This window comes from Urocampus carinirostris, chromosome 17 (assembly GCF_059441175.1).
Source record: "Urocampus carinirostris isolate Australia breed hairy pipefish chromosome 17, RoL_Ucar_1.0, whole genome shotgun sequence".
NCBI lineage: Eukaryota > Metazoa > Chordata > Actinopteri > Syngnathiformes > Syngnathidae > Urocampus > Urocampus carinirostris.
In genome coordinates this window covers 8245816-8354319 of record NC_142365.1, presented here as the reverse complement: position 1 = coordinate 8354319, position 108504 = coordinate 8245816, and the positions used below count along the sequence as shown (strand labels likewise).

The 108504-nt window shown below is 41.0% G+C and overlaps 7 protein-coding genes across 15 annotated transcripts; 4 read left to right on the top strand and 3 right to left on the bottom strand.

The window, feature by feature from the left end:
• Positions 1-4085: 4085 nt before the first annotated feature.
• LOC148349096 (uncharacterized) lies at positions 4086-38947 on the bottom strand. 2 transcript variants are annotated; one of them, XM_088321742.1, is made up of 27 exons: positions 38625-38947; positions 35162-35219; positions 33580-33675; positions 33445-33498; positions 31870-32048; positions 31670-31788; positions 31529-31597; positions 29841-29915; positions 29692-29778; positions 28059-28172; positions 26268-26400; positions 25889-26017; positions 22621-25581; positions 22384-22491; positions 16228-16446; positions 13767-13878; positions 13554-13702; positions 13434-13482; positions 10662-10875; positions 10328-10353; positions 10218-10266; positions 9886-9917; positions 8495-8606; positions 8156-8255; positions 8025-8098; positions 7085-7199; positions 4086-4659 (listed from the first exon to the last, which is right to left on the bottom strand). In XM_088321742.1, the coding sequence occupies exons 1-27, from the start codon at positions 38726-38728 to the stop codon at positions 4572-4574; spliced, it is 5625 nt and encodes a 1874-aa protein (XP_088177868.1). In that variant the 5' UTR covers positions 38729-38947; the 3' UTR covers positions 4086-4571. The 2 variants fall into 2 exon arrangements, with proteins under 2 accessions (XP_088177868.1, XP_088177869.1); XM_088321743.1 differs by lacking the exon at positions 25889-26017.
• A 1999-nt stretch (positions 38948-40946) lies between these two features.
• znrd2 (zinc ribbon domain containing 2) lies at positions 40947-45024 on the bottom strand. Its single transcript, XM_088321723.1, has 4 exons — positions 44908-45024; positions 42830-42984; positions 42680-42764; positions 40947-41657 (listed from the first exon to the last, which is right to left on the bottom strand). The coding sequence occupies exons 1-4, from the start codon at positions 44957-44959 to the stop codon at positions 41161-41163; spliced, it is 789 nt and encodes a 262-aa protein (XP_088177849.1). The 5' UTR covers positions 44960-45024; the 3' UTR covers positions 40947-41160.
• A 1275-nt stretch (positions 45025-46299) lies between these two features.
• prdx4 (peroxiredoxin 4) lies at positions 46300-51013 on the top strand. Of its 2 annotated transcripts, none has more exons than XM_088321724.1 (7): positions 46300-46592; positions 48746-48863; positions 48935-49051; positions 50263-50385; positions 50465-50595; positions 50726-50760; positions 50910-51013. In XM_088321724.1, exons 1-7 carry the CDS (start codon positions 46400-46402, stop codon positions 50958-50960), a joined length of 768 nt encoding a protein of 255 aa, XP_088177850.1. In that variant the 5' UTR covers positions 46300-46399; the 3' UTR covers positions 50961-51013. The 2 variants fall into 2 exon arrangements, with proteins under 2 accessions (XP_088177850.1, XP_088177851.1); XM_088321725.1 differs by lacking the exon at positions 46300-46592 and adding an exon at positions 46689-46931.
• Positions 51014-52548: 1535 nt separating this feature from the next.
• LOC148349093 (cell division cycle protein 23 homolog) lies at positions 52549-66141 on the top strand. The gene is made up of 16 exons (XM_088321722.1): positions 52549-52686; positions 53732-53807; positions 54962-55099; positions 55174-55216; positions 55288-55393; positions 55517-55649; positions 55730-55907; positions 58491-58588; positions 58662-58743; positions 58811-58964; positions 59030-59149; positions 59233-59308; positions 61924-61985; positions 62046-62124; positions 65700-65819; positions 65896-66141. The coding sequence occupies exons 1-16, from the start codon at positions 52574-52576 to the stop codon at positions 66049-66051; spliced, it is 1734 nt and encodes a 577-aa protein (XP_088177848.1). The 5' UTR covers positions 52549-52573; the 3' UTR covers positions 66052-66141.
• A 2676-nt stretch (positions 66142-68817) lies between these two features.
• Positions 68818-78612, top strand: LOC148349092 (diamine acetyltransferase 1-like). Its single transcript, XM_088321407.1, has 6 exons — positions 68818-69068; positions 72188-72239; positions 72314-72397; positions 74218-74319; positions 74410-74450; positions 77461-78612. Exons 1-6 carry the CDS (start codon positions 69003-69005, stop codon positions 77626-77628), a joined length of 513 nt encoding a protein of 170 aa, XP_088177533.1. The 5' UTR covers positions 68818-69002; the 3' UTR covers positions 77629-78612.
• Positions 78613-80779: 2167 nt separating this feature from the next.
• LOC148349091 (zinc finger X-chromosomal protein) lies at positions 80780-93431 on the top strand. Of its 7 annotated transcripts, none has more exons than XM_088320614.1 (8): positions 80780-81159; positions 83089-83185; positions 83412-83505; positions 83598-83726; positions 86832-86981; positions 87059-87181; positions 88195-88338; positions 89384-93431. In XM_088320614.1, exons 2-8 carry the CDS (start codon positions 83123-83125, stop codon positions 90688-90690), a joined length of 2010 nt encoding a protein of 669 aa, XP_088176740.1. In that variant the 5' UTR covers positions 80780-81159; positions 83089-83122; the 3' UTR covers positions 90691-93431. The 7 variants fall into 7 exon arrangements, with proteins under 7 accessions (XP_088176740.1, XP_088176738.1, XP_088176735.1 ...); XM_088320612.1 differs by having other exon boundaries at positions 83580-83726; XM_088320613.1 differs by lacking the exon at positions 80780-81159 and adding an exon at positions 81328-81511 and having other exon boundaries at positions 83580-83726.
• On the bottom strand, positions 93430-103090 carry LOC148349090 (lipocalin-like). Its single transcript, XM_088320616.1, has 6 exons — positions 102922-103090; positions 100024-100163; positions 99872-99945; positions 93754-93867; positions 93583-93684; positions 93430-93519 (listed from the first exon to the last, which is right to left on the bottom strand). Exons 1-6 carry the CDS (start codon positions 103012-103014, stop codon positions 93500-93502), a joined length of 543 nt encoding a protein of 180 aa, XP_088176742.1. The 5' UTR covers positions 103015-103090; the 3' UTR covers positions 93430-93499.
• Positions 103091-108504: the final 5414 nt, after the last annotated feature.

Here is a 108504-nt window from a genome sequence, read left to right as displayed (position 1 = left end):
ATATATATATATCTATAATATATATGTATATACATATACACATTTATTCGTTAACAAAAAAGCTTGCTTTTCAGGATCGGCCCCTTAATTGGCCCCACTTTCGAACCCGATACGACTCCAAATAGTTACCCACCCCTGCTCCAAAACGACACGAGTCGTCATGGTAGGCCGGAAACGAACGACCTTGCGAAGTTTATGACCCCCGTCCGCTTTGACCTTCAAGCTCGCAGACACTCGCGACCGAGTTAGAAAGCACAAAAAGTCGGAGAAATGAAGAAAACAGAGAGCATGTGGAAAAGTAGGACAGGCGTGGAAGGCCGGATGAGAGAATGAGAGTGAGGGGGTGAGTGAACGGGTGAGGGTATTGGGTTTCGGAAAAAGGGGGGGGGGGGGGGGGGGGCAAGAACAGAAAAAGCAAAAAAAGTGAGCAGTTGAGTGACAAACAGAAGCTTCGTAAAGACGCTGATTCGGGGAAAAAAACGTAAGTAGGGAAAGAGATGATGACTTGTAGAAGCAACTTTTCCTTGAAGGCTGCCAAGCCTGATCTGTTTATACAGTACGTGTGCAAAATTGAATTAGATTCAGTTCTGTCTAATTGTCTCTCGGTAAGGTTTTTGTTTGCAAACGTCAGGTCCAATTAGCTACTCCAATCCAGGTCCCTTTTGGTTTTAATCCGATTTACGAAAATCAAAGCTCTGTAGATTTAATTGAATCCACTTGGACACTAGTTCTGTGAGTTTCTGTTTCCATGAGTAGTAACATGCAGGTAGTCTTGGTGAAGTCCATTTAGATCAGTTCTGGATTTAGTCAGGTTGACTCAATTCCAGTTATGCTTTATGAGGGACAGTTAGACCTATTAAGTCTGGTTTCCTGGTTCCTGAAAGTAGCTCTGCTCTGACGTTATTTCAGATATAGATTTGGTGAAGTCCGTTTACACAGAAGCTGGATTCAGTCAGGTCGATTTAGTTCCAGTAAGGCTACTTGAGGGACAGTTAGACCTGGTTTAAGATTAGTATCCTGATTTCTGAAAGTAGTTTTTCTCAGATATTCTGTAAGATACAGACACGAACAGTAACATGCAGGTGGTCTTGGTGAAGTCCATTTAGATCAGATCTGGATTTGGTCAGGTTGAGTCAATTCCAGTTATCCTTTATGAGGGACATTTAGACCTTGTTGGGCCACTACTAAGTCTGGTTTCCTGGTTCCTTAAAATAGCTTTGCTGTTATGTTATTTCAGATAGATTTGGTGAAGTACGTTTACATAGAAGCTGGATTCAGTCAGGTCAATTAAGTTCCAGTAAGGCTACTTGAGGGACAGTTAGACCTGGTTGGGCCACTATTAAGTCTGGTTTCCTGGTTCCTGAAAGTAGTCTTGATGAAGTCAGTTGATCTCAAATCTAGATTCAGTTAGGTCAAATTTGTTTTGTTTCGGTTTAGATCTACTTTCATTGCTTTTACATCAAGTCACGTTCAATTAGAACCAGCCTGCTTAGGTCTTATCCAATTTTGATCTAGTTTTGATGGTTCAACGTGGTTCTATTTGGTAGGACAGCCGATTTGTGGTTTTGTGTTTGTTGGCCGGCTAAGATGAGCAAAACTGGAGTTATCGTCATGGAGACGAGCCAAAGTCCTGGTAGAGGAATGTCCGTTGTTTACACGAAGAGTTCAGTCATCTTCAGCCGGACCTTTCACCCATCCTCCCATTGCCTCCTAAAATTTCCATCTTTTCTCTCACTCGTCTTTCTTTCCGGCTCCTCCTCTTCTTCTCCTCCTTCCCCCTTTCTCTGCCGCCGTCGGCGTTTCGCTCCTGAAGGCCTCATTGCTGACTTTGCTGTCTTTCCTTACAGGCCTGTTGAGGATTAGGATATTGCTCCTGGCATGGAAGTTCTTCTTTTCTTTTCCGAGCCGTCACGTGACTCTCTGCCTCCGTGGCTTGCTTTCGTCTTCGCCTCTCTCTCTCTTCTTGCTCCGACCGCAAATATTTTGACGTCGTCAAATATTCCGATTCGAATGATAAAACGTCGAACCTCACGTACAGCGGGAGAGGATTTATATTTGATGTTTGTGCGTGTGAATGTGTCTTCCCCAAGTGATTGAACGAGTGTGTGTGATCTAAATGTAAAACTGATTTATGTTTCCACGAACGGTAAAGCTTTCATTTTCCCAAATTCCCGTCTGCTGTTTTACTTTGAAGGACTGAGGAAATAAGTAAACGCTGATGTGAGTTTGACAACACATGGTGATCTTTTAAAACACAGGTGTCAATCGGGCGGCCCGCGGGCCGGATCAGGCTCGCTAAGGGATTGAATCCGGCCCTCGAGACAACACTCAGAGAAGCGCAAGAGAAAAAGAAGCTGCAGGTTGAAATATGTCAACTTGATGTTGCCAAAGAAAGGTGCCTCGAACAAAGACACTGTATTTATTTATTTATTTATCTCTCTCTCTGACTCTCTTTGTTTTTCTCTCTCTCGCTCTCTCTCTCTCTCTGACTCTCTTTGTTTCTCTCTCTCTCTCTCTCTCTCTCTCTGACTCTTTGTTTTTTTCTCTCTCTCTTTCTCTCTCTCTCTCTCTCTCTTTCTCTCTGACTCACTTTGTTTCTCTCTCTCTCTCTCTCTCTCTCTCTGACTCTCTTTGTTTTTCTCTCTCTCTGACTCTCTTTGTTTTTCTCTCTCTCTCTCTCACCCCTTGGTGTGTCTCCGGCAAGTACAGTACAGCTTGGCGGAGCCCATCCCTCTCCAGGTGTTTTTTTTTTTTTTGGGTAGGGGTTTCCTCCCCCTCATGAAACAGACAATACTGGTTTCCATGGTTACCACTAGCAGGAGAAACCTCATGATCTGACTCAGATACAGCACTTTCATCATCTGATTGCAGTTGTGTTTCAATGTAAAATGTTATCCCACTTTTCAGAGATGAGCCGGACGTGTGGCAATACTGACACTAGTCACTAGCAAACCAATCAAATTTGACTGATGACATCTAGTTCGATTTATTTCCAGACAAAAAAAGATTTGTGTTCGATACAAAGAAAAAAAACATTGAAAATAAAGTTCAAACTAGTCATACTTGTTTATTGTGTTAATTGGAAAATGACGTTAAAACTATAATTTTCCCCAGAGTTCCTGTTGGTTCTTTTACTCCGAAGAACTACGGAAATGGGTAAATGCTCATATTTGACAGCACGTCCTAATATTTTAAAACAATAGCACAATGATATACACAACCCAATTACATTATTTAAAAGTGCTGTCCGGGATTTTGAAATGATCTACTCAATGACGCCATCTTCTGGCTTCAGTCATCATCGCAGCCGCTCTCAAGCTACTTGTGTGGCGCGTGCAAGTACGCGCATTTCTTAAACACGCTCGAATAAAATCATCGCGTTTCATCTTTTTGGGCGTTTGGGTTGGGGTTTGGACTGTATTGTCATAGAGTCCTTTTCTTACTTTCACCATTTAACTCTACACTGACAGAAAAGCGTTAGCACGAGAATGAAATCTCTCTCCACCACCCCTCCTCCTTTTCCGGCTTCCTAATGTGTTGAGTACCGAACAGCTAGATAAAAACAAATAGGCGCAGTGCAAACAATATACATAGAAGATGTCAGATTTGTTAGTATGTGCTCATTGATTCATGTTTGTGATCAGTAGTAAACCAATAACATTGAGCTGACTGATATGTCTATTTTTTTTATTATTTTTATAGTCTAAAAAAAGTTTGACACAGGAAAAAAAAAACATTACAAAGTTGGATATTGTGTGAAATGAGTGAAATCTCAAAAGCAAGACAATAAATGTACAATTTCCGCTAACTTCCGGTTATGGTTTTACTTTGACAGATTACGGAAATAGGATAATGCTGGTTTGACATACGCTTGACAACACGTTGTGATACTTTGAAACAATAAAACAACGATTATAAAATAGAAAATAACTGTTATTTGGTTTCACTAGCGGGTTTAAGGGCGACTTTTTGCAAGAAAGCGATTTTTTGTCCGAATGTGCTTTTTAATTCGTGTTTGTGATCAAATTAAGATGATTAAATCACACTTCTTCTTTATCGTAGAAAACAAAAAACACCGAGCTGGCTGATGACAACAAGTTCGATTTATTTTCAAACTGTAAAAGAAGTTCATGATCGAGCCAGGGGGGAAAAAGTCTTAAGAACGAAAATTCAGACTAGTCACATTTGATCATTTCAAGCGACGCTCCAGCACGAGTGAAATCGTCAAACTTTTAGGACGCCCCCTGCTGGGTTTTTCATGTACAACGTTCACTAAAACGTCCTGAATTTATTATTCTAACAGTAACAAAAGTCATCAAAATGAGCGAATGGTGACGTCAAACAATGGGACCTCATAAAAAAACACAATAAATCAATAAACATAAACTAATAAAAGCTGATTTTGCGAGTCAGGGGGCGAGGGCTCTCCATTTTAACCGCCCCTGATTCGAGTCCAGCTCATCTTTTTGTTTTGTTTTTCTATCTAAACTCAGACACGCGCAATTTTTTGAGAAAATAAAACTCACCTAAGAAATAAATAAACAGCAGTCGCTCACAAACGTGCGTAAGTGTCACTGCAGGACACACTTTTCCTTGTCGTTGTACTTCTTCCTCCTCATCGCTAGGCCGCGCTCTAGGCGCTCGTCCTCTTCTAGCGCCCTGCACACACACGTGCATGCACACACACACAAAAAAGAAAGGTTGAATATTGTTGGTTTCTTGGCTACTTGAGTTAGCCAGGAGCAGTGTTCCCTCTAAACTGCACGTGTGCGCAATTGCGCACTGGTCGCACATTCTCAGCGCACAAGAAAATCTAGCCAGCGCACAAAAACGAGGGCTCAAAATTACTAATTGAGAAGCAACTTAAGTCACAGTTACAGTGCATGAAGGTAAAAATACCCGGGTTCCCCTGACGTTGTGTCCTAAATGCGGTATTTTGAAGTCGAGTCGAAGTAGAACTAAGTTGAGTAAAGTTAGTAGAGTTGGTCGAGAACCGGCTTCTTCGGCTTGGCTCACAAAAAGGAACCGACCGGCTCTTTCAGGTCTTAAACGGCTCTTCGGGTTGTTTTTGCTTCTTTAATCCCAACATGACCAAATATAATGTAAAATTACGCACGAAATTACTTAAAGGAAGGGGGGAATAGAACAAAAAAAAAAAAAAAAAAAAGAAAAAGTAGTGAAAAGCTGAGAAAAAAAGAAGGAACAATTTAGAAAAAAAGCCAGAAAAAAAGAAAATAAAGAAATGTAGGAAAAAAAAGTAAATAGAGAACAAAAAGAAAAAAGTAACAGCTCGGAAAAAATAAACACAATGAGATTTTTTTTTAAAGGAATTTTTTAAAAAGTAGAAAAAAAATTGGAAAAAAGAAAATGTTTGTGTTGCTTTCAAATAATTTCCAATTATATCAAGTGAATCTTGTTGCCAACTTTGTACTTCCACTAAAAAATGTGATTAAGTTCAGTTCTGTATGTAAGTGGCTAAAATTCTATCAAAGTTCATACTGAAGAGCTCGAATACACTCACATAAGTGCCGTGAGAAAAGCATTTGCTCCCTTCCTGAATTCTGTGATTTTTCCATATTTACCACTCACAAAGGTTTTAGATTATCATATCAATTTTCAGATCACACAGAAACAACCCAAGGAAGTACAAATGCAGGTTTGAATTGTTTATTCCACTTATTAAGGCACAGAAAAATCAAAACCTGATTAAAAAATTAAGTGGAGGAATTTGGGCCCACTCTTCTTTGCAAAATTGTTTCAAATCTGCCCTATTGGACGGTTTTCTAGCATGAGCATCCCCTTTTAAGGTCACACCAAAGCATCTCATTTGGATTGATATCCGGACTTTGACTGGGCCACTCCAGAACCTTCATTTTGTTTTCTCACGCATTCAGAGGTGGACTTGCTTGGATTTTTGTTCTGCTGCATGATCCAAGTGTGTTTGAGTTTGAGGGCGCAAATTGATGGCCGGACGGTCTCCTTCGGTATCTTCTGGTAAACACCAGAATTCATTTTTCCGTCAACAACAGCGGGTTGTCCTGGTCCTGAGGCACCAAAGCAGCCTCAGATCATTATACTGCCAACACCATGCTTTACGGTTGGCATCATGTTCTTTTTGTCAAAATCTGTGCTATTTTAAGCCAGATGTAACAGGCTGAATACCTTCCCAAAAAGTTAAATCTTTGTCTCATGAGTCCACACAATGTTTCTCCAAAAGTCTTGAGGATAATCAAGATGCTTTTTGGCAAATGTGAGACGACTTATCGTGTTTTTTAGTGACAGCAGAGGTTTGCGTCTGGAAACTTTCCCATGGATGCCATTTTGCCCTGTGTCTTTCTTATAGCGGAGTAATGAACACTGCCCTTGACTGATTTCCACAAGGCCTGCAGTTCCTGGATGTTTTTGAAGCTCTTTTATCTTGGATGAGCTATTGTTACACTCTTTGAGTAATCTTAGTCGGCCGACCGCTTCTGGAAAGGTTTGACACAGTTCCCAGTTGTCCCCATTTGTGGATAATGGCTCTGTCAGTGGTTCGCTGGAGCCCTACAGTCTCAGAAATGGCTTTGTGACCTTTTCCGGACAGATAGATTCCAACCACGTTTTTCAAATTTATAATTGTGTTCTTGAGATTTTGTAGCCTACTTCACTTTGTTTAGCAGATTCAATTTAAGTGATTTCTTGATTTAAGACAGGTTGTGGATATCAGTTTTGTGTTTGGTCTGTGGAATTGAACAGTTCCCTCGAGGGAACAATTACTTTTTCACATAGGGCCAGATATGTTTTGATTTATTTGTGCCTTAATAAATGGAATCAACATTTTAAAACTGCATTTTGCATTTCCTTGCGTTTCTCCGTTCCATAATAAAATTGGTCTGATGATCTGAAACCTTGTGAGTAATAAATATGCAAAAAACACAGAAATTGTCTTTTCAAATGCACGCAAACACAAAAAATGGACTTTGTTTGTTTCCTGACTATTTGAGTCAGCTAGGAGTCAAAAATAGGTGGGAATGACCAAAATTTATACTGAAGAGCACACATACATAGGTTATGCAAATGTTTGTGTTGGAAGCGGTTTCCATACCCTCGCTCTTTGGCGTCCATGTTTCTGATGACATCATCACGCTGGTTGACCAGCGCCACCAACTGGTGCAGGAGGACCTGCTCCCGTTCTCGCTGAGCGTACGACTTCTGCCATTCTGCGTAACACACAGAGTAATTCCTCGCTGGTTTACTTTTTCGCGGTTTCGATACTTCTTGGATTTTCATTTTGCATCGTGTTCTGCTTTTTGATTGGCTTCCTGCCCTCTTTTTGCCTTCGTCTGCCTGTGTGTCAAAAACGTTGCAGTCGACAAACCTACAGCTTGACGAACCTACATTACAATTTCAAGGTTCTTTAAAAGCCGTTATGTCAACAAAATGCCTTGGAACCACAAAAGCACCATAAGGCAGAGGGAGATGCTTTCTATCGCCAACAAAGTTGGACTTCTCCACCCGGCCAACTTACTCCAGAGCCACATGTTGGCAGCTCTTTGAAACACAAACACGTTCTCACCTATTTCTAATGAATATTGATAGCCCTTATAGCCTTATATTGAACGAAACACAGTAAGTGTTTCGTTCAATATAATGCCTGTATAAGGCCTTTCATTCTTTGAGGCTCCAGACATTTTTATTGGTCCAATATGGCTCTTTCAAAATTTTGAGTTGTCGGCCCCTGCCTGAAGAACGTAAATGCAGTTTTCCATAACTTCCACATGATGACGACAAACTATTATGTGAAGTAAAAACACAGTTTCCGGGAATCAAAAGATTATTTTTGAAATAGAAATTTGACAGTACAGAAGTTATTTGTACAAAAAGGTTGAGAAAATACAGTATTTTTTCTGTTAAAAATGCTTGAGCCTGTAAATTGGGATTGTTCTTTAGTTTTGATGAAGAATAGATTAATGTTTTTATCTGCGGCACCCGCTAATTCCCCTAGGTTCCTATCACCCGCTATACAGCAATTTGACTTTGCTCACCATCCACAGCCATGGAGACCCGAAGCTCTTGGGTGAGGAGCTCAAAACGTCTCTCTAGGTCCTGCTCCTCCTGCCTGCAGGGAAGGTGCTCATCATTATCAGCATCATTATCATCATTACATGTGACTTACAGAAGTTCGAGCTGGTCTCTTCTTCTCATCAAGGCGTTTTTCTTGTTGACTAGCGTGAACCATTCCTGGATCAGACGTTCCTCCTCAGCGCGGTCGCTTCCTGCAAGGTCACACTCAGTATATTTGCACGTCTAACGTGTACTACGGAGTGCCAAAATTCTGTCATTGCACCCATTTGTGCATTTGCCGCCTATTTGTGCCCAGAATATTCTGTAATAACATTTCAAAGACATTGCTTATCTAATTTCCCATTACCTCTTTACTTTAAGTCTCATGTTCGACATGCCCAACCCTCTTTGTATAAAAGTGATTGTCATGCATTCTGGTCTTTGCACGCACCGCTTTCCATGAGGCTCCTGAGGCGTCGCTCCACTACCGCCGCCCTGCTGTCCACGTGCCTTTGCTCGACCTCCAGGGCCGCCGTCTCCCTCAGCACGTATTGACTTGTGTCCTGACCACAGAGGGAAAATAGGACAATCGCATGTTAGGAGGAATAAAATGGAGGACATCATCATATGGCAGGGGTCAACAACATTTTTAAAGCTTAAGGCTATTTTTTTGTTACTTATTAGATAGATAGATAGAGATAGATAGATAGATACTTTGTTCATCCCCGAAGGGAAATTCACATTTCCAGCAGCATCCCTGAGCTGAGAACAATCGAGAACAATCAAAAGCGCAAAGAGCTACAAGTTTGTTATGCATTTCTAAAATAACATCTTTGCATGCTACTAGTATGTTATTACTGTGTTATTACCAAATTGTTTTTATTAGAAGTAGCATTAAAACAGGCTCAGTTGAACCACTTCAACATTATTCAAGTGAGAAATCAGAGTTCCAAGAAAATCACAATTGTTATTTCTGATGAGCTATTCTCAGATTGTCCTATTTTTGTCACCCATGCCGTTGGATCACGTGATCAGTGGTGGTGACGCTGTAATTGGTTGAAAGAAGCAGTGTCTGAAATAACACCTGCCCGGACACCCGGGGTGTGCATCTTTTACGTCGGGCGTACAAAACGTCTCCGCCCGGGTGGCCGACAACTTTTTTAAGGAAAAAAAAACATCTTTTTTTTTTTTTTTTTTTTTCTCAATTCAAACGTTTGCTTTATTCTGATTTCGAAATCTTCGTTCGGTTTGGAAATTTCGGTTCGTTTGGAAATTTGCATACTTGGCAGCCAATCAGAAGCCTGCGTCGAATAACTCCGGGGTTCCGGTTATAATGCAGTGCATTTGCATATCGTTTTCCAAAGTAGCGAACAGAGAACACAAGAAAAATAGTAAAGTGGTTAGGAATCAAGCCAAAACCTCAGCCCAAGAAAAAATATTTAAAAGAAGCTAACAAAATTGATGACGCTACAAAACGTAAAGCATCATGGAAAGAGGAGTTCACGTGGCTTTTAGCAGACGACGCAAGCAAACATTGCGTGAATGAAGATGAGGAAAGGCAGATGGAAAACAGCGCTGTCATATAAACGCAATGAATGTTATAAGTAGATTTATAATAAACTTAATTTTAAAGTGTTGTTCTGTTTTATATTCTGATAATCAACCCTTAATACTTTGCAACAGTGTTTTTTTTTTGTGCTTAGTCGTCTTATTGCGTTTCAAGTTGTGAAAAACTTTTTAGAGTTGTCTGCCCTGGTGTCCGCTAACTTTTTGTCACGAGTTTCAGACACTGAAAGAAGCTTTGACTTTTGAAATTATGTGACCAAAAATATGTATATTTACCATGGTTTTGTTTACTTTGGGATTCTGGCATTCTGCACACACACAAAAACAGAAAATATCAAACAATGACATTCATCATATAAGTCAATGTGCCCGAAATTGGCATGCACATATGTATTATCATTAAACGTGTGTCATATTGAACTGTCGCATTTCTTGGAGGATGAAAATGAACCTTTCTAGCAGTTCATACTTAGATACACTGTCTTGGATTTCAATCATTAAAATACGAACCAAAAAAATGGGACAAAATACACTATAGGTGTTGACGATATGTACTGTATGGGTAAAACTACCAAATGAATTGAAATTTTGTTGTGTGGGATTCTTACCATGTTCCTGTGCGCTTGCTGAAAACATGTCTTTCAGTTCAACGTCACCCTAAACAAAGAAACCATTAAAGGTCACGAAATAAAGGAGGAAAAAAACATCAGAAGCTTACCTGTGTAACAGGAGGTGTGGCATCTTCTGTAAGGTAAAAAAAACACAATATTAAACCGCCTGTAAGCATTTCAATGTTATGTGTGGTCCTTTCTCAAAGTTTCTACATTTTCCTCTTGTTTAAGTTTTTGAGTTTTCCCTTGCCCTCATGTAGGTTTTAGATCAGGGGATGGTGTCATAATAGTCTGTAGTCAGTGCAGCCTTTGAGACTCCTTGTGATTAAGAGCGTCACAAATAAACACGACTTGACTTAAATCGTATTAGAATGTCTATTGTGTTTTGCTTTATATCTCAACTCAACTTTACTCAACAGCTGAAAACAAAGTATTGCTAACCTTTAAGCAGCCTCTTGGCTCTCGGGGGCGGGGCCAGCGCGGCACCTCCTCCCGCATCGGTGGCGTCGCCGGCCGGTTTTCCGGCACGGGCGAAGTGATTCCTTAGCTGGCTGGCGTACGTCATGACCATGAGACGATCCGGAAGGGGAAGCGCCAACATGTCGGACGGCTCCAGTAGGCGGGGCACGCCCACAGACTCCAAAGCGGCCAAGGCCTGCCAGGAAGAACCAAGCATTGAGAGGAGGACAGGTCCCGAAAAGTCGGCTGAAGGATTAAAACGAGAACTGAGCCATCAACTTGTATTCACTGCCAGTCATCAAATACCCTGCTGGTATTATAATCCAGCCAAAAGAGGAAATAGAAGCCCCTGACATTCAGAAAAGAAAGCTACTTAACATGCACAGAGGTTTCCACCCCAAGTCCAGCACCCTAAAACTATATGCTAAGCGGCAAGAGGGAGACTGAGGGCTATCGAGCACCAATACCATGGTCCAGGATGAACCATCAAAAATCCAAGAGTACATGGAACAAATGACCCCAAAAGATAACCTGCTGAGTTAATTTATAAGGCAATGTCTCTGGCAGCAGAACCCTGATGAGAGTGTAGAGGAGGTGTACCACTATCAGATACAGTAGGTGGCTGACGTCAAGAAATCCTACCAGTGGCTGGAAAATGACAGAGACTCTGACAATGGCAGCACAAGAACAGGTCATAAACACAAGATCCATAGAGGCCAGGATCTACAAGAGTAGATCAGACCCACGATGTAGACTGTGCAAAGATGCCCTGAAAGACTCAAGCACATAGTGGCAGGGTGTAAAAGGCTAGCTGGATTAGCGCACTTGGAGATGCACAACCAAGGAGCTGGAATTATATAATGTATATTGGAACATCTGCACCAGTATGGTATAGAAGTACCAAATCCCGGTGGGTCATACCACAGACGGTCGCTGAGAACAACAGGGCCAAGATCCATTGGGACTTCAGTTTCCAGAGTGACATGCAACTTCTGGCTAACCAACCGGACATAGTGGTGGTGGACAAAGAGCAGAAAATTGTGGTGGGACTAGATTTGGCGATCCCAGCTGACACCAACATCAGGAAGAAGAAACACAGGAAACTGGAGGAATACCAAGGGTTGAAAGACCAGCTGGAACAGATGTGGAAGGTCACGGCCAGCGTGGTCCCCATGGTAGTGGGGGCACTCAGGACAGTAACCATCAAACTGGAAGAGTGGCGCCAACAGATCCCAGGAACAACATCTGAGACCTCAGTCCAGAAGAGTGCAGTCCTAGGGACAGCTAAGGTACAGGGCAGAACCCTTTAATTCCCAGGCCTCTGATAGAGGATGACATAGACATCACCCCATATATATAGTGGCTTGCGAAACTATTTGGCCCCCTAGAACTTTGTGACCTTTTGGTGAACCATTCCAAAGTAGCTTTTGCTTTATGTTGTGGATCATTGTCTTGTTGGAAGACAAATTTCTGTCGCAGTCTCTTATCAGGTTTTCTTCCAGAATGGTCCTGTATTTGGCTCCATCCAACTTCCCATCAATTTTAACCATCTTCCCTGTCCCTGCTGAAGAAAAGCAGGCCCAAACATGATGCTGCCACCACCATGTTTGACTGTGGGGATGGTGTATTGAGGGTGATGAGCTGTGCTGCTTTTACGCCAAACATAACGTCTCGCATTGTTGCCAAAAATTTCGATTTTGGTCGCACCTTCTTCCACATGTTTGGTGTGTCTCCCAGGTGGCTTGTGACAAACTTTAAACGACACTTTTTCTGGATATGTTTAAGAAATGGCGTCCTTCTGCCACTCTTCCATAAAGGCCAGATTTGTGCAGTATACGACTGATTGTTGTCCTATGGACAGATTCTCCCACCTCAGCTGTAGACCTCTGCTGTTCATCCAGAGTGATCATGGGCCTCTTGGCTGCCTCTCCTATTTCTTGCACAGTGCTCCTTGGGATGTTTAAAGCTTGGGAAATTTTTTTGTATCTAAATCCAGCTTTAAACTTCTCCACAACAGTAACTCGGACCTGCCTGGTGTGTTCCTCGTTCATCATGATGCTCTCTGCGCTTTAAACAGACCTCTGAGACTATCACAGTGCATTTATACAGAGACTTGATGACACACAGGTGAATTCCATTTAACATCGTTAGTCATTTGGATCAACATTGAATCATTCAGAGATCCTTACTGAACTTCTAGACAGAGTTTGCTGCACTGATGTAAAGGGGCTGAATAATTTTGCACGCCCACTTTTTCATTTTTTTATTTGTTAAAAAGGTTTATCCAATAAAGTGTGTTCCACTTCATGATTGTTGATGCTTTACAAGAAATTACAGGTTTCTATCTTTATGTTTGAAAGTCTGAAATGTGGCAAAAGGTCACAAAGTCCAAGGGGGCTAATAATTTCGCAAGCCACTGTATATATATATATATATATATATATATATATATATATATATACAAATATATTGCCACCAACATTTAGATGAAGTCAAAATAAAAACTACCAAAATAAAGGCTTACAAATATTTTTTCAATGAACAAAACAAAAACATACATAAAATATTTGACAAAAATGATAGAAAGTTGTTCATAGTATTGGGTACCAGCTACTCAGACTTACTTACTTCCTGCTTTTTTTTAAAAAAAAGCATCAGTACTTGTTATCAGTAGATAATACTGAAGTCTTGGCATCTAAACTGTGCATAGCCCTGTCCCACAATGATGACATCATCAGTAGCGAGACCGCTCACCTTCCTGTTGTTCATCTCAACGTCGGAACCTTTCAACTCCTCGAAATTTCTGAAGAGACACAAAAAAGACAGCACCTGTTTGATGGATGACTGGAAATGCGATGGACAGGTGTGTCCTACATCAAATCGGGGTGGAAGTGATGCAGGATGGCGGAGAATGCCAGGCCGTCCCTCCAGGAGGCGCTAAAGTCGCAGACTTCCACCCCAGCGTAGCCGGCCGTCACCTCCTGACACCACCGGAGCAGCGAGTTGCTGGAGGTCAACGGTCCCTGGTCAAGGTCGCGGCAGTTTGTTAGCGGTTAGCTCACTATTCGACGATGTCAGGTTATTTACCTCGCGGCTATTGCTATCGGCGTCCATTCCGTCTGCTTCCTCTCTGATGGACTCCCCTTTTGAGGACTGGATGGTGTTGCCATGACGACCGGTGATGCTCTCTTGGAAAGGTCTGACTCGGAGAAAAAGCAACATAATAAATCAGGGATGTCAACATTAATTCGGCTGTATTAGCGGATCTAAAGTTTCTGTTCTGAAGCAGGCCAGATCAGGAAAATAATGTCAAATCTAAATTTTAAGCTTTGTTTTTCAGTTTTATGCTTTATCATTCCGCCTATTTTAGAATAGAATAGAATATACCTTTATTGTCATTGTTACAAAACGGGTTAACATATTGTGACAACGAAACTACCCTAGTAACCTACCCTATGTATTCTAATCACTGAAGACAAGGGATCTTTTCCAAACACAACAAATTCATTCACAGTTTTACACCTGAACCAACTTCCCACGCTATACAAACTGAACACAGCCCACTAGCGGCCGGAGAGAACATTTGGTTTGCATTTATTTTACAAATCATAAATTTGGATTGAAACGACCTAGAGCAGGTGTGGGCAAATAAATTGCCACCGCAGGCCACATGCGGTACGGCAGGCTTTTTAATCAGGCCTTACAAACCAAATTGGTCGAAACATAATGACAATAGTAAATAAGTTACTACTGATAAAACATGCGTGGGTTCAAATACAGCTCCAGACTTCTTGTGCGGAGTTTGTATGTTCTCCCCGTGCTTGCGTGGGTTTCCTCCGGGCACTCCGGTTTCCTCCCACATTCCAAAAACATGCATTTCAGGTGAATTGGCCGGTCCACATTGTCCCTAGGTGTGAACGAGCGAGCGAGTTGTCTGTCCCCGTGTGCCCTGCGATTGGCTGGCAACCAGTTCAGGGTGTCCCCTGCTCACTGCCCGATGATTGCTGGGATGGGCTCCAGCACCCCCGCGACCCTACTGAGGATAAGCGGTGTGGCTGATGAGATGAGATGAGATAATAAAACATGTTTATTGTGCCAGATTTGTCTACGACAGAAATATTGATAGAGACAACAGAAATCCTACAAATCACCAAAAACTAAATATCTGTCCAAAAAAAAACAATACCATAGAAATACTGCAAAAACACTACTACAGTCACACTATAACAGAAATATACTACTACGGATGTATTACCCCAGAAATACGACGAAAATAGAGCTACAGTAAAATAAACATATAAAAATATTAAAGCAATAGGACAGACAACCTTTATGCTAATACTTTAAAAAAATCTACAGAAATACCACCTAAATACCACTACAGTAATACTACACAAATTCTAATAAGAAAACACTACAGAAATAAACATACAGTAAAACTACAAAAATACTGCAGAGATTCCAAATACATATATGTTTATCAATAAATGTACGATGGAAATCCTACAAATATACTACAGAAATACTACAGAAAAAATCTTCTATGGAAATAAAACAAAAATAAAAAATGAGGTAAAACTACAAACATTCTAGTAAGAAAATACTACAGAAATAAACATATAGTAAAACTACAAAAATACTGCAGATATTCCACACACACACACACACACACTTATATATATCAATAAATCTATGATGGAAATCGTACAAAAATACTACAGAAATACTACAAAAAATCTACTATGGAAATCAAACTAAAAAAATCAGGTTATACTACAAATATTCTGGTAACAAAATGCTACAGAAATAAACATAGTAAAACTACATAAATACTGCAGAGATTCCATACACACACACACACACACACACACACACACACACATATATATATACATATATATATATATATATATATATATACATAAATCTACGATGAAAATACTATGAAAATACTAGAGAAATACTACAAAAAAATCTACTATGGAAATCAAACTAAAATAAAAAATAAGGTAATACTACAAAAATACTACAGATATACAACCAAAATTCCATTATGCAAATACCACAAAAATACTACAAGTACTACAATAGGAATACTACAAAAATAGAACCACAGCACTACTAGCAAAAATACTACAGAACTACGACGAGAGTCCAATTGCAAAAATACTCGAAAAAAATACTAAAAAAATACAACTACAGTAATACTTCCAAACTAAATACCAAATGAAGTGCTTCAAACTGTGATTCAACACATTATTTTGTTTTAATTGTGATCGTTTCAAGTCCAATTTGAAGAGACTGATCTATTTCAAAAGAAATATAGATGTCTAAATGTATATTTTTTGATGAATAAAAATATTGGATCTATCGCCCCTTGGCCAAATTTTTGAACCCAATGTGGCCCCTGACTCAGAAACTCGCTTCTTATTTTGACATCCAATAGATGGCGGGCCGGTTTAAATCATCCAGTGGGCCAAATCCGGCCCACGGGCCGTATGTTTGTAATAAACACATATTTGTCCTAAAAATCACCACGGCAACTTACAGCTTGTCCAATCGCAAGGCGCCGTCTGTTTCCACGTCCTGAATCTCGCCCGGGGCTGGAACCAGCAACTTCTTCGTGTGAGGGGGCGTGTCTACTGACATCACCTGAATTCTGTCCAATAAGAGGCGCTCTTCCTCCTGCAGATGCTGTTTCTCGTCCGAGACGTCTGAATGTTTTTCATCCCGGGCGACGCCCATTTGCGTCACGTCATCAATATGTCTGCATCGGAGAGAATATTTACAAATTTGACAAATGATTTCCCTGGTTTTTAACAGTCTGACGAATATAAAGTGCCTCATTATTGTTGCAGTACCACATTGCACCACAACTTGGTCAGGCAGCACTGAGCTCTACTGGGAGAAAAGCAGTGTACAGTGGAACCTCGGTTTTCGAACGCCTCTCAGTTCGAACAAATCGGTTCTCGACCAAAAATTTCGAGAAATTATTGCTTCGCTTTTCGTTCAAAAAATCGGAGTTCGAACGCCGGTACGCTAGGGGCGATGCTGAGCGGCGTACGAGTGTAGATTGCCCCCACCCCTTGTGAAGAACTGTTGTCACGGCAACGCGCACTCCTTCTCTGCTTTCGTTTTTCAAAAGCGGTGAAGGGAGTGTTTTAACTAATTATGCCTCGGGAGAAGGTTGGTGCAAGCAGCAAAGTTGCTACAGGTGAAAAAAGAGGAGTAGTACGTACGACTATTGCATTTAAGAAAGAAATAATAGCAAAATGAAAAAGGTGTGCGAGTTTCCCTTCTTTCAGGAATACAGCATGGCTTTTGCAGACAACCGCCAAGGTAAGAAATCCTACTCATAATTCTTTTCTTTATCCTTTAACCGCTCACCACTTGTTGTGGAGACCCCGGTGCTAAATGACGTGTAAACGACCTGATTTTTTTATTTTTACACGTTCATGTTAGCGTTATCTTTCGTACGGAATCTTCCGTAATCTTTCGTACGGAAGATTACGCTAACGCGAACGTACGATTAGCCAGGGTTAGCTTCATGTTTACTTTCGTGGTAAACATTTAGGGTGTTGGAACGGATTAAAACAATTTTACATTACTTTTAATGGGAAAAAAACGACTTCGGTGATCGTACAAATCGGTTTTCGTACAAAGAAATGGAACGGATTATGGTCGAGAACCGAGGTTCCACTGTAATTTACAGCCATAGAAAAGAAATCTGAGAAATGGTTTGATCCATTTGGGTTGATTTGAATCAAACTATGGGATTTAGCGAATGTGTTCTGAAGATCCAGTACCCCAGATTGAAAACATTTAAATAACAAAATAATATATATTCAGTACTACTAATGTGTAATATATGTGCATTTGATTAATTTATTTTGGAAATGATTATATATGTTAAGGAAAAAAATGTAATTGTTATTCCTTATTCTTAATAACTGATTGGTTTAAGCCATATTTCTTAGCGAGGAGTGTGCCTTCTTTGTGTTTCTTGATAATCACAGGCTTCGTTTTCATGGTTATCAAGTAAGGTCAAATCATAGCACAACTACAACAAAATAACTAGTAAAATACCACAGAAAGGAAGAGGAAGAGAAATATGTTAAGCAAAATATGGAAAAATTAAATGTGTAACTTGGTTTAGAATCCAAATACCAAATATGATTACAAAAATGATATGGCGGCGCCCTGTGTTGGCTGCGGCTGCATCGGCTCGCTACAACGGGTCAGGTGTATCGACATTTCGTTCTGTGCACATTGTTACAAAGAATGACAATACAAAGGAAATTATTATTATTATTATTGTAATCTAAAGTTCATACTCAGGTAAAAATTTGTAGTTAGATTGCTAACCAAAATAGTAAAAAAAAGATAAAATGTTAATGCAAAAAAAGTAAAAAGCTAAGCAGATTGCTTTCTAAATAGCTAAAAATGTAAGGAGCTAGCTAGCTACAAAGCTTAAAAAGTAGACAGATAGCTAGCTAAAAAAAAAACCTGCATATTTTTTGCTCGTTCGCTCTATGGAACCCAATTACTGGATTAAAGTTTTTTGTACCACCAGGAGGCAGTAAAGATTACACACAGTCCCTTTAAAGACTAACATTGCTCCAAATTTGACACTTTAGGCACTCACCTTTTTTTTTTTTTTTTTTTTTGCACTACTGGCACTACCTAGCCACTCCTTTGCACATCTGTTCTCCTCTGCACTATCGTACTCCAGTGTTATTGTTGTTGTATAGTGACTTGTTTACCTGACTGCCCATTTTGCACATCTGGTCAGCTGCTCCTCTTGCACTCTTTGCACTGCTGTATAATACTATACATAGCTATAATTATTTAGTATATTATTAGTACTTCAATACTCCAACTCAATACAACATTTTATTTATATCTGTACATTCAAGGAAACTGTGCGGGTTAGACGTATCGACATTTCGTTCTGTATACACGTGTACAAGAATGACAATAAATTATATCTGAATCTGAATCACCTCCACTGGGTAAATTGTTCTCGTTCCTGACAGTGTAGCACACTCAATACACTGATAATAAACATTAAAAGCAGTCATATTTATTGCATATCCTGTTTTTGCTTCTCCCTTTAGCATCACTGCAAGTCTTAGGACCAACAGCTAATAAATACAGTGCGAAATATATAGTATGGTATCACACATAAGATTCTCAATTGAATGAAGGAAGAGAAAGGCATTGTGGGAGGTAGTTCGGCCAATAGTATCTGTATTTTCATGATGCCAGAGCGTAAACCAATAGCAGACCAGCACTTGTTATGACGTCGCCCAATAGCAGACAGGTAGGTAGAGACGTAACACTGCACAGTCACGAATAGAGCAAAGTTGGAATTTTTCAATTTTTTTGGCCACACATAATCGATGTATCGTGGGGAAAATGCTTTCTTATTTTCTCATTCTCATTTTAATTTAAGCCGTCTGCATGCTAGCGCTGTAGCTTCATGCACAATGCACTTGCAGGCAGCCATGGTAGACTAAAGACCAAAAACCCCGGACCTACCCACTTACCCTCCTATGTGACCCCCCATGTAGAGCTCAGCCAACCAAACGGAGCCCAGGTCCTCGTGACCTGGCTCAAAGCCCACCTCTTCTACATCAGATTCTTGATGGACACAAGAACTCAAACCAGGAATGTCAGGAAGACCAGAATCACCAGGGGGACCAATAGGAAAAGGAGAATTGAGAAGAGTAGGAGGACTGTGTGGACTACAACCAGGGAAACCGGGAGGACTGAAAAGACTAGAAGAAACAAGAGAACTGAGGATGTCAGGACTGGAGAGGTCTAAGGTGTCCGAAAAACCGGGGGGATTTGAAATACTTGGATGAAAACTGGGTGGACTAGAACCACTTGAATGACCAGAAGACCAGACACAAATGGGAAGACCAGGAGGACTTGGATGACCAAGAGCATGGTTTCGGATTCCATCATCATCACCAAACTGCTCCTCGTACGCGATATCATCAAGCTCCGCCTCCTTGAGGGGTGGTCCCGTCTTTTTTGTCTCCTTGATGCGCTTCGTCTTTTCTTGTCCTTCCTCTTCTCTCACAACTTTCATTTCAAGTTGACCGATTTCCTTTGGCTCTTCTTTCAAAGAGATTCTTTTCTCAAGGTCTTCTTCCTGTGCTCCAATTTCTTCTCCTTTATTCCATTGTTCTTGTTCCTTCCTCCAAACTTCTTCCTTTTGTTTCTGTTTCGCCTCTTCAATGTTCTTCTCTTCTTCCTCTCTTCTCTGTTCTTTGCTTCTCCTCCTTTCCTCTAGATCTTCTTCTTTATTCAATTCTTCAACTTTCCTCCTCCTGCTTTTCTCTTGTTCCTCCACCTTTTTCATCTCTTCCCCCTTGCTCCTCCTCTTTTCCTTTAGTTCCTCTTCTTCCTTCATCTTTTCCTTCCTCCACTTCTCTCGCTCGTCTTCCTGTTCTTTGGCGGCGAGACGCAGTCTGTCCACAAGACTTAGTTGGACAGTTCCTCCGGGGCTAAGTTCCAGTTCTGACACCGTGGGCCGACCGTAAGACCCCAACATGAGGCTCACCTCCCCCAAGTGGTGTATTTGGACCTTGGAACTTTGCCGGTTCTGTTCAGAAACTGCAGCCTTGCCACTGTGGGATAAAACAAAGGTGAAGGACAGGAATTTATCATTGTCTGGGTTCTCTAGGAAAGTTTTGGAAGCCAGGTCACATGACCCACTAGTAAATAAGTGATAAAACATTGTAACATCAAACCCTGCAATGAAATTAGATAAGACCATGAAGAAAAATGACTCGTTTTTCTGAGGGGGTGTCATGTGTAGAGGAATCACACTGCCACATATCAATTTCCCAACCACTGATTCTGCCAACCCCCAAAAGACCCACTCTCGGGAAGTGACTTTACTCTCCGGTAGTGTAATCCAATTTTGAAAACCCCCGACTGTTCATTTGCAGTCAAAAGATTAAAGATCTGCATCTGTGTGTCATATTCAGGCCAGAGTCAAAAATAAAATTTTGTCCACTATCAACAATTATGATTATTCTAAAAGTTACAATCAACCAATTGGAGAACTTTATTTTGAAAAGCCTTAACAGGAACTCACTGGTCACAGCATCTGCCCCCAGTGACCATGCCCTCATCACACTTTAAAAGGAAAAGCGCAAACAACTTTCTTTTCTTTACTTTACTTGCCGTCCGCACGCGCCCCTGCCCCAGAGGCCCCAAAAGAGTGTGCGTGAGGGGGGGTTGATCAAGGACCACTCGGGGTCACCAAGCTTGGGGCCGGGCTACCCTAAAACCACTAGGCTTTGGGAGCCCGTGGATCTCCCCGTACCTGTCGCCTGTGGCCTCCTTGTTCTCAGTAGTATGCAGGAAACGATAAGGCAACAACCTCGTTTTGGTGCAGGGGTAAATCTTCCATTTCTGACACTCTACGAAATTAATTCCTAAACATTTAAATAAATTGATTATCCTCAAACCAGGTTTATTGGTCAGTACATTGATTCCTGCTACAGACTTTTTTCCTCGAGATTCCCACACAATGCCCTTTCCTCTGTTAATTATAAAAGCGCGACTCCATTTTGATATGTTTTCTGTTATATTGTGTTTTCTTTGTATTTCAGTGTCCAAGTTCCCTTTTTAGTCAAATAAAATTCCATAAATATGAGTGTGTGTGTTAATTAAGATGGGTTAACTAACAAAAATATGTACAAAGAAATTTACATTAAAATGCTATGTAGCCAATGCTTTAGATTATGAGACTGAAATGGTTTTTCATTCAGATTTCCTGATATAATTATCGCAAAAACAAACTCGCTCTTTAGTTTAATCGGTTAATCCATTATTTCTGCAAATAATAATTGTGACATTTTAACTTTACAGTGTGGAATAAGATGTTTTGCGGCCCTTCTTTATGTTATTTGCCCCACTATATGACATTAACAATTTTTTTTTCGTTGCAACATCTTCGTGCGTATGACGTGTTACTTCTCTAAGATTCCTGTCTGTTATTGGTCAACATCATATAAAATGCTGGTTGGCCATTGGTGTATGTCATGGCATCATGAAAATCCCGATACGGCATTGGCTGAACTACCTCTCACAATGCCTGCTTTTCATTTAGTTCGGAATCCAGTGTGCTCTGTAAAGTCATCGATACATATTTAACTGTATTCATCCCCTATGGGTTCCAATGCTTGCCGTGATGCCAAAGGGCGAAACAAAAAACACAATAACCATGGAATGAAGTTTGCGTTCCTCAACAAATACGAAGAAGACACGCCGAACGCTACTGTTGCTAAGTTGCGTGGCTGTTATGATCGGGACAATGATGAAAAATAAAGAGGCGATTAAAGCACGAATATCATCTGGGGCCATGTTCGCCAGTGGACGTTTTTAATTGAGTTTTCGATCCACCCCTTGCATCCACCCGCTACCCCACTCCACCAGCTCAAATCACATCACACCAAAAGTAAATACATTTTGTTTTTCCTTTACAGGTATATTTATTGATACGTTTATTTAATCATATAGATTTATATCACACTTACTACATAGTATTTAGTTATTTTAATGTTTTTATCTGGGGTACTGGAGATTCAGAGATCAGTACTATAGGTAATCCCTTGCTATTCAGCCATTTTACTTTGGAATCCCCACCTCAATTATTTTGGAGTCACACCTGACCAATACTCACCTTTCTTCTTTACCCTCCGACTCTTCAATTGCTTCTTCAACATCTGACTCAGCGTTAGGACTTCCAGTGGTCACCTCAGGTATGAAAGTCCCAACAGCAGGACTTTCACTGTCAAAAAAGAAAAGTCCATTTACAAAAATTGAAATCAATCGAAGAGCAAGACCATCAATCAGACAAGAGAGTGAACCTGGAGAGCAGTGGTCCTAAATCATCACTCCTACTTTACATGAAACTCACCGATGAGTGGCTGTCTTTGTCTCATTTGATTGGCTGACACTTGCGGTTGTAAGGTAGCTTTTCTCCAGTAGAGGGGGCCATGGTGCACGAGGCTCTGATGCTGCCAAATCTCCCTCATCCTGGTTTTTCGTGCCCTCTTTATGTAATTCTTTCTCTTCCATTAATCTTTCCATCGCTTTCTCCACTTGAAACTTCACCCTCTCCTGCTCCTCTTTCTTTTTCTTATCTTCTCCCTTGTACCGTCTCTCCTTCTCCTCCATTAATCTCTGCTCCTCTTCGTCCCTCTTCTTCCGATCGTCAGAGTCCTTTCTTTTCCTTTCGTCCTCTTTACTCTTCTCCTCTTTTTCCTGTTTTCTGCTCTCCATCCTTTCTTTCTCCTCCCTAAAAATCTGCATCTCCTCCTCTTTCTCTTCCTTGACTCTCTGCTCATCCTCCTCCTTCCACTCACCGTCCTTTCTCTTTTGTTCCTCTCCTTTCTTTCTCTCTTCTTCCCTTTCCTTAATCTCCATTCTTTCTTTCCCCTCCCTCAATCTCTGGACCTTCTCTTTCTCGTCCTCGACTCTCTGCTCCTCCTCCTCCTTCTTCCGCTCATCATCCTTTCTCTTTTGTTCCTCTCCTTTCTTTCTCTCTTCTTCCAGTTTTCTGCTCTCAATCCTTTCTTTCTCCTCCCTCAATCTTTGCACCTTCTCTTGCTCTTCCTTGATTCTCTGCTCTTTCTCCTCCTCCTTCTTCTGCTCATCATCCTTTCTCTTTTGTTCCTCTCCTTTCTTTCTCTCTTCTTCCCTTTCCCTAATCTCCATTCCTTCTTTCCCCTCCCTCAATCTCTGCACCTTCTCTTGCTCCTCCTTAACTCTCTGCTCTTCCTCCCCCTCCTTCTTCCGCTCATCATCCTTTCTCTTTTGTTCCTCTTCTTTCTTCCTCTCTTCTTCCTTTTTTCTGCTCTCCATCCTTTCTTTCTCCTCCCTCAATCTTTGCACCTTCTCTGTCTCCTCCTTAACTCTCTGCCCTTCCTCCTCCTCCTTCTTCTGCTCATCATCCTTTCTCTTTTGTTCCTCTCCTTTCTTCCTCTCTTCTTCCTGTTTTCTGCTCTCCATCCTTTCTTTCTCCTCCCTCAATCGTTGCACCTTCTCTTGCTCCTCCTTGACTCTCTGCTTTTCCTCCTCCTCCTTCTTCCGCTCATCATCCTTTCTCTTTTGTTCCTCTTCTTTCTTTCTCAATTCTTCCCTTTCCCTAATCTCCATTCTTTCTTTCTCCTCCCTCAATCTCTGCACTTTCTCTTTCTCCTGATTGAATCTTTGGTCCTCCTCCTTCTTCTGCTCAGCATCCTTTCTCTTTTGTTCCTCTTCTTTCCTCCTCTCTTCTTCTAATTCCTTAGTCTCCATTCTTGCTTTCCCCTCCTTCAATCTCTGCACCTTCTTTTTCTCCTCAATGAGTTTTTGCTCCTCCTCCTCCTTCTTCCGCTCATCATTCTTTCTCTTTTGTTCCTCTTCTTTCGTCGTCTCCTCTTCTTTCTTTTCCCTAACCTCCATTCTTTCTTTCTCTTCCCTCAATATCTGTGTCTGGTTTTCTTTCTCCTCGATTTTCAGCTCTTCGTCCTCCCTCTTCTCCTTCCTCTTTAGTACATCTTCTTTTTTCCTGTCCTCCTCCTCCTTATTTATTGTTTGCATTTTTTCTTTTTCCTCTGGCAATCTGTGCTCCTTCTTATTCTCCTTGGCTCTTTGTTGCTTTTCTTCCCTCTTTGGTCGCTCATTGTCCTCCTTTCTCTTTTGTTCTTCATCTTTTCTCCTCTCCTTTTCTTTGCTCTCCTTTCTTTCTTTCTCTTCCCTCAGTCCCTGCACCTCCTCCTCCCTGTGTCTGTGTACTTCTTTATCCCTCCTTGCTTTCTCCTCATCCTCCTTCCTTTGTTGTCCCATCTCCTTTTGCCTCTCTCCTTCCTCCCTTTGTTTGTGCTCTGTTGTTTCTTTCTCCTCTGCCAATCTCTGCACCTCCTCCCCCTGAAGTTTTTGCTCCTTCCCCTCACTCCTCATTATGTTCTCTTCCTTCTTTCTTGGGTCCTCCGTAGCCCTCTGTTTTATTTCATTTGTCTTCTTTTCTTTTTGTTCTTCCTTCTTTATCTCTATTTTCTCTCTCTCCTCACTTACTTTATTCGCCTCTTTGATCTGGTCCTCCTCTTCATGGTTTTTCTTAATCTCCTCTCGCTCTCCTTGCTTTAGTTGCTCTTTTGCTTTACTTGGCCTGTCCACATTCTCCCCTTCCTCAATTTCCACCCTATCACTCTTCTCCCTAAACCTCTGCACCTCCCTCTCTATCGCCTCCTTGATTTGATCTAGCTTGCCTCTCTCCAGCACTTCCACTTTTTGCTTCCGCTGTTCTTCCTCCTTTTTCACCATCGACTCCTGTTGCTTTCCGTCTTTCTCCTTCACTAGTTGTTCCTCCGCTACTTTGTTATCCTTCACTTTTCTTGGTCTCTCCTCTTCTTTCATCTCCTCCTCCTTCCTTCGTAAGAGTGTCTTCTCCTGCTCCTCCTTTTCTCGTTGCAGCATCTGCCGCATCTCCTCCTCCCTTCGGAGCCTCTCCTCTTCTTTTATCCTCCTCTCCTCCTCTTCCTTCCGTATCCTGAAAAGTTTGGCCTCCTCATCACGTCTGATCTCCTGCTCTCTTCTCCTGGCGTCTTCGACCTCCTCCCGAAGCTTCTTTTTCCTCTCTTCCTCTTTCCGCAGCCGGTCATCCCGTTCTCGCTTCTCCTGGAGAAGCTTCCTCTCCTCCTGCCTCTTTCGCTCCCTGAGCTTTTTCATCTCTTCTTGCTCCTTGAAGAGTCGCTTCTTCTCCTCCTCCAAAAGTCTCTTCTTCTCTTCCTCATGTAGCCTCATCTTCCTTTCCTTCTCCTCCTGCTCTTTACGGAGCTCCTCTGCTTCTTCTCTTGCTTCCTGGAGGGCAGTCAACAGAGTCCCTTGTACTAAGCTGCAGGAGAGAAAGAGAACATGGCTCAATCTCCTCTCCTTTGAGTCCACATTTGTCCTACTCTAGTTCACCCCTAAAGTTATATCACTGCCTCTCCTGCAATTTTCTGCTTCCTTCTTTCCTTTCCTCCTTTTATTTTTTTTTACCCACTCCTGACTCCAGTTCTTACTTCCTAGGTTTTCTGTACTTTTTTTCTCTTCTCTATTTTATTTTTCTACTCTTTTCAACCTACCTATTTTTAATCATTTTGACCTTTTTTTAACTTCTTTCTATCTTTTTTGTAACAATCCCTTCTTTTTAAACCTACCCGCCCGATTCCCTATCCACACGGCATTGGAGATGGTCAGCCTCCTCGTCGCCATGGAGACGGGTTATCTTAGGTGTGATAAAAGCCGCCAGGACACTGGTGGAGGGTTGCTGGGAGGCGGAGCTCTCGCTGCAAGCAAAAGGCCAAGGAGGGGGCGGGGCAATGATCAGCTCTGATTGTAATTGGCTTGGGCTAAGGGACATAAAAAGGGATGGTAAGGCTTGAGTTTGGCTGCAGGAATTCTGGCCAGGCAGGGAGAAGGACCAAAAGCAAATAATCCAGCAAGGAGAGGGCAAGATTGCGAACTGTTTTAGCTTGTACATTATGCACAAAGCCAGGTTGCAGCCAACACTCGGTTCATATGTGTTTTTATCCCCACCTGGTCTTTACTGTCTCCTCCAGGTGGGCCGTTTTGGAGTCCTCAGCTACGATTGGTCGTCCAGATATAGCGATGTCATCGGCAGATGTGGTGCCTCGGCTCGGGCTTGGCGTCACCTCAGATGTTGCCTCGGCTGAGAACAAAATGGGGAACTCTTGTGAAGAGGAAACTAAATGCCAGATTTTTTTTACTGTGATCTAGAACAGTGGTTCTAAACTAGTCTAACTTCAGGACCCACCATTCACCTTAATTACAAGCTTTGACGCAGATCAAGAACAATTCCTACTCCTCATTGGTATTAAAAAAAGTTTGTGCAGTTTAAACCAGACATAAACGTATATATAAATTTTGTTTAAGACAAAAAGACCAGCAAAACCAAAACCACCTCAAGCATTAATATTCCCTTTAACACTCAATTAGCTGAATTGTAAATGAAATCCAAAGTCCTTCTCTTCATCAGCTTTGTCTCCAAAATAATAAAACCCATATCTCATATGCTCGCTGTATCTGCATTTGGTCATGCTCAACATGTGCAAACAAACATTACTGTGTTTTTTATAGTGTGCAAAATGGCGGGTGACAACTCAAATTTGCAGGCCATTATCACCATCTACTGCTCAAGAGTGTAATTGACGCAGTCATTTTTTTTCTCAGTCGTATTTTGCCAAGGGAAAAGCCCATGATCAGCTGAAAATAGGTATCCGACCCAAAAGTGGATCGCAATCTACCAAGTAAGAAACACTGCTCAAGTATATGAAGTACATTTTTAGGAGTAAATATAATTTTTAATTGATGCTGTATGCTGATGAAGAATGGATAGTGTTAGTTCGGACATCCCTGAACATCCATCCATTATCTGCACCGTTTATCCTCAGTAGGGTCACGGGGGTGCTGGAGCCGATCCTACCCATCTTCGGGCAGTGGGCAGGGGACACCCTGAACTGGTTCCCAGGGCACACAGAGACAGACAACTCACTCGCTCATTCACACCCAGGGACAATTCGGACCGGACAATTAACCTGACATTTAGTCTTTAGAATGTGGGAGGGAACCAGATTGCCTGGAGGACCCCAAGCAAGCACAGGGAGGACATGCAAACCCCGCACAGAAATGAAGGTAGCTGGATTTGATCCCACGACCCCAGAACTGTGCTGCAGATGCGCTAACCACTCAGACGCTGTGCCACCACATCCCTGACCATTGCAGCAAAAACATTCCATTTCATTATCTGCACCGCTTATCCGCAACCAGTAGGGTCGCGAGATTCCCATCCCAGCCATCTTCGGCCAGTGGGCAGGGGACACCCTGAACTGGTTGCCAGCCAGTCGCCGGGTACACGGAGACAGATAATTCCAAAAACACGCAACCCACACAAGCATAGGGAGAACATGCAAACTCTGCACAGAAACCCTGGTAGCTGCATTTAAACCCATGACCTCAGAACTGTGCCAAGGACACGCTAACCACTTAGCCGCCGTGCCGCCTGCAGCGACCCCAAATGGCGAAAATTTTGATTTCTTTTATAAATGCACCGCATACCCAAAATATTGTTATAATTACAACCTAAGGTATTTTATAATCTGTTATTATATCATGACGAGAGACACAACTTCTCCCTCGTTTTGGAACAGTACGTTAATCCTTCAATGACAGATGACAGCGTAGGAAATCTCAAACAATTTTTTTTCTTAGTATTATTTTTGCTAAGGCAACTTGTGGGTCGCGACCCATTAGTTGAGAAACACCGATCTAGAATAAGCTAGAGCGCTTAAGGTATTTGGGGGGCTGCACCTGTGGTTGGGTCGGTGGTGGAGACAGCAGGCTCGCAAAGGGCCTCCAGATCAGGACGACTCAGAAGCGGAATAGGAATAATGTCACCAGCAGGGGGTGGACCAGACAACGGCACTAAGAGAGAGAGATAAAAGAAAAACATCGCCACTTACTTTTGATAGACGTAGTAATTACCATTCCATGTGTGACTGTGACCAAGAACCACCTGAAAAAAATACATGGCAGCCGAACCAGCAACTTTTTCATACAGTGGCACCTCTACTTACTGATTTAATTTAATTTGAACTTGAAAATGCCAACGTGTTTTTGCATAATATATGAAAAATATCCTAATAAATAAATGTATGACAGAAAAAAATACATTATTTGAATGTTGGCGCAGTAGCTCAGGAGGTAGAGCACTCCTGAGATCCCAGTTCGAATCCCGGCTTGTCGAAGTGTCCTTGGGTAAGACACTGAACCCCTAATACCCCCAATAAGCAGGTTAGCGCCTTACATGGCTGCAAGGCCGCTGTTGGGAAATGTGGAGCACATTGTAAAGCGCTTTGGGAAGTCATTGACTTGAAAAGCGCTATATAAATGCAGATCATTTCATTTCATATACATTCATGTGAAACCTAACTCTTTATGGACACGGATGCAGAGGGACACTGGGGACAAGAGTGGACCCTCTAAAAATATATATTTTATTTAGTAATTTTGTTTTCGAACAGTCGGTTTAGCGGGCTTGATTAAAAAGCCTGACAGGCTGCAGTTTGCCTAGCCCTGTTCTACAGCGTGTGGGGAAGAGTAAAACCCAACATCATTCACATGCTGTCTCTATTCATGGTGGTTCCATTCGGTCAACACTATTGACTATTACCAGTGTCTGAGATAATGTCCGCCCGGAGCCCGGGGCGTGCGTTTTTTACGTCTGGCGTACAACTTACAAAACGTCTTCGCCCGGGTGGCCGACAACTTTTTCAAGGAAGAAAAAAAAAAAAAAGATTTTTTTTTCAAATCAAACGTTTGCTTTTTTCTGATTTCGAAATATTCATCCGGTTTGGAAATTTCAGAATTTCGGTTGGTTTGGCAATTTCCATACTCGGCAGCCAATCAGAAGCCTGCATTGAATTGCTTCAAGACTTTTCCGAGCGTTATAAGGTCGTGCATTTGCATATCGTTTTCAAAAGTAGACGCACAGAGAACACAATAAAATGGATAAGTGGTTAGGAATCAAGCCAAAACCTCAGCCCCAGAAGAAAGATTCAAAAGAAGCTAACAAAATTGATGACGCTACAAAACGTAAACGTACATTAAAAGCATAGTGGAAAGAGGAGTTCACGTGGCTTGTAGCAACGCCAACATTGCATGAATGAAGATGAGTAAATACAGGTACATACTGATGGCAGATGGAAAACAGTGATGTCATATACAGGCAATGAATGTTATAAGTAGATTTACAATAAACTTAAATTTAAAGTGTTGTTCTGTGATATATTCTGATTATCAATCCTTAATACTTTGTAACAATGGGTTTTTTTTGCGATTAGTCGTCCTATTGTGTTTCAAGTTGTGAAAAATGGGGCAGGCAACTCTATGGCTGGTGTCCGCTAACTTTTCGTTACGAGTTTCAGACACTGCTATTACTCACCTGATTTAGCATCGTTGGCGAAGGGCGATGGGGAAGACGGGCGGCCAGCCGACTTCACGACTTGAGCTTTGAAAAATTGAGCTCCGCCTGGAGGATTGAAACATGTCTGAATGTAAACAAGTAGGAGAAGGGAGAAGATGCCTACCTACCTACTGTACCTGACTCCACAATGACGTTAGATGTACTGTGAACCACAGGGGGGCGCCGCTCGTAAGAGGTGGCAGCTGAGGAAAGCCACGCCCCCAAAAAGGTCACCTTCATGCAATTGGCTGCTCGACCTCATATAAATGACTAATAAAGCATTACAAAAAGAAGCTACTTATAAAACATCTACACAGTACATAAAAGGAAGACTTGGTGGAGCAGCAGGAGACAGAGTTAAAATAACCAGATAGGTAGAAAGAGAGAAGAGGATGAAGGTTGAATCAGAGATAGAATAAGGAGGAGGAAATGAAAAATAATCCTGATGAAGGATTGTAATCCCTCGTTACTTTGTACTTGGCAGCCTCATTGAAAAATATTTTCATTATCCATTATCTCCGAGCGAATATTGCTGCGAGCATGGGTTAGCAAAGCGCATTTTTGTCAGGACTGGTGGCTCTTTTTTGCCATTACAGTCCACAAAAATTAAATTATCCTCAATTGCAAATTGCTGCAAGTGGGTACTGAAAGAACACACTTTTTGGGGGGTTGTCGGCTCTTTTAAGGCTTAAGGTCCACCAAAAAGTGAAGTAAACTCACATGGGGGCGACCCATTATCCCTGATTGCATATTGCCCTCAGTGGGGACGGTCAGAGTGGACTTTTGTATGGTCGGACAGCTCTTTTGTTTTTCATGTTATTTTCGTCGAAAATTGAGTGAAGTCGTGCGGACGTGATCCATTATCCTAAATGTTATAGTGCTGCAAGCAAAGACCGGCAGAAGACGTTTTTGTTGGGATGTGTGACGTTCTGGGGCCTGCCTGAAATGAAATGCACGGTTGTGGCCACTATCTATAATCCCCGGTCGACGATTGCTGAGAGCGAGGCAGAGAAAGCAAATTTGTGTCACAAGTGGTGGCTTTTTTTTCCATTCTTTCTACCTCAAATGAACTGCACCTGTGTGGCCGCGCTCCATCATCCCCAGTTGACTATTTCTGAGAGCAAATTTAAAACAAAAAAGGGGCTATTTTGCAGATTTGCACATATCGCGAAGGGTTCTGGTCCCCATTAACTTCGAAAAACGTGGGATTACAGTATTCCTGTAAATAATTCAATCTCATAACAAAATGATCAAAAGTGATGGAGTAATCTTGTCATATAGTAAGCAAGGTGAAGGGAATGAGTCAATGTTCCTCAGTGTTAGCATGCCAGACTCCATGCTACCTTTACCCTGGAAGATGGCAGGCAGTGATGGCGGTGGTGGTGATGGAGTGATGAGTGGGAGGGGCAGGGAATAGGAGGATGAGAAGAGGGGCGGGGTCCCGAGGGACTGGGTGGAGCCAAATGGAAGCAGGGGATGGGAGTGCGAGGAAGACACAGTTTCGACGCCCCCTTGGAATATTGGTAGACGTTTGATGGATGATTGATGAATGAGTGATCAGGAAAGACAAAGACAGGGAAGATGGTAAACAGGATGAATGAATTTTGAAGGACTGAAAAAATGTTTTCATGAAAAAGGAAGAGAGGGCGCTCAAAAAATTAGTCGAAAAAATAGTTAGCAAAAACCTTAGAGAAACAGATGCCTTCAATTAAAATTCCAGGATTAGTCAGAGGATTGCTGACGCAGACCATCAGTCAAAGGAACAATTAGTGGTTTAGCGTTATTTGGGACTAGCGTGCCAGGTGCCAAATGCTACCTGACAAGTTTGTAGGTTCAGGCGGCTGAGGGGCGGGCCGGTTGGGCCGCGTCAGAGTGCGCGTTAAAGCTGAATAGGACAAAAAAGGAGAATGAGGTGAGGTGATTCGAACAGGAAGAGTGCTTCTCCGCCGGCACAAACCTGATGCACCGCTGGCAGACTTGCTTTCGCCTTCCTCGTCGCTCTCGTTGAAATCATCCATGTTCGCTATGTCGGGTTTGACACTCATTAGGCTGGCCAGGCTCTGCATGTCCTCGTCGCTGGACACGACTAACGTTAGCTCGGCTAACCCAACCTCTTTGGTGAAACACAGCTAAAGCTAGCTCTGTCCAGCTACTCACGTGGCTTTTCCCTCGCGCACAAAAATGCAGGACAGCGACAACTTGAGCTCTGCCTCGACCACTTTGACAGACAGCGGCTTGAGAGGCAGTTTGATGTCCGTCTGTGTTGGCGTTGAGCTGGCATAATTCTTCAGGTTGATGGCAGCAGACGCGAGAATCTTACGGTGGCCTTTACATTCCTACTGGATCAAATAGTACAGTCAGATAAACTGTTAAATGGTTAAACTAGTCAACCAGGAATCGAATGAGTTACACTACCAAGTTACAAAGTAACTAGTCAACAGGGAAATCAGAAGGACAGTCCGGAAAACTAATGAAGGCATCAGCGAGTCGACTCATGAGCACAAGAGTCAGACAAACAATAGGAGGAACAGCTGACTGAATAAAATAGTAAACAGGACTATGGGAAAGTTAGAGAAACAGTCCGAAGATCAGCAGAAAGCATGAACTGGACAACTCATGAGCTAAAGAGTCAGATGGACAGTCAGAAACATCTGAATGATTCAAATAGGCAATTGATAAGCAGAGGTATCAGAGGAACAACAGTCAGAGCAACATCTGAAGGTGTGAACTAGCCAGTTGGTAAACAGAACAGTCATTAAACACTAGGGGTCAATGAATCAACAAGTCAACTGACAAACAGCGGAGTCAGAGGAACATTCTGAGGAACAGTCAAAGGAGCGGCTGAAGTTATGATCAAGCCAATTGCTAAGTAGATGAGTCAGAGAAACAGACAGAGGAACAACAAATATCATTACCTAGACACTGGTTAGCAAAGGGGTCAGAGGAACAAGTGGAAGAACAGAAGGCACGAACTATTCTACTCATGAGCTAAGAACCCAGACGAACAAAAAGACAAACCTCTAAATGAACCAACTAGGCGTCTGAAAGACAGAGGAAGTAGAGGAACAGTCAGAAAAACATCTAAACAACCATAACCATGGAACAGGCACAGAAACTGATGAATTAATCTATTTGACTTCCAAAAAAAATAGAAAAACAACACTGCACAGTTAATGCAGCTGAGTATTAGGTTGAGGAACAGAAGAAAGAATAGACCAAAGATATGTTGAGGGTTGTTATAATCCAGGAGCATGGAGATGAACAGTCAAGGGGGAGAGTCTGAGATACAACTACAAAGAACAGACAAAGAAACCGTCATGAGATGTTCTGGTAGATAGCTGGATATAGGAATAGTTTTGGGTACAGTCAAAGAGACAGCTGAAGGAATCTTTCAGATAAGTCATGTGTCATGGTGAGGTCAGAGGACAGTCAATGACTAGTCATTGGAAAAACTGAAAGTTCTTTGGTGGTGAACTGGTGAACAAGAGAACAGTCGTGCAATATCCGAAGAGTCAAGCGGTATAAGCCTTCTGGTCAAGTCCCAGGCAGACAAACATAGGACTTATAGAACAGTCCTGTCAGGATTTGGAATACAATTTTCCCCCTAGAGGGTTCCAATTTAAGGGGAGTAGCTGGGAGTGCCCACCTGCACCTATTATTTAACCAGATTCGCACTTCATTATGTTCTCAGTTGTAGGCGTGTGCATAGCAACAATTGCATACAGTACTTACACCCTCAATGACGAAGGTCCACTCTTTGTCCTCAAAGGCGTCAGCCCCTGCTTCCTAGAATTACACCCACACAACACACAGATTACAACTCCAACACAGTCACAATCTTTACACAATTTGGAGCCCGCCTGGTACCTTAAAGAGCGTCACCGAAATGTCCACGTTCTCCGGGACGTGCCACAAAACCATCCCTCTGTAGGGGTTCTTTATTCCGGGCTGCCAACTGTGCAGCTGCACACACAAACACGATCAGGGGAGTGTTTACACGCAACTTTGTAAATTCTTTATGAACAATAGGAGCTAACAGTACTTCCTCATGGCGGAAAGAACTTGACACACTTACATAGACTAAGTCAAAACAACATGGTGAGACAACTGTTCTGGGACTGGGTTTGAGATTTAAGAGGGATTGGAATCAAGCAAAGGCAAATATTTGTTGATATGGATCTATTTCGGAAGAGGTAGGGGAATTTAGGTCCAGTGTCTGAAATAAGGTCTGCCTGGACACCTGGGCCATGTATCTATAACGTCGGGCGTACAACTTACAAAACGTATCTGCCCGGGTGCAGACAACTTTTTCAAGAAAGAAAAAAAAAAAAACCCGAAATATTTTTTTTCAAATCAAAAGTTTGCTTTATTCCGATTTCAAAATCTTCGTTCGGTTAGGAAATTTCGGAATTTTGGTTCGTTTGGCAATTTGCATACTCGGCAGCCATTGAATAACTGCTTCCGGACTTTTCCGAGTGTTATAAGGTGATGCCTTTGCATATCATTGCAAAGTAGACACACAGAGAACCCAAGAAAAATGGAAAAGTGGTTAGGAATCAAGCAAAAACCTCAACTCCAGAAGAAAGATTCAAAAGAAGCTGACAAAATTTATGACGCTACAAAACGTAAACGTACATTAAAAGCATTGTGGAAAGTGGAGTTCACGTGGCTTGTAGCAGACGATGCCACGCAAACATTGCATGAATGAAGATGAGTAAATACAGGTACATACTGATGGCCAGGGTTGGGTAGGGTTACTTTAACTGTATTACTTTCAATTACTTTTGGATTACTCCAATACCAAAGACAAAATAAACTTAATATGAATAACATTACTACATTTTGTGCAGGCTTGGGGAGTAATGGAATACATGGAACAGCAAAAATGATGTTGGCAAGCTGTTTGGATTGATTTTCATTTTGTTTCTGTGGCATTTTATGTTAGTTTTGCCGGAGATCAAAGAGATCAAAGCCAGGAGAGAAAGCTTACCACGTGTTGTGAGTCATCATTTTATTCATATTTAGTTTATTTTGTCTTTTATTAGCATATTTGTTATTCGAGTAATCCAAAAGTAATTGAAAGTAATCAAGTGAAAGTAACCCTACCCAACCCTGCAGATGGCAGATGGAAAACAGCGATGTCATATGAATGTTATAAGTAGATTTATAATAAACTTAAATTGAAAGTGTTGTTCTGTTATATATTATGATTATCAATCCTTAATACTTGGCAACAACAGGGTTTTCTTTTGCGATGAGTCGTCTTATTGTGTTTTAAGTTGTGAAAAGCTGGTGTCCGGTAACTTTTTGTCATGAGTTTCAGACACTGATGGGTTCAGGGACAGTGGGGAGCCGTGGGGATCCTGACTACTAGAGTTTAATGGTAGTCGAAAGTACACGGGAATGGCCGAAGTTCTACGAACATTGATGCACTTTTGAGTTTCTGTACCTTGGAGCACATCCGCCGGTTCCTCCTGGTCCAAACCACACGCAACTTGTCCGGCTGCCTATGCAAAGACACACAGACACAAACAATGTTTTGTGTGTACATGGGATACATGTTGTGTGTACACAAAGCATCTCGAGGCTTGGACTCATGACGGTCATGAGGACGTTTTTTCGCGGTGTTTTCTGAGCTGGGTTTGTTCGATGGCACACAGGAAGTGAAAGAGGAAGTTACGCTGCCATAGCTTGACGCAGAAACATGCACTAGAGCAATATGTACACAACTCTTTCGCTTTAATGTTACAATATGTCATGCCGATGGGTCTATTTTAAAACTGTATCATGGTCCAGTTTTCGTTTTTAACTCACTGATGGTTTGTCATGTCAAGGACATGCTTATAGCAGGCACTCTTGGCCTCTTTTGGAAAACACTGTGGAAAGTCTGAGATTCCTTATAGTAATATCATCAATCTCATCCTTAAACAGTGTTAGAGTATGCATTACTTTGTACTGGAATGCAAATACTTTTCCTGGTAATGAAGGATTTTATACATTAGACTATAAAGGATTTTATACGATCGAATACAAATTAAATTTAATGCAAAAGATATTCACTGGCTGGGCTGTGGTGCGATGTCAGGGCACCCTGGTGGAAAATGTTGTTTACAGGAACGGAGGGAACGGGACGTAAGGCTGGTAAGATAATCAGCACATCCAGACGCAGAAAGGTCCTGATGACCTAGAAACGCTCGGTGTTGTTTTGAGTATTCCAGACATCGCGACGCTCTTCTCCGGGATGGTGAAGCCCAGGGAGCTTCATTGGCACGCCCATGGGAGGAGCCGGCGCACCATCTTGCGGGGAGACGTGGGCCAATAAGAACAGAGCTAAAGGACTTCAGAAGAAGGCTTCACACAGACTTGATATTTACGGTAATCCCCAACAGTAACGAGGCTACTTTTTAAAAGCAGACCATGATACAGTGTTTCCTGTTGTATACATTTTGCTCCTTTATGAAGTGACTTTAAGTTTTAGAAATCTGGAGGATTGCCTTACTGAGATTCAAAGATGGATGTCAAATAATTTTTTACGCCTTAACCCAGAAAAAACTGAAATGTTGATTATTGGTCCAGCTCACTGTCGTCATTTGTTTTCAAACATTACCCTGAACCTAGACAAATGTAATATCACCCATAGTGACTCGGTCAAAAATCTAGGTGTTATATTTGATCCTAATCTGTCGTTTCAGTTACATGTGAAAAATATTACTAGAATAGCTTTCTACCACCTCCGTAATATTGCGAAGATTCGTTCAATGCTGTCCCAATCAGATGCAGAGATTTTAATTCATGCGTTTATTACTTCTCGGCTTGATTACTGTAATGTATTGCTTTCTGGTCTCCCGATGTCTAGCATTAAAAGTTTGCAGCTGGTTCAGAATGCGGCAGCTAGACTTTTGACTAAGACTAAAAAGTTTGAGCATATTACACCTGTATTGGCCAACTTGCACTGGCTCCCAGTCCACTTAAGATGTGACTTTAAGGTTCTCTTATTAACATATAAATGTTTGCATGGGCTTGCACCCTCTTATCTCTCTGATTTGATTTCCCCCTATGTTCCTGCACGGAGTCTGCGCTCGGAAAATGCCGGTCTACTTGTGATTCCGAGAGCCAAGAAGTCTGCGGGCTCGAGAGCCTTCTCCATCCGGGCCCCGGTGTTGTGGAATGCCCTGCCTCTGGAGATTAGATCTGCAACCTCAACGGAAGTTTTTAAATTGAGGCTTAAGACACACTTCTATTCCAAAGCATATGATTGATGCCCACCTCGTATTCTGTTTTGTCCTGTCTTTTTCTGAGGCCTGCCTGGCTGATACGAAGGAGAAGGATGATTTGGGATGGGTCAGCGGACCGGGGTCTGACCTGCAGCATGTCAACCCCTGCATTTACCAGCTGGCGTCGTCGTTGATGTCATGCTCTTTCCGGACATTTTCAACATCTTACCTAGTGTTTACTATTCTGTGTACAGTAATGCTAATTGTAATTCACCCTGTTCAATCCTGGAAGGGGGATTACCACATGTGAGGTCCTTTCTCAAGGTTTCTCTTTTCTCCTCACACTGAGGTTTTTGAGTTTTTCCTTGCCCGCATGCTGGTTTGCTAGTTTAAGATCAGGTAATTGTGTAATTTTGTAACTGTAATCCTGTGCAGTCCTTTGAGACATTTTTGTGATTAAGGGCTATATAAATAAATTTGACTTGACTTGACTTGACTTCAATCCCTCCATCTTCCAGCAACAGAACGCAGTACATCACAATCAAGCGAGATGGGCATGCTTATATCTCCCTACAGTCTCAAGCATATACCGGGTAGTACAAGGGGCTGAATTTCTCCCTACTTATATTCTGTGATTCTGCCTATCATGTATACTTGCATCCAAACCGTATTTATGACTATAAAGTGAAATACTGAAATCAGGGAGTCAGCATATTCGTTCATAGTTGATTGTGTGTCGTCAGCAGCAAAAGGTAGGCAGCGTGTGGGCGTGGCTTATAAAGGTACAACAAAACTTTAAAAAAAAGAGTGCTGAATTTAGGTATTTTAATCTGTAAATTATTTTAGCTATACACCATGTTTAGAGAAAAAAAATGAAATATCTTGGACATTACTCAGGAATATATAGATATATACACACCGGAGCAATATCCCCCTAATGGGAGGTGGCTAGAGTCAAAAACACATTCACATTTTTGACTCTTTCTGGGAGATTGTTACAGAGGAGTGGATTCCAAGCCCCCTCGCTCAACCCAACATCTGGTTGGCAGTCATTAGGTGACCCCTCAGTTCCAAGTTCCAACCCCTAATCCCGAGTGCCAAGCAATGGGTAAGTCTTAGGTGTGACCCTGGCGAGGCTCGAACCAGCAACCTCCCAGTCTCGGGGTGGGCAACTGAGCTGCAATTACTTAGGAATAGAGAAGGAAAATCTGCGAGGGTTTTGAAGTCCATAGACAAACTGGATATGGAGTGTCTCGGCTAAGGGTTTGATTGCAAGTTCTTAAGTATACAGAATGAAGGTTTCAATGCTTCCACGGGCGTCAGTAATCTGGGAGGGTAACGCAATTACTTCAAATGAAGTAACTAGTAACTCATTCCTGCTCTTGACCTCTCTTGGAAAAAAAACCTCGTTGTGATTCTTTGCAATTCCTCATCGTGATATCACAGACCTCACCCTTAAACTCCTCAGCCTACTTCATAAAGACTTTTAGCCTTTTAAAATGATCTTTCTTTCAATTTGAGCGTATATAACCGAATGTCTTTCGTCTTTCTCCCATTTCGCCGTAATAAAAGACGATCGCAGCAGGGACAGGCTGACAGCTGACGCATGCACGCGCGCGCACGCGCCTTCCTTCCTTTCCGGAGCACCCAAAGAAAGATCAATTCTGTTCTCATGTCCGAAAGTGCGTGTCTACTTACCATTTTTCTTTGCACTCCAGTAGCAGCTCCTGATACGAGGCGACAAACTGAAACCTGGAAGCCTTTTTCCCCACGCGCTGAAGTCTCTTCCACACTGACGTCATCGCGGACACGGGAAACACTTTCCGCGTGGGTCCAAGCCGATGTCCAAGTCTGTCTTTCGCTCAGCAGGGAAATAGAAGATTTGCGCCCTGCGCCCTTCAGCTTCTCTCACAAAGTTATTAAGAGTTCTCCACGTCCACGTCAAACTTTGAGCCTGCCACGCACTTTCTTGCGGCGCGCGTGCACGCTGTGAGACGTCTCCGGAGTTTCCGCGCTGACTAAAGTCCAAGTGCGAGTTGGAGAGATGGTGACAAACATGGGAAGTTATTTTTAAATTGATTGACGTGAGCAGGCGCTCGAGGGGAACTGGGCGTGACTCCATTTCTGCGTGTGATGAAGTGAACTGGTTCAAAACAATTAAAAATGCACGTAAAGTGTGGACACTGTTATGGTAATTCAACAGTTATTAGTTTTATTTGTTGTTGGAGTGTCCGGAAGTCCGCGTTTTGTTGGCCTCTTGTGGAGACACGAGGTAACACACCCAGCATGCCAAAAGTCTAGTCAAGTTTGTTTGTACAGTATAGCCCTTAATCACAAGAAATCTCAAAAGAGTTGCGCAGACAACAGACTTCACTTAAACCATCCCCTGATCTACAACCTACATGAGAGCATGGGGAAACTCAAAACATCAGCATGAAGAAATTAAGAAACCTTGAGAGGTAATCCCCCTTCCAGGATGACCAGGCTGCAATGAATCTTGCAGGGGCATCTGCAAACCATAAACATACATTAACATGAAATATAGGGGATTATAAATTATGATATATAAGTGTGTTTTAAGACTAGATGCAAATAGTTCCACTGAGGATGCAGATCACACGCATCAGCTTTGAACTCTATCACGCTCCAGTTTGTGACTTTTATCATAGGTATTTTCCCACTGCCCGATGATTGCTGGGATGGGCTCCAGCACCCCCGCGACCCTACTGAGGATAAGCGGTGTAGCTAATGAGATGAGATTTTTCCACCGTTTAAAGAAGTTTAGAACCTATTTTTTTTAATTGGACACCCACCATCACAACTGCTTTACATGCTAGACCAGAGGCGCGGGTCTTTTGGTACCAAAACGCTCAGAAAAAGAGAAAAAAAATGCCTTATTTATCGTATATACACACTTTTTTTAACCCAAAGTAAAACTTAAAGTTTGGGTGCGCCTTATACCTCGGCATTGAGTGTTTTTTGTACAACGAGGAGGCACTAAGTATTGCCCATAAATCCAGACAGAACGTCAATGTTTACACTTTTACTGCCCCCTAGCGGAAGGAAACATTGGTACAGTATTTACAAAAAAAAAAAACGTTAATTCTGGTGGAACTAAACTAGAGACTTGCTTTTTTTGGACATACTCAGAAATTTACAGCGGGTCGTATTAAGACATCCAGCAGCCGGGATTCCGATCCTCGGATTACTTCTCTGACACGCTTACCTAAGACCATTAGGATTGTGAATGACATAATACATTAGATTTATCTCATAACGCTATTGTCACTCAGCGTGCCATTTTGTACATTGTAATGGAGCATTATGGGAAAAAGTTCAGAAACAATGTTGTATAACGTCGTACCGTTAGTAAAAATAGTATGTTGAATGTAAGTGTGTATGTAAGACACCATCTAATGCATTTTACGATACTGTATATAGATCCCTAGTGGTTTAGTCATCACACCCAAAATGGTGAAAGAGCCATAAAGGATCAAAAAAAGAGCCGCAAAATAATTAAAAACTTAACATAAATTTTATAACAAAGGCAATATATGCTTAGTGTATATATACTATCTCTATTGTTAGGAAATCATTAAACGGTTTGTCTTCAGACAGAAATATAATTTTCCATTATCAAACATTTTGAAAAAAGCTTCTATGGAGCACTGGAAAGCTGCATCTTCTGCCCGTGCTTGCGTGGATTTCCTCCGGGCAATCCGGTTTGATTCCAAATTCCAAAAACATGCCGGTCAGGGTAATTGGATGGTCCAAATTGTCCCTAGGTGTGAATGAGCGAGCAAATTGTCTGTCCCTGTGTGCCCTGTGGCTGGCTGGCAATCAGTTCAGGGTGTCCCCTGCCCACTGCCCGAAGGTAGCTGGGATTAGGGGGTTCGGTCACCTATGACTAGTAAAAATCCATTGTGTTTCGTGCATACAAATAAGGGGTACGATCAACTAATGCTTTTTAATGTCAAAACGTTGGCATGTATAATAAATGCAATAGACAAAATACAAAGGTTTTGCTCACAGGAATAATATTTCTTTTAATACGCATCAACAAATACTTGAGTGAACCAGTTGCCAAGCATAACAATGGCAGAATTCTTTCAATGGCCAAATGCTTTGAAAAGAGAAAATAACTTACAAAAACAAACCCAACAACATGGCTCAGCCGTCATTCCTCACAGGGACGTCAGCTGGCCCGCCAAAGAGTTCAAAGGGCAAAGTGCCCTCATTGGCTGATCTCCCGCAGGCTCCGCAGGGTTGCGGCGCAGCTGGAGATCAGGTTGCACAGCTGGATGCTGGACTCCATAGAGGTGCAAGTTTGCAGCTGGCTGCTGGCCCAGCGCATTTTGTTCAGCACCGCGGCCTCGGCGTCCTGCAGCACCGGACGCCGGGCCACCGGGCACAAGGCCGGGATGGGTGGCTGAGGGCGGGCGGCGGCCCCCGTCCCTTGGACCACGCCGGCCGCCCCGGTGACGATGGCAACGGGGGAGGCCGTGGCGGTCGGGGCCACGGGCGGGGGAGGAATAGCCCGCCCCCCGGCCGCCGCCCCCTCGCAGTGCTCCGGTCTGGGCTGAGGGACGGTGACGTTGGCGTCGCCGGTGGCGTCAGCGGTGGCGTCGCCGCTGGCATCGCCGTTGACGTGAGGCGGATCGGACGACGCCGGAGACTGAGCCGCGAGACGTCGCTCTCGCACCTGGGACAGCCTAGCCTGTGCATTGAGGGCTGATAGGACAATCATTTTAGTGGACTCCGTGGTTCTGATACGGTGCTGCGAAAAGTATTTGCCCTCTTCCTGATTTCGGTGTTTTTTTTGCATATTTAGTACTCACAAAAGGTTTCCGATCATCAAACCGATTTTAATAATACACAGACACAACACTCAAGGAAATACAAACTGCAGTTACTTTTTCACATAGGGTCATAAAGGCCTGGATTTTTTTGGGTGCCTAAATAAATGGAATCGAATCACTAATTTCCAAACTGTATTTCCTTGGGTTCTCTTTGTGTGATGATCTGAAATCTTTGTGCAAATGTGCAAAAAACACAGAATTATAGCTCAGAGGTGCGCCCTATAGATCAGAAAATATTATATTTGCTTTCTTTCAGTGATCAGCCAATTCCCGTAACATGAATAGAAACCAACAACAGAAACAGTTCAGATAGATTAAATACACTTTTTTCAAAAATATATTTTTTTTACAGACTTTAAGTTTTTTTTAAACAAGATTAAACCATAGTAAAATCCGAAAACAGGATAAAAGACAATAAAAAATCACAATTATTAACAAAATGACCTGCATTACTATCCAGGCAAATGACCACAAATGATCAGAAAAGCATATTATTGACAGTAAAATTAAAATTAAACCACTATCGAGGCATGAAGTGCCTTGATGTTTTTTTAATGAAACAAGTGCCTCTGCTCCGAAAAGGATCGGAAACATTGTGATGATTGACTTGTGAAAACAGCATTTTTATTCAGTGACCTGGACATATGGGATTTTAAATTATATTTTTAGGGTCGTGCAGATTAACAGTGAGTAGATGATCGACATTTCCTTTAAATACCAACATCAGTTTGTGTGTTACACTCCAAAAGGCAGAGCCTAGTGAGCAATTATGACAACTTTCAAGTGCACTCGTTGCAGGTTTATAAAAAGCATACTAGAGACCCAACACAAAATTAGGGAACAGAAAATAAGGGCAAGGACTAATATGTGCGTGCATGCATGTCCCAATCTTACCGGGGTTGTCCTTGTCAACATCAGAGTCCAGCTCCTGACACGAGACACAATAGTTCTTCTGTGTGCGGTCTTGTAGCAAAATGGTCTGCAAACAGAAAACACTCTCAATAACACAGGAAAGCGCCAGCATTTCTGACACGTGACACTTACACCACAGACATCGCAGCACTCGCCCAGCATCTTGTAGCCTTTGAGAAGGTAATCGCCCATGACTTTGCTGATCTGGTCCTGTCTCTCCCTGCGGGCCTGGATCACCTTCATCTCAGCCTCTGTGGGGGGTTCCCACTCCAAATCTTCGTCCTCCTCTGGAGTCATGGTAAAAAGTGGGATATGATCACAAAGAATTCTTTGAGCAAGGACAATGAGGTGGGAAGAAGGATCGCCAACCTTTTTAAACCCGAAAGCTACTTTTTTGTTAATGATTAGTGCGATAGGCAACCATTTTATAATATGAATTTCAAAAATAGCTTTGTATATTATTACTATGCCGTTAGGATTTTCTTATGTTATTACCAGGTTCTGATTTAGAAGTAAGGTTAAAATAAGCAAAGTCAACCACTAAACATTTATTGTAAAGACACTTATCATGTCAAGTCATGTTTATTTGTATAGCCCTTAATCTTAAAAAGTCTCGAAGGGCTGTACAGACGACTAATCCAGCATCCCCTGATCTAAAACCCACATGACGGCAAGGAAAAACTTGTAGCATTGTATTAAAAAAATGGTATCATGTGAATGATTTCGCATGCCAGTTAGAAACCAAACGTCATAGAAAATCACTATGACCTGTCACCAGTGAGCCGTTTTCAGAACCAGTCCGCTCTTATGGGGCTAACTGTTGCATGCGGGCACCATGTTGGTGGCCTCGCCCTCAAGGAAGCTTGTGCATGTCGGCTCCTTTCTTCGAGAGTAAATCTTTTTTTTTCTTGAGGAAAATTTGCAAAAAACAAAATTGATACCATTAATTTGTGCAACAGAATACGTTTGCAAAATAAGAGCTTAATTTTGAGTTAACTTGAAGCACCATTTAAGTATGAACTCTGCAATTGCAAATCGAACCAACATGAACTCAGAGAAGCTTTGAAGTTTTAACTCGCCAATCCCCTATGGCACAATAATTGAGACCCCTGGTCTAGAAATATTTAGCCATCGGGATGTCGCAAATAGATGCAAGGACCATGATTCAAATCAAATTAATTTCTAAGCAACTTAAAAATTGTTCAAACCTCATATTGTTAGAATATGATATAATAAAATTGTGAATGTATTCAACTGCTGTTAAAAGTGTCGATAAAAACTCATATTGTTGGGATATAATATAATGAAATTGTGTGTTTAATTGCTGTTAAAGATGTCGGAAAAAAATGTTAAAACGTCATATTGTCACATATACGAAATTGTGAATGTGCTTAATTGCTGTTAAAATTGTCGAGAAAATTTGTTCAAACCTCACATCGTTTATTTGCTGTTAATAGTGTCAAAAAATTGTTCAAACAAAAAAAAACTTCCCAATTGCCATTTAAAATGCTTTATATAAACAGTGTACAATAAGAAAATAAAATCTTATTTCAAAGTGCCTTTCTGGACACGCAATGTGTCAATTAAAGCACAAGTTCACCACCTTGCAATAAAATTGTATTCAAAACTTTACTATTAAACAACCGGGGAAAGGAGAACGTGTAAGCTTGGAAAGTTGCAATCTATTAGAATGCAAAAAAGTACAGAAAAGCAAGGAAGAAATTCAGAGATCGTTGGATAGATGGATAGATTCGAAGATTGGTTGATCACTGGCAAACAAAAATCATAATAATTAAGAATCCAGAGCTGGATTTAGAACACAGCTTAAGAATGTGTGCCACTTATTTCGCAATTTGCTGAAAAAAATTATTAAATGTTTTACAATATGCTCCTTAGCCAGATATTAATTTATTTTTTCCCAGCAGAAAACTTTACTAATATAAGCACCCAAAGAGTTAATTGAGTAGTCGTCCCCAGCCTCTAACCAAGCTAGTTTGGTCTACCTAGCTAACTGATCGGTGTAGCTAAAAGCTAGCTATAGCTAAGCAAAAGCGAGTTAACGTTGACAGAGTCGACCGAACATCAAGTTAGCAAACCTCAAACCGTATTTAACAATGTTCGCCCCAAAAAAGTGTAACGAAATACACTCGACTTTACGTCTCGGGATTGGAAATGAAGCAAAACAAGTAAAATAATTGACAACAACAAACCTCCATGAAGCGACATGTTGCTGCGCGGGGCCGCACACACGTACGACGTCATAACGTCAATGCATTTATTCTGGAGGTAAACGTTTGTCTCTGGAACGCTGCTGCCTCTAGAGTTGTTTGGAAGAACTGCATAATCAAGGACTGAAAAGTTCTGTACAGTATTATTCAGGGTTGGGTAGGGTTACTTTAACTGGATTACTTTCAATGACTTTTGGATTACTCCAATACCAAATATGCTAATAAAAGACAAAATAAACTAAATATGAATAAAATGATGACTCACAACACGTGGTAAGCTTTCTCTCCTGGCTTTGATCTCTTTGAACTCCGGCATAACAAATATAAAATGCGACAGAAACAAAATGAAAACAAATCCAAAAAGCTTGCCAACATCATTTTTTCCGTTCCTTGTATTCCCTTACTCCCCAAGCCTGCACAAAATTTAGTAATTTTATTCTTGGTAACCTGACAATTCATCACATCCACTACACAGCATTATCTCCAGACAGAAGAGCAGCTTCAGCGACAGACTGCTGTCACAGTCTTGTACCACAGACAGACTGAGGAGATAGTTTCTTCCTCATGCCATGAGGCTCTTTAATTCCACCCGGCGGAGTAAAGGCCCACATTAAACCCCACCCCCCACATTGCATATTACCGTATTTTTATTGCAGTGTGTATTCTGTGTAGCACTATCTAGATACTCTAAATAACACGCTACATTGGGTATTAACACGTCACATTGGGTATGTGTGTATTGTATTCTTTTTGCTTTATTATTGTTTTGTTCTCCAGCGCAGGGATGCTGCTGGAAGTGTGAATTTCCCTGTGGGGATGAATAAATTATCTATCCATCCATCCATCTATCTATCTATCTATCTATCTATCTATCTATCTATCTATCTATCTATCTATCTATCTATCTATCTATCTATCTATCTATCTATCTATCTATCTATCTATCTATCTATCTATCTATCTATCTATCTATCTATCTATCTATCTATCTATCTATCTATCTATCTATCTATCTATCTATCTATCCATCTATCTATCTATCTATCTATCTATCTATCCATCCATCCATCCATCCATCCATCCATCCATCCATCCATCCATCCATCCATCCATCCATCCATCCATCCATCTATCTATCTATCTATCTATCTATCTATCTATCTATCTATCTATCTATCTATCTATCTATCTATCTATCTATCTATCTATCTATCTATCTATCTATCTATCTATCTATCCATCCATCTATCTATCTATCTATCTATCTATCTATCTATCTATCTATCTATCTATCTATCTATCTATCTATCTATCTATCTATCTAATATGCATTGGCGACATATTTCCAGGGAGTGGCGCTCACGCTGTTACTGAAAGTCAAAAGAAGAAGAGCGCCTGCAAATTGGGCTCCACAACACTATCCGAAAATCGTATACGCGCGCCAGTGTCTACGTGCACTCAAAGGGACTACGAGATGGAGACCTCAGTTCACCTCAACGTGCAAAGACAATTCTTTTGTGCCACTCTGCTGCTTTTTGTCACGTTTTCATGCGGGCAAGAGGTCAAGAACGCCCAGTGTCACAACTACGCGGGGGGACACGTCTATCCTGGGGAGGCTTCACGCGTGCCCGTTTCCGATCATTCCTTGCACCTCAGCAAAGCTAAAAGTAAGAGTAAACATGCAGTATTTACGCTTATTAAATCGTGCATTTGTAATTCTTATGTGTCAAAAATAAATTGCACACAGCCATTAGGCTGGATGATAAATTGGCAATAGGACACGTCATTCTTTAATGTTGTTTTCGTCATCTGCGCACATGACACAGCCTGGCAAAGACACACAAAAATGGGTTGGACTAGACCGGAAAATCTAGACACGGTGTACCGCTTGTAAAGATTTAATTTCTTTCTAATTGTATTGCAATCCTAAACCATTATGGCAGACAATTTGTCGACCTCTCAGTGGGGTGATACAACTAAGCTTGCCAGTGCAACACAACTGTCAGGTGGGGAAACTATTTTTAAGTAGATTTAAATTTTTAAAAGGGTTGAACATTTGAAATTTTAGTGCACCAAGGTATGTTGTTTGGATGCACTTATAATTCATGCCAATCTACACATTGTACCTTGTAAATATTTTCCTATTTATCTTGACTTTCTTTTCTATTTTAAAACCCTCTTCTGAGCCTTGTATTCCATGTTCATTCTGGAGTTCCATGTCTAATCTCGTTGTAAACCATATTTATGACGTTGTCTTTAATCACAATTCTAATTCTTACTATGCAAGGCTCCTTTGTTTTTGTCTTAAGATACTAGTTGTTTTTTAATGTATAATCTAATTTGCTGCTCTTACATTTTAGGCCAGTCTCCAAGCACTACCTTGTTAACATTTCGTTGTCACAATATGTTAACCCATTTTGTAACAATGACAATAAAGGTATATTCCATTCTATTCTATTTTGCCTTTTTATCCTGACATTATTTTTATATTACTTCTCTCCCTTTTAAGTCTTTTTTACGAGTTTATCCTGGATTGCCATGATTAAACTCGTCGTAAAAACTGTTATCAATGACAAACAAGAAAATTCTAATTAATGTCTCTTACAATTAAATATTTCACATTGGAAATCTCAAATCAGGTAAAATGTACAAATGCCCTTGATTTACAACTTAATTAACAATATAATTAACAACGTTCATGAAAAAATAATGTTTTTTGTATTTGTAAGCACGTCCTACAGAATAGTCTTTATTGTATTGATTTGATTGTATTTATACTACAACAAAAACTTCTGTTTGTTGTCTAGCATAATTAGCGGTTAATAATGCCATCATGGTAAGTTAGCATTAGTGTTTAGCAAGTTCAGAATTTTTACAACGAGATTTGACGTGTCACTCCAGGATAAACATGTAATAAAAGACCAAGAAGCATGTGGGGATAAAGAGGTAGTGCTTGTAAACTGGCCTAAATAGTGCGTGCAATTACATTTCGCAGAAACATATTTCTAAAGTAGGAGATTAATAAAACATGAATATAATTTTTTTTGATACGAATACAAAATATGTAAAATTAAAAAAAACAAAACAGTTTTGTGTGTGTGTGATTTAGAATGGTTACAATGGGATCTATAAAAATGTTTAAAAATGAATGTACAATTTTTTTTATTGATAAGATTTTGTGATGATATGATGAGAATGATTCAAGACTAGGAAACACATTTTAAAAATTTAAATTTATATATTAAAAAAATAACATTAATCCATGCGCATTTCATAAGAATATAAATTAAATGAAAAAACACTCAATATTTATTAGATGAATAGTAATAATCTTAATATGATAAACATTATTGCCTTAATTCATATTTTTATACTAAAAATATTAATTAAATGAGAATGTTTTAACAAAAAAAAAACCACATTCAAAAAATTTGTTTAAAAACCAAATATAGAAAAAATGTCCCATCTCAAAGTATCTTAATTTTCCTCATGTTGAGGTTTTTGAGTCTTTCCTTGCCCTCATGTAGGTTTTAGGTCAGGGGATGATGTAATAATAGTCTATAGTTTGCAATAATCTGTGGTCTGTGCAACCCTTTGAGACTCCATGTGGGCTATACAAATAAATTTGACTTGACTATAGTGTCTGTCAGAAGGCGAGGGGGTGGTCTGGATGAGACCACTTAGGTTTCCTTTCCTCAGTTATTGTTATTTTGGTTCAGGACAAACAAATATTTTAATGTTCCACATGTTCCCTTGTCTGTACAATTGATGTTGCTTGTATTAGGTTCAATAATTTGTGTTACTGTCGCCAATCTTTCAGTTTCAAAGCCTGCGCCAAACTGGGAAGGAACAGCAGTCATCAATGGTGAATTCAAAGAGCTGAAGCTGTCTGATTATAGAGGCAAATACTTGGTCTTTTTCTTTTACCCTCTGGACTTGTGAGTCTCCATAATCAAATAAAAAATGGCTGCAGGTGAAAAGTGTTGCTCATTTTGTCCTCCATCACCAGCACGTTTGTCTGCCCGACCGAGATCATTGCCTTCAGTGACCGGGTGCATGAGTTTCAGGCCATCAACACTGAGGTGGTCGCTTGCTCGGTGGACTCCCAGTTCACACACCTGGCATGGTAACCTGACACAATCTCATTGTTCAACTCGGCTTTATTTATAAATGGCGCTAGTTTTCCCCGCCTCTGGTTTCATCCTATATGTTGCCTCAAAGAGAAAGCATCTCTTTTGCACAGCAGGACATAGATCAGATAAAATTATGCAGTAATATTTGATAACCGTTTTACCCCATATACTGTTGGCTTGCATAAATATCTCTCTGTTAACGTTTGGTGTCACGGTAGAACCCTGAGATACGACATTAATCAGTTCTGAGGTGTGGATCGTAATGTGAAATTGCCATATAGCGGGGGATAGAAACCTATGGCAATGCGTTGCAAATGCAATCGGAACACCTGATATCCCAGATAAAAACAATACAAAATTGTAGTACAAAGATATGTATTAAATACTACTAATTTGTAATATTTGAGTGTATGGTTAAGGAGCATTTTTAAAAATACTTGTAAAGGAAATATGATCGGTTGTACGCCTTAACCACTAGGGATGTAGGGGCACAATTTCCTGTGGTGAGTCTTGGTGCCTATCCTTCTTCTTTGGTGTGATGTGATTTGAGCTGGTCAAGTGGAGTAGCAGGTGGATGCAGGGGGAGGAGACGGCAGACTAAAAATTAAACAGATTTTAAAAATTCCCTTTCGATGATTTCCTTTCTTTATTCGCCTCCTTATATTTAATATTAGTCCCAATCGTTGATATGTTACCGGCAAAGTGACCTTTTCGTTTTTGTTGATAATCATAAGCTTTGTTTCCGTGGTTATGTTTTTGCTTCTTCCTTTAGCATAACACGAAATCTCGGGATGGATAGCGTAGAGTACAAAAACCCAGTATTTTATTGCCGACTCGGTAAGTCTTTACGAAGCACTTGAGATTCTGAACTGGATGGCATGAAAAGCATTGTAGGAGGTTGTTCATTCAATAGCATATCAGCATTTTTATGATGCCTTGAGGCGATTAAATAGCAGATTTGCATTTTATATTACGTCGACCAATAGCAGACAAGCATCTTAGAAGCGTAACTTATTATTTGCACAAACGCCGCAAAGTGTCTGGGCACGCAAAATAAGTGTGTTGTTGACGTCTTATAGGGGAGAAAATCCTGTAAAGAGGGTCCGGAATAAAAAGTGAAAACATTGTAGAGCAGGGGGACCTGAGGGTCTACTTTACTGATATTTTGGAAAAAATAATAATGGTGCATCCTTTCCTTTCCTAGGATAAATACGGCCAGGAAGCAGGGAGGTCTTGGACCAATGAAAATCCCTCTCTTGTCTGATCTTACGCACCAAATATCCAAAGACTATGGAGTCTACCTGGAAGATCAGGGCCACACACTGAGGTACAGCTCTCAAATTGGTTTTAGTGTTTGTACTCATCACATAGTTCAGGTTCTCATTTCTTAAAATTGGCATTTCCAGGGGACTCTTCATCATCGACGACAAAGGCGTCCTGAGGCAGATCACCATGAATGATCTTCCGGTGGGACGGTCAGTAGATGAGACACTTCGGCTGGTTCAAGCATTCCAGTACACTGACAAACATGGAGAAGGTATGATGTCACTTAATTTAAAGATGAAAAGCCAACATGTAGTATTAGAGCATACAAACCCAAATCTAATCAAAAGATTTCTGCGGATGTTATCCTCAATTACTAACTTAATTTAAATGTATTTTTATAGTTTGTCCGGCTGGATGGAAGCCAGGCAGTGACACAGTGAGTATGACTGTTTGCAGTCCTTTCAACATAAAAAAACAACTTATTTTACAAAAGAAATGTAAAAGTTGTGATACCATGATACTTTATTCTTCATTCCGGATTATTTGGTGTACCATAATGAGATTGTACTTTATCTTTTTCTGCAGATCATTCCAGACCCTGCAGGCAAGCTGAAGTATTTTGATAAACTGAACTGAGGGACTCATGTCGAACTTTCAAATAAAATGTGTTTTTGTAACACTTTGAAGAACCCTTTTTGTGATATTTCATTTACACAAGATGAAAATTTTGAATGACAATAGCTGGACAGGTCATTGAAATGTACACTGCATAGCTAAAGCGACAGACATATTTTTATGGTATGATTAGCATTTTATCTATTTATTCCAGAACGTATCTACTGCCTGATAAAGGTCAATAAGTTATATGTTGACATACCTTAAAGCAAAAGCTCGATTGGTATTTTTCCAGCACCCGTGGGCTAAAGCATGGCCTCTTATGTAACGACCCTCAATCATGCGCGACACAAGGGTTCACAGTCACTCGGTTTATTGCCTGCATTCAATAAACAATACAAATAAGTCAGGGCGTCTGTGCACGACTGCATACATATTCAGCACAAGGTGATATAGCTGAAGGTATGCCAAGCAAACAACCTGTGAGCACATTGATAGTGAAACCTTAATAATAACAATGAACATAGCTTTCCCACGTACCTGCATTCAATAAACAATACAAATAAGTCTGGGCGTCTGTGCACGACTGCATACATCCAAAACATTAACAAAAATACAAAAACATCATTCAACATGCTGCACACCGTGGCGTGGTTGCATTGAAACATGTTGCATCACAGTAATCATCGTTTCAAGCTGGATTACTTTACTTTTAATTAGTGCTTTTTTATTCATCCTTTAGCACAACTTAAGTACATTTATATACAAAAATAGTTCCTATATTCAGCAAACTATGAACTTTTACTTAAACTCATATTGGGCACCGCTTACCTTCAGCACGAGGTGATATAGCTGAAGGTACGGCAAGCGCAGAAGCCCATAAAGTGCCAACTGAAAAAGACAGTCGCCCACGCCCATGGCTTAACAAATAAATGCGGTACCAGAGTTTTAACAGTAATGCAACAAAAACACAGATTTTGTGGAATTCAAATAAAATCAAAACAATCAAATTTCAACTCTGTTACACTGATGTCAAATGTTTGTTTTATACAGTAAATATGATAGTGACAAATACTATTTCAAGAAAGTTTTGTTGGTCATATAATCTTCCCACACTTGTGCATGTTCCCACCTTTTGAACGCGAATTATGATCTAGTCTTTTTTATTACAATCTAGTGTACATTGTTCACATTGAAATAAGGCGTATGGTTACATACTTGAATGGGGGGAAAGATAAAAAAAGGATTATGGGGATGGATAATATATTACAATGAAGTTTGTGGCTTAAGTTGCATGAGCATTATAAAACAATGCAATAAAAATCAGCAAAAATAAGAATAGAATATGAATAATAATTCTTCTATACATAGGGTGGATATTTTTCCTAGATTTTTTTATGCTTCTTAAAGGCAGTAATCGTTCTGGGGGAATACAAATTTCTCTTGCTTACATATAAAAGGAATTAAATATCATAATTGCAAAAAAATAGGTGCTAAGAACGATAAAATATAATATTTAATATAAATAAGGACGCTACTGTGCGTCAAGAATAAGTACGAAAAGCGACATTAACGTCACGGGGCGGGGCAACATGTCAAAAAAGTCAACCAATAGCGAGCCTTCTTTGACAAATATGAACATGGCGGCGCTCCATGATGATTTTAGAGACCTAGTTCAAATCAAGAAGCAACTCCTGTCTGTTGCATGTTTGTGTGAAGAGAGAGGACTTTTACACAGCGCTAAGTGGTAACAAAGACTTTAAGACATTGTTTGGGGAAGGGACTTATTTTGCCTGTCCTGACGCTGCGGTGAAGTTGCCTGTTAGCATGTTAGCATTTCTTTTATCACAACAAACTAAAATCGTAAACACTAAACCATCAGATGACGCGTGTATGTTAAAGTATTTTATCTGTGCTATTTATGCGAGCGTAGTAAAGCAATGCGTTAAACTAACATTAACATAGTTAGGTGGACTAAGATGAGTTTTCTTTAAAGCACATAAAAAATGAACATTGTCTAATCTCATCCCATCTCATTAGCTGCACCGCTTATCCTCAGTAGGGTCGCGGGGGTGCTGGAGCCCATACCAGCAATTATCGGGCAGTGGGCAGGGGACACCCAGAACCGGTTGCCAGCCAATCGCAGGGCACACAGGGACAGACAACTCGCTCGCTCGTTCACACCTAGGGACAATTTGGACCGGCCAATCCACCTGAAATGCATGTCTTTGGAATGTGGGAGGAAACCCACGCAAGCACGGGGAGAACATACAAACTCCGCACAGGAAGTCCGGTAGCTGGATTTGAACCCACACAAGAGGTTCCCAAGACCTTAGAACTGTGCCGCACACGCGGTAACCACTGCGCCGCCGTGCTGCCCATGAACATTGTATTATTTTAAATGGAAATGTTTGCACGGCGGGGCAGTGGTTAGCGCGTGTGCGGCACAGTTCTGAAGTCATGAGGTCGAACCTCCTGTGTGGAGTTTGCATGTTCTCCCCGCGCTTGTGTGGGTTCCCTCCGGGCATTCCACATTCCAAAAACATGCATGTCAGATTAATTGGCCGGTCCAAATTGTCCCTAGGTGTGAATGAGCGAGCGAATTGTATGTCCCTGTGTCCCCTGCGTCTGTCTGGCAACCAGTTCAGGGTGTCCCCTGCCTACTGCCCGAGGATGGCTGGGATGGGCTCGAGCACTCCCGCGACTCTACTGATAAGCGGTGCAGATAATGGATGGATGGATATGTTCGACTTCATGAGTCATGACACGCCACCATTGCCTTTTCTATTTAGGGCTTCCGAGTTGGCCTTTGCTTTGGATCCTCTTCCCAAAGATGCATTACCATCATCACCACAGCCCTTTTCAGAGGTTTGTACTCTTACTAAACTGAAAGTACTTAGAGTTTCATAGTGGCTTCTGATAAATGACCAACGAGCAGTGGCGTCACCCGACATCAGTGGCAGGGGGCGCGTAAAATGCATGGGGGGAAGGCACAACCACTATCACCTCAATTTCATTTGCAAAACACTGATGCACGTTATACATAACCAACAGTGTTCTGGTGGTTCCAGCTGCATTTTACTACAGGTTTCATTATTTAAAACAATAGACAGCCAGCTCCCTTCTAGACGCTTTTTTTTCTTTTTTGATTAATCAATGTGCATTTTTTGCCCATGGATTCTATGCTGTTGACTTTAAATTTATTGACTATATGAGAGGTTGAACAAGTTTTTTTTAATGTTTTAGATTTTGAAAATCTAATTTTTTTTCAGGGATGTGTTTTACAATTTAGTTTAAAAAAAAAACACACTTTAGTTTATTCTTGTATTTTGTCGTTTATTTGTTGCCACACTGGAAAGTCAATATGTATTTTGAGTTGACCTTTTGTTGTTCCACGCAGGGATTACAGTTGCTTTACTTAAAGGTTGCTATGTATTAAAACGTTCGGAGTTTAAACGTGTTAAAAGTTCACTGGAGGGTGAAAAAGTAAATGCTATTATAATATAGTAAAATAATATTTTTTTTAAAAATCATTCATTTTGTGAATATTACATTATTGTTGGTATACTGACTAAAGGGAGAGTCTTTTTTTCTTTTTCTAGTTTTTTTAAGTACTTCTGCTTTTTTGTCTTTTATCCCTTTTTCTTTATTTTCCTTGTTTTTATAGTTTTCTTCTTTTGTTCATTTTCCTACATCCACTTTTCTTTTGGTGGGCACAGCACATGTGTGGTAGGGCACTGCCCACCCATGACCCCCTCTGGTAACATCCCTGCCACTGGGATGATTACCAGGAGGGAGGATTTGTGTCATGCGTGGTGGTTCTTTTCTCCACCATGCCTAAAATAAACAGCACAAGACAGTGCCATTTGAATTGTCCAATAATATTTTTATACAGTATGTATTAGGAGCAATCCAAATATATACTGTAAGTTGTTTCAGGCTACTACACATGGAATAACTGAAATGACATCTATCTGAAACCTGGCTACTGTTTGTTGTTTTTGCATGTTGTGCACTTACAGGAGGACGTACGAGACCTAGACGCACTCACACTGGCTAAATCCTACTGGGATTTGAAAGAGTACGACCGCGCCGCTTACTTTTTAAAGGGCTGCAACAGTCAGAAGGCTTACTTCCTTTACATGTATTCACGTTATCTGGTAACACTTCAACACTCATTTTTACACTTGAGAAGTCAACGGATCATTCATTTTTGTTTCTTTTTTTTTTGCAGTCTGGTGAAAAAAAGAAGGATGATGAGACGGTTGACAACTTGGGTAAGAATTGTAAAGAAAAAAACTCACTTTGGGGGGTTGTTGAATCATAAGCACAACATACTTGTTCTTAGGTCCTTTGGAGAAGGGTCAGGTGCGCAACGAAGCTTTGCGAGAACTGAGAGTGGAGCTTAGTAAGAAGCACATGGCAGGAGAGCTCGATGGTTTTGTCCTATACCTGTAAGAAAAATTAATCATAAAAGGATTTGGTCCCAAAGTTTATTAGTGTTGCAAAATTTAAGAAATAAGATTTTAACTTTAATGCTTCTAAAACTCTTAAGCCGTACTTACTCTTAACGGCAGGTACGGAGTGGTGCTTCGAAAACTGGACCTGCTAAAGGAGGCGGTGGAAGTTTTCGTGGAGGCCATCCACGCACTCCCTCTTCACTGGGGGGCGTGGCTGGAGCTCAGCAACCTGGTCACCAATATCGAAATGGTATGTAGCCGAATTGCGATTGCCCTCTCACCACCCCTAGTGCACATAACCAGAAAGTCTTTCATCTGGTCCACCTTTAGTTGAAGTCTCTGTCCTTGGCCGACTGCTGGATGAAGGACTTCTTCATGGCCCACATGTACACGGAACTGCAGATGATCAAGGAGGCGCTGCAGAATTACCAGAACCTGATGGACGCCGGCTTTGCTAAGAGCACGTACATTACGTCGCAGATGGCCGTCGCCTACCACAACATCCGAGGTTTTTCATTTCAAATACTTTCAATTGTCTTACCCATAGTGTAGATCAGGGGTCACCAACCTTTTCTAAGCTGAAATCTTGTTTTTTGTTACTGACTAGCACAAAGGTCTATTAATTTAATATGTGTTTCTGAAATTACTAATCGTGTCATTACTATGTTCTTATTATGTTATTACCAGCGTTGGGTGCATGAAAAAAACGCTAATTAGTTACAATTACTAATTGCTTCATTTGAAAAGTAATTGCATTACACCCCAGATTACCGATACCCAAAACTAGAGCATTACTCAGTAAGTAACTACAGTATCTAGTTACAAATTACCGTATGTACTCGCATTGAAGCCGACCACCTAAAACTAAATTAAAAAAATAGACACATAATAAAATAAATAGAATACGTGTACTCCAACCTGTGGAAGAAGTGGACCCTTGATTTTTTTTTTAATTGACAAAATCATTCAATATAACAGAAAATCGAACATACTGGTAGCTTGGTTTTTCTTTCTGTTGCAAAGAAAAAGTAGATAATAAAAAACCTTTCAATGTTCAAAAAGAAGAATCGCCCCCAAAACATACAAGCCTCTGAAATAAAATAAATAATAATAATGGGCCTGACACAATTTAGAGTTAGCAGTCACAAGACCCTGAAATCCAGGTACATCATACTATGTTGTCATGTGGGAGCGAAATAGTGCAGCAAAGGCTCCCAATGAGTATAGTATTCACTGTCCCATCCTCTTGAGATGAAATTTGAATTTTTTTTTCCAATTTGAACTAAAGAAGTATGTCATACAGCCGTGTTTTAAAGGCAGGTTGTTCTCAGGCCTTCCACAAATGTAGTATCCTCCCACAGGCTATCAAAGAAGCAAAGGCTAAAACATTACCCTGAAAAGCAGTTTTCAAAAGATTGTCAGAGGACTTGCCAAAGATGGCTTAGTGCTGCGATGGATTCATATACTTCCCTAAAATATCTGAAATCCACCCAAAAAATAATCTCCAATAGTTTAGGACATGACCAGAACATATGAGTTAGGTGACAAGGACTTAGAGAGCACCTATTGCAATGTTCGTCGCTTAACTATGGAAAAATCATATGAGTCTGTTTGCTATAATAGAGTCTATGGAGTACCTTAAATTGAATAAGAGCCAGCCTTGCACAGCTAGTGGAGGAACTAATGGCTACCAGGGCGTTTTTTTCTAGTCAGCTTTTACCTTCATTAGGGTACATTTTATGTTTTCACCCAAAGGGTTGTAGAGGATGGAAACTGGACTTTTGGGTGGATGATTTGCCTCAAGAACCAAGTCAATCCTTAAGGAATTTAAGATCTGGGGAAAGGATAATGTGTGTGTTCTAGCAAAGTCCAGTAGCTGAAAGAACCGCAAATAAGTCCAGAGCTTTTCCAACCAAATACGGTGCATAATTGATCAAAAATTGAAAATATATTTTTAACATATAATATAGCACAGGCCTTGTTGCTCCAGTGTTTTAAACAGTCCATCTGTCATAGCTTGCTGTGATAAGGTAATTATTGCAGATGGGCGTCGCCTTAGGCAGTGACAGCTACTCTAAGTGTCGCCTGATTTGAGACCATAATTTTGAATGTATTTACAACCACTGTATTAGTCTAAAACTTAGAATACGGGACCGAAACAGTCCCACATGCCAGCGCTCTGAGCAATGTAGTGCAAGAATCAGCCTCCAACCAAACCTAGCTACAGTCTGTTTGCGATGCAGTGAACCAGAGTGACATTTTGTGTGTATTATTGGCCCAATAGTAAATTAGAAAGACCCAGCCCACCCACTAACCTGTTTGGTTGTGGTAAAGATTTGCCAGCTCTGGCTTGTTTGCCAGCCCAAACAAATATGGAATCCATGCTATCAATCAAAAAAGGATATCAGATAAAATACTAGGAGACATTGCAATAGATGTAGGTACTTGGGTTGTACGTTCATTTTTATGGTCTTTACCCTACCTTCAGAGAGAGAAGCAAGGAACTCTATCTTTGTAGGTCTGACTTAATTGCAGATGTAAAAGTTACCTAAAGAAATCACTAAGTGTACCTGCAGAATGTGTAATACACCCTGGTATCTCATACTAATGGGAGCAATTTTGAAAGATATTAGATTATGCAACATCTCCCTGGCCTCCCGATTAACTGGGAAAAATTCACTTTTAGAAATGTTTAGCTTGTATCCAGAAATATCACCAAATGAGAACAGTAAATCGAGAATATTTGGGATGCTTTTGAGGGGATCACAAATATAAATGAGCAGATCATCGGTATATGAGAGGTGATGTTCTACCCCGCCTTCATAATGCCTTTGAATCCAATCATTGAGTCATTGAGTTTTAAGCCATTATAATCCACGATCTGCTTTTAAAAGTAACGCACCATGTCCTAACATCCCTAAAAAAGGAAAAGTAATAGCCTTACTGGAATGCTTTCCTTTGTCGTGCGTTACTCCTGAGTCCCAACACTGGTTATTACTAAATTACACAAAGTTGAATACCCCTGCCGTAGATCAACGCTTAAACAGTGTTCCTTTGAGCCTGCTGGGGTTTAAATGTGATGTCATTGCAGATATTGACCAGGCGGTGGCATTGTTCAACAAATTGAGAGAAGAGGATCCCTATCGTATTGACAACATGGACACGTTCTCAAACTTGCTCTACGTCAAAGTAAAGCTTTTGAAAAAAATATAACGGAGCTTGTCGTGTACAAAAATGACTGTTTGATTGTGTTCTTCCACAGAACATGAAGCCAGAATTGAGTTACTTAGCCCACATTTTAGTGGAAATTGACAAGTACAGAGTGGAGACGTGCTGCGTCATTGGTTCGTATTCATCACTGGAAACTTCCCATTTGCTTGGATGGAGGTCTTTCATTGTTTTCCCCCCTAGGTAACTACTACAGTTTGCGCTCCCAGCACGAAAAGGCAGCATTATATTTCCAACGGGCCCTCAAGCTCAACCCTCGCTGTCTCAGCGCCTGGACCCTCATGGGACACGAGTATATGGAGATGAAGAACACATCAGCCGCCATTCAAGCTTACAGGTCAGTCACCGACTCGGCTTTGACGATCGCCATTGTGCTCGCGTTTGAGAGCTCTTTTCTGTCAGACACGCCATTGAAGTCAACAAGCGGGACTACCGGGCTTGGTACGGCCTAGGTCAAACGTACGAAATCCTCAAGATGCCTTTCTACTGTCTCTACTACTACCGAAAGGCCCAGCAGCTCAGGTTTGTGCCGGACTGTAAGGAGTGTTGAAACTGGGGCAAAAAACATTGCTTATAACTCACTGTTCTTTGTTTTACCTCATCAGACCCAATGACTCACGCATGTTGGTTGCACTGGGTGAAAGCTACGAAAAACTGTCCCGGACTGCTGAAGCCAAGAAGGTATATAAAATAAACAGTAGTCAGCTCCAGGCTGTATGTTTTAATTATTCATTTATTCCTGTTTTTCTCCTGTTGTGTAATATGAATGAAGTAATGATTGAAAACTTTATTTCGATCATGAACAATGATACAAAAACAACGTTAACGTGAGACGTCCGAAAAGGAGTAACAGAAGAATATGCTTATGTAATCCCACCACTACGACTTTCTCATCAATAGTGTCCACCTCAGGAATATAGATACTTACATCAGTTCGTAATACAAATCAAAAGGGAGAGGAAAAAAAATAACGCTAATAATCATCGTAATAAATATATGAAAATTACCATATGTAAATAACATGTGTATAAATGATCTGTGAAAAACACCTAGTGATCCTCAAAGCCTTCCATTTCCCTGTAGCCTGTGATTGCGCTGTTTTTGTACCACTTTTTGAACCGAGCAATGCTTGAACATTGCTTGAGCTCCGCACCCAACCCGTTCCAAAGCTTTACTGCACATTTAAAAAGTGAAAACTCTTTTAGTGTCGCGCAAACACGAAGATGTTTAAAGGTTATTTGCTCCCCGCCAATTATGATCCACAACTTTGTTAAGAAAACAATTTTTGGATGTTTCCAGGAAGGAGATTATTTTTTGTAGTGTTTCTGCAGTGCAGTGGTTCGCACATTTACCTAACATGAGAAAGGTGGAAACATGCTGGCCTGGACAGGGATGGGCGCCACCAGGCTGTACTTGCTCAAGACTCACCACAGGAAATGGTGCCCCTTCCACCCTAGTGCTTAAGGGATCCAATTCTTTCCAATGATATTTTAATTTTTCAATATATTTTTAAATTGACATGTTGTATTCTTTTTTGTATTTTTTTTTTCAAAATTGATACGTTTTCTTAAAATGGTTTTGAACCGCTCGCAATTGAAATTAATACATTATTTCCCTGTTTTAAGCAATAAATTAATATTTAGTTTAGCAGTATTCCTGTAGTTATATGTATATATTAAATGTCTTTGTATTCAGGAATCAGAATTTTCCGCGGATTTCCGCTGTTTTTGAACCCCAAAGGCATTCCGACTTTTTCACTTTTTCTCTTGCGTAGCAAACAAATTCAAAATCCTACTGTCTCACTCTTTCCTTTATTGCTCTGGCGCATCCTGGCGGCCGTTAGAAAAATTGGCCGCATTGTTGCTCAAGCTGCAGGGACTGAACTGCATTTGAACTTATCTTGCAGTATTTACAAAAAAATCAGTTATGTGGGCAAATTATTTTAATCTTCTAAAAATGTTACTTAAATGATAAATATAAGCATGGTTTTGGACAAGTAAATTGCCTAAAACCCAGGAGCTTGGGGGGGGTCGGTGGGGGGGGGGCTCCGCCCTGCTTTATTCCTGGACCCTGGCTATTTCAGCTGAAAATGAAAATCTCCATTCTGATCCCTGTGTATTATTTCAGAAGTTTTATTTTTTTGTAGTGTTTCTGTAGTATTTAGTTGTACTACTATAATTATACTTTTGTGGTATTTCTGCAGTAGTATTGTAGTAAATCCATACTAGTAATTTTGTTGTATTTCTGTATTGTTCCCATAGAATTTTCATTGATTTTTTTGTATATTTTTAGTATTTCTGTTGTAGTTTTCTGGTATTCCCATTGTAGTTTTTGTAGTATTTCTGTGGTAATATTTCTTCAGTGGTATTTTTGTAGTGTTTCTCTATGTTTTTTTTTAAGTATTTGCATAGTAGTACTGTTTAAGAATGTCTCTAAAGAAAATTAAATTTCAATCATCAATTACATCAGATCGCAATACTTGTAGAATCGCAATTATCGAAAATTGTGATAATATAGAATCGGCACCTTAGTATCGTGATACAATTGATTCGTGACTAAAGCATATCGTCCCAACCCTACTTACAAATGTCAATTATACAATGGTTGAACAGTACTGACCTCTGGGGGACGCCACGAGCAATGTTCAAGCATGACAATGTGCGTGATATCTCCTCACTTTCCATTTTGCTTCCTAATCCCCTAAAACCAAGTAACTCCTCACCCAGTGCAATACTACCCCTCTGATCCCATAACGTTCCAGTTTATTGATAACTAAATTGTGATTGATGGTGCCAAAAGCTTTTCTGAGATCTTAGCTTTTCTGAGCTTTTCCGAGATATAATTTGAAGAAATGTCTCCAGGGGTTACCTCGTATTTGTTAGATTTGTTCAATATTACAGGTAAGGATTTTATTTTCTAAGCCAGCTGCTAAACATCGGGCGGAACTTTAGGCACAGTAGTGTCCATATCTTGTGTAAAGACATGTTTTGAAGGGCAAACTGTTTATATTTTTTGCACTATGATGACTATTTTTGCACCAAATGCATATTGCACAAACCCTTAAGATACCAAACTGTATGTAACATCCTACATGCCGACATTACTTGTGTAAATTATGACTGTAACCTTATCCTCCTTGTTTTATAACCTTATCTTCTCTGTTCCTTTATCTTCTTGGCTTTTTTACCTCACTGTGAATGTGTGAAACTGGAGTGTCATGCCCAATTTCGTTGTCACAGTATGTTAAACCATTTTGTAACAATGACAATAAAGGTATATTCTATTCTATTCTACAGTGTTACTGGAGGGCATACTCCGTCGGGGATGTCGAGAAGATGGCCTTGCTCAAAATGGCCAAGTAAGTGGCAACCATTCGTGTTACACATCCGTAAGCGTTTAATATATTTCTCACATTAAGGTTGCATGAACAGCTGAACGAAAGTGACGACGCTGCTCAGAGCTACATGCTTTTTGCCCAAGACGTCTTCTCCTGTGGGGTAAGCTTTTTAACACAAACGCCACATTAGACAGACAAGCTTTTAAAAGTAGGGCTGCAACAATTAGTCGATGTTGTTGACAAAAATAGATAATAGAAATAATAGACAAGGAAATTCAATCTCGAGTATTGTAGCCAGACACATTTTTCCAACAGAGAGAGGAATCCCTACATGATCATAATCTCTACTGAGAGTCGCTCATGCGCAATAGCCTATAGCGTCTTTGTCTCGAGCAGTAACGTAAACAAACCAAAATGCCGGCATCAAAATCAACTTTACCAAAACTTGTAAAGTCTGGGAGCATTTTAGCCTGAGTACTGGCAATAAAAAAGTTTTCAAGGCAGACACAGCGATAGGTTGGTGATGCACAAGCATTTAAAAAGTACAAAGTCTGACTCGCCTTGGTTCACATAATTCAGGCTAATACGGATTTTATGACGTGCATTGTACATTTTATATGTGTATATTTCTCCATAAAAGAGAGCCTGAGTGTTATGCAAGGCTGTGACTGACAAACCTGTTAGAAATGGAATGCGTGCAGTCTGAAAAACAAAGGTCAGTTGTTAAAACTGATTTCAAACTCTTGAAAATAGTTTGTACTTTTTGTTACAGACTTAACAGTTGACCATGAAACGGACATCATATTTGTTGTATTTACTGTTCTACTGCTGCTAATGTGCCTGTTATTGGTTGGCAGGGATAACAAATGTTTACTGTATTTTCTGGACTATAAGTTGCTCTGGAGTTGAAGTCTCTACAGCCAAAAAATGTTTAATTAAGAAGGGAAAAAAACCTACAGTATGTTAGAAAGGTTAGTACACCCCACATGTCTACAGATAATTCATGATAGTGTTTAGTTGTACAACACTGAAGAAACATCGCTTTGACACAATGAAATTAAATGTGTAAAGCTATTATAAGAGTGTAAATTTATTTTAACCTTCAAAAAACTCAAAATATAGCCATCGATAACAAAACCCCTTTGAAACAAAAGTGAGCACACCCTAAAGTGAAAGTTCCTGAAGTACTTCCAGGCTGACCCACACCTCTTTAATCTCCCCAGCACACTCCTGCCCCTATCTTTTTTAGATATCATTTAGATGTGATGTTGTGCACGTTCACTCAGCTTCTTTGGACATCTAACACAAGCCCTGTTGTGAGTACATCCTGTTTTTTTTTAAACACTGGAGGATCTTGGCCACTGTAGTGCAGCCCATTTTCAGGGTGTTGGCAATCAGCCTTATGTAGTGCCACAATTCATTTTTAAGGTCCCCAGAGAGTTCCTTGCCATGGTGTGCCATTTTGGGAGTTTCAGTGACCGATATGATAGTGTACTACAAATTGAACACACCTGCTCAATATTCATACCTGAGACCTAGCAAGAGTAACAAGTCTCATTTTATCTTGGAAAATGACAAGTAGTGCTTTGTTTGGACATATCTAGGTGTCGTGTCTTTGAGGTGTACTCTCTTTTGATGCCGGGCGTTAAGTTAATGATAGCTCTATTTTTAGGTTTTTTTTTCCGGGGGAAATATAAATTTATTTTGCTATAAAAGCTTTACACAGACCTATCTTAATTATGTCTATGCGATGTTTCTTTAATGTTTGTTAATTAAACATTGTAAAAAATATCTGCAGAAATGTGAGGGGTGTACTCACTTTTGTGACATACTGTATGTCGCACCGGAGTATAAGTCGCATTTTGGGGGGAAATTCATTTGATAAAACCCAACATCAGAAACATACATGTCATCCTTCAGGGCAATTTGAAATTAAACAGAGGCCTGAACAAGTTTGTAGGTATCCGAAGGTTACACGATTGACATGCCTGTTAATTTCAGTATGGACGTAACGTATTAAGAGTTATTCAGATAACTTTAGAATGAATAACATGATCTTTTTTTTTTCCAGTGCCATTTTTGTTCAGTCATATGTATAAATTAGAAATTCCTTTTGAGCAAGTTCAATATATTTATATTTATATTTATCTTCTGAACGTTTGTGTCCCGATAACCAGTAGTAAGAAAAGGTGGGGTCATGTCGCCAAAGTAAATATTTTCAACCTGGTCAGAAGCGATAACTATTAAAGGTGCAAATTCTAGGTGCCTTACTGTTCTATTACATTGACCCCAGAAAACGAGGTACGAAGTCATTTTAGTGACGTTTGTGCGAGTGAATTATGCTAGGGGGGAACATTTGTCGGCACAACATGGCAAGGTTGAAATGATCAACACAGGACTAGAGTGCTTTTTGTGGTTGAGTGTGAAAATAACATGTGAAATGTTATACCTGGTAATACTGGAGCGTAAGTCGCACCCCAGGCCAAACTATGAAAAAAAACCTGCGATCGGAAAATAGGGTACGAGATTTCAATTTATGATTCTTTTGCCCGTCCCTAAAAATGGACAGATTTGTATTTATAGATTTATGTCTCTTGTGAAAATACACACTTTCTCAAGGTTTCTTCATTTTCCTCATGTTGAGGTTTTTGAGTTTTTCCTTGCCTTCATGTCGGTTTTAGATCAGGGGATGGTGTCATAATAGTCCGTGGTTTGCAATAATCTGTGGTCTGTGCAGCCCTTTGAGACTGTCCCTTCTCAAGGTTTCTTCATTTTCCTCATGTTGAGGTTTTTGAGTTTTTCCTTGCCCACATGTAGGTTTTTAGATCAGGGGATGGTGTCATAATAGTCTGTGGTTTGCAATAATCTGTGGTCTGTGCAGCCCTTTGAGACTGTCCCTTCTCAAGGTTTCTTCATTTTCCTCATGTTGAGGTTTTTGAGTTTTTCCCTTGCCTTCATGTAGGTTTTAGATCAGGGGATGGTGTCATAATAGTCTGTGGTTTGCAATAATCTGTGGTCTGTGCAGCCCTTTGAGACTGTCCCTTCTCAAGGTTTCTTCATTTTCCTCATGTTGAGGTTTTTGAGTTTTTCCTTGCCTTCATGTAGGTTTTAGATCAGGGGATGGTGTCATAATAGTCCGTGGTTTGCAATAATCTGTGGTCTGTGCAGCCCTTTGAGACTCTTTGTGATTAAGGGCGTCACAAATAAACCTGACATGACCTGCCTATTAGGGTGTTTTCATTTTACTGTTGTATGAATCTAAAGTAGCAGTAGCTCAGGAGGTAGAGCGCTTGTCTTGGGATCAAGAGATCCCAGTTCGAATCCCAGCTTGTCCGTGTTACATGTCGAAGTGTCCTTGGGTAAGACACTGAACCCCTAATGCCCCCAATAAGCAGGTTACATGGCTGTAAGGCCGCTATTGGGAAATGTGGAGCGCCTTGGGAAGTCATTGACTTGAAAAGCGTTATATAAATGCAAATCATTTATTTCATTTCATAAAAGATCTATTTTTCATTGTAACAATTTTTCTTGTGTTTATTATTTTGCCACGTAATTAACTTTGTGCTAGATTAAAAAACTTGATAGTTATCCAATTCCTCGGCTAAACGTTTCAATAGTGGTTGACTGGTGGACTGTTAAAATAAACCTAAAACCCTACGTTCAAAAGGCGACAACATAATCCCACGAATGGCTTTTATAGCCGGCCCGAGGTCTAAAGTCCACTTGTGAACACAGGAGCAGTTGGAACACACCGAGGTCAGCACAGCCCTGAAATATCTGGGTCAGTACTTTTTCAAAAACAAACTCTACGACGAGGCGTCCGTCTGCGCGCAGTGCTGCTGCGACTACAACGACGTGAGCCCCCCCACACACACACACGACTTCATTCCATCTCTTAAGAGGCGCCCCTGAGCTCTCTATCTTTTTGCAGACGCGGGAAGAAGGGAAAGCTCTGCTGAGGCAGATCTCTCAAGCCAAAGACCAGATGGAGACGCCGCCGTGTGACCTGTTTGGGCGACTCTCCAATAACAGTGCGACGCCTTTTAGGCGGGTGTCGCCACTTAACCTCTTCCCCTTCACTCCCTGACGCTCTTGCTTTCGTTTTATGCGGAGGACGGTCTGTATCGTGTTATAAATACTGATTTTTTTTCTATTAAAACCACACTTGTACATAAAATGTGCTCTTTTTTTTAAGTTATTAAAATCCATGGAACCCCACGCCCTTTAGGAGGGTGTCACCACTCAACTTCATCCCCTTCACACTTGCAGAGTGTTTATGCAGTCTGAATTGTGTCACAGATACTGAATGTTTTCTATTAAAACCACACTTGTACATACAGTGAAGAAAATAAATACCGTATTTTCCGCACTATAAGGCGCACCTAAAAGCCTTTATTTTTTTCAAAAACTGACCATGCGCCTTATAATACAGTGCGCCTTATATATGGATCAATATTAAGTCGCAAGGTCTCGCAACGAAGGCATGCAGCCGCCGACTAGATTTTTCCTCGTATGCGATGTGGTCCGCGGTGTATGCTGGGATACATATGCCGGCGTTCCATTTCCCAGCCAATGTGTCAATCATCATTTGAATCGATCACTATTGGCTAAAGTTATTCGGAGGTAAAGGGGGTGGATCCTTTTTATCATTTACAGGCTCGCATAGGCTAAAGGGGCAAAACAAAGCCTGCAATTGGCCGAAAAAGATGAATGTGAATAGCATGTTTGGTTGTCTACGGCATAGAGAAAACATGTTTTACCATTCTGTATCTGTAAATATTTTACTCTCCTGGATTTACTACACTCACGGATATAAGAGGACCATGGTTGCACATTATTATTGAACGCAACGACATCGGTGAGCTACTCCGGCTATATATTTTCCTGGTATCTTGTTTTAGAACGATTTTGATGTTTCTGTGATGCGTCTTTTTTAAATTAAACTCAATTCCAAGTGTTTATTGTCATATGCACAGTAAAGTTGCGAGTGAAAAAGAAAATAGAAAGTAAGGAATGGTTGGCATTTCTTGAATCCCAAGACTTTAACCTTCCGAATGATATTTGGAACTTTGAGTGACATCGTACAGACACTGTTTCCGTACATGTCTGAGACACGTATTTGCTTCTTTGCAAGCTTTCGGAATGTTAAGGGGGTAATAGGTTTGATTGAACTATCTGACTGTTTTGTCGACGTTCCCATTGTAGCGCCTTATAATCCGGTGCGCCTTATGTATGGAAGATATAGGACCAAAAACTATTTTTTGGGGGTGCGCCCTATAGTGCGGAAAATACGGTATTTGAACACCCTGCTATTTTGCTATATATCCCACTTAGAAATCATGGAGTGGTCTGAAATTGTCATCATTGGTGCATGTCCACTGTGAGGGTGATAAACTAAAAAGAAAAATCCAGAAATCACAATGCATGATTTTTTTAACTATTTATCTGTGTTATACAGCTGCGAATAAGTATTTGAACACCTGGTATCATCTAGAATTCTGACCCTGAAAGAAGTCAACCTGCACTCCATGTATTATCCAGAATCAGATGGACCTGTTTGAGGTCACTAGCTGCTTAAAGACACCTGTCCCCCCCATACAAGAAGACCAAAGAGCTGTCCAAAGACACCAGAGACAAAATTGTAAACCTCCACAAGGCTGGAAAGGGCGACAGAGCAATTGCCAAGCAACTTGGTGAAAAAAGGTCCACTGTTGGAGCAACATGAGGGTTGGCCATCTTGCTGCCACAGGTACACCCCAAATAAACCCCAAAACTTTTTGTTTCCTTCTTTTAGTTTTTCTTTTTTTCTTGCTAGTTTTATTTAGTTCCACTTCTGTTTTTAATCCTTCTCTTTTTCATTTTCTTTCTGGTTTTCCTTGTTTTCTTTTCCTCTCGGCTTCTGTGACTTTTTCAGCTCTAAATGGAATAAAAACGTATACTAGAAATACGACAGGACACGCTCGACTTACGGCAATAGCTTCGATGGTGATAGAGAAGAACTTCTTGATGGTACTGAAATGCATGGATAATCTGTATAGCAGAGTAATTGAAATCTTGAGGAAAGAAAGGAGAATGGATTTTGATTTCTACTATGTGTCACAACTGTAGCTGCAGTAAACGTTTTATAGCCATTGAGGGTTGGAATGATTGAGACATAACACTACTGATGTCGGGACCAGAACGGAAACAGGACCCAATTGCGTTACGTTTCTCTCAAGTTTCATTGATGGGAAGAGGAAGGGCTGCGCCCACTCTCTCATAATCGGATGGTGCTTCGAACACGGAAGTGGCGAGTGATGGCGGGATCAGGGACGAAAAAACAGGTCGATAACCGGGACAGAAGAGCAAAAACGTGGTCGGGATCGGAAACGAGTCGTAAGCCAGAACGGGAGAGCAGACGTAGTCGGGAACAAAAAGGGGTCGTAAGCCGGGACGGGAGAGCAGACGTGGTCAGGATCCAAACAGGTCGTAGCCGGAGACAAACGGGAGCAAAAACGGGACCAGTGGGAGTCAGAGTCGAAAAAGGCTTGCCTAGTATACACGGAGATTCACAGACGGACTAACCCCAGGGGATTGACAGGACGGGGTTCAAATAGTGACATGGAGCCAATCAGAACCCGCGGCGGTTGGCGCCAAATGAACGGGCACATGTGAATCGTGACAACTGAAGGCCTAGGTGTGAAATGCACAGGCCGCAAACGGCACTTTTATTTCCCTTAAACATTGACTGGAACTTTTTCAAGGTCGGATTAATGTTTACCTACCTGGCGCCCTGTTCTCATAGCTTCAGAGATAAGTTCCATATACGACAGGATGCACCTTCCATTATCCCCATATAAGGATTGTTTTTCCATTCTCAGCACTATATATATTCTCTGCAGAACATGTGACGCAATCACAACGCCGAGCATTCAGTCTATGCTGCTTTCTCGAGTTCACCGGGGGGTTATCTCCTGAGCCGCGGATGAAGAAACTAATTTTGCTTTTATTCACATTTAGAGGGATAGTAAGCAAAGGGAAAAAGGGCAAAAAAAGAAAATGGCCGATTTTATATTACGGACGGCCCAACCGGACGACGTGTGCGATATCTTGCGACTTATAAAGGTGAGTCTGTTATGACGTGGAGCAAATGGCAGGGTTGGGTAGGGTTACTTTAACTGGATTACTTTCAATGACTTTTGGATGACTCCAATACCAAATATGTTAATAAAAGACAAAAGAAACTAAATATGAATAAAATGATGACTCACAACACGTGGTCAGCTTTCCCTCCTGGCTTTGATCTCCTTTTTTTCGTTTTGAATGGGTTTGGTTTCATCATATTGGCCACAATTAAAACAAAATGATATATAAGGAGCGCGTTTTAAGCAATGAATTTGATATTTGTAGAATTACCACAGTAGTATTTTTAATAGTATTTTGAAGTATTTCTCGTCCGCAGTGGTGAAAGCTGTCCAGAGTTGTGTCCTCAGGGGTGAACCTGCGACCCAGGCGGTTCAGGAATCCATTAACAGTAGTATTTCTGCAGCCAGATTTTTGTAGTATTTCTGTAGTATTATCGGAATTTTGTTAAGTCGTATTTTTGTATTATTTCCATTGTAGAACTTTTGTAGTATTACTGTAGTTGTTTTTTGTAGTACTGTAGTTCTGTCGGGATATTTCTGTAGTAGGATTTCGTAGTATTTCTGGCATAAGATTTTTGTAATATAGTATTACTGAAGTGGTAGTTTTTAGTATTTCTATTGTTATATGTTTGTCATATTTTTGTAGTGTTTCAATAGTAGTACTTTTGTAGCATTTCCCAAGCAGTATTTTTATAGTATTTCAATAGTATACTTTTGTCATATATCTGTAGTACTGTTGTTGTATTACTTTAGGAATATTTTTGTATTTTAATAATACTTTAGTTTTAGGTATTTCTGCTGAAGTATTTTTTAGGTATTTCCGTGGTATTTTTGTAGTATTTTTATAGTATTATTTTCTTAGTATTTTATTGCATATTTATAATATTACTGTAGTTGTATTTTTTAATATATACGTTGTAATATTTCTTTTGTAGTATCTTTTTATTACAGTATTACTGTAGTAGAATTTTTGTAGTATTTTTTACTTTTCAGAATGAAAGTAAAATAACATATGAGGTTCCTCTTCTTAAGCACTAAATCTGGTATTTACTTTTCTAGTAATTTTGTCGTAGTTTTGTAGTACGGTATTTCTGTCGTAATATATTTCTGTAGAAATATTTTTGTCTTATAGCATTACTATAGTGATTTTTTTGTAGTATTTCTGCAGAAAATTTTTAAAAATATATTTCCTATAGTGGTATTTTTCTAGTATTTCTACACTATTATATAAATACTCCATTTGATATTTAGTTTTGTAGTATTTTGTAGATGTTATTGTAGTATTTCTATTGTTTGTAATATTTCCGTAAAAATATTTTTGTCTTATGGCATTACTATAGTGATATTTTTGTAGTATTTCTGCAGAAGATTTTTAAAAAAATGTTTCCTATAGTGGTATTTTTCTAGTATTTCTACACTTTTAGATAAGTACTCCATTTGATATTTAGTTTTGTAGTAATTTTGTAGATGTTATTGTAGTATTTCTATCGTTTGTAATATCGTTTGTAATATTTCCGTAGAAATATTTTTGTATTATAGCATTATTGTTGTGATATTTTTGTAGTTTTTCTGCGGAAGATTTTTTGAAAAATATTTCCATAGTGGTATTTTTCTAGTATTATAATATTCCCAATCAAACATTTGATATTTACTTTTGTAATATTTCTGTAGTAGTATTTTTGTTGTAGACACACAAAGGGACATATAATTTTATCAGTAGTATTTTATTTATTATTGTTAATATATTTTCATTATATTTTGATTGATTTCGTTTAGCAGGCCGTATTAAAAAAAGCCTAATGGCCCACTGACTATCTTTCTTTGTCTTTCTCTATTTCTCTTTCTCTCTGTCTCTCTTGGTCTCTCTCCCCTCTCTCTCTGCCTTCCCATCTCTTTTTCTCTTTCTCTCTCTTTGTCTTTCTCTCTTCCTCTCATTCTCCTTCCCTCTCTCCTTCTTCCCTTCTCTAACTTTCTCTCTCTCTCTCTCTCTCTGACTCTTTTTTGTCTTTCTCTCTTTCTCCCCCCCCCTCTCTCTCTGTCTTACGATTTCTCTGTCTTATGATTTCTCTTATTCTCCTCTCTCTCCTTCTCTTGCTCTTTGTCTTTCCATTTCTCCCTTTCTCGCTCTCTCTCTTGCTCCATCTAACTTTCTCCCTCTCTCTCTCTCTCTCTCTCTCTCTCTGGCTATCTTTCTTCGTCTTTCACTCTCTTTCCCTGACCTCTCTCTCTGCCTCCCCATCTCTCTCTCTATCTACCTCTCTCTCTTTGTCTTTCTCTCATTCTCCTTCCCTCTCTCCCTCTTCCCTTCTCTAACTTCTCTCTTTCTCCCTCTCTCTTTTTTTGCTCTCTAACCGTCTTTTTTTCTGTCTCTCTCTCTCTCTCTTTCTCTGTCTTACGATTTCTCTTGTTCTCCTCTCTCTCCCTTTCTTGTTCTTTCTCTTTCTCCCTTTTCTCGCTCTGTCTCTCTTTCTCCATCTAATGTTCTCCCTCTCTCTTTCTCATTCTCCTTCCCTCTCTCCCTTCTCTAACTTTCTCTCTCTCCCCATTTCTCTCTCTCTCTCTCTCTGTCTTACAATTTCTCTTGTTCTCCTCTCTCTCCCTTTCTTGATCTTTCTCTTTCTCCCTTTCTCGCTCTGTCTCTCTTTCTGCATCTAGTGTTCTCCCTCTCTCTTTCTCATTCTCCTTCCCTCTCTCCCTCTTCCCTTCTCTAACTTTCTCTCTCTCCCCATTTCTCTCTCTCTCGCTCTCTCTCTTTCTTTATCTGTCTTACGATTTCTCTTGTTCCCCTCTCTCTCCCTTTCTTGATCTTTCTCTTTCCCTTTCTCCCTTTCTCGCTCTGTCTCTCTCTCTCCATCTAACTTTCTCCCTCTCTCTCTCTCTCCCTCTCTCTGGCTATCTTCGTCTTTCTCTCTCTGCCTCCCCATCTCTCTATCTATCTCCCTCTCTCTCCTTGTCTTTCTCTCTTCCTCTCGTTCTCATTCTCTCTTTGTCTTTCTTTCTCTCTCTTTCCTTCTCTCTCTTTTTTTTTTAACATAAAAATACATTAGCGGAAAATGAATTGCCTGTTAACTGATTTTCTTGGTTCATTTCAATTCGAAGGAACTTGCCAAATTCGAAGAGATGGAGGAGCAGGTCATCCTGACCGAGAAAGGTTTCATTTTATTACACGATAATAATATAATAATGAGAATTCGATATCCGGATTCAAATCGGTTTTCCTTTTAGAGCTACTTGAAGACGGTTTCGGAGATCATCCCTTCTACCACTGCTTGGTCGCAGAAGTTCCTGCGGAAAGGAAAACCGCCCAAGGTAATTCAACTTATTTCAATAAGCCGGACTCGAAAAATTTAAATAGATCAGGGGTGTCAAACTCATTATGACTCAGGGGCCACACGATAGAACAAACATTCTGTCAAGGGGGCGTATTAGTAGATTAAAAAGAAAGAAAAAGAGAGATAAAGAAATAAGAGAAAGAGGGAGGGAAAAGAAGAGAGGGCGGTACAAAGAAAGAAAAAGAGAGAGGGGGAGAGAGCGTGAGAAACAAAAGATAAAAAGTCGCGAGAGAGGGGGAAAAGAAAGGGAGAGGCAGAAAGAAATCCAAAGAGAAATAAAAAGACGGAAAGAGAGAAAAGAGAAAAGAAAGCGCGAAGGGTAGGAAGAGAGAAAGAGAAAAGAGAGAAAAGGAAAAAAGGAAGTTAGAGCAAAAGAGAGAGAAAGAGACAAAGAGCAACAAAGGAAGAGAAAAAGAGAGACACAGAGAGTGAAAGAGACAGAGTGGGAGAAAAGGGGTGGAAGAGAGAGAGAGAGAGAGAAACTAGGGTCCGAGAGAAAAAGAGAGCGAGGGAGAAAGAGAGAAAGACAAAAAAAGAGAGTCAGAGAGAGAGAGAAAGGGGGACAGAGATAAAGTTAGAGAAGGGAAGAGGGAAGGAGAACGAGAGAAAGACAAAGAGAGAGGGAGATAGGTGGGGAGGGATGGGGAGTCAGAGAGAGAGAGAATAGAGAGAAAGATGAAGATAGCCAGAGAGAGAGAGAGGGAGAAAGTTAGATGGCGAAAGAGAGACAGAGCGAGAAAGGGAAAGACAAAGAGCGAGAGAGTCAGGGAGAGGAGAATAAGAGAAATTGTAAGACAGAGAGAGAGAGAGAGAGAGAGAGAGAGATAAAGTGGGAGAGAGAGTTAGAAAGTTAGAGAAGGGAAAAGGGAGAGAGGGAAGGAGAATCAGAAGAAGAGAGAAAGACAAAGAGAGAGAAAGAGAAGGGAGTGAGATAGAGAGATGGGAAGGCGGTGAGAGAGACCAAGAGAGACAGAGAGAAAGAGAAATAGAGAAAGGTAAAAAAGGAAGTTAGAGCAAATGAGGTTGAAAGACACAGAGAGAAAGAGACCAAGAGCAACAAAGGAAAAGAAAAAGAGAGTCACAGAGAGTGAAAGAGACAGAGACAGAGTGGATAAAAGGGGTGGAAGAAAGAGAGAGAGAGAGAGAGAGAGAGAGAGAGAGAGAGAGAGAGAAAGGGAAAGACAAAGAGCAAAAGAGGGAGAGAGAGGAGAATAAGAGAAATCGCAAGACAGAGAGAGAGAGAGAGAGAGAGAAAGAGAGGGAGACAAAAAAGAGAGTCAGAGAGAGAGAGAAAATTAGAGAAGGGAAGAGGGAGAGAGGGAAGGAGAATCAGAGGAAGAGAGAAAGACAAAGAGAGAGCAAGAGAAAGGGAGAGAGATAGAGAGATGGAAAGGCAGAGAGAGAGAGGGTGAGAGAGACCAAGAGAGAAAGAAAAATAGAGAAAGGGAAAAAGGGAAGTTAGGGCAAAAGAGGTTAAAAGACACAGAGAGAAAGAGACAAAGAGCAACAAAGGAAGAAAAAAGAGAGACACAGAGAGTGAAAGAGACAGAGTGGGAGAAATGGGGTGGAAGAGAGAGAGAGAGAGAGAAATAAATACAAGAACAGTGTCTTTGTTCGAGGCACCTGGCTTTGGCAACATCAAGTTGACATATTTCAACCTGCAGCTTGTTTTTCTCTTGCGCTTCTCTGAGTGTTGTCTCGCGGGCCGGATTCAATTCCCTAGCGGGCCTGATCCGGCCCGCGGGCCGCCTGTTTGACACCTGTGAAATGGATGGTATATATTCATATATCCAACAGGACACACCGTAGTAGCCTTCGCCATGTACTACTTCACGTATGATCCTTGGATTGGAAAACTCCTGTACTTGGAAGACTTTTTCGTCATGCCGGAGTTTCGGGGTAAAAAAATTCAAACGACGGAGATTCCGAAAATGTCGCCTGACTTTTCTAATAAACGTCTTTTTTTTCTCTCCCTCGATGATTGGACAGGGTTTGGCATCGGATCGGAAATCCTGAAGGTCTTGAGTGAGGTAAAGCCAAAGTGACGTTAAAGGGACAGTGCGTTTTATTCGGGGCTGTTTGAGCTCTGGTAGAGAAATCGTTAGCGCGGTTGCCGGACAAACGGAAGAAAAAAAAAAAGAGGGAAGAGAGAAAGACAAAGAGAGAGAGAGAGAGAACGAGAGGGAAAGAGAAAGACAAAGAGAGAGAGAGAGATAGACATAGAGAGCGAGAGAAAGGGATATAGATAAAGAGATGGGGAGGCAGAGAGAGGTAGAGAAAGAGAGAATGACAAAGAAAGATAGTCAGACAAAGAGCAAGGAGGGGGCGAGAGGAGAATTAGAGAAATAGTAAGACAGAAAAAGAGAGAGGGAGGAGGAAAGAGAGTCAGAGAGAAAAAGAGAAAGAGAGAGGGAGAAAGAGGGAAAGCCAAAAAAGACAGAGTCAGAAAGAGAGAGAGAAGGGGGGAGAAAGAAATTTAGAAAGGGAAAGAGAACGAGAGAAAGACAAAGAGAGAGAGAGACGGAGAGCGCCCAAGAGAAAGGGAGAGGGGAAGGCAGTGAGAGAGGGGAGAGAGACAAAGAGACAGAGAAAAAGAGATATAGATAGAGAGATGGGGGGGGGCAAAGAGAGGGGGCAGAGAGAGGTAGAGAAAGAGAGAAAGACGAAAGACGAAGAAAGATAGACAGACAAAGAGCAAGAGAGGGAGCGAGAGGACTATTAGAGAAATAGTAAGAGAGAGAGAGAGAGAGAGAGAGAGAGGGAGGAGGAAAGAGGGTCAGAGAGAAAAAGAGAAAGAGATAGGGAGAAAGGGTAAAAGCCAAAAAAGACAGAGTCAGAAAGAGAGAGAGAAGGGGGGAGAAAGAAATTTAGAAAGGGAAAGAGAACGAGAGAAAGACAAAGAGAGAGAGAGACGGAGAGCGCCCAAGAGAAAGGGAGAGGGGAAGGCAGTGAGAGAGGGGAGAGAGACAAAGAGACAGAGAAAAAGAGATATAGATAGAGAGATGGGGGGGGCAAAGAGAGGGGGCAGAGAGAGGTAGAGAAAGAGAGAAAGACGAAAGACGAAGAAAAATAGACAGACAAAGAGCAAGAGAGGGAGCGAGAGGACTATTAGAGAAATAGTAAGACAGAGAGAGAGCGAGAGGGAGGAGGAAAGAGGAGGAGGAAAGAGGGTCAGAGAGAAAAAGAGAAAGAGAGAGGGAGAAAGAGTAAAAGCCAAAAAAGACAGAGTCAGAAAGAGAGAGAGGAGGGGGGAGAAAGAAATTTGGAAAGGGAAAGAGAACGAGAGAAAGACAAAGAGAGAGAGAGACGGAGAGCGCCCAAGAGAAAGGGAGAGGGGAAGGCAGTGAGAGAGGGGAGAGAGACAAAGAGACAGAGAAAAAGAGATATAGATAGAGAGATGGGGGGGGGCAAAGAGAGGGGGCAGAGACAGGTAGAGAAAGAGAGAAAGACGAAAGACGAAGAAAGATAGACAGACAAAGAGCAAGAGAGGGAGCGAGAGGACTATTAGAGAAATAGTAAGACAGAGAGAGAGAGAGAGAGAGAGAGAGAGAGGGAGGAGGAAAGAGGGTCAGAGAGAAAAAGAGAAAGAGATAGGGAGAAAGAGTAAAAGCCAAAAAAGACAGAGTCAGAAAGAGAGAGAGAAGGGGGGAGAAAGAAATTTAGAAAGGGAAAGAGAACGAGAGAAAGACAAAGAGAGAGAGAGACGGAGAGCGCCCAAGAGAAAGGGAGAGGGGAAGGCAGTGAGAGAGGGGAGAGAGACAAAGAGACAGAGAAAAAGAGATATAGATAGAGAGATGGGGGGGGGGCAAAGAGAGGGGGCAGAGAGAGGTAGAGAAAGAGAGAAAGACGAAAGACGAAGAAAAATAGACAGACAAAGAGCAAGAGAGGGAGCGAGAGGACTATTAGAGAAATAGTAAGACAGAGAGAGAGAGAGAGAGAGAGAGAGAGAGAGAGAGAGAGAGAGAGAGAGAGAGAGAGAGAGAGGGAGGGAGGAGGAAAGAGGGTCAGAGAGAAAAGGAGAAAGAGAGAGGGAGAAAGAGTAAAAGCCAAAAAAGACAGAGTCAGAAAGAGAGAGAGAAGGGGGGAGAAAGAAATTTAGAAAGGGAAAGAGAACGAGAGAAAGACAAAGAGAGAGAGAGACAGAGAGCGCCCAAGAGAAAGGGAGAGGGGAAGGCAGTGAGAGAGGGGAGAGAGACAAAGAGACAGAGAAAAAGAGAAATAGAGAAGGACAAAGAAAGACATTCAGAGAGAGAGAGAGAGAAAGGGAGAGGAAGAGAGAGACGAAGGGACAGAGTGAGGGAGAAAGTTAGAGAGGGAGAAAGAGAGACAGCGAGTCAAGTCAAGTCATTTTTATTTGTATAGCCCTTAATCATAAAGAGTCTCAAAGAGAGGGAGAGAGAGAATAAGAGAAATAGTAAGACAGAGAGAGAGAGAGAAGGAGAAAGAGAGAAGGACAAAAAATAGTCTGCAAGAGAGAGAAAGCGGAGAGATCAAAAGTTAGAGAGGTCAAAAGAAAGAACGTACAAAGGAAGAAAGCAAGAAAGAGAACAAGAGACAGATTGAGGGGACAAAAGAAAAACAAGAATGAAAAACATAGAAAAAGAGAGAGCAAGAGCGAGAGAGAAGAGGGGGAGAAAGACTGAAAGAGAGGTGGGATCTGGAGAGAGACAAAGAAAGACAGAGAGAAAAGAGAGAGCAAACAAGAGCGAGGGGAAGAAAACAAAAGAAAGAAAGGAAAAGATAGATCAAAAGAAAAAGAGAAAGAGATGGAAAAAGAGAGAGTGAAATACAGCTACAGCTGCTGCTTTGTGACCCCCTTAGCCTGGCTTTGCTGACAACAAGCGGCCATATTGAAAACCCCAAATCATTTTTCTCTTGCGCTTCTCCCTCTCTCTCGTCTTAGTCAATTTTGAGTCTCCATATATCGCATTCTTCCTCGTCCTTGACAGCCCTCCTTTCAGTTGCACTTACACCAAACAGTGCCATCTAGCGGCGAAACGAAACACCTTCAACGTCTCACCCGCGCATTTGTGTCCGCAGACGGCAGTGAGGACGCGGTGCAGCAGCATGCACTTCATTGTGGCGGAAAACAACACAAAGTCCATCGAATTCTACAAGAGGAGAGGAGCGGCCGACCTTTCTTCCCAAGAGGGATGGCGTCTCTTCGCCATTGACAAGGACGAGCTGCTGAAAATGAGCAAGAAATAAAAAAAATACGACTCCATCTTTGTTTTGAACGGGAACCCTCAACGAAAACGACACTCGCTGTAAATCTGCTCTTAAAATAAAAGCTCATTCTTTGTAACACTCAAATGAAATTTAACATTGTAAAAGTCAAAAAAATTAGCGCTGTATCTTCTTTGTTTTGTAATAAATGTCCAGGGTTGGGTAGGGTTACTTTAACTCGATTACTTTCAATTACTTTTGGATTACTCCAATAGCAAATATGCTAATAAAAGACAAAAGACACTAAATATGAATAAAATGACTACATTGTGTGCAGGCTCATCTCATTAGCTACACCGCTTATCCTCAGTAGGGTCGCGGGGGTGCTGGAGCCCATCCCAGCAATCATCGGGCAGTGGGCAGGGGACACCCTGAACTGGTTGCCAGTCAATCGCAGCGCACACAGAGACAGACAACTCGATTGCTCATTCACACCTAGGGACAATTTGGACCGGCCAATTCACCTGAAACGCATCTTTTTGGAATGTGGGAGGAAACCGGAGTGCCCGGAGAAAACCCTTGCAAAGCACGGGGAGAACATACAAACTCCGCACAGGAAGTCTGGAGCTGGATTTGAACCCACGCAGGAGGTTCCCAAGACATGAATTGTGCCGATTTATTTTCATTTAGTTTCTGTCGCATTTGATGTTAGTTTTGCCGGAGATCAAAGAGATCAAAGCCAGGAGAGAAAGTTTACCACGTGTTGTGAGTCATCATTTTATTCATATTTAGTTTCTTTTGTCTTTTATTAGCATATTCGGTATTGGAGTCATCCAAAAGTCATTGAAAGTAATCCAGTTAAAGTAACCCTACCCAACCCTGTAAATGTCGCATTTGCTTTGAATGAAATATTTGATGAGAATTGAAAAAAAATGTTCCGGCAATATTAAAGAGAGGTTTTGGTATCCTCATTTTCACCTTTGATTACTGTTGGGAATTAAATATTAAAATGTACTGTTTACCAAATTGTTCGAATGAGTTATCTGAATGAAGTGAACTCCATCGAAATCGGCCAAATCACTAGGGTTGGAAAGGCATCATTTCCTGTGGTGTGTTTTGGGCAAGTACAGTCTAGTGCAGGGGTGTCAAACTCATTTTAACTCGGGGGCCACACGATAGAACAAACATTCTGTCGGGGGCCGGACTAGTAGATTAAAGAGAAAGAAAAAGACATAAAGAAATAAGAGAAAGAGGGAGGGAAAAGCAGAGAAGGCGGGGCAAAGAAAAAAAAGAGAGAGAGGAGAGCGTGAGAAACAAAAGAGATAAAAAGAGAAGTCATGAGAGAGGGGGAAAGAAAAGGAGAGGAAGAAAGAAATCCAAAGGGAAAAAGAAAGACAGAAAGAGAGAAAAGAGAAAAGAAAGCGTGAAGGGTAGAAAGAGAAAAGGAGAAAATGAAGTTAGAGCAAAAGAAGTTAAAAAGACACAGAGAGAGAAAGAGACTAAGAGCAACAAAGGAAGAGAAAAAGGGAGACACAGAGTGAAAGAAACAAACAGAGAGTGGGAAAAAGGGGTGGAAAGGAATAAGAGAGAGAGAGAGATAGATAGATGGGGAGGAAGAAAGAGAGGGCAGAGAGAGTGAGAGAAAGATGAAGATAGCCAGAGAGAGGGAGAAAGTTAAAAAGAGACACAGAGCGAGAAAGGGAGAAAGGGAACGACAAAGAGCAAGAAAGGGAGGGAGAGGAGAATAGGAGAAATCGTAAGAGAGAGAGAGAGAGAGAGAGAGAAAGGGGTAGAGAGAGAAAGTTAGAGAAGGGAAGAGGGAGAGAGGGAAGGAGAATGAGAGGAAGAGAGAAATAAAGAGAGAGAGAAAGAGAAAAGGAGAGAGAAAGAGAGATGGGAAGGCAGAGAGAGGGTGAGAGAAAGGGAAAAAAGGAAGTTTGAGCAAAAGAGGTTAAAAGACACAGAGAGTGAAAGAGACAGAGTGGGAGAAAAGGGGTGGAAGAGAGAGAGAGAGAGAGAGAGAAAAATAAATACAAGTACAGTGTCTTTGTGAGAGGCACCTGGCTTTGGCAACATCAAGTTGACATATTTCAACCTGCAGCTTGCTTTTCTCTTGAGTGTTGTCTCTCGGGCCGGATTCAATCCCTTAGCGGGCCTGATCTGGCACGCGGGCCGCCTGTTTGACACCTGCGGTCTAGTGGCTCTCCATGTGGATAAAACAAAGTGCATATTTCACAACAACATGGCAACATATTCAGTGGCACATACTCATAATCTAGCAGTTATGAAAAATGCATATCAAATTGGTAAACCGATTGGCTGGCAACCAGTTCAGGGTGTCCCCTACCCACAAGGTTGGGTAGTGTTACTTTAACTTGATTACTTTCAATGACTTTTGGGTTACTCCAATACCAAATACGCTAATAAAAGACAAAATAAACTAAATATGAATAAAATGACTAAATTTTGTGCAGGCTTGGGGAGTAGGAGATCAAAGCCAGGAGAGAAAGCTTACCACGTGTTGTGAGTCATCATTTTATTCATATTTAGTTTCCTTTGTCTTTTATTAGCATAGTTGGTATTGGAGTAATCCAAAAGTAATTCAAAGTAATCCAGTTAAAGTAACCCTACCCAGCCCTGCCTGCCCACTGCTCGATGATGGCTGGGACGGGCTCCAGCACCCCCGCGACCCTACTGAGGATAAACTGTGCAGCTCATGAGATGAAATGAAATTGGTAAACCTTCGCATTAGCCGCTTTACAAGTGTCTTCTTCCCCGGTAATCTGTGCAGGGGGGGGGGTTTTAAGGGTTATTTAGCTTGTTCATAAATCATTATCCATTATCCGTTATCGGTCAGTTCATAATACGCTACAAAGCCTAGCCATATTCACAATTTCAAGTACTCAGTTCCACAACCACAGCCGGCCATATGGGGGTTAAGGGGTTTTAAGGGTTATTTAGCTTGTTCATAAATCATTATCCATTATCCATTATCGGTCAGTTCTTAATACGCTACAAAGCCCAGGAGCCGGGACACTTACTCTCAGCCAAAAGGCCAAGCTAAGGTCCTAGCCCCAAAGCCTTGCTGCGATCATATTCACAATTTCAAGTACTCAGTTCCACAACCATATCGCTTACAAATATCGGTATAGTCCAAGACCTTTAGCTGACGCAAATTCAGCCCCCAAAACGAGGGGTCGCGTGAGGTTTATGGCCTGTTTTCCTCTCCCACCATCCCAGCGTGCTTTCCGCCACCAACTCTTCCGCGTTTTCCTGCAGTTTTTCGGGCTGTGACGTCGCACTGACGGCGGCCTCGGAGCTCGGAGGAGCTGGGGGGCTACAAACTAGCATGACAAGATCCAGCTCCAGGCACGTTGCCCTGCTTTGAAGGGAGCTCCACATAAACCCCCTCCCCTCTTTCCCCCGGACCCCTCCTTCTCCACTCCTCCGCGGCCCGCCCAAATAACACCGAAGTCCCGATTGAATCGAGCCCGTGTCTGGGGCGGTGGTGGGGGGGACCGAGCGGCCCTGGGAAAGCCGAGGAGCTGACGGAGGCCATCCCTGCTGCATCTGGTACGGGGCTCCTTGTTGCTCGGATGCCGACTGCTTGCTAGGGCGAAGTGTGCATTTGTTCCTGTAGGATTTTCATTTCCTATTTTTGTATTAACCGCATGCACGCGTGCATTTTGATTGATTCACGATCACCCGAAAGGCCGCATCATAAAACCGTGTGGCCTTTTCTTTTAAGGCCGCGGCCCCGAAGAAAGGCCACAATTTGTAACGGAAATGCGGGCCTGTTTTGTTAGCTAGCGTGCTAACCAGCGAGCTAACTAGCTCGACCAAAGAAGGGGCGTATTTCAACTTAAAATACTTTCACGGAGCGTTTTTCGATTCGACGTTTTTACGTACGAAACAGATGTGAAAGGTGACTATGTGTAGGTGCGCTCATTTACCACGTTTTTGTACACACGTGAGTAAATTTAGCCTGAGTTCGTACGTGAAGCTAACAAAATGGCGGATGCTAGTGTGATGGAAGACGCGAAGGTGTGCGCGTTTCTATGTGTCCCCCTCACGTGATTATTCTCCTCTTTGTTCCATGATCTATTCTTTTTTTGCAGTTCCTCTGCGTTAATTTATTTCTAAAATATCCTCGTTTGTAGCCAAGTCAAATCCTTCCCCTTCAAGAACCTGTGCATCAGTTGTGCATAGTCTTTGTTAATATAACCTGGCTATCAATATCGTGTTCATTCATCATTTGCTTCATGCCGATGTGCAACTGCACGTTTTTGATTTATTTTATGAGCAAATGAACACTCTGCAGCATCTCTTAACACTATCAATATATCCTGGAATTCTTGGGGGGATGGTACCCCAGCATCCCTCATCACTATGTACCCCTCAGCATCCTCTTTGCTTGCGTGGGGGAGACTGATAATAAAAAGATGTTCACACATGGTCATGGATACTAAGTTAGTACATATATTTGTGTGAATCTTTCTTCGTTGTTTAACAGATTTCTTCAAAGAAAATATGCGCAATGCAAATGGCCATTTGCATACATCCAAAGGTTACTTTGTCACTGTGCAATAGACACATACTGTATAGGACATTTAATACATAGGTGTACCGATTACTTTTCCCTTGTCTGTTTAACTTGACTTTTCACTTTTGTAGTCCCCATAAGAAGTACAGGATATATGCTTGAAGCTAATAGTCATATCCAGTTGATATTTATCAATAAAGTAACAGTTCAATAAATGCAAATTAAAGCTTGAGTTCAACAAAACTAATTTTGCCAATTAACAAGAATTGTTTGGTTTATATGTTTTAGAATGCAACAAATAGGGCACAGAAAGTCAAAATTAATGTGAAGTGTGTCCTTAATTATACAGGACTGTCTCGGAAAATTAGAATACTGTATGATGAAAGTTTTGTTTTCTGCAATGAAAGAAAATTGAAATGTAATACATTCTGAATTCATTACAAATAACCTGAACTTTTGCAAATATTTTATTGTTTTTATATTGATGATTGTGGCAAAAACCCATATATAACAAATCTATTACAATATTTTGTAAAAGTGTACTAGGAGCCATAATCAGAAAAATTGGTATAATAAAAGACCTGCAATATTGAGTTGATTTGTCATGAATCCAGAATGTATGTCATGTTTGTTTTTCTAATTGTGTTAAAGAAAATAAAAAACTTCATCACATATTCAAATTTTTGAGACAATCCTTTATAGTGGTGAGACACATCCAGGCTTTTTGCACCGAATTCAAAAATGTGCTTGAGGGAAAATCTAAACGGATTCATAATCCCTGTTTCCTAGATTGAAATGTCACTCAGATCTATTTGCAGCCTGTTCACATTGTTTAAAACTTGTTGAAACAGGCTAATCTGTTTTTAGTATGGTGATATAGATGAAGCTTTTGATTTAGCGTTAAAAATATATGATTACCTCCAGTGCAGAAAAGCTAAGTTTTTGTTATTTCTTTTCAGCTCTCCAGTAACAAATGCAGTGCGAGGACAATGGATGAGGAGGTCACCAGGCTTTCAATACCTTCTGAAGACCCTAAAATTATATTGCACGGATCGGGTAATGAGCCATGCTTTTATAAATATTGGAAAAATAATGTAGGAAAATGTCGGTGATAAACAGTATAGTTTATCGGGGTATTTGAAGAAGCAGGATTCTTAGTTCAGCCAGATCATTTTAGAACCATGCATGACAATGAGCCATTCAATCTCAAAGGAAAACAATTTTTAATAAACGAATGCTCTGCATGCTTCTCTGGCTAACTGGGTAATCCTGCCTCTTCCAGATGAGGGTGGTGCCGGCGGGCAGGAGTTTGTTGTGGAGCTTCAAGAGACTGTGTTGGTGTCAGAGGGCGAGGGTGAAGGCATGGCGGTGCACAGGTTTGCCCCTGACGAGCTAGTCATCCAGGATGCTGTTGAGGATGTGGTATCTGAGTATGTACACTGCGATGAAGATGAAGATGTCGCTGTAGAAACCTGCGTGATGGCCTTGGACGGTGAGGAGGAAGGGGTCGCCATGGGGGACATCGCCGAAGACGGACTGGACGCCGAGCAGCAGGACGATGACCAAGACAGCTGTGGAGATTATCTGATGATATCTTGTAAGTTCGAGCTTTGTAGTATCAATACAGTGTTTCCCAGTGATTTGTTTTTTGAAACTCCTGGTGGGTGATCAGTCTAAGGGGCGTTCCCCTGAAGATTTTTTTTTTAATTCAAACGCATCGATCTGGTGCTTTTTTTGGAGCAAAATCAAGACGATAGGTCTGTAATGAATTTGTGCCCTTGTAAACTAACAAAATGACTTGACTTAAACTATTGAATCATAGCATGGTAATTGAGACAGCAGTTTAATGCCAAAAAAATGTCCTCGTAATCTATTTGGATTAAAAAAAAAAAACACCAGAAAAAAATCACTAAATCCTTTTATCGTCGCCGGCGACTTTAATCGGGCATGTTTAAGGACTGTACTTCCTAAATCCATTCAATACGTAGATTGAGCAATTCGGGAAAAAATACTGGAATGTGTGTACTGTAAGATCAAACATCCAGTTGGATCCACCATTTCTGTTTGTCCCTCACCCCCCCCCCCTCCAGAGGAAGCAGAGCCTATTTACAACAAAGACAGTTTAAACATGTTCTCTGTTCCTTTATCTCTTTGTTTCCTTATCCTCACTGTAAATGTGGAACTGGAGTCGTCCAATTTCGTTGTTCAGATTCAGATCTACTTTATTGTCATTCTAGTACACGTGTATACAGAACGAAATGTCGATACATCTGCAGTTTCCTCGAATGTACAGATATAAGTAAAAGTTGTATTGTATTATGGCTACGTATAGTATTTTACCATAGTGCCGATAGTGCAAGAGGAGTAGCTAACCAGATGTGCAAAATGGGCATTCAGGTTAACAAGTCAGGTAAACAGTAACATTAACACTGTAACAATAACGCTGTAAGTACAATAGTGCAGAGAGCAAATGTGCAAGGAGTGGCAAGCTATAAAGAACTGCCAGTAGTGCAAAAAGTCAGATTAGCAGCCGTTAAGATTTAGGTTAACTATATGTTAGATTGACCATTTAACAGTCTAATGTTACAATATATCCCATGTTGTAACAATGACAATAAAGGCATATTCTATTCTATTCTAAATCACTGACATTCGTTGAAATTTCTATTAGATAGAAATAGAGATAGATAGGTAGATACTTTATTCATCCGCGTAGGGAAATTCACACTTCCAGCAGTATCCTTCTGTTAAAAAAATGAAATTATAAAACATAAGATATAGAATACAAAAATACCGAATATAACGTGTTGATGAAGAGCATTTAAATAGTGTTACGGAAAATACACACTGTAATAAAAATAGGGTAATATGCAAATATGGGGTGGGGTTTAATGTGGGCTTTTACTGCCCCGGGTGAAGTTAAAGAGCCTCATGGCATGAGAAAGAAATGATATGTAGTAGAATTAAATGTAATACCCATATCAGTGATTTGGTCACTTTTCTGTTCAGTGTGAAATAATAAGACTGCTGCATTTGAGAGTACTACTATGACAGGATGTTGGTTCTTTTTTGATGGTTTACAGGAGTTTATGTAACGCACAACTAATGATCTACAGTTAGGGCCCAAGTCCGCCAAAATGTTTCCATGCTCCGAGCGAATTTCCTTATTGCTTGCAGTGGCGTGTTTTTACGTCAATGTCATATTTTACCTAGCCGGGATAAACACTGCAACAGCCAAATGAGAATGTGTTCTTTAGCACACGGAGAAGGTGTGCTAAAGACAAAATTCCTTCTGACTGACAGATTCGTAGTATAAATACACGCTGTGGCATTTGTGATCATTTATGTAATGAGAAATCAAAAGTTTTTGGGATTAACTTTGCATTTATAGATATTTTAAAATATATGCGACTGGCAGGACCACGTAAAGCCTGGTGCCCCGCCAAAATCTTCCTAATATATGGTAAACATTGTAATAACCTTAGAATATAGTTATAAAAAAATAACATTTGTACTAAAATATAGAAGACATAATTTATTGGCTTTGCAAGTCTGGAAAAGAAAATTGTTGTACGGAGATAATTAGAGCTGGAGTCACCAATGTTAAGTCAAGTCATGTTTATTTGTATAGCCCTTAATCACAAAGTCTCTAAGGGCTGTGCCAGACGACAGATAATTACAAACTAAGGACTATTATGACACCATCCCCTGATCGAAAACCTACACGAGGGCAAGGAAAAACTCAAAAACTTCCACATGAGGAAAATTAAGTAACCTTGAGAAGGGACTGCACATGAGGTAATCCCCCTTCCAGGATGAACAGCCTGCAACGGATGCTGCAATAACAAATAATGCACAGATATTGTCAACATACAATATAGGTTATTCATTTGCTTTAACTAAGCTAAAACTAGCCCCCAACTTCAAAAAGGTTGGTAACCCTTGAATTGGAGACTAGCTAGTATCGATACATGATGTCTCTTCTCACTTAGTCATTTTTATTTGTATACTCCTGAATCAGAATCTCAAAAGGTCTGCATAGACCTGACTGATCCTGCTATTTGCTGCCCCTATTGGAGGTTGTACAAGCAAGAATGGGAACTTGTTTGGTTCACGGGTCCCTTAAAAACCTGGGTCATAGGGGCAACACTACCTGCGGTGTGTGTCTTGGGCAAGTACAGCCTGGCGGTGTCCATCTCTTGAAAAGCCGTTTTCTGGGTAGGGGTTTGCACTCAAACATAAAACAGATACTGTACTGGTTTCCATGGTTACCAGCAGCAGGAGAAGCCTCCTGATTTGATCCTCCTGATACAGCGCCGTTGTTTTTCAGTGTAAAGCGTCTTCTCTGAAGAGCCGGGCCTCGACATTGACAGGCAGCAGTGTGTGACAATATTGATACTAGATCCTAAATCATAGAAGAAAGCTTTTTATTAGAAGAATAAAAAGACTCTTTGATATAATTCCAAGGCAAATGCAGTATTGTGATATATCTAGTGTATTAAATTAAATGCCAAAAAGACTAAATGTTAAATAAAACGTCTGTTATAAATGCTTTATAGAGGCATATAATTTCCTGAGAAAATGTTTTTCAGGCATTTCCAATAATAGGTGCCCAAAGGAAATACAAAATGTTCTCATTTTACATGTGTGGAAGCACCAGCTCAGGTCAATGTAACCAGCTTCTCTTTGCCATTCTTACTAGTGGATGACGCTGGCAAAATGGTTTCTGAGGATGGGACAGAGGTGACTATGGAAGGAGCAGTGGAAGACCACGAAGTGGAGAAGGATGAGGATGGACAAGAAGTAATAAAGGTGTACATCTTCAAAGCTGACTCTGGGGAGGACGACATGGGTAAGAACATGAAAAGCAGGTCTTCTTAAAACACGTTGGAGACTAGAGATTGAGATTGGGTTTTTTTTGTCTTCCAGGAGAATCGGTAGACATCAGCGATGGGGACATGGAGAACATGGCACTGACGGATTCGGGGCAAACGCTTCGAGAGAAGATGGTTTATATGTCTGTCGGTGATTCTCATCACCAAGAAAATCATGGTAAGTGATTCTAGTTAGTTAGCAAATCCTGCTTCACAATTTTATGTTAGAGGTTGATTGTTTCACATTCCCTTCATCCATTTTAGTGAGGATGATTTTCAAGGTGTGAGAGATCAGTGTATCTCAGAATTTTGCGAGATCCTGGAGGGTGAAGACCCTAAGGGGAACTGTCTTTGGTCACGCTTCCCTGGAAGAAAATGTTGTAAATTTTGAATGAAGCGCATCAATCTGGAGCATATTTCAAGCAAAATCAAGTAGCTAGATATATGATTGTTTGCCAATGTAAACTAATGAATAATAAATACACTAGTTATGAAAGGCAATGACTCTGCAAACAAGTCACACCCACGATATGGTAAACACGACAGGAGTTTAATGCCCAAAAATCTGCTGGTCATCGAATTAACTACAAATAAATAGTTGTTCTGATGGCGATGCTGTATCGATGAGTTAACAGCCCAAATAGTTTATATGATATTTTTATTAAATCAAATGTAATCCTCGTCTTGTTGATTTGGTAAATTACAACATTAACTATCTATACCGCTGCTATGATTGAATTGCTTGCAATAGCAATGCCCTTGAGAATATCGACAGTGTGACGAGGCACTGAGCAGGCTTTTTTTTCCTGCTCCCGGAGAGTTGTAAAAAGCTCAACTGGGGGAAAACACAAAACCCGTCAAGATCACGTTTTACTCAGCCGTCTAATCACAGTTCAGGCGGGGTGGGACAAACACTGCAACAACCAAATGAGAATGTGAGCTTTAGCACAGGGGAATGGCTGACTAAGATTCCTTCTGACTGACAGAGACGTAGCACGAATACATATAACATTGATAACATTTGCATTTATATGTGTTTGAAAACAGTATTATATTTTTTGTAATACAAGTTTATGAGACTCTGGTGGGACCAATTAAACGCTGTTTGGAAAACACTGGAGATCATCCAGTTTGTCAGTAAAAAATTTTGCTCCGTTGTACTTTCTTAAAGCAATGATTTTGTCCTCTCAGGTGTGGAGGATAACGAAAGCTGCGAAAACCGCAACGGAGCCGCAAGCGCGCTACTTCACATCGACGAATCGGATCCTGTTGATGAAATCGGACGACAGCGCAACAAAACCAGGCGGCGGTCCGAACCACGACAAGTCCAGACAGGTTAAGATGCACCGTTATTATATGGTTATGGCGAAAGTTGAAGGCATTACGTGTGTATAAAGGGTGATTAAAATGAATTCAGTACCGATAACTGTCTTTCACATACTGTAGTGCCCCGAGATATGATATTAATCTGTTCTGGGGTGGGTATTGCAAAGGGAAATTGCAATATAGCTGGGGATAGAAACCTATGCTAATGAGTTCTGGACGCCCGGTACCCCAGATAAAAGTATTCAAATAACAAAACAGTATATAGTAAGTACTAATTTTGTCTATTTTCTGTGCTTCTGCTGAAAAAACATTATACATAAATATACATGTGAAGGAAAATGTAATATACCTTTGCACTGAGCAGTCTAAAAATGAAACTGATTTCAAAACCTTTCACTTGTGAGGATTGTCACGTCCTTAGATCTTTGTTTCAATCGCCTCTTTATTTTTAATAATAGTCCTGATCATCGATTGGTTACAGCCATGCAACATAGCAAGGGTAGCGGTCCATGTGCCCACTTTGTATTTCTTGAAAATCGCAACTTTTATTTCCATGGTTATCATGTTTTTGCTTTTCCTTAAAGCATCACTGCAAGCCTTAGGACCCATAGCAAACAAATACTGTAAAAAAGTGACAGTTTTGTATTGGTCTAATTTTAAAGGTCTGTATGGAACACACAACATACTGAACTGAAAAGGAGATGGGAATGGAGCATTGTGGGAGGGAGTTCAGCCAATAGTATATATGCATCTTCGTGATGCTGTGACACGAATCAATTTCTGTACAGCATCTTATGGCTAGACCAATAGCAGACAGGCATTTTAGAGATGTTCGAGGCCCACAACTAACACCGTCGCACACACTAACACCGCGGAGTTAGAATTATTTTTGGGAACGCAAAATAGTACTTGGTGTGGAAAGAGAGTCGAAAAAGAAATTCAATTTTTGGAGGTACTCATACTGTTTTGAACCACTCAATGACTATCACTTATTATTTTTGCTGTTAATTTAATGACTCTGTCCGCTGATGTTGCTCTTATTTCTCCTTCCCAGCCATTATCATCGGTCCCTATGGTCAGCCTCTGACCGTATATCCCTGTATGCTTTGTGGCAAAAAGTTTAAATCGCGTGGCTTCCTGAAGCGCCACACAAAGAACCACCACCAGGAAGTTCTGACCCGGAAAAAATATCAGTGCACGGACTGCGACTTCACCACGAACAAAAAAGCCAGCCTCCACAACCACATGGAGGTGCACGCCCTGAGCAGCAAAGCCCCCTTAGAGTGCGAAATGTGCGGGAAGGAGTTCCACCAGCAGACGGCGCTGTTCACCCACAGATTGCAGCACCACCACCGAGAGCCCAAAACTCAGCCGGCGCCTCCGCCGCCTCCCGCCAAGACGCACAAATGCAAGTTCTGTGAGTATGAAACTGCTGAGCAAGGATTGCTCAATCGACACTTGTTGGCCGTCCACAGCAAAAGCTTCCCGCACATCTGTGTGGAATGCGGGAAAGGATTCCGTCACCCTTCCGAGTTGAAGAAACACATGCGCACTCATACCGGCGAGAAGCCCTACTCGTGCATGTACTGCGAGTACAAGTCCGCCGACTCGTCCAACCTCAAAACGCACATCAAAACCAAGCATAGCAAGGAGATGCCGTACAAGTGCGAGCGCTGCTTTCAGACTTTTGCCGAGGAGGAGGAGTTAAACCAGCACGCGCTGACGCACGAGGAGAACAAGACCCACCATTGTGACCACTGCGACCACAAAAGTTCCAATTCCAGCGACCTGAAACGTCACATCATCTCCGTGCACACCAAGGATTATCCGCACAAATGCGCCGTCTGCGGCAAAGGTTTCCACCGGCCGTCGGAACTCAAGAAGCACTCTGCGGCCCACCGCACCAAGAAACTCCACCAGTGCCGACACTGCAACTTCAAAAACGCCGACCCTTTCGTCTTGAGTCGCCACATCTTGTCGGTCCACACCAAGGAGCAGCAGCAGGCCTCGCCCGAAGAAAGCGAGGCCGTCAGGACAGAGGCGATCTCGCCGCCGCCGAGTCCGAAAAAGTCGCCCCCCAGCGCTTCGGCCGGCTCGGGCCCTCCCACTCGTGTGAGCGCGGCTAGCTTAGCAAGCAGCGTGACTGTGGTTATCGGTAAAGGACAAAAAGAGCGGCGGATTTACCAGTGCCAGTACTGCGACTACAGCACGGGCGACGCTTCGGGTTTCAAGCGGCACGTGATTTCCATCCACACGAAGGATTACCCGCACCGCTGTGAAATCTGCTCGAAAGGCTTCCGGCGACCGTCGGAGAAGAACCAGCATATCCTGCGCCACCATAAGGATGTGGTCCAGGAGTGAAACCGCGGACCATCCCCAGCACTGACCCGATCATGTGAAACTAGCGCAGCGTCTGCTGCTTCTTTCGTCTGCAATGAACCCCCGTTTGTTGTTGGATTTAACATCTGTGATTTAAAAAAGACCTTAAAATATTGAATAGTAAATAATTCTGTGATGGCATAGAAATCTGTTACAAATCGTTAACATCGTGTGAAAATGGCAACGGTTTTTCTTTTTTGATTTTTGGTTATTTGCATATATATTTCAACTTTTTGATGACTATTATTCCAAATTCCATAAAATAACTGTTGTCATGTGAAAAAGGCCTTAACATAGTATGCGATATTGGATGCACTGACGTACTTTAAGGGCATTATCGTATAGACATTTTCATGGCTTACGTCACAGTCGAAGTTGGAGGCAAGAGATTACTCTGCGCTGATCAAGTTTGGTGTTAAAATGTCATGTTGTGTGTTTGTGGAAGGGAGTTATGGTAAATGCTTTAAAGCCAAAAGATTGGACCGAGGCACTCGTCCAAAATGCTTGGGTTACAGTGCACACTTTACATACGGTAAGATAAATTAAACAATTATTAATTTTGCTATCCATATTACTCCTTATTTCGCCAAAGTATCTTGTTATTTTTAACAGTTAGCATGTGGTCTCATCAAGAGATGCTTCTCCTAAATAAAACAAATAAATACATAAGTAATTAAATGTAATTAAAAAATACTTGGATTGTGTGCCCAACAGCTGTTGGCAATGCGTTCTGCCTTCTATTTTCGGTCCACGCAGTGTTTACAAGGCTTCACTTAGCTGAAGCTAATAAAATAAGATATTTTGCCGATATAATGAGTAACTTGCACTTGATAGCGACAATAATGGACGTTTAATTTATTTTACCTGATATGAAGTGTGCGCTGTTAACTCTTTGACGAGTGCCTCGGTCCAATCTTTTCGCTTAAATGCCTTTACCACAACTCTCTTGTTTTACTTTAGATCAGTAGTGTCCGATGGGATTCCATAAAACTTAAATTTACCATCACTAACGTTTATTTTCTCCGATTCTGCCACACAAATGCACAACAGCCTTCTATAAGTCTGTCTTCTGACCAGCTTAGATATTTTTGGGCCTACAGGCTAAGCCTCGCCCACCAGATCTTTCACAATGTTTATAAACATATGAAAGGGTCTATGAAATGATATGAAGTCTAGTTTTTTTTCTCTCAATTATTTGATAATTGGCGATTGTTTCAACAATCTCATTATCTGATAGTCATAGTAATTATTGGTGTTTTCAAAGATGAGACTAAGTGCAACTATTGTTTTCGAAACTTATCATTATTTCTCCTTTTTCTCAAAAAACAATTTTTGTCAGTAATGCCATTCTCGCATGAGGTTAACGAAATGTTGTAGAACAGTTCATCACAAGACAGATTATATGACCATGGAAAAAAATTCTATGGCTTTTTTCTTATATCCCCTCGAATACAAAAAGCTAGTCACAATTTTCTTTTAAAACAGCGACTTGTATTACATCATGAAAAACGACTTATTTGCTGCTCTAATATTTTTATCATTATCTGTTGTCATTTTGTTCAGCAATCAATAGACACAAAGATATTACTTCAAAGATCTCCCGACAGTAAAATGTGCTGGGCTACATAATAAGCACTAAAGAGACCAATGACGAGGATTTTTCGTTTTTTTTTTTTTTACAGCAATTGAACTGGGGTTCACTGCACTTCCCCTTTAAACAGTCCCTACGTGTACATAAACGCTCACACGGAGCAACAGAACTCTGTAGACTTGCACTTTTTTACTGCATGTTACATGCTGGGGAGGAATGTCGGTTGCATGGAAGATAGTGCTAATCTCCGTCATTCAAAGACTCCATATTCTTTTCCTTTCGTAATTTGCAGACTGCAATCACAAACGGTTCACATTGTCATTTTTCCAAACCTGGTTGTTAGGTGGATCAATGTCCCAGTGTTATGGTTCCCATTTATGTTTCTGGTAGCATTCCAAAGTTCAAATTTGTTACCATTTTTCGTTACTGACTAACGAGTAGGTTCTTAACTGCGGCCTCGGAGCTTGTGCCTTCCCTTTAGAGTTTTTCAAGTTGAGCATTCCAGTTTGGTGGGGGATGTTGCACAAGTTAAGGCCAAAGGGGACAAACAAAAGTGAAAACCCGTAAGTACAAAAGCTCTGAAATGCATCTGGAAAGTTGCCGTAACAATGATATTGAATCATTAAGCTTATTTGTGTATTGATGAGAAAAATCACATGAAGATTTCTTGCACCAACACTATTTTCAGACTAGGACTTCCGCTTGTGGCCACACCAGTAAGTAACAATTCCCTGACAGTGTTTAGCCTGGTTGCTCTCTACACGCCGTAGGTAGAGAATTTCAGGATGCATTCTGGAGAACTACAAATGGAATGACACAGTTGCAACCACATACCAAAACGGAGAAAAATGTAAATGTTTGAGAAGAAACTTCAGAAGACTGGCGCTTGTGGTTGTCCCTTTTACATGTTCCCCGTATTTTTCACCGCCCAATGTTTTTTTTTAAATATTTATTTCATTTACACGTGTTGTATAGTTAAGTGTATCTAGACTTCTATGGGACGTAAATTATTGTTTTGTATACAAATCTGTACAAAGCGTGTAGATGTAAACACTTGATGAAAGTGGACTGTGTCATTCTGGATGTATGTTGTATTTGTTAAAAAAACAGGTAATAAAAAAACCACAAAGTATTTTAGCTTTTTTTTTTATTGGAATTTTTGTTTCATCTTTGTCGGGTGAAGACGAGGGTGGGAGGAAGCTAGGCGGCTGTGCACTCACCTAAAATTAAGATATACATATTTATTACAGACTTACATGTATTTAACATTGTTATGCTAGTACCGTTTTGCGGCAGGAGAGCAATATTTTCAGCTAGGATTCCCGTATCCAGGGAGAACTGCTTGAACTTCTCCTGCAGGTCCGGACTGAGATCCACTCCGCGGCCTGTGAAAACCACACGAGGTCAGTCATCACAGTGAAATTATTCATTTTTTTTCAAACTGACATCATTACCATATAGCTTGTTGACCACGGTGGGTTGATCTCCATCTATCTTGACAGTATGAATGAGGGCGTACTGATCATAGTTTACTTCCACCACACGCATGTCATTCTCATTGCCCCAACCTAAGGAGGACAATGCATGAGGTAAGTAAACATACTTTGGATTCATAGTAAAAAAGTTGGAATACAAAATGTGATAAAATGGTAGGTGATGTATTTTTACTCTCAGTAAAAGTGAGAAGTAGACATGGCAATCTCAAGTCTACTTAAATGTACCATGGCCCCCTTTTGAATGGCCATTGCGGCTAGCCGATGTACCGTATTTTCCGCACTATAAGGCGCACCTAAAAGTCTTAAATTTTTTCAAAAGCTGACCATGCGCCTTATGATACAGTGCGCCTTATATATGGCTCAATATTAAATTGCAAGGTCTCGCAATTTACGCAACAGCCGCCGACTCGATTTCCCCCCGAACGTGGAGAAGTCCGCGGTGTATGCTGGGATTTATATACCGGCGTTTCATTGGCTAACCAATGTGTCAATCATCATTTGAATCGATCGCTATTGGCTAAATTTATTCGGAGCCTCAGATTGGCTAGAGGGCCAAAACAAACCCTGCAATTGGCCGAAGAAGATGTGTCAATCGTCCGTTAAATCGATCGCTACTGGCTGAAGTTATTCGGCGCCTCAGATTGGCTAGAGGGCCAAAACAAACCCTGCAATTGGCCGAAAAAGATGTGTCAATCATCCGTTATATCGATCGCTATTGGCTGAAGTTATTCGGAGCCTCGGATAGGCTAGAGGGCCGAAACAAACCCTGCAATTGGCCGAAAAAGATGACTGAATAGCAAGCTTGCTAAACTACGCCATAAAGAAACATGTTTCATTAGTCTGTATTTGTAAATATTTTACTCTCCTGGATTTACTACAGGGTTGTAAGAAGACCATGATTGCATATCATTATTGAACGTGAGAACTTAGGTGAGCTAGTAGCCTAGATGGTAGTGTGCCCGCTTTGAGACTGGGAGGTCGCTGGTTCGCGCCTCGGCCGAGTCATACCTAATTGGTAAAATGGCGGCGCCCTCTGTTGGCTGCGGCTGCATCGGCTCGCTACAACGGGTCAGGTGTATCGACATTTCGTTCGGTGTACATTGTTACAAAGAATGACAATACAAAGGAAATTATTATTATTATTATTATATGCGGCTTTATATTTTCCCGGTATCTTGTTTTAGAACGATCTTGATGTTGCTGTGATGAGTTGAGTGAATTCAACTCAATTCCAAGTGTTTATTGTCATATGCACAGTAAAGTTGCGAGCAAAAAAGAAAATAGAAACTAAGGAATGGTTGGCATTTCTTGAATCCCAAGACTTTAACCTTCCGAATGATATGTGAAATGATGCATTTGTGTGACATCGTACGGACACCGCATCCGCACGTGTCTACGACACGTATTTGCTTCTTTGCAAGCTTTGGGAATGTTAAGGGGGTAATCAGTTGGACTGAATCATCTGACTGTTTTGTCGACATTCCCATTGTAGCGCCTTATAATCCGGTGCTCCTTATCTATGGAAGATGTAGGACCAAAAACTATTTTTTGGGGGTGCGCCCTATAACCCGGTGCGCCCTATAGTGCGGAAAATATGGTACATACACTTGTGAAGAACAATGTTGTGGGTCTCGTGGGTTCCCAGTTATTTCTACAACTCTAATTTTTCTCTGGTAGAGTGTTACCAAGCAATCATACGGTTTGGGTTTTTTATGACTTCATTATGGGTCAACAGAAAAAGTGATCAAATCTGCTGGGTCAAAAATATACACACAGCAGTGCTAATATTTGGTAACATTTTAGCCATTTTCTCGTCATTTAGGCGCTTTTAGTATCCATCCACAAGCTTTTGGTTGAATATTTGACCACTCAGTTCAGTTAATTTTGATTGCTTTCTGACATGGACTTGTTTCTTCAGCATTGTCCACAATTTCTCAAGAGGAGTCAGGACTTTGGGAAGGCCATTCCAAAACCTTAATTCTAGCCTGACTTAGCCATTCCATTACCGCTTTTGATGTGTGTTTGGGGTCATTGTCCTGTTGGAACACCCAACTCGCCAAGACCCAATCTTCAGGCTGATGACTTTTTGCTATCTTGAAGAATTTGAAGGTAATCCTCCTTCTTCACCATCCCATTTACTCTCTGTAAAGCACCAGTTCCATTGGCAACAAAACAGACCCACAGCATAATACTACCACCACAGTGCTTGACAGTAGGCATGGTGTACTTGGGGTTAAAGAGTTCACCTTTTCTCCTCCAAACATGTTGCTGGGAATTGTGGCCATATAGCTCGATTTTTGTTTTGTCTGACCACAGAACTTTCCTCTAGAAGATCTTATCTATGTCCATCTGATAAGCAGCAAACTTCAGTCGAGCTTTGAAGGTGCCACTTTTGGAGCGAGGGCTTCCTCCTTGCACGGCAGCCACTCGGTCCATGGAGATGCAAAACAAGCTTGACTGTGGACACTGATACCTGTGTTCCAGCATCTTCTAATTCTTGGCAGATCTGCTTTTTGGTGAATCTTGGTTGGATTTTTCATCCTCCTGACCAATTTTCTCTCAGCAGCAGGTGATAGCTTGTGTTTTCTTACTGATAGTGGCAGTGAAAAAACAGTGCCATGCACTTTATACTCACAAAAGATTGTCTGCACCGTTGCTCTTTGGACCTGCAGCTGCCTTTAAATGTCTCAAAGTCAATGATTCTTTTTTAGATCCATGCTGAGCTCCTTTGACTTTCCCATCGTAGCGTATGTGGGCGTTTGCATCCAATGAGCCCCATTTAAATAGCCTCAAAGAAGTCACCAGGCTTAATCCCTCATAATCACTCACAAGAAGTTAAAAGGCCATGCAATGAAGCTCATTTCACTGACACAACTTTCTAAGTCACCAAAATTGCGAATTTGTGTTGGTGTATGTATATTTTGAAAATACATTAAAAATAGGAAAAAAGGTGAAATTAATTCAAGCATTTTCAAGCATTTTTTTGAACGAGCGCTATTGGGAACCCTCATGTGGCTCCAAAGCAAGTTTTGCGGGTGGAGAGGTCCAACTTAGTTGGTGATATAAAGCACATTCCTCTGTTTATCAGAATGCAGAACACAATGCATGAAGAAAATCAGCAAAGTAGCGAAACCGCGATATATGTAAACCGCAATACATCAAGGGATTACTGTATTTTGAAACCTGAGCAAACGATTAGAAAAATCTGCTGTCATCTACAGATTTATAAGATTATTAGTGTTACTCCACTAATCCCTGTTATTATAGGTCAAAGCTATAATAACATGGGAGAAGTTGAATCCTCGGGATCCGATGTGCCTCTTTGAATGCGACCTATTCCAGTACGGATGTTGTTGAGACTAACGTGTAAATATGAAATGTCCATGCGGTTTTCCAAAGAACCTCATGGGTAACCTGTGAGCCAGTTCCAAGAAAAGCAACATATTTGTCTAGTCTGGGGCTGGGTTTTTTTCCACCAGTCTTTTCTTTTCCATTAAAGAAAATTTGGGCACTATTTCCTATAGACTTCCCATTCTGTCACCTTCTGTTGTCATTTTTTTACATTTTGGGATTATTTTTGATCAAAATCTATTGTTTATTTTTACCCCGTCTTTTTTTTACTGGGCCTTTTTCTGTGTAGAGCTGCAAGAATCAGTAACATGCATTTGGTAAGAAGCCTGTAAATGTTCAAATAATTGTACAAAAAATATAAAGCTCATTCTCATGGGGAATAATATAATCCAAGAGAAAACAATAGTTCCTCACAGTACATCGCTTGGGCCTTATTTTAAAAAAAGAGTGAAATAAGATCATTTTTCCTTAATTGTTATAAATTTATGCTGCCAGAATTCATGAATAAACGAACTTTATGAAGTTTGGAACTTTGTTACTCTCTGCCACCATCATCATTGCAGCCTCAGTCATGATGCACGTGCAAGTACGTACATTTTTTAGACACGCTCAAATGAACACTTGTTTTTTGCATCTTTCTTAAGGTTTGGGCTCGAGTCAGGCCTTTTGTTGTCTTTATATGTATACACCGGAGCCATATCCCCCTAGTAGGAGGTGGCTTGAGTCTTTCTTGGAGATTGATACAGAGGAGGGGATTCCCAGCCCCTTCGATCAATCCAACCGATGTGTCATAACACCTTTAGTTGGGAGTCATTAGGTGACCGAAACCCTCAATTCCAACCCCGAGCAAGGAGGTAATGGGTACCAACTATGAAAGTCTTAGGTATAACTTTTCCGAGGTTAAATCCAGAGACCTCCCTGCCTCCAAGGTCACAGAGCTGGTTTTCTTACTTTCACCATTTTCATGCTACATTGACTAAGGGGAAAACACGAAAAAAGAAATGCTTGGATAAGCATGTCGTCACTCTCCACCCCCGCCCCTGTTCCTCCTACCTAATGTGTTCTGCCCCAAACAGCTCTTCTAAAAACTAAGGTAAGAGCTGATAGTTGCTGCGGAAAATTAAGTATAATGGCTCTTTGAACTCTTTTTGGCATTGTTAATCCATACTTAACAAAGAAAATATTTACCTTTCAACTTTTTAAGGACATCTCAAATAACGCTACTAGTTTTTAATAAATTAGGGTCAAAGATGCCGGGACTTTGGCATTACGAAATAAGAAAATTTTCACCTTTAACAACTAGTCTGTTTCCTGGAATTTGGGAAGTATCCTTAGTCCTCCAAAAAGCCAATACATTTGGGAAAAAATAAATACCGATAATTTGGTGGGAAAACATCAGCTGGGAGCTATTTTTTTTGTTATTGATCAGCACAAGTTTTATATGTATTTCTAAAAAACCCTATCATGTTATTACTATATTATTAATCTTGTAATATTATGTTATTAGATGTACTATTATAAAAAGCTCAGTCAATCACGAAAACATCTGCCTTGAATAAATGCTGGTCTGCTACTGATCCCAAGAGCCAAGAAGAAAACTGTAGGTTCGAGAGCATTATCCATTCGAGTTCGGGTGTTGTGGAAGGTTATGCCTACTGAGATTCAGTCTGCAACCTCAGTGGAACTGTTTAAATCTAGGCTTAAAACCTAGTCTGTGTATTGCAACATCCATTTTGGCCTGGTCATCCTGGAAGGGGGATTATCTCATGTGCGGCCCCCTTCTCAAGGTATCTTCATTTTCCTCATGTTGAGGTTTTTGAGTTTTCACTTGCCCTCATGTAGGTTTTAGATCAGGGGATGATGTTGTAATAGTCTAGTCTGTATCGCCCTTTGAGACTTGTGATTAAGGGCTATACAAATAAACATGACTTGACTTATTTACATATATAAATTATCAGCTGATTTTAATTTGAAAAAAAATGCTCATGTATTCAAAGACAGTGATCATGTCATATATATTTCATGGCAATTAGAAATCAAATTTCCTTGAAAATCACAATGACGCATCACTGGCTACTCACTGGTGTTCTTAGGGGGCTGCCAGGTACGCACGGGCACCTCATTGGTGACCCCTTCAATAGGTCCTCATGACAATTGGGTCCCAACAATAGCATGAAAAAATAGCAAAATGAGAAAAATCTTACTTAATATACCAGATTTTTCCCTCCAACCTTGCAAATCCAGGCTGCAAAAAGTTATATTTTAAAATTAGGGAAAGAAAAATATTAATAAAACAAAAATTCATATTTTTTCACGTCATCTGCTCAATCTACTTGTCCATCCTGAGTGACCTCTTTAAAACTTCGATTGGGAATGCATCTTATTTTGTGACGGCAGATTAAAGTTATATATTTAATAAACTCATCCATATGATAAGAAATGTGGCTTTTAGTTATGAAAATACTCATTTTGATTGACACCCAACGATCCGGTTGAATATTTCTTAATACAGAAGACTCCGAATTGCAACATTAATTCTGAGCTGGAAGTCATAAAGTGAATTTGGTCTATAGCAGGGGATAGAAACCTATGATAATGGAAAAATTTGGCGATTGAGTCCTAATAAATGAATACTCAAAAACAGCAAATTTTTTGCTCATGAATATACGGTTGAAAAACAATCTCATTGTAGAAATACAATAATAAAGGAGATTCTGATACTCACTCATGTATGTGAACTTTCCAGGCATGTCCGTCTTCTTGGCAAAGTTGTTCATTCTCCAACATGTTCCATCGGATCTGCACAGATGAATAATATTAACACTTCTGCTCTCTCCCACGACAAAATGACTCATTTTTCTCTTTAATTTTCCTCACTTCAAACTAGCATATGAAATATCCAAGTCGCCGTCCGCTGTAGGGTTGAGCACGGCTGTGCCCATTTTCATGTTGGCACGGTGTTGGACGAACCATTGGCCGTTGGAGGCGAAACCGATCAGGTACCACTTGCCGGCCATCTGCCATCGCCCCGTTAAAATCAACAAATAAAAGAATAATTTCATTATTTACATTTGATAGGAAAAACACTGTAGTAAATATTTAATAATATAACTAAATGATCAAATGACATTCATTGTTTTACTTAGCAAACAATGATTTGTTCTTCCTGTTTCAATAAAGCTTTGTAAAAAAAAAAGGCATCATTGCTACAGGACCTGAGATGCTCGAAAAACCAAATCTCTCCTTTTCTTGGTTTTGACTTGACCTGTTGCAGGTTCAGTTCACAAAAGATGAAATACTCGATCTTGACAAGTTTTGGAAATTTCTATTTTTCTTTGTAGCATTAAAAATGTTGACGCACTGAGAAAACATTGATCAAAGTAACTAACTTTTAAATTGAATTATAGATCATTTTTTGATATTTGATGTCTCTGTTGAGCATATATTTATATATTGACTTGCCTATTTTTTTGTGTAAATTTACTAATTATTATAACTAGTTTGGTCTACGGGTAGTCGCCCCTTTCATTTTCCTTAACATATAACTGCAGACGGCTCAATGTTGTTAAAGTTTCTTTAAAAAAAATACTGAACATATGTCTTTTGTTGGTCGTTTTCAAAGGCCAGGTTAGGTAAAATTCCTCAATTCCTTGATTGGAAATCTTGGTGATCCGAGTGGCGAGCTTTCCCAGACCAGGATTCTAACAAGTGTAACCGCGTTGTACGTGTCCCACCAAAGATCCACATTCACGCTGGACTGGATGATGAGGTTTTTATTATTACAGTTCTGCAAATGGATGAGTCACAACATTAGCTTTTTCTGCTGGGTCTGATCTCTTTGATCTCTTTGTAGTACTCTGGTTAAACTGACAACAAAGCATATCAAAGAGCTGTCTTTTCACTTTACAGAAAATACATTTTAGAATATCACAATACATTTATAAATCTTTGCATTTTAACAAGATACTTTTAACAAGAGATCGTATAGTGGATTTTTAACGTTTACAATGAATTCAACATGTTTTTCTTTACTCTGAATTTTAACCAACATCATCCTTTTTTTTAATGTATATGAAAAATAGGAATAAAAACAATAATGAGTATAAAAATGGGTACAATTTACCTGCAAATGGATGAGTCACAACATTAGCTTTTTCTGCTGGGTCTGATCTCTTTGATCTCTACAAGGGGAATTAAGATTTAGTAAAACAGAAACAAAACGAAAATAAACCTAAACAGCTTGACAATATCAATCACATTACTATGCATGGTGAGAGATTTGTCAGCTGGGGTTATAAAGTTTAAAATTAACTTATTTTGTGGAGCACCAAAAGATATGTCTTACCTTTGTAGTACTCTGGTTAAACTGACAAAACCCCGCCTCCTGGTCACATGTTAGAAGCCAAAACCAAACCCCACCCCATACCAGCAGATGGCACTGTTGGACTCAGCATTGCAGGACATTTACCAAAAACTATACACATATTTTAGCAGGAATTTCAATAAAATAAAAGTTATTATTACACCCGTTACACAAGGATCCGATTCATCATAGAGCTTCACATCAAGGTTGCGGTAGGAATTTGCTTATTCCTTTACTCTTGATTGTGGACTGCTGAACTTTGAGAATTCACCTGCACTCATAGCACATACCCCTGAATTTGGGATTCTCTGAAATGGAGAACATAAAAATGGAGTTTTCTTTGCTTATTCAATGAATCTTTTGTCATTGAAATTTAAAGTGTATTGTGATATGACTTTAAATTCTGTCATGAAAACATTTAGGTTGATTTTTAAACCCTATCAGTGCACATAGATGTAAATTTCTGACTAATAATAGTTTAGGGGGCAGTAGCTCAGGAGGTAGAGCGCTCGTCTTGGGATTAAGGGATCCAGAATCCCGGCTCGTCCGTGTTACATGTCGAAGTGTCCTTGGGTAAGACACTGAACCCCTAACACCCCCAATAAACAGGTTAGCGTCTTACATGGCTGCAATACAAGGCCGCTATTGGGAAATGTGAAGCACATTGTAAAGCGCTTTGGGAAGTCATTGATTTGAAAAGCGCTATATAAATGCAGATCATTTCATTTCAAATTAGAGTAGACGATCCGTCATTAAACTGAAATGGAAATAAAACTGGGTAAATAAACTAAGATTAACCGAATTCGGGATTAGACCAGAGACTGCAGCAAACACTTATTAAATGGGGTACAGAAACTCTGTTTCATTTATTATGCCTATTCAGTGAATGATAGCTGCTGGTGAATGTAAATGGTCTGCATTTATATAGCGCTTTTCCAGTCAATGAAGACCTCCCAAAGTGCTTTACAATGTGCTTCACACTTCCCCTTTTACACACTAACCGATAGCAGCATCAGCAACAACCTGTTATCAGGGGCATTAGAGATTCAGTGTCTTGCCCAAGAACACTTCGACATTAACACGGAGGAGCTGGGAATCGAACCTGAGACCTCTTGATTCAATGCTGAGCCAATGCTGCACCTGGTTCAATATTTAGCTTAGCATTTATGAAATTTTCTTGTTCTTTTTCCTATAGGCCAAACACAGCGAGTTCAAACAACATGGCTTTGGATTGATTCCCATCAGATTTCTTCTTTAAATGGTACTGGGGAAATTGGCTTTGAGAGTCCTTCAAACTTGCTTGGATTTAACCATGAAAAGGAGGTACGAACCCTGCAAAGTAGGGGCTACTTACGCAATACACCTCGTAAAGTAACGTGAACCCCAAAATGACACGGAACTATCTCTCTTACCCCCTGGACGTCGAAGTCAGGTGGGGGGATGACCTCGGCAGAAGTCCGGATGGAGACCAACACGGCCGCCAAAACTGCCACCAGCAAGACCATCGCGGCCGGAATGTGCAGAACCACTTCTGGTAATGTTCCGCTCTCCCTCGAATCCCTTTTATAGAGAGGAGGGCTCACGTTCTCTCCTCTGAAAGTATGCACACACTCCCCCCCCCCAAAAAGAAAGCCAGCTGGGTTGAATCCAAGCACGCTTTTAACCCTATCGCGGTCTGAAGTTCGAAATATGTGGTTGAGTGTAAAGTGGGAAGTTGGTGTTGGGTTGCATATTGTATAATGCCCAATATGATGAAAAATAGAGAACAAAAGAGGGGCTCCTTTCTGGTGTATTCCACAGCGGAGAATTAAATCCAGCTGTCAGCAGTTACGGATCGGCTCACCTACGGTATTCTCGTGTCAATGTTTTTGCTACATCATTTGATCTGATCTAAATACAAAGGCATGTGTGTGTGAATATAATATACAGTATAAGCTGTTATTAGGGCTTACCCAAAGTGATGCCACTGACCCGGAAGTGAACCTAAGCCTGAAATTGGCACAATCATCCAGGATCAGGTGCTTGATCTTGTTGGGGACTTGGTGGAGGTGTAGTGCAAGCGTAATTAGTTTGTGTGGAATGGACCGGTAGGCGTTTCTAACCACAACACTGTGAAGAATTTTATACATTTGACTATAAAGGATTTTGTACGATCAAATACAAATTACATTTAATGCAAAAGATATTCACTGGGCCGGGCAGCACGGCGGCGCAGTGGTTAGCGCGTGTGCGGCAGAGTTCTGAGGTCGTGGGAACCTCCTGCGTGGGTTCAAATCCAGCTACCGGCCTTACTGTGCGGAGTTTGTATGTTCTCCCCGTGCTTGCGTGGGTTTCCTCCGGGCACTCTGGTTTCCTCCCACATTCCAAAGACATGCATTTCAGGTGAATTGGCCAGTCCAAATTGTCCCTAGGTGTGACTGAGCGAGTGAGTTGTCTGTCCCCGTGTGCCCTGCGATTGGCTGGCAACCAGTTCAGGGTGTCCCCTACCCACTGCCTGGAGATGGCTGGGATGGGCTCCAGCCCCCCCGCGACCCTAACAAGGATAAGCGGTACAGCTAATGAGATGAGATGAGATATTCACTGGCTAGGCTGTGGGGCAGGTGAGTGCAACCTGGTGGAGAATGATGCTTACAGGAACAGAGGGGAACTGGGACAAAGGGCTGATAAGATAATCAGCACTTCTCGACGCAGAGGGGTCCAGATGACGTGGAAGCGCTCGGGGAAGTTTTGACGATTTCAGACATTGAGGCGAGGTGGTGGACCCCACGTGGGGGCTTTCCTGTCACGTCCATGGGAGGAGCCGGCACACCAGCTTGCGGAAAAGACGTGGGCCGAGAGAAGAAAGGCGGAAGATCGAGAGAGGAGGCTTGATAGAGACTCAAGCGACACTAATTCGGCCATATATTCGATGGAGTTCACTTAGTTAAATTGTTTAAGAAATTAAATCTGCCCCAGTGAGGAAATGCCGGTCTCTTGTTCATTTTTCCACCAAGAAACGAGCGCGCATTGTTAGGTGAGTGTAGGTTGTGTTTGGATAATGGAGTCGGATAACTAATTCGAACAATTTGGTAATATTTAATTCCTAACAACAGCAAGGTCTCCTCTGTTTTCCTGGGTGTCTCAGATGAGCTGTATGACTACACCTGTGTGCTTTAGGAAGCCAGGAGCTCTGGAAATCCCACCCTTCTGGATGGAAGTATCAAGGTAGTTTTTTCAGGAGACAATGCTGAAGAACACAATCCCTTCCACACTCAATAGCAAGATTGTCTAAAGCAGGTTGATGTTCTTTGAGTCCTCCTTGGGAATCCAAACTTCCTTGGCACACCTCCACTGGTTAGCCACTCTCCCGCTCCATCAGAAAACTCTTAGTCTTTCACAGGTTCCAAAGAAACCCTGGGCGGCGCTTCTAGACTAGGTAAGGTGGACTACTGGGCCTGGTGCAGATGCTGACCTGGCTGCCTTCAAGACTCCTTCCAGGTCAGCTCCTACTCCTTGAACTCCACTGTAGTTGGGGCAAAGGTAATAAGAGCTCTGTTGGGACAAAGCTCTTCTTCCCTAAGTGGGTTGTTCATTGTGTTCTAGAGAAAGTGGTTTACTCTGCTTGTTCCGCAAGCAAACTCCTTAGCAAAACGGAAGGGATTCGCAATGAAGGTCGGCTGCTTCCTAGCTCTTTCCCTTCTCAGATTCTGTGCAACTCTGCTCTGCCAAGGGTTGTCAGCTTCTTCCGCAGGTTGTTACGCAGTTCTGCCAAAGGTTGTTCCTCCTCAGGACCTCTCGTGAACTGTTTCTTGGGCATTCAGAGCCCTGGTGCAGTCTCTTTGTAGCTTTGCAGTTCATGGTGCAGGGGTGGTCTAGATGTTGCTCTTCTTAGTCCAGCTGAAACTCTCTGAACCATAACTGGCGATTGTGGTGGTCATCGCTTGGAGCCTGCTGTCAACGTCTCCTTTGGCCGTGGCTTGTATGATCTTGGACACGTCCTCCTCAAACTGCCACCACTCGCTCCATCTTCTCGCTGGAGGCCATTTAATCCACTTCTATGGAACTACTCTGCTAGGGTTGGGAGACTATGGGTTGTCTCCTGTCTTACCAGGTCCAGTCCCTTGTGTTATCCATCGCTCTGCTGCTCCAAACATTTCATACTGGCCTGATGGATCTTTAGGCCATGGTTTGTTTTTGCATATCTTGCAGGAGATACATGTCATATTTGTCGTTTGTTTGTTTCCAGAGATCACAAACAAACTCACCCGGTCCGTGAACACTGCATCACTGGTTAAGAGGGCACAGCAGCGCCTGTACTTCCTGCGGAGGATGAGGAGAGCCCACCTGCCCCCACCCTCCCTCATCACATTCTACAGGGGCACCATAGAGAGTATCCTGACCAGCTGTATCTCTGTGTGGTGTGGAGGCTGCAGCGCTTCCGACTGGGGTAGTGTGAGGAGGGTGACGAGGACAGCAGAGAAAATCATCGGGACTTCTCTCCCCTCCATTCAGGACATTGGCCAGAAGCGCTGCCTATCCCAAGCTAAGAACATTATCAGGGACCCCTCTCACCCCCATCGTGGACTGTTCACTCTGCTAGCCTCTGGGAAGAGGTACTGCAGTGTGCAGTGCAGGACCACCAGGTTCCACAATAGTCTTGTCCCCCTGGCCATTAGACTGTTAAATGGTCAATCAAACACATAGTAAATCTAAACTGCTGCTAATCTGTACATCTGTTGGTTTTGTTTGACTTTTTGCACTACTGGCAGTTCTTTATAGCTAGCCACTCCCTGCACATCTGTTTCTCTGCACTATTGTACTTACAGTGTTATTGTTACTGTTTACCTGACTTGTTTACCTGACTGCCCATTTTGCACATCTGGTTAGCTGCTCCTCTTGCACTATTTGCGCTACTGTAAAATACTATACATAGCCATAATTATTTAGTATATTATTAGTACTCAATACTCCAACTCAATACAACATTTTATTTATGTCTGTACATTCAAGGAAACTGTGCGGGTCAGATGTATCGACATTTCGTTCTGTATACACGTGTACTAGAATGACAATAAAGTAGATCTGAATCTGAATCTTTAGGGTATTATTCTTCAGGGATTTTTGTAGCTTGTTGGGGTTCCTTCTTACAAAAGATACAATTTGTAGTCCTATCCCAACCTGTCCCGGGTGCCATCTTTCCGGGCTGTCAATTGTCTCACGAGTAGTCAACCAATCTGTTCTTGGTTGCCACCTAGTCTCTTTCTAGGAGTCACTGGCATTGCCAGCTCATAACTTGAAAGAAACATCTCACGGATGTAACTGGGATGCACCATCAATGATGTTTCCTGGGTCACAGTATGTACGTAAAATAAAAAATACATAAAGAGGAAAAAGAGCCAATTATATTTGCTCATTTTGAACGTTATTTTTCCCGATTTTACAACTTGCAGTGTATTTAATTTTTTTGGACTCAAAATTAAAAAAATGTGTAAAAGAATTCTTGGATTTTCAATGATACTGAAGGTAACAGCTCATCACTTATATTAAATTATTTATTATTTAGTTAAATGTGTCTGTTTCATATTTTTTTTTAAATGTAAGCTAAATAATATGTGCGTTATAATACTGTAGTATGTTATATTTTCATTATTATAACTGAAGTATTTTTTAGTATTGAAGTATTTTTTTCTTATTTTGTATGATTAAATGTGGCAAAAAACGAATGAATAATAATATTAAACACAATTCTTGAAATAAATGGTCAAATGAGAAAATTCACATTTGAAATATTTGAAATACCAATAAGAAGTGTCTAGAGATGCACTGATTGCCAAAACTGAATCTAAAAAATAAATAAAAGGGTGCATTGACTTGGTCATAACATAAAGACAATTTATCGATTCAAACGGCTATCTCTACCCACCATATGCATTATGGAAAGGAGAAAGTGCACCTTAAATATCAGGCTTTTATTAACATATTAATAATTTACATTTTGTTTTTAAAGCATGACTGCAAAACAGTCACCGGTGAGCTTTTTATTTTGCACATGTTAAATGCGTGTGTAGTAATTTACCAATTACAGAGCATAGTTCGTATTTTCCGCGCTATGAAGCGCACCCGATTGTAAGACCAAGAAGGGAATCGAACCTAGATTGCAGCGTGGAGTGCGCTGGACCTAATCCACTTGTCAAGTCGTGTTTATTTGTGATGCCCTTAATCACAAAGAGTCTCAAAGGGCTGCACAGACCACAGATTATTGCAAACCACAGACTATTATGACACCATCCCCTGATCTAAAACCTACATGAGAGCAAGGAAAAACTCAAAAACCTCAACATGAGGAAAATAAAGAAACCTCGAGAAGGGACCGCACATCCCCTCCCAGGATGACCAGGCTGCAATGGATGGGACATTACACAAACAATAAACATAAAATATAAAATAATTAAAGTATAATATAAAATAAAAACAAATAAAAAAATAAAATAAAAATGATGACCAGGCCTTGCTCCTTATCATGACACTGTTTTTAGTCACAGTACCAAATTGTTGATGTTAAAATTGGGCCGGCCACGTGAATATTGTCAGACATTACACCGGTCCGTGGTGCAGCCGACTCGCAAAGTCATTATGAAGCGCACGAGTTTCTCAATGACAATAAGGGCGTTGTGGGAAGTAATTCAGTTCTAAACTGAATGAAGAGAACAGCACTGCGGGAAGTCATTTCAGTCTTCCTGAATTGTAAAAATAAACGCATAGACGCACGTATTCAAAACATTTGTCACTTACTATGCTGAGAAAACGTGAAACAACATTCTTTCGAACATATCGGGTACCGTGACTAAAAATAGTGTGATAATGAAATAAGACCTGATGCCTTTTCATATATTGTTTGCAGTGTTGGGCATGTAAGTTAAAAAGCAGTTAATAGTTATAGTTACTCACTACTTCTTCCAATTAGTAACTGAGTCAGAAACTGAGTGAAGGTAACTAGGTACCAGGGAAAGTAACTA

Excerpts from the sequence above, each read along its gene's own strand:
- LOC148349096 (XM_088321742.1), bottom strand. The coding sequence starts at position 38,728 with ATGACGTCAGTGTGGAAGAGACTTCAGCGCGTGGGGAAAAAGGCTTCC. Across the intron at positions 35,220-38,624 it reads CTGGAGTGCAAAGAAAAATG|GCAGCCGGACAAGTTGCGTG; the intron begins GTAAGTAGACAC and ends GTCTTTGCATAG. Across the intron at positions 7,200-8,024 it reads GGTCTCCATGGCTGTGGATG|AATGGCAGAAGTCGTACGCT; the intron begins GTGAGCAAAGTC and ends TGTGTTACGCAG.
- LOC148349091 (XM_088320609.1), top strand. The coding sequence starts at position 83,119 with ATGGATGAGGAGGTCACCAGGCTTTCAATACCTTCTGAAGACCCTAAA. Across the intron at positions 83,186-83,411 it reads AATTATATTGCACGGATCGG|ATGAGGGTGGTGCCGGCGGG; the intron begins GTAATGAGCCAT and ends TGCCTCTTCCAG. Across the intron at positions 86,982-87,058 it reads CTCTGGGGAGGACGACATGG|GAGAATCGGTAGACATCAGC; the intron begins GTAAGAACATGA and ends TTTGTCTTCCAG.
- znrd2 (XM_088321723.1), bottom strand. The coding sequence starts at position 44,959 with ATGACGTCGTACGTGTGTGCGGCCCCGCGCAGCAACATGTCGCTTCAT. Across the intron at positions 42,985-44,907 it reads CAACATGTCGCTTCATGGAG|AGGAGGACGAAGATTTGGAG; the intron begins GTTTGTTGTTGT and ends CCATGACTCCAG. Across the intron at positions 42,765-42,829 it reads AGTGCTGCGATGTCTGTGGT|ACCATTTTGCTACAAGACCG; the intron begins GTAAGTGTCACG and ends TTCTGTTTGCAG.
- LOC148349090 (XM_088320616.1), bottom strand. The coding sequence starts at position 103,014 with ATGGTCTTGCTGGTGGCAGTTTTGGCGGCCGTGTTGGTCTCCATCCGG. Across the intron at positions 99,946-100,023 it reads ATTTCATATGCTAGTTTGAA|ATCCGATGGAACATGTTGGA; the intron begins GTGAGGAAAATT and ends TCATCTGTGCAG. Across the intron at positions 93,520-93,582 it reads TGCTCTCCTGCCGCAAAACG|GTGAGTGCACAGCCGCCTAG; the intron begins GTACTAGCATAA and ends TCTTAATTTTAG.
- LOC148349093 (XM_088321722.1), top strand. The coding sequence starts at position 52,574 with ATGAACATGGCGGCGCTCCATGATGATTTTAGAGACCTAGTTCAAATC. Across the intron at positions 53,808-54,961 it reads CACCACAGCCCTTTTCAGAG|GAGGACGTACGAGACCTAGA; the intron begins GTTTGTACTCTT and ends GTGCACTTACAG. Across the intron at positions 59,309-61,923 it reads GGACTGCTGAAGCCAAGAAG|TGTTACTGGAGGGCATACTC; the intron begins GTATATAAAATA and ends TCTATTCTACAG.
- LOC148349092 (XM_088321407.1), top strand. The coding sequence starts at position 69,003 with ATGGCCGATTTTATATTACGGACGGCCCAACCGGACGACGTGTGCGAT. Across the intron at positions 72,240-72,313 it reads GGTCATCCTGACCGAGAAAG|AGCTACTTGAAGACGGTTTC; the intron begins GTTTCATTTTAT and ends TTTTCCTTTTAG. Across the intron at positions 72,398-74,217 it reads GGAAAGGAAAACCGCCCAAG|GACACACCGTAGTAGCCTTC; the intron begins GTAATTCAACTT and ends TATATCCAACAG.
- prdx4 (XM_088321724.1), top strand. The coding sequence starts at position 46,400 with ATGGAGACCTCAGTTCACCTCAACGTGCAAAGACAATTCTTTTGTGCC. Across the intron at positions 46,593-48,745 it reads GCACCTCAGCAAAGCTAAAA|TTTCAAAGCCTGCGCCAAAC; the intron begins GTAAGAGTAAAC and ends CCAATCTTTCAG. Across the intron at positions 48,864-48,934 it reads TTCTTTTACCCTCTGGACTT|CACGTTTGTCTGCCCGACCG; the intron begins GTGAGTCTCCAT and ends CTCCATCACCAG.